This window comes from Bidens hawaiensis, unplaced genomic scaffold (genome assembly GCF_021521415.1).
Source record: "Bidens hawaiensis isolate Kalapana, Puna unplaced genomic scaffold, B.hawaiensis_p1.1 tig00002423_1, whole genome shotgun sequence".
Lineage (NCBI taxonomy): Eukaryota > Viridiplantae > Streptophyta > Magnoliopsida > Asterales > Asteraceae > Bidens > Bidens hawaiensis.
In genome coordinates this window covers 2,362,351-2,506,529 of record NW_027491133.1, presented here as the reverse complement: position 1 = coordinate 2,506,529, position 144,179 = coordinate 2,362,351, and the positions used below count along the sequence as shown (strand labels likewise).

The 144,179-nt window shown below is 37.0% G+C and overlaps 5 protein-coding genes and 5 pseudogenes across 8 annotated transcripts in view; 7 read left to right on the top strand and 3 right to left on the bottom strand.

Moving 5' to 3' along the window:
- Positions 1–33, bottom strand: part of LOC143619313 (aquaporin PIP1-3-like) — a 2,447-nt pseudogene extending 2,414 nt beyond the window's left edge. The window contains exon 1 of the transcript XR_013151165.1: positions 1–33. This exon is cut by the window's left edge and continues 367 nt beyond it. The product of XR_013151165.1 is annotated as an aquaporin PIP1-3-like (transcript).
- Positions 34–34,553: 34,520 nt separating this feature from the next.
- LOC143619372 (uncharacterized) lies at positions 34,554–36,803 on the top strand. The gene is made up of 4 exons (XM_077091318.1): positions 34,554–34,618; positions 34,891–34,955; positions 35,319–36,009; positions 36,100–36,803. Exons 2-4 carry the CDS (start codon positions 34,920–34,922, stop codon positions 36,609–36,611), a joined length of 1,239 nt encoding a protein of 412 aa, XP_076947433.1. The 5' UTR covers positions 34,554–34,618; positions 34,891–34,919; the 3' UTR covers positions 36,612–36,803.
- Positions 36,804–42,993: 6,190 nt separating this feature from the next.
- On the top strand, positions 42,994–47,125 carry LOC143619371 (uncharacterized; annotated as a pseudogene). The gene is made up of 6 exons (XR_013151176.1): positions 42,994–43,703; positions 44,494–44,744; positions 44,825–45,200; positions 45,614–45,745; positions 45,830–46,005; positions 46,812–47,125. The product of XR_013151176.1 is annotated as an uncharacterized LOC143619371 (transcript).
- Positions 47,126–58,181: 11,056 nt separating this feature from the next.
- Positions 58,182–65,067, top strand: LOC143619370 (kinesin-like protein KIN-14J). Its single transcript, XM_077091317.1, has 17 exons — positions 58,182–58,428; positions 58,518–58,601; positions 58,689–58,766; positions 58,844–58,936; positions 59,027–59,056; positions 59,701–60,042; positions 60,166–60,247; positions 60,763–60,858; positions 60,945–61,124; positions 61,218–61,324; positions 61,966–62,144; positions 62,230–62,394; positions 62,487–62,740; positions 62,841–63,004; positions 63,564–63,898; positions 64,109–64,260; positions 64,716–65,067. The coding sequence occupies exons 1-17, from the start codon at positions 58,333–58,335 to the stop codon at positions 64,766–64,768; spliced, it is 2,490 nt and encodes an 829-aa protein (XP_076947432.1). The 5' UTR covers positions 58,182–58,332; the 3' UTR covers positions 64,769–65,067.
- A 6,083-nt stretch (positions 65,068–71,150) lies between these two features.
- On the top strand, positions 71,151–74,704 carry LOC143619369 (S-adenosylmethionine carrier 1, chloroplastic/mitochondrial-like; annotated as a pseudogene). The gene is made up of 9 exons (XR_013151175.1): positions 71,151–71,266; positions 72,232–73,266; positions 73,345–73,463; positions 73,552–73,676; positions 73,767–73,866; positions 73,970–74,047; positions 74,130–74,213; positions 74,300–74,385; positions 74,470–74,704. The product of XR_013151175.1 is annotated as an S-adenosylmethionine carrier 1, chloroplastic/mitochondrial-like (transcript).
- A 1,661-nt stretch (positions 74,705–76,365) lies between these two features.
- On the top strand, positions 76,366–81,163 carry LOC143619312 (ASI1-immunoprecipitated protein 3-like). Its single transcript, XM_077091267.1, has 8 exons — positions 76,366–76,694; positions 77,596–77,664; positions 78,404–79,084; positions 79,149–79,289; positions 79,353–79,436; positions 79,518–79,577; positions 80,579–80,665; positions 80,746–81,163. The coding sequence occupies exons 1-8, from the start codon at positions 76,368–76,370 to the stop codon at positions 81,022–81,024; spliced, it is 1,728 nt and encodes a 575-aa protein (XP_076947382.1). The 5' UTR covers positions 76,366–76,367; the 3' UTR covers positions 81,025–81,163.
- A 9,547-nt stretch (positions 81,164–90,710) lies between these two features.
- LOC143619368 (5-amino-6-(5-phospho-D-ribitylamino)uracil phosphatase, chloroplastic pseudogene) lies at positions 90,711–92,154 on the top strand (annotated as a pseudogene).
- Positions 92,155–92,844: 690 nt separating this feature from the next.
- LOC143619311 (putative glutathione peroxidase 8) lies at positions 92,845–94,780 on the bottom strand. The gene is made up of 6 exons (XM_077091266.1): positions 94,730–94,780; positions 94,188–94,264; positions 94,051–94,112; positions 93,837–93,955; positions 93,242–93,409; positions 92,845–93,133 (listed from the first exon to the last, which is right to left on the bottom strand). Exons 1-6 carry the CDS (start codon positions 94,769–94,771, stop codon positions 93,107–93,109), a joined length of 495 nt encoding a protein of 164 aa, XP_076947381.1. The 5' UTR covers positions 94,772–94,780; the 3' UTR covers positions 92,845–93,106.
- A 14,200-nt stretch (positions 94,781–108,980) lies between these two features.
- LOC143619309 (5-amino-6-(5-phospho-D-ribitylamino)uracil phosphatase, chloroplastic-like) lies at positions 108,981–110,527 on the top strand (annotated as a pseudogene).
- A 437-nt stretch (positions 110,528–110,964) lies between these two features.
- LOC143619241 (putative glutathione peroxidase 8) lies at positions 110,965–112,112 on the bottom strand. Its single transcript, XM_077091216.1, has 5 exons — positions 112,045–112,112; positions 111,879–111,940; positions 111,691–111,809; positions 111,443–111,610; positions 110,965–111,354 (listed from the first exon to the last, which is right to left on the bottom strand). Exons 1-5 carry the CDS (start codon positions 112,110–112,112, stop codon positions 111,328–111,330), a joined length of 444 nt encoding a protein of 147 aa, XP_076947331.1. The 3' UTR covers positions 110,965–111,327.
- Positions 112,113–144,179: the final 32,067 nt, after the last annotated feature.

The window sequence follows — 144,179 nt, the reverse complement described above, 5'->3', positions numbered from 1 at the left end:
TGGTTTTGTGAGGACAGAGTACAGGGGGTTTTATAGTTGAGAAGTTATCAGTTTGAATTAACAATTTTTTTTTATTTAGTGATTAATTAATCATTGGGGAGTTTAATAATGATGATAAGAATAATGACTTGTGTAAGGTTGGTTTGTTCTGGAAAGAACAGAACGCGTGTGTTGTGTTATTAACTTATTATCAGGTACAGTGTGTCTGGAATTTAAGCCAGCCTTCTTTTGGGCTTAAGTATTGATTAAGTATTATAATCATAATTCATGGTATTAATATTGATTTATCTGTAAAGGCTTCAACTTTATAAAAAAAAAATGAAAAATTGCTGGTTTTCTGAATTTTAGATTTAAAAAGAGACAACTTCATCACAACTCAATAAATTAGTAGGTGTCATGAGGTCACAGGTTTTGATCAACCAAGTTTTTTTTTTAAATCTGGTCACCCGGGTATATTTACGGGCAAAATGTCATCGTCTATGATCGTAGACAACAGTGGTAACCCGCTCCGTCATCAATTCCAAGGAAACCCACCGCCTGAAAGGCCTCCATGATAAAGCCCTTGACTTGCGCATGACATTTTGTCCACTAACGTGACTCGAACCCACACCTTACCATAAAATAAGTCATGGGACTACCATTGGACCAATAACCAATTTGATTTGTTATATTATTAAGGGATTGAGAGTTAGGGGGTGTTTGTTTTTTCTTCAAACATCTTCAAGGGAGCTAATGTCTGCAGGCGCGCAGACATTACCCTTGAAGACTGTTTGTTTTTTTTCTTAAAACAGATCTGAAGTTATCTTCTTTCATCTTAAAAGAAAAGCAAGGAAATCTTGCTTAAAACATCTTCACAAAAAAACCCTACTCTTCTCCCTTTGCAGCCACCCTCTCATCCACTGCTCCTACCACCGTCCGCCAACACCACCACCCACCGTACGCCGCCACCACCACCCCCGTACCCCGCCGCCACCGTCCACCACCATCCACCGCCACCACCACCGTCCACCACCCACCATCCATCACCACCACCGTCCACCACCCACCATCCATCACCACCACCGTCCGCCACCACCACCACCATCCATCACCGCCACCACCACCATCCATCACCGCCACCACCACCGTCCACCACCCACCATCCATCACCACCACCGTCCACCACCCACCATCCATCACCACCACCGTCCGCCACCACCACCACCATCCATCACCACCACCGTCCACCACCCACCATCCATCACCACCACCATCCATTACCACCACCACCATCCATCACCGCCACCACCACCATCCATCACCCACCACCACCACCATCCATCACCACCACCGTCCACCACCAACCAAAACCATCCATCACCACCACCCATTGTCCACCACCACCATCCACCGCCACTACCCACCGTCCGCCGCCACTACCACCATCCACCACCACCACCTTCCACCACCCACCAAAACCAAATCGGCATGGCAAGCAAAGACTAAAAACTAGATGTAACTTGAATAAATGACTTCTATCTTGTGAGATAAGTTTGACAGTTATGCAGACAGTATCAGCTTATAAAAACAAACAGTCTTATATTTTCAGCTTGCAGATCTTCAGACCACATCTTCAGTTGCAGACATGAAAACAGATGAAATCAGCTTGCAGACAGTTTATGTCTGCAAAAACAAACAACACCTTAGATTAAAGGAAACTGAAAGTATATATAATTTACTAATTTGACCTGAGAAACTCTTTACCACTCGTTTAAGCTATTTATAACTTGATCATAACTAATTTTAACTTGTTAGACCTTTTATGACCAATTTGATTGGCTTCGATAAACAAGTTAACATGTCATGTTCGGATTAATTTGTTTTATATGTATAAGTTAGGTTTATATCCTTTATACAAATAAATCTACGGTCATGTCTGAGTTCACCGTTGTTAGCTTGTCAACATGCCAAACGAACCTAACACTATTGTCATACCAACTTCTTTTAGAGTAGAAACATTTGTAGAATAATTTTAATCGAGGCTTTTCAGTAATCACATATAGCAAAAACAAGATCAAATCAACATCTCTTCTCAAACAATTGTTTCGCTCCCTTTTCTCCGTCTTCCATGTTCTCCATCTTGGTTACATATTTATTTCCTCTCTACTTCATATGGTCGTCATGCACCTCATAGATGGCCGAAAGCACAACCGTAATGAGAGGTTTTTACTACGCCGTTAAAACAGACAAATTTGAAATACATTTTTAATAGATGTTTCTACTATTTATAAAGATAAATGGAAGAAGATGATTAACAATAACACTATCAAATACACTAAACCATAGAAAAACAAAACAGGTGTTTTTTAATATTCCATTATTGCATATGAAGTCTTAATAATTCTTTTAATGAATATTCTTTTCTTTTTATTTCATCATGTTCATGGTAGCCTATAATTACAAGATTATAAAACAGAGGTGAATCAAAAAATAAAATCTTCGTTTCAATCCTCAAAATAAGGTATACCACCCCGACCATGTGCAATAATTGTATTATTTCCGAATAATTGGATACATAATACAGCATAACATAATAATCTTCTTATATTTTTGTTATTTAAGTTGTATAAAATTGTTTGAATATTAGAAGTGGGAAATGGGAATAAAGACAGAAGTTTGCGTGATGGGACCATTTAACCTAACAAAATAAAAAAGTAAAAAATTAAAGAAAAGAAACTAGTGGAATAGAGCAACTAGCCGGTGCGTTTTATGACCGTTTTGGAACAACACAACGGGTCTCGAACGATCTCCAATTACGTTATTACCCTTCGACATTCTTCCACGATAATGAGCGGTCTAATAATTTATTTTAGCTAATTATGTCAAATATGTATTCCACTTAATTAATGCAAACAAAATAATTACAATGATGTGAAATAAAATAAATTATCAACACAAATATTATAAAGATTTGAAGCCAATAATGTTCTATTCATCGGGAATATTACAACCAGATTTTGATATCGGTTTAATTAATTATAGAGTTAGATAATCATATTTTTTTTTGTTGATAATGTAAATAATTCAACCTTTGTTATTATATTATGACCATTTTTAAGTAGAGGAAGAAAGCATGTTATATAAAATTTGCTTTCAGTCTATTTCTGAGTGGATCGAGTTATATCATATTTAATATATTATATTTATATATAGATTTAAGAGAAATGAATTTAAATTATATATATGTAAAACAAATAATAATAATAAAAATAAAAAAAAAAACTGAATACCCTTTTGCTCCTCCCACCGACAATGAAGCTATTTACGAAATTATCATCTCAACATCCTAGCCATTAAATTGATTTCATGAATTAATTGTCAAGAATTCTTTGTTCACTTTTTTACGATTTTCATATTTCTATTTAATTCCTTCATTATATAGATATTATATATTGCACCAGTAAAAATCGTATGATGCTGTACACTATAAAGTAATGAAAAACCCGTAAAGTCATCAGAAGTTTGTTTAGAAAACCGTAGGTATGGTTGTTCATGAATCGAGCCAAACCGAACATATGCTTGCTCATATATGGTTTGGTTTGAAACCAAGCGGAACCGAGCAATTTGAATTTAAATAAACGAGAGATATGTTTATGCTTGAACTTAGTTTGGTTTGAAATCAAGCAGTTTGGTTCGGCTTGGCTTTGTTTAGTTTCGTACAAAGTTGTCAATTTTAAATTTCTAAAACTGAAAAATGTCATTAGTTCATGACTTCAAACTCTAAAATTTCAAAAAACTCTAGTTAACAAGAAAGCATACATAATAAGTTCAACAAAAATACATAATCAATATTTTATCTTAACAATTGCACAAACAGAGTGCATAAGAAATGATGAGAACCATCGACTAGGATTTTGAAGGTGTAATTGAAGTATCTAACGACGAAACGAAAGAAAACTTTGTGGAAAAGTGGAATTGCGAAATTACCGAATAAACGACTATGGTTTAAAACTGAACTTTGAAGTTAACATAAAAGACATAATTTATACAACTTTAAAATTTGTGTGTATAATAAGCTAAAGATAAATCGAGCAAAACGAACCAAATCAAATTGAGCGAGGCTTTGCTCATGCTTGGCTCATTTTCAAACCAAACCGAGTCGATCGGCTCATTTCCAAATCAAGACGAAATCAGAAGAGCATTTTTCGAACAACGAGCTGTTTGAAATACCCTAACCTTAGACATGAAACCTATTGGCCCATAATTGCACACCAGGATGGCTGGATATCAATAATAGTCCTAAACACTAAGGCCATGTGTAGTGGCCGCCGATTTGGGCGAATTTTGGGCGCGAACACCGCCTCCCCGGGCGATACGTGGGCGAAAAGGGGCGGGGTTCTTTTGTCGCCTGGGTGAAGATGATAATATTATTATTATATTACATGTTGTGTGTGTATATATATGTATATGTATATGTATATATGTTGTGTGTGTGTATGTATATGCAAAATGAATCCTAGAAACAACCCGAACCAACCGAACCACCCATTCCCTCCTTTCGGTCAACACCATGGTTCGCAAAACCAACCGAACGTGAACTTACAACTTACAATGGAACCCGATGAACCTAAACCAACCGAGCTATCCGTTTCAATTTCCCGGCCCGAACCTAAACATGTACGCCAACCGAGCTATATGTTTTTTTATATTTTTAGTTATGTATTTTTTTTAGTTATGTATTTTTTATGTATTTCTTTTTAACTTTAATGCATTTTTATTTTATTATTTGAAGAAATTGGTTTTTATTTGATTAGTTTAATTATAAAAAAATAAAAAAATATATATTGTGGGCCAATTTGTAACCCCTACACCATTACACCTTAAAAACAAATTCTTACTCTTTGCTGACTGAGCGTCACGTGCCACAATTCGCCTTCATTTATAGCCCTACACTACACATAGCCTAACAATAGGCAAGTACAACAAATACTCCAAGTGGGCCTTGGACTTTGGAGGGCACCATTAGTCTTTGGAATAACCTAACAAAAGATATTGATCTTATATTGTATCTTACATAGGCTCATCAAATGGCACCACCAGTTAAGAGTGAGAAAAACCTATTAACCAAAACGAAATCAATTTAATCAACATAATCATATCTAATTAACTGATTCAAAACTGCGGTTTGTTTGGCTCGTTCCAAAAGCGATCATATTAAACCGCAACGACCTTAAGAAATGAACCTCATCAAACTTGTTTACATATTTGTTAACGGATGTATGATCTGAGTTCGTTACTTTCAGCCAAAAGATTGCATAACTTAGTTACTAAGTCTGTAGTTAACGAAAATTTTAGATCACAAGACCCAAGTTTATTAATTTAGGTTAATTTTTTTAAGCCCAAACCTTTAAAGTCCAGACTCCAGATATAAAATCAAAAATATACTCAAAATCAAATCGAACAATTGCTATTCTAATACTGAAAACCCAATTGTTATTCTAATACTATCTTCCTCTCTTGCCATTTAGGAGATTTCCCCAGCCCATAAAGAACTGCAGTTACATACAGCTCTCAAAAAGAGAAAAAGAGAAATGAGTTCAAGTAAGAAAGTGAAAGTTCAGTCCTCACAGTTTCCCTATCCCACTGCCAAAAAGAAGACATCAACAATCTAGCTCCTCATACTACTTCTCTCAGTAAATACCATTCCCTTAGTTAGGTAGTAAGTAGATAGACGGATTAGTACTTTTACCCAGGGGTAGCCTTTCTTGTCGCCAAAGAAGAATGAGAATTGATAAAGTTTTCTTTTTATTTATGGACTACAACGACCTAAAGTAGCTAAATAAGTAGTGAAAGTAAAAAGTTAAAAAACCCAAAGTTTTGATTTCATTCGGGTTGAGCCCACAAACCGACCCCATGCAACCCTACCACCAAACCCAACTTGAAAGCTCTAATATAGTGGTCGGGTTGAATATAGTGGTCATATCTAATGTGTTGAAGACGATTAATCTTTAAAACAACTAGTGTTAAATGTGTTCACAAATTTATATATTTTTTTTAATTTAGGGTTCCATTTCTACTCGTCCCCTGCCGTACATTTTTAGGGGTTAATGGGTGATGGGGATGGCGCTAAATTCAACATCGATGGAGTCTGAAAGGGTAACCATCCATCCATCCATGTGTTTAAACATGACCAATTGCTAACTGGGTTAACAGGAGTACCACTAGTTAAATATATAGGTTAACATGTTAATCCGCTTTAAGATATATTTTTTATTAATGTTATTTATTTATTTTAAACAACATCTAGATTTTAAAGATAATAAATGCCGAAATTTAGAGTTAGGTAATTTTGATAAATGCTAAATTGATATTTTTCTTTCAATTCATTTTATAAGTGAAATGTACATATGAGCGCTTATATGTGTAAACAAATATAACTTAAAAGACAACAATTATAAACATGTTCATTTGTTTTTGATTTCGTTGTTATGAAGCCACTAAGTGTTACCATCTTCATGATTGAAAATAAAAACGGGTCTACCTAAAACACAACATGAGATAATGAATTCAATAGTCGTATTCATATTGCAAAGAGTTAAGTGCCATTAGTACATGTGGTTTGGATAACAAAGCAACTTTAGTAACTATTTTTTTATTTTATGTAAATGGCTACCTCAGATTCAAAAAACTTGCATTTTAGTTCTTTTTTTCTAACCCCGTTTATATTTTATAGTTAAGTCAGGGATAATTTAGTAACTTCGTTATTTTATTTGTTTTTTTCTTTTCTTTTAAACGTTTATATCTTGTAAACCTTAAATCCCCTTATCAAAACATCAAAAGCCAAATCCTAAATCCCCGAATATCGTAAAAATTCAAACCCTATGATGATATGGAGAAAGGGTTTGGGGATTTAGGATTTAGATTTTGATGTTATGATTGTGGATTTGGGTTTACAAGATATAAGCGTTTAAAAGAAAAGAAAAAAACAAAGAAAATAACGAAGTTACCAAATTATCCTTGATTTAACGGAAAAAATAAACGGGGTTAGAAAAAAAAGTACTAAAAATGCAAGTTTATTGAAACTGAGGTAGCCATTTACACAAAATAAAGAATAGGTACTAAAGTTATGTAGTTGACCAAACCACATATACTAAAATGACACTTAACTCTATTGCAAAATATAACAAAAACAAAGTATAAAAACATCTAATTTAATTTCTTTGAAAGTTTTACAACTATATACGATACCTGCTCTGTATTAGAAAATACTAGATTTTGCTTTTGAATTGTCATTTCATTTCCATTTTATGCTGTTGATAAGATTGTTCTAAAAACTAATTAAATAAAATAGTATGATACGATATTTGTATGTATATGGACCATTGTTCAAGAGACCAATAGCATAAGAATAAGATAGAGTAGATGATAACATGAGTGAGGTGTGCGACCACTTCCTCCTCCATTCGTAGCCAAGTACCATTTCATTTGTACATTCAATACCTGAATGGTACATAGAATAATGAGTCAAAAAAGTTACAAACATTAATAGGAAAGTTTTTTTATTCTTTTAAATTCTACTTTATTTAACAATTAACAGCCAACAAAAAAACAAAATAAACTAAAACAGCCTAGCAGAAAGCTAGAATACAAACAAAGATGAAAAACAAAGAAACAAGATCAAATAAGCCCCTAAACAAGATATTAGACATGCATACACTTATACAATACGTGAAAGTTAATATTATATGCGAGATAATCATTTACCTATATATCTACCTTAAAGTTTAGTAAGTTATGTTTAGTATGACAAAACAGATGCACCAACGAGTTTACTAATATGTGACTAACTACTTGTAATATGTTTATGTACTATCAACATACGTGAATCATGGTACGTGAACATGTTGTCATGGAAGCCATAGCTACACTAGTGTGGTCTCGCATGTGTTAATGGACGTGAGAGTTTGAGAGACGAATGTATGAATATGTGTGTCAATTTGATTTTTGGGCCGACCAATAACACATGATCTAAGACTTTTGTAAAATATGCCAAAATTGAGAAAAAAGAAATCATAAGGTTTTGCACATATGACAAAATTTGTATATTTCGTACACAAATGACACTATCGTCATATCATTTTCCGTTGGGTATGAAAGTATACGATCGATTGTTGTTTTCAATTACGTTAAACTATATTTATTATATTGATGCATGAATATAATAATAATAATAATAATAATATTACTGTTGTTATTATTAGAGCATTCTCGACAGATCATTTATCTCTATAATCAGTGGCGCATTTAGTATGGATGGGCCGCAATTCATGAGTACCAACCCCCCCCCCCTACTATTATGTTTCGGGTCGGGTCAAACAATAAAAACTCTATATTCAATCATTCAACTAAAATACCAATTTAATCCTTCAAATTACCGTTGGTATACACAAAAGAAATCGACATTAGAAAAAAACAATATGCAAGAAGAAGGATGAGTCGTTGAAAAAGAATCACTACTCAAATGTTAGGGTTAGTAGGTTGTTCAACAAAATAATTAATCTATAAATTATAACCGAGCTTTATTATTTAATCTTTCATGGATGGTTCGGACTTAAATAATGTGGATGGGCCGGACTCAAATAACATGGTTGGGTCGGACTTTATAAATGTAACTTTTTTGGGATATTTTTGGTAAAAATACACTACTAAACAAAAAAGATAGTGGGGGTCGCGGCCCGGTTTAGCCCAAAGAAAGGACCGCCTCTGTCTATAATTACACTAAAAATCATTAATTGTTCTCTCTCATATTGATTAAATAATACATTTTTTATACATTTATCATTATTTTTTCTTTCTCCTTCATTCACAATAACGTTCAATAAATGTTAAAAAATTATAATATATGAACGTTTCTCCAAATTCACTCATGAACAGTAACAATTTATCTCTTCCCCACTCACAACCACACTCTAACAAATAGATGATACCCTTACATAATTTGGAGAAGCTATTGTGAATGCATTTATATAATACACAACACTCAGAAACGTTTACAACCACACTCTAAAAAATAGATGACACCATTACATAATTTGGAGTAACTATCGTGAATGCTATTATATAATGCACACCATTAATGCACGGTGGCGTATCAAAAAAAAAAAACTCATGGGTTATAAATTTTTAAGCGCCAGTTATCAATCGTTAATCATTAGCATTTTTTAGTTCGGCTATGGTGTTACAATAAAAATAATGAATATATAACCAAATTCCGATCCAACTTTTATTTTGTGAAGACATTCCATGACATTCATATCTCTCTCCCTCCTCCCTCCCTCCTAGAGGTGGCAAATGGATTGGGCTGGGTTGGATCGAACGGGTCATTAGTTAAAACGAGTCATAGGTCGAAACGTGGTTGGGCCAAAATGAGTTAGGGTCAGCATAGTCAATTAAAAAGGGTTGTTTTGATTTGGGTCGGAACCGTTAGGATCGGAACATGTTTCGAGTTTTTTTTTTGGAAAGAGAATAATAACGGAAACATTTTAGTTTTTTTTAGATTTTTATTTATTTTTTGAGTTATATTTTTCTTGAATGTTTTTTGAGGGGTTCTATTAAGATAAAAACCCCTAAAAAATATTCAAAAATTATAATAAAAAAATCATAACTCATAATATAAATTAAAAAGAAAAAATTAAAAAAAAAACTAAAACGTTTTCTCCGTTGTCCTCATTCCATTAAAAAAACCATCGAGAAATCGAATCGATACCGAAAAATTCAAAGAAAATGAAATAAAAAGCCAAAATCGAACCAAATCAAATAATCAATCGAAATCTAAAAAATCGATCAAAATGAAACTAAAAAAATTGAAACCGAACAAAAACGAGTCTGGAATCGACAAAAAAGAAACAAAAACCCAACCCAACCCGTTTCGTGTGAAAACTCGCGTTGGTTTGAAACATGAACCGAACTCGTTCCAATCTGAAACCCATTTCGTGTTGAAACATGTCTTGTGCGAAAAACTGTTTCGATCCAAAACTTGCAACATTTCCTTTTGACATTAACCCACATCGACCTATTTCTTTGAATTTGTCGATCCATTTTGAGCCGAAAATTACAAGATGGAATTTCATATGACTCATTTAGTTAAAAATTCTGATCAAAAGCAACTCATTTAATTTTTAAAACAATCTAAATTGACCCGTTTAAAATAGTTTTTGGTCAAGATTTCCACCCCTACTCCCTCCCTATAGGTGTTCGAAAAAGGGAAAAATTGAGTTGATTGGTTGGATTCTAATACTTGGGTGAAAAAGAGAAAAGAAGGCGTTGAGACGATTATTTTTACAGCTTGGTGGATTATTTGGAGTGCCCGGAACGAAATGATTTTTGGTTCGAGTATCAAGTATAGAGAAAGCCTCTTTGATTCCATTGTTTCGGTTTCTTTTTTGTGGTATTCGTCTCGTAACTTAAAATATCGTACGAACTAGGTGACGTGACTTAAAAAAACCCGTTACTTAGTATGTAATTATATAATAATATATTGTTCAGTAACCTTTATTTGAGAAGATCTCAAAGTCATTAACTTTTAATCTCAGGCATTAAAACTTTCTAAAATGTTTCTAATGAGGTTACACACTCTCTCTGAACAATTCGATTGAAACAGTTCATAGGTATGCGATTTGAAACCCCAATTCAATTTTGTTTTGTTTTCAATGGTTTTATTCCTTTGATTTCGTTTTCCATATCCGATTTCTTCAATTCACCATGACATCAGTATCTTTAACACACAATTAAATCCCATCGAAGAACAGTTGCAAATCTGAGGAAACTATCACTATTATTGTTCTCTGATATCCAATGATGGAAGAGTAAGCATTTTGATGAATTGAGTTAAGCATTTTTTTAATTTTATTGTTTCTTTCTATGAATTGTCCAGGATCATAAACAAGTTTGAATCTGACTTGCCTTTTCTGTTTTAGATTGATCACATATTTATTTCACACGTCTGCACTTTTTTTAGAGCATAACTGTTTGAGATAAGTCTTATGAATGTTTTGTTTCTTATGTTACTGTGGCTTCACTATTTCCTAATTATAATTTTCTTGTACCAGAAGTACAAGGACCATGGTTTGTGTTTTTGGTATTGTCAAATGACACAAAGTCTGAACTACGTTTGTGATTATACAGCTTTTGAGATTCTTGCATTCCCATGTAACCAATTTGGCGAGCAAGAACCTTGATTCATTGAACAAATTTAGGAGTTTACTTAGCGGTGAACATGAACCGGGAAACACATGACCCGAACCGATCATACAAAACAATATGGTCGGTTCCAGGTTCCTGTGAATACCAAAAACCAGTTCGGGGTTGGGTTCTGACAGGAACTAGAAATCTCGTATACAAACAGCAGTTCTTAATGTTAGCTTACAATAGGGTGGTTCACGGGTATGTGATTTACAATTAAACGGGCCCAGGTTGGACACGGTTCAGTTTTTGCAGGAAATATGCTCATACTTAGGTTTGCTTGCACCCATTTCAAAGCTGAATAACGTGGCTTAGTAAGGTGATAAGTATTGTATAAAGACCTTTTTTCTTTTGTACTTAAAAATATTCATAATATTAATATGAAAAAGTGACTTTATTGATTTCAGATTATTACACGTTTATCTTGCTATATTTGTTTCCTGGCTAGGTCAATGTTAATGGAAAAGATGACGAACCTTTGTACAAGTTCTTAAAATCGAGCGAGGGATTTCACAAACATTTTTGTCAACCGTGGGGAGGTTGTTGACCATTACCACCAGTCTTTTGAGCGCTGAGGTATGCTATGTTTTCCTTGTCTCATAATCTTATTGTGTCAAAATCTTGGACCGTATTTTAACATTTTGTTAATTGCAGGAGGATATAAGAAGTTGCTTATATGAACGGTTAGGTGTTCATTCCTTTGTATGCATGCCACTTTATAAAAAGAATATGTGACTCAAAGAAGAAACTTTTGCCACTACCAGCCACAATAAAGACAGCACTGGTGCATTTCAAGATCTAGGATTAGCAATGCTGCTAATTTTGTTTCCAACTAAGTACAACTCCTTAATCAATGTAAAGTTAACTCTTAAAAACTAAAACATGTTTCAGATCAGAATAAGTTAGGGTCTGGTATTAGCTCAAACTGGATTATTTACAATGGGATTTAATGTAGCAAGTTGCCTAATTTGATTTTAAAATAGTCAAAGCTATAGAGCTGAAAATAACTTTAACTTCTTTCCTTGATCACTTGATGACTCAGGTGGGATCAAGTAAGAAGATAAGTGCATTTACAACTCATGGATCTAGTAAAAATGGGAGCTGGCAGTGAAGTAGTGTGGAGACTTGCCTGGTGAAGAAACAGGGCAAGTGTGTAACAAAATTGAAGATTAAACAATCAGAAAATGAAATCATTGGAGAATTTTTTAAGATGATTAAGAGATACTATTTTTGTTTAGAATGTCATATATATATATATATATATATATATATATATATATATATATATATATATATATATATATATATTACATTATGACATTAAGCAACCCGTCCACCGGACGGGTATAAAACTAGTTTTATCTTGTTTTTGGTTAGAAATTTCTAACCAGAGTGGTTTTATTTATAAGTCTGCCTTTCAAAAAAAAAAAAAAACCGTTTAATCATGGTTTGATATTTTGGATTACACTTCTATATAATATACCCCCTTGTAACCTAACTGAATAGTGTCTATACGTGTGTATATGATTTAAATCTTGGGCTAAAGATTTTTCTACTAGAATATGTGAGAAACGGTTTTGACTAAAAAAACAAAAAACCATGATGATAACGTGAAGTATCAATCATGTCTTTTGTTTCATAGTGTCCAGAAATGTTTACTATTATTTTCATAGAAGACGCTCTTTATCGTGTCCCATATATAAAACATGTATATATATGTGTGTATACTTACCTTAACTAAATATCTAAGTTATTATAGATGTACATGTACGGATGTACCCATTGATTATTGTGTTCCGCTAGGTTATTCTAAATCATAATCACCTAATAGTTAGTTTTATCAGTGAAGCTGTTCTTACCATCACCCAATTTTAATATAACCATTCCAACCTTGGCTGGGTGATTAAAAGGCTCTTACCTTTGGGAGTAAAGACCATGTAGACGAACAACGTAAAATTTATGTAGCCGTTTATGGTCAAACCTTTCTTAAAAACTCACATTTTTTTATGAAGACGAACAACGCAAAATTTACTTAACGAAGTTCAAACTTCAAATTAACAACTTTTCAACTAATTCGAATTGCATTGGTCTTTTAAATTGTTATCCGTAACCTGAATAACGTGTAACTAGATACTATATAGCATGGTTTGGTTTCTAATACTTGTAACACCGTTCTGTTAATACTCCTTTAAAACGAATGTTTAATAATTTCTTCATATTTAGTATCTTAATTTCGCACGCCTATTGGAACATCACAAAAAAAAGGAATTTTTATAACAATAATACGCTATACTGAAGAAACACTAAGTGACCCTGGGCAGATTACGGATAATCTGGGGGTTAAGTAATGTTTCCCACGAGGATGAGGTCCAGCAAAGAAAGTTGTTCTTCAGGTGACCTGCAAAACAGACACCGTAAGCTCGTCACTGAGAATGGGGGGTTCCTCCTTGTGACCACCATCCGGCGTGAGAATCAGACTAGATTGCTCTGAATATGTGTATATTAAGAGATTGCTAGAGAAGATAAGATAATGAGATATCAGATGATGTCCTTACCATTACAAGGTGTTGGAGTATTTATAGCCGAAGGTAGGTTTCCTAGAAGGTACAGCAGGCTGAATAGTATTCCTGTTCTACCAACAGTGGGCTACGCACAAGCCATGCTGGTTGGTGGATAGGCTGCGGCCGACAGTGACAAGGTCGGCTGTATACTGTTCCTTTACTGCCGGCTATGCACTGTTCCACCAACTGTAGACTGCGCACGTCCCATAGTAAGGGTTGGTGAGTAGGCAGCGGCTAATAGTGACAAACAGTACTAGAGGGTGCTCCTCCTCGTATTGTTGTCGGTGAGCTGTCACCCTGTGATTGGTTCATGGGCTGCTCTGGTCAGATCGTCTGTTTTGCCCATACCTTGGTAGGTATAGTACAAAAGATCTTCCAGAAGCATACGGACTGGCTCATCTGGGCGGGAGTATTCCCGCCTTGCTCATTCCTTCAGGTGACTACTGAAGTAGCAAGAGTTAGTGCCTTGTGCGTGTAGCCTTGCTATCAGTGCGGGTAGCCTTCCCTGATGGCTTGTATCCGCAACTGCGGGAACAAGCGGGGTACTTCACCATTGGGAGGCTTTCCCTGCGGGTACAGCTGGCGTACTGCGCGTAAGGTCTTCTCTGAGCATGGTGGGTCCTGCGGAAGCAGTTGGTCGTTGCGCAGACGTCCCTCTTCAAGGTGAGTCTTGCGGGTCCAACTGGGCTCTGCTGGGACCTACCTCTTCAAGTCCCCCCAGTCCAATGTTCTTCTCATGAATTATTAATAAGTGAGGTGAACTTTTGGACTAGCAAGGGGTTTTGAAAAGGGTTTTTAGTTTCAAGGTTTTCCGTGGGGATTCTTCCCGCGGTTTTCCTAATGTCACGCAGAAATTCCCGACTTTTCTGCTTGATCTTTGGGTATGAAGCGGGTAGGTCTGTAACCTCCTCGCAAGTCAGGAGCGTTGAGTCCCACTTGTGTAGATTCTCCATGGGGTTTTGGTAGTTTTCAACATAGTGATCAATTATGTTAAAACCACCAATTCCATCTTGGAGTTTCAAACAATATAGTTCTCGACGTTCCCGCCATGCGGGGATGTTATTCCCGTTTCCGCAAGCATGGCCCAGAAGATCCTTCTTGGTTTGAATTCCCTGCGGAGTGCTAAGTATGTGAAGGGTTTTGCCTTGACACTGTACCCGCACTCGTCTTACGGTTACTTCCAAGGTATTCCTGGCGTCAATTTCTTGCGGGTGCTAAGTATGTGAAGAGTTTTGCCTTAACACTTTACTCGCACCTATCTTATAGTTACTTGGTTGCCAAGGTAAGGGGTATTTTCCCGCTTTTGAATCTTTTTGAAATTTTGAAATTCGAAGAGTTGGTGAAAGGATAAGAACAGTCCAAACTACTGAAACGTCGTCCGACGGTTTCTTCTGACAGTGTCAGGACGTGCAGGAAGTTTGACGACGTGACAGTATATGGTCATTCCAGGCGCTTTTTCAGGCGCGTGGGCGCGATTTTTCGGGCGCGTGGCCGCGAAATTACTGGCACGCGTCCTTTCAACAGCTGTTGCCAGCTTACTTTTTGCCACGTGTCATAGTTTCATTGCACCTGCGATTTCTCTCTCTTCCGCATTAAATTCATCGCATTAATTGCGATTAGTATATAAAGGGGGAGAAGGTCCTTTGTAATCCACACTTTCACTTTTCTCTTCATCTTCAAAACGATTTCCGGCGAATACTCACCTTTTCAGTCGAGCATTCTCTTGAAATCGTTCTCTTTTTCATACCTGCAAGATGTCTTCTCACGATCTTGAGGCTACAGCCCAGGAGGCTGGGGTGTACACCGATGACAAGAGTACTGCTGGCGAGTGCCAGTGTGCTCTGCCTGTCGATCTATATCAGTACATCGTCAGGAAGTTCATGCTCGAGTCTCTCGAGCCTGAGTTTCCTGAACCTCATCAGACGGTGTATGATGCCCCCAGAGGCAAGATCGGGGTATATGCTGCATTCTTTGTCTATGGGAATCTTAGGTTCCTGTTGACAAAGTTTGTGTACCGTGTCTTAGAGAGGCACGGTGTACACCTGACCGAGGTGCACCCGATGGCGATCGCGAAGATTCGCCACTTCGAGTGGGTGTGCCGGATTCTGGGCATTGAGCCCTTCGTCGACCGCCTGATGACCTTCTACTCTTGGAGGTGCATCCAGGGGTGGTATACTCTGATAACCCGGATCAAGGGTTTGAAGATTTGCGCAACCGAGCGCAGTCTTCATTTATGGAAGCGGGAGTTCTTTTTTATCTCCGCTCGCGCTATCCCCCTTGCCATGAAGTTCAAGAATGGGCAAGCACTCCCCAACCTTCACGCCTCCAACTACCAGGAGGCGGAATGGTTTTCAAAGATATCCCGAGTCCAATCTCCGGTTTACCGCTTTGCGGAGTCCGGGATGGTGGTGCTCGGGATGAGCCGGGTGTGGAAGGATGCGGATGCGCAAAAGATCCCGATCGTCCTTGAATACGGTTTGAACTCTGTCCCTTACGGTATGCTCTGTCTTCTTTGTTTATATATGTTTGTCTTCTAACTGTTGTCTTTTATTTCAGAGGGGAACGACTTGCAGTCGCTCCTGTATCCGCGGGAGGCTGATAGTCCCGCTCGGATGGGTACTCGTGCTCTAGATGATAACGAGTTGCCCATCCTTGCACAGACGGCGGATCGGTTCGTGGAGGTCTACCCGCCAGGCCACGAGATCCTGAGCGCCAGGCGGCCAGGTAAGGCGTTATTCAACCCTCGACCCCTCAATGTTGAAACCTCTGCTGGAATTCCTCTAATCCTGTGTTCTGATGAGGAATCCGCAGATGGTCCTTCGTTGGTGCGGAAGAAGAAGGCTGCCGGCGGGAAAGGGAAGGCGAAGGTGGCCTCCACTGCCGATCCGGTGCCTCGGTCTGATTCAGAGACCGAGAGCGAGGAGGTGGCGGGGAACCCGGGTGGTGATAAGACCACTGCTCCGGAGGCTGCGACAACTGTCACCTCCGGAGAGCCCAGGAAGACAACGGTGAGCGGCGTGAAGAGGCCGGCTCCATCGGGTTCATCCCCGCCTGTCCGCACTTTCAGGCTCAAGAAAACCCGTAAGTACAAACTTTATTTTTAACTTCATAGCATTCCATCATTAATACTTATTTTCTTTGTGCAGGCGTGGATGCTACCGCATTCCGGGGTGAAGCGGGGAGGAGTACCTCCGGACCCATGACGGTAGGCTTGGTCAGCCTACCTGAGGCGACGACCCAGGCGGCTGCGCCTGCGCCTGCTTCCGCTGGTTCAGTTGGTCACTCCGTTGAGCCAACTGTTCCAGCTGTGATGACATCACCGCCGGCTGTCAGTGCCGTATTTACCGCATCTTTCACTGAGCCGGCGGTTACTTTTTCTGTGGACTCCGCAGCGGCGACCACGGTTGTGAGTTCACCTACAGTGAGTTCACCTCCGTTGGTCTCTACTACCGCGGCGGCCTTCACCATGCCTCCTCCGTCATCGGCAACGACGGCCGATCCTTCAGGTATGCATGGGGCTTCTCGCCAACCTCTGCCTCCTTCCCATCTACCTGATCTCTTGGACGGATTTCCCTTGGGTTCAGGTGATGGGTTTGGCGGTTATCGGCCTGTTGTTGACCCTACAGGTGCGTAGGGTTCTTTTGGCCTCTTTTTTTTTTTTTTATATCATCTTTTCCTAACTGCCTTTTGTTTTTTTGCAGTGTCGGATTCCAATGAAGTGTATGTTCCATGATGGAACATCCGCCGAGGAACAACCCTTCGCACACCTGTGGAATGCGTGGAGTGGGCTCGTCACGAAGCTCCCAGTGGTGCGTTGGAGGAAGCCATGGCTAGCTACCAGGAGGGTAGGCTAACCAATGAGCTTCGGGTTCTCCTGGCCCGGATGCAGCCGCGCGTCGAGCTGCTTTGTCGTGAAAACGACAAGTTAAAAGCAGCTCGAATCCAAGAAGTAGCTCAGGCGTGGGCTGTCCGGGAGGAGAATAGGAGGCTCTCCGCGGCTGCTGCGGAGAAGGAGAAGGCGTTCAAGGCCCTTGAAGTTGAAGTTCAGGCCCGTCTCGAGGCCCGTTCCAAGGCTGCCCAAGCTGTTAACGAACAGCTTCGGCTGGCTAAGGAAACTGCTAGGAACGCAACTGAAAGGGCCACCAAGGCTGAAGCTGTTGCTGAGCCTCTACGCCTCGAGAATGAGGAACTTAAAGCTAAACTAGAGGCGCTCCAACAGGCTCATGATGCCTTGGCGATGGAAGACGCGAAGAAGCTTCAAGAGATCCTGGACCAGAGGGGGGTGCTTGACCAGACTGAGCGGAAGCTAAAGGGCGTTGAAGAGGCTGCGGCTAAAGAAGTGTTGCTTGCCAACCTCAACCAAAGTGAAGCCGAACGCGCCCGTAATCAAGCTCAAGCCGCCCTCCAAGAAGCTCTGGTTGCCAAGGATTGGCTTCTTCGAGAAGCGTTGTCTCAGGTAAGTTTAACTTCATAATGTCTTTACGCTTTTCTTTGTAAATAGAAAAGGTTTTGATACTTGTATTTTTTCTTTTTTGTAGGTTGTGCATCGGGTCTTCACAGAGACGTCTTATGACGATGATATGAGCACAGCCCTCAACGCTTCTCATGAGGATGGGGAAAAGGCCGGCTTCCTGCTTGGTCTAGGGTTTGTTGAGAAAGGCATCCCGCCTTCCAACTTCCCTTTGTATGATGTGGATACTGAAGCTGTTTATGACCAAGCAGTGAATCAGTATGCCGCCTTCCCACATCCGGTGGTGGAGAAGGTAAACGAAGTCGCTACTGCTGATGATGGGCTAGCTATTCTTAAAGCTTTCCTTGAACCGCCACGCTCTACTGATGGTGCGGGTCCAAGTGGAAGTGGTCCTGAAGCATGATCCTGAAGATCCCTTTCCACCATTAGCGTAGATTTTTGTTTTTTTGTATAGCTTCTTTTGTATGCGGGTATGCACCCAGCGATCTTTGTAATATTTGAATTTTGATGGAATAAAGATTGTGTTAATTCCTTTCCTTGTTTATTTTTCGCATGTTTTGATTTAACTTAGCAATTTATTTAGTACTTAGATAAGTTAACTTTTTAACGTGGCAAATTATAAGTTTGTTTCGCTTCCTCTTTCATGATTGTGCGGGTATGACCGTCACTTACACTTAGTAGGATGGCTTAACTTTACTTATATCTGACCTGCATGGAAGTTTTCCTCATCTTTTCCTTTGAAATTTTCTAAGTGTTCAGAATAAGTTAACCTTTGAACGTGGTAGATAATAGGTTGAAGTTTTGCCTCCTTGTTCGTGATTGTGCGGGTAAGACCGTCACTTGCACTTAGGATGGCTAAACTTTACTTACATCTGACCTGCGTGTAGGTTTTCCTTAAAACTTTTGAAATTTTTACCGTTTTGTGCTTATGCGGGTTTTGCCGCCTTCCACACGTAACGACTTACTTCTTCCCATATTTATGCGGTGAATACCGGCACATCAGTGTGGGAAGTTCATAAGTATAAAGGTAAGGCTATCAACACATTGTGAAAGGAGAATCATTTCCATTAGAAGTGGCTCTAGGTCTTTTCTTTACAAGTTTGGAATTGATCTACATATAACATTTGCGTAATTGAGCTCCATTCCATGTTCTTGGGATGGTAGTGCCATCGAGCCTTTCGAGCCGGTACGCGCCCTTTCTCAGAACTTCTTTGATAATGTATGGCCCTTCCCAGACCGGGGCCAGTTTTACTGGGCGTTGTTGGTTCGAAGCCTCGTTGTTACGCAGTATGTAGTCTCCTACATTGAAGTTGCAGAGTTTTACCCGCGTGTTGTAGTACTTTTGCATTTGTCGCTTGTAGTTCTCTTCACGCACTGCGGCTAAGTCTCTGCGTTCCTCGGTTAGCATAAGGTCTAACCGTCTTTCCCATCATTGTCTTCTGGCTGAATCAAGACCCTTGGTGAGGGTAAACCAATTTCGACCGGGACCATGGCTTCAGTGCCATAAGTGAGACTGAACGGGGTTTCTCCCGTACTGGCCTTTTGCAGCGTTCTGTTTCCCAAAGGACGTGCGGAAGCTCGTCCACCCAGCCGGACCTGTGTTCCAAGAGTCTTTTCTTTATGCCTTCAACGATGCTCTTATTTGCTCTTTCTACCTCACCATTACCCTGCGGGTGCGCCACTGAGGTAAAAGTGTGGGTGATTTGAAGTTCTTCCAGCCACTTTTGTAGCTTATTCTCAGCAAAGTTGGTGCCGTTATCGCTCACCAAATTCTGTGGAAGTCCAAAACGACAGATAATAAATTCCCAAATAAATTTTTTGATATGTTTCGCGGTTGTTTGGGCTAAGGGTTTTGCTTCTATCCACTTGGTGAAGTAGTCGATGGCTACCACTAGGAACTGAACATTTCCTGCCGCTGTAGGAAATGGGCCTGTCACATCAATGGCCCACTTCTGATATGGCCATGAAGAGGTGACTGGAACAAGTTCATTCTTCGGGCGGTGCGTGTTGGGTGCGTAAAGCTGACAAGACCTGCATTTTCTGATGTATGCCAGCGCATCCGTATGCATCCCCGGCCAAAAGTATCCCGCGTTATTTAGCTTAGCTACAACAGCGCGTGGACATGCGTGTACTCCACAGATACCTTCGTGTACTTCCCTTAGGAGGTAGTCAGCATCTTGGTTGTCCACGCATCTTAAGAGTGGGCCAAGAAAGTTACGTCTGTATAGGATGTCATCGATGAGTTGATAATTCAGTGCTTTACAGCGTAGTTTTCTTGCCTATGTTTTTGACTCTGGTAGTGTACCTGCCGCAAGGTATTTTATTATTGGTGTCATCCACGTTTCTGTGCCGGTTTGGATGACACAAATTTCCTTATGCGGGACCGAAGGTGCCTCGAGGAGTTCAATGCGAATGTCCTTTCCCAAGTGGGTGAAGGCTAATGATGCAAGCTTGCTTAACGCATCCGCAGATTTGTTTTCACTACGCTTGACGTGTATGACTTTGCAATCGTTAAAATCGCGCATAAGGGTTTTTGCTTGTGCGAGGTACAGGGCCATTGTGTCGTTCACGGCCGAGTACGTCCCGTTGATTTGATTGGCTACTAACATGGAATCCACGTGGGCTTCCAAGTGTTTCACTCCCATCTTACGCGCAATTCTCAGCCCGGCCAAGAATGCTTCATACTCGGCTTCGTTATTCGTACTTGGAAAATCCAGTCGAATAGCGTAAGTGTATTCTTGGCCTGCTGGGTTGGTTAGTTTCAGCCCTGCGCCTGAACCCTCGTTACTGGCTGCTCCATCAGTGTAGAGTCGCCAGACATCATTGATGTCCTGTGCTGGAGAGGGTTGAGCCTCTTCCTGGCACTCTTTTTCCCGCGATGCAGGCACTTCCGCAATAAAGTCGGCCAAAACCTGGCCTTTTATGGCTGGTCTTGGCTTATACTTTATCGCGTATTCCCCCAACTCAATTGCCCATTTGGCTAGGCGTCCCGATAACTCGGGTTTGCGTAGAACGTTTGCAATTGGAGAGAATGGTGATTGGGTGATGTAACACCCCGACCAAAGGCGGATTATACATCGGGGCGCCACATATTGCTTCATTACTCGCGACACTATTGGTGTCAATATTTATTAATACACATTTTATCGCGCACGCGCAGCGGGGAAAATAAAGAACATAAATCAAACATAAATCAATATATTATAAATTATAACATTCAAACAACATTAACTTGTCTTGATACATTTTAATTCTAGGTCCAAAAGTAAAAAACGTCCTACGTGTCCACAAGCTCCAAAACAGCTACTGCAAACCTGAACATGTGTTAAAATAAACGTCAAACACTTGCGTGTTGGTGAGAAATCAAGTTTAATAGATAATCATAGATAATCACAATAAATCTGCGCGCAACACGTGTATGTCTAGAGTTTAACAAGGGTGTAATCAGATTGTGATCAAGCCTAAGATAGTTCATAGATCATAGTTCAATCCATGCTCCCAATTGAGCATAAAAACGAGAAAACATCTGTGCAAGTGTAAACAAAGAAAACCGTAAACGATAGGTCTCCCGTGTTCAACTAATGGTACCAACGGAACTGCGGAATAGGCCGAACAAAGCGGTTAATGATACACACATACAAATAAACAGCCAAGTAAACGTCCTCAACACATGGGATACTGCGCGACTAAAGTTCATAAACAAGTTTAAGACTCAAGTTTTGTATGAACACATGAACATCCCAAAATATTTAAAAACAAAAAGGGATTAGGTACGAGATTACTCACTTGATAAAGATGCGATGATAGATAAAGCAAGAACCAACTCTTAAACAAGCAAAGTTAACCTATAATTAAAGATTATTGTTTTAACGATTGGTTTTAAGTCTTGATTATAAGTTAGCATAATTAATAAGTAAACTATTATATATAATATATATATTACCGGAAAAGCAGGAAGAACAAGGAGGAAGACGGAGGCAGAGAGGAAGACGGCAGAGAGAGCAAGGAGCAAAAGAACAGGAGAGATTAAGTGTTTTGTGTGTGATGTGTTAGGAAAAATAATACTATTATTTATAGAGAAACCCTAGGGAACACAATCCTAGAAAAGGGGAAAAGATCAAAAAGCAAAAGATATCAAAAAGCATAAGAATCCAAAAGCAAAAGATATCAAAAGATATGGTAGCAGGAAAAAGAGAAAAAGGCTGACAGGATTCAGAAAAAGGCATGGGAGAGGACAGATAAAGTTACTGGTCAAGCATGGAAAAAGCAGATCTCAAAAGATAATGTCAGTCACCTTTTCTACCAACCAATGGGGTTGGTGCGCATGCTGCGCCGAAAGTAACTTTTCAGACATAAAGCAGATTAGGTCAACAGCTCAAAAGATAAGACAACACAAAAGCAAACGGCTAGATTTAAACAGAAGATACAAGGGTTAAGCGCGGGAAGGCTGAGTGCGCGAGCGCGAAGGCTGGCACAATAATCCTTAGCGCACTGCGGGAAGAATCACAAATCCTTAGCGTGCTGCGTGAAGAACAAGAATTCTAAGCGCATCGCGGGAAGAACATACATTCTTAGCGCATTGCGGGAAGAACATGCATTCTTAGCGCGCTGCGAGAAGAGTTCTCTTCACGCATCGCAGGAACAAGATGTCTTCACGCAGTCTTCCATGTAAGGAGTCTGGTGCGTGGAGCTGCAGACATCCTTAGGCGGGAAGAACCAAAGGACAAGCAAAGAGGAGGGAAACAAAGCGTAAGGGTGGGACGGCGACAAGAGGGAAAAGAAGGCGGAAAGAGAGAAGGAAGAGGGACGGGACGGCGGAAAGAAAGAGAGAGAGAGGCGGGAAGGAAAATATATATTATTATTAAAAACAAAATACAAGTATAAATATTAAATAATAAAAGAGAGATCGGGTCAGAGAAACGGGTACCTGGGTCGGGTCGGATCGGGGCAGATGTCACAGTCTCCCCTACTTTAAGAAATTTCGTCCCGAAATTTATCTCGAAGTAGGTTGCGCAGAGAACAGGTGCGGGTACTTGATCTTCATTTGATCTTCCCTTTCCCATGTAAACTCGGCTCCGCGCTTGGACTCCCAGCGAACTTTCACGATAGGGATACGACTGCGCTTGGTTTGCTTAACCTCGCGATCCATAATCTCAACAGGCTTCTCAATGAAATGCATAGATTCATCAACTTGGACTTCATCAAGTGGAATGTGAAGGTTCTCGTCAGCTAAACACTTCTTGAGATTGGATACATGGAACGTTGGATGCACATTACTGAGCGCGGGCGGCAGGTCAAGTCTGTAGGCAACTTTTCCCACACGCGCGAGGATCTTGAATGGACCAACATAACGAGGAGCAAGCTTACCCTTCTTCCCAAAGCGGACAACACCTTTCCAAGGCGACACTTTGAGGAGAACAAGATCACCAACTTGAAATTCGAGAGGCTTTCGCCTACGATCTGCGTAACTCTTCTGTCGGCTTCTGGCAGTCAGCAAATGATCACGGATCTTGGCGATTTTATCGGTTGTCTCTTGAACAAGTTCGGGTCCTGTGATTTGAGTTTCACCCACTTCGCTCCAACAAATCGGGGAGCGGCATTTACGACCGTAAAGTGCTTCAAATGGGGCCATACCGATACTGGAATGATAGCTGTTGTTATAAGAAAACTCGATCAAAGGCAGGTGTGAATCCCAATTACCTCCAAAATCAAGAACACAAGATCGGAGCATATCCTCAAGAGTTTGAATAGTTCGCTCAGACTGACCGTCAGTCTGAGGATGATATGCCGTACTCATGTCCAAGCGAGTTCCTAGCGCAGATTGGAGAGATTTCCAAAAGCGAGATATAAAACGGCCATCGCGATCGGATATGATGCTCAAAGGAGTACCATGGCGGCAGACGATTTCCTTGACATAAAGCTGCGCGAGTTGCTCAACACGGTAGTTTTCACGAATGGGCAGAAAGTGAGCAGACTTAGTCAATCGATCCACTATTACCCAAATGCTATCATGTTTGCTTGCTGTCAAAGGTAACTTGGTAATAAAGTCCATTGCTATACCTTCCCATTTCCACGTAGGAATTTCTGGTTGTTCGAGCAAACCAGATGGGCGTTGGTGTTCAGCTTTCACTTTAGAACAAGTCAGACATTTAGCTACGAACACAGCAATATCCTTTTTCATACCGGGCCACCAATAAGTAATGCGCAAATCCTTGTACATCTTATCAGTGCCAGGATGAATAGAATACCGAGATTTGTGCGCTTCACTCAGGATATCAGCGCGAAGATTCTCATCACAAGGGATCCAGATGCGATTGAGATAGCAGAGAATTCCACTCAGATTAGGGACAAAGAGTGCTTCCGCGCCACACGCTAACTCGGCGCGAAGGTTACCATTACTGATGGATGCGCGCTGCGCGTCACGAATACGCGATTCAAGGTTGCTTTGAATCGGCGCGAAGTGAAGCTGGGTGCGCGGCAAGATACAGTTAAGTTGGCAGGGTTTTCGGCTGAGCGCATCGGCTACCACATTAGCCTTACCAGGATGATACCGGATCTCACAATCGTAATCGCTGATGAGTTCGTTCCATCGGCGTTGCCTCATGTTAAGTTCCTTTTGATCAAAGATATGCTGAAGGCTTTTATGGTCAGTGTAGAGGATACACTTAGTACCATAAAGGTAGTGTCTCCAGATCTTCAAGGCAAAAACAACTGCACCAAGTTCGAGGTCGTGAGTCGTATAATTCTTTTCATGAACCTTAAGTTGCCTTGATGCGTAAGCGATAACCTTGCCTCGTTGCATAAGAACACAACCGAGACCTTGGTTAGAGGCATCGCAGTACACGACAAAATCATCATTACCCTCAGGTAGCGCAAGAACAGGAGCTTCACACAACAAACGCTTGAGCGTTAGAAAGGCTTCTTCTTGCTTCGAGCCCCAAATATACGGTTTACCTTTGTGCGTCAGAGCTGTTAAAGGCAAAGCGATCTTTGAGAAGTTCGAAATGAAACGCCGGTAATAACCAGCTAAGCCCAGAAAGGAACGGATCTCAGAAGGAGAGGATGGCGTAATCCAGTTCTTGATTGCTTCAATCTTGGATGGGTCGACATGAATACCCATCTTGTTTACAACATGACCAAGAAACTGTACTTCATCAGACCAAAATTCACACTTGGAAAGCTTAGCATAGAGTTGCTCGGCTCTAAGCTTTTGCAATACCAATCGGAGATGTTGCTCATGCTCGGTCTTGGTCTTAGAATACACCAGAACATCATCGATAAACACGATCACGAATTTATCCAAGAAAGGCCTACACACCCGATTCATAAGATCCATGAAAACGGCGGGTGCGTTGGTTAGACCGAAGGACATGACCAAGAATTCAAAATGGCCATAACGAGTACGAAAAGCAGTCTTCGGAACATCTTCATCGCGGATGCGCAACTGGTGATAGCCAGAGCGGAGATCGATCTTCGAGAAACAGGAGGCACCTTGGAGTTGATCAAAGAGGTCGTCAATACGCGGTAAGGGATACCGGTTTTTAATGGTGAGTTTGTTCAACTCGCGGTAATCAATACACATGCGAAACGATCCATCTTTCTTTTTAACGAACAACACCGGAGCACCCCAGGGCGAAGAGCTAGGGCGAATGAATCCTTTAGCAGTCAACTCTTGAAGTTGGCTGGCCAATTCTTGCATCTCAGCGGGTGCAAGACGATAAGGAGATTTAGCCACGGGGGAAGCACCAGGGACAAGATCAATACGGAACTCGACTTCACGAGCGGGAGGGATACCAGGAAGATCATCAGGAAAAACTTCAGGGAAATCACGCACAACAGGGATATCGCGAAGCTTCTTCTCTTCAGCAGGTTTAACCACATGGGCTAGGAATGCAATACACTTCTTCCGCATGAGCCTTCGGGCTTCGGCGCAAGACATAAGTTTAAGACCACTGGAGGGTTTTTCGCCGTAAATATGAAGATCACCATTTTCTCGAGGAATGCGAATCATCTTCTTGGCGCAAATAACTTCGGCGCGATTCTTCGAGAGCCAGTCCATACCAATGATAACATCAAAGCTTCCAAGAGGCATAGGGATGAGGTCGATCAGAAAATCGTTTTCGTTAAGGTTAAGCGTGCAATCTTTAATCACAGAGTTAATTAAAACAGTTTCACCGTTAGCCAATTCAACTGAAAAATCTTCTTTTAAATCGTTGCGCGGTCGCGCAAGCTTCTGCTCGAAGGCGCGAGAGATAAAACTTCGATCGGCGCCAGTATCAAAAAGCATAGATGCATAAAATCCGTTAAGCAAAAATGTACCATTAACTACGTCGTTATTCGCTTGCGCTTGGTGCGCGGTTATGTTAAAAGCTCGTCCACGCGTCACTTGGTTTGAAATCTGGTTCACCGGATTCGCTTGTGTAATCTGAACTTGTAGCCTTGGGCACGCGTTCCGGAAATGACTTGGATCACCGCAGTTAAAGCACGATCTGGGTCGTGGGTTTTGGTAAGTTGGCTGTGGGTTCTGCGGGTAGGCTGGTGGTGTTGGCGCAATCGGATTGGAGGGAGGGGTTCTACAGTACTCAACGGAGTGACCTACGCGGCCACATCGGTTACATTGTCGACACGGGACTTGAGGTGGGTGATGAAGTCTACAGGTTGGGCAAAAGGGTTGGTTTCCTGTGTAAGGTTTCTTAGTTGGCGGGGCAGGAAGTGCTGGATTGGTTAAGGCATAGTTGTGGACTACAGGAGGTGCTGGGTAGGTTGACAGTGGGTTAGGCGCGTAAACTGGTTGATAAATTGGTTGCTGGACAATGGGTGGGTTGGTAAGCGCATAGGCTTGTCTGCGCCTACGTTTCTGGTTATGGTTTGAGGGTTCTGGTTTGGTTTCTGTTGGTTCAGGGACAGTCTTGGTGGGTTTGGTCTTCTCAGTTCCCCGCAGGAACAAGGTTCCTGTTCTGACATGGTTGTCGCTGAGCACAGCGGCCAATTCGATGGCGTCAGAGAGGGTTACTGGGTTTCTGGCCCATACAGAATCTTGAATTTCCATGGGGAGACCCCCAAGGAATTTCTCGATTGCTCGGCGGGAAGGGGTAACAAGGTGAGGGACCAGTAAGCTTAGCTCGTGGAAGCGCGTCGCGTACTCGCGCGCTTCACCGCTGTATTGCTTAAGATTCCAAAATTCCTCCTCCAGGCGCTTAACTTCGTTGGGAGGGCAGAATTCTCGCGTAAGAATTTCCTTGAATTCCTCCCATGTCATGCTAGAAGCAGCCTCTGCGCCACGCGCATGAGCTACTCCATTCCACCATGTAAGCGCTCTGGATTCCAGGACACTGGAAGCATATAGGGTTCGTCTGTCTGAGGGGCATTGGGTATGGAGGAAAGTGTTTTCAATCTTCTCAAGCCATTGGAGCATCACGGTGGCTCCTTCAAGACCTGTGAACTTCGGAGGGTTACCCGCATTAAAGGACTTAATGTTATAACTGGAGGTATTAGCATTGTTTTGGCTCAAAGCTTGGGCTATTGCGGCGGCCATTTCCTGGGAACGTTGCTGTCTACGCACGCGCGAGGCTTCTCTTCTCTGAAATCGGCGAGATAGCGGAGGCATTCTATAAAAGTTTTAATTTTAGTTAATATCTTGGTTTTTATCGCAAAGTTTAACTTTATAAAGCTTGGTTTCGCAGAGTTAGATACTATCAAAAGTTAAAGTAAAATAAATGATCCTAAATGCAGACTTTAATAAAGGTAACAAATTCGAATCAAGAATCGACAATTCACGTATCACCGTGACTTTCCGAGTTCTCAATTTAAAATAGCTAGTAAACGGGTATTGGAGATTGACGATTCATGTATCACCATGACTTTCCAATCTTCAATATAAAATATACAAGAAAATGAGTATTGGAGGTTGACAATTCATGTATCACCATGACTTTTCAAGTCTCCAACCTCAGAACATAATCGTAAATGGAAATTGAAAATCAACTATTCATGTATCACCATGACTTTTCGGATTTTCAACCCCAACAAACGAATATGTAAGTAAAATCAATAAAATCGAAATTCAACAAAAATCGAAATATCGCGAAATAAAACATAAAATCATATACTGCGCAAGCGCGAGCATATTCATAAATAACGAGTAATTAACAATAAGCGCGCAAACATGAGATTTCTCTCATGCGCGAGAAGGGACTCTTAGGTATTCTAGGCCGTTACGTCTAACCACCTATCCTAAAGTCAACGAGCTCTGATACCAATCTGTAACACCCCGACCAAAGGCGGATTATACATCGGGGCGCCACATATTGCTTCATTACTCGCGACACTATTGGTGTCAATATTTATTAATACACATTTTATCGCGCACGCGCAGCGGGGAAAATAAAGAACATAAATCAAACATAAATCAATATATTATAAATTATAACATTCAAACAACATTAACTTGTCTTGATACATTTTAATTCTAGGTCCAAAAGTAAAAAACGTCCTACGTGTCCACAAGCTCCAAAACAGCTACTGCAAACCTGAACATGTGTTAAAATAAACGTCAAACACTTGCGTGTTGGTGAGAAATCAAGTTTAATAGATAATCATAGATAATCACAGTAAATCTGCGCGCAACACGTGTATGTCTAGAGTTTAACAAGGGTGTAATCAGATTGTGATCAAGCCTAAGATAGTTCATAGATCATAGTTCAATCCATGCTCCCAATTGAGCATAAAAACGAGAAAACATCTGTGCAAGTGTAAACAAAGAAAACCGTAAACGATAGGTCTCCCGTGTTCAACTAATGGTACCAACGGAACTGCGGAATAGGCCGAACAAAGCGGTTAATGATACACACATACAAATAAACAGCCAAGTAAACGTCCTCAACACATGGGATACTGCGCGACTAAAGTTCATAAACAAGTTTAAGACTCAAGTTTTGTATGAACACATGAACATCCCAAAATATTTAAAAGCAAAAAGGGATTAGGTACGAGATTACTCACTTGATAAAGATGCGATGATAGATAAAGCAAGAACCAACTCTTAAACAAGCAAAGTTAACCTATAATTAAAGATTATTGTTTTAACGATTGGTTTTAAGTCTTGATTATAAGTTAGCATAATTAATAAGTAAACTATTATATATAATATATATATTACCGGAAAAGCAGGAAGAACAAGGAGGAAGACGGAGGCAGAGAGGAAGACGGCAGAGAGAGCAAGGAGCAAAAGAACAGGAGAGATTAAGTGTTTTGTGTGTGATGTGTTAGGAAAAATAATACTATTATTTATAGAGAAACCCTAGGGAACACAATCCTAGAAAAGGGGAAAAGATCAAAAAGCAAAAGATATCAAAAAGCATAAGAATCCAAAAGCAAAAGATATCAAAAGATATGGTAGCAGGAAAAAGAGAAAAAGGCTGACAGGATTCAGAAAAAGGCATGGGAGAGGACAGATAAAGTTACTGGTCAAGCATGGAAAAAGCAGATCTCAAAAGATAATGTCAGTCACCTTTTCTACCAACCAATGGGGTTGGTGCGCATGCTGCGCCGAAAGTAACTTTTCAGACATAAAGCAGATTAGGTCAACAGCTCAAAAGATAAGACAACACAAAAGCAAACGGCTAGATTTAAACAGAAGATACAAGGGTTAAGCGCGGGAAGGCTGAGTGCGCGAGCGCGAAGGCTGGCACAATAATCCTTAGCGCACTGCGGGAAGAATCACAAATCCTTAGCGTGCTGCGTGAAGAACAAGAATTCTAAGCGCATCGCGGGAAGAACATACATTCTTAGCGCATTGCGGGAAGAACATGCATTCTTAGCGCGCTGCGAGAAGAGTTCTCTTCACGCATCGCAGGAACAAGATGTCTTCACGCAGTCTTCCATGTAAGGAGTCTGGTGCGTGGAGCTGCAGACATCCTTAGGCGGGAAGAACCAAAGGACAAGCAAAGAGGAGGGAAACAAAGCGTAAGGGTGGGACGGCGACAAGAGGGAAAAGAAGGCGGAAAGAGAGAAGGAAGAGGGACGGGACGGCGGAAAGAAAGAGAGAGAGAGGCGGGAAGGAAAATATATATTATTATTAAAAACAAAATACAAGTATAAATATTAAATAATAAAAGAGAGATCGGGTCAGAGAAACGGGTACCTGGGTCGGGTCGGATCGGGGCAGATGTCACAGGTGACCCTGAAAATATCGTCTTAACCTGCGTGAAGCGTGTATAAGTGCTAAGACTAATTTTTCGAGGGTAGAGTACCGGGTTTCTACGTCTGTTAGGATACGGCTGACATAATAGATTGGCATCTGGATGCCTTTTCGCTCTACTAGCAGGACTGCCCCGGTTGCTCTATCTGTTGCGGAAAGGTATAGGATTAACTCCTCTCCCGCTTTTGGTGCTGTGAGCGTTGGGAGTTCGATCAAGCGTGACCGAATCTCCTGAAAAGCTGCTTCCGCTTCTGGTGTCCAGCGGAAGTGCGTTTTCTTTAAACAGTTTCTCAACGTTGACACGAAAGGAAACGACTTATCCGCGTGGTTTGCCAAAAAGCGATTAAGTGCCACTAGTCGTCCATTCAGTGTCTGAGCCTGTTTGATGGTGGTAGGTGATTCCATTTTGATAATGGCTTCGACCTTTTCAGGGTTCGCTCTGAAGCCATCTTTAGTGACGATGACCCCCAAGAACTTCCCTTCTTCCATTCCAAAGGCACACTTGCCCGGGTTGAGTTTCATGTTTATCTTCCTAAGCGTGTTGAAAGTTTCTTCGATGTCTTTCAACATCGCTTCTGCGTCAGGGCTTTTGATGACCAAGTCATCCATGTAGACTTCCAAGTTCCTCCCAATTTGGGCATGAAACTGGTTGTCCATCAGGCGTTGGTATGTGGACCCGGCATTCTTAAGTCCGAATGGCATCATTTGGTAACAAAATGTGACATCGGGCGTCCGAAAAGCGGTTTTGTCCTGATCATCAACGGCCATGTGGATTTGATGGTACCCCTTATACGCATCCAAGAAGCATTTAAGGCGAAACGGTGCTAACGAATCCACCTTAAGATCAATTTCGGGTAACGGATAACAATCTTTGGGGCATGCTTTGTTCAAGTCCTTGAAATCTATGCACATGCGCCATTGTTTGTTATTCTTCGGTACCATAACAGGATTTGCAACCCATGTTTGATATCTGCTAACGCGTACGATGCCTGCGTCAAGGAGTTCCTTGACTTGGGTTCTACACGCGTTAGTTTGTTCTGGCCCCATTACTCTGCGCTTTTGTACGACTGGCGTAACAGCCGGATCGCACTTGAGCTTATGCTCTGCCTTACTTCGGGGTACACCAGTCATGTCAGCTGGTGTCCACGCGAAGATGTCAGCGTTTTTCTGTAGTAAGCGTTTGAGTAAGGTGCGTGTGGGATCAACAACTGTTGGGCCAATGGTAACAGCCTGGTCAGGGTATTTGCCGTTGAAGGCCCATATTTCCGGTTCGGTGATGGTTGGTTTAGCCATATTTGGTTTGGGTTTAGATGAGACAGATGCGATGCATACCTGGGGAATGCCGGTGATCATCGCTACACCCTCAGCTGTTGGCCATCCCATCATGCCGTGGACTGAAGATACCACGGCGTTGAATCTTGCCATCCCGTCTCTTCCGAAGAGAATGTCGTATGTGTGGTGTGGCTTCCTCATCACGACAAAATCCACGTCTTCAGTGCGTGAGTGATTCCCGTCCGTAAGAGTGACGGGGAAAGATAGGATACCCAGGGGGGTGTTGGTGTTGCCGTCGAACCCTTCCATCGAGGCGTAGATCGTTTCCAGGCGTTCCTTGTCTTCGTCATCTAGCTTGTCGAAGAACTGCCTGTACATCACCGTTGACGATGCGCCGTTATCAGCAATAGTGCGGGAAGTGATGTAGTGCCCCAGCTGGCTTTTGATGACAATAGGGCCTTCTTTGCTGGGTCCTCCTGGCACTCGCGGGAAGCGCACCTCAGCTTTCTAATACTTGTAACACCGTTCTGTTAATACTCCTTTAAAACGAATGTTTAATAATTTCTTCATATTTAGTATCTTAATTTCGCACGCCTATTGGAACATCACAAAAAAAAGGAATTTTTATAACAATAATACGCTATACCATATCAAGTTACACCAAATCAAACCACCTATTAAACTGTGGGCACTAATAAATGAATGTAAAAATGTTTTATCATAGTCACGGGTCCGTATAACTTTATATATTAATATGTAACAATAAAAAATATTATTATTTTAAAAATCAAAACCTAATTGAATAGAATATAAATTTACAAGAGAAAAAAAATGTCAACTTGTCGATTCTTGTCAATTTGGATGAAAAACAAAAAGAATTGTGTAGTTATTTGTGGTGAAAGCTAAACCCCATGTTTGCATCTGGTCTTTTCAGTCATTCGTACTATTTCAACTCTACCAAATGATTCTGCAGCTGCAAATTTACCAAACTGTCCCTAATTTAGTATTGTTATGGAATAACCATTTTTATCCTTTTGTCATATAACGCCATCCATTGCAAGACATCACATGTATCTAGTAGATGTGTAAATGAAGCCAACTGTTTGACAAAGCTTCAACCATTTGGCCCGGTAAATTTAAGAGAACTCAAAAGTTTTCGTGGGTCGTGAGTAGGACAGACAGTGGCAAGTGGTTTTTTTAAGAGCTAAGAGCATCTACAACAAGGAAGTTTTTACCTTGTTTGAATCTACCTGGCAACATGGCAGATACGCATATAACCAACTTCGCAATTGTAAGCCTCAATGTGACTAAACTATCTAAAGTACACATGCTCGCTAGGTTGTGTATGATGGACGATGTTAAAACACATGTGAGGCCATGCGTAATAGAGCAACAAAGACCAGAAGCTAGGACTATTAGAGCAGCCGTGACACCCAAAGGTTCTTGAAGGGTGTGTTGGTGGACTGCATCACAAGTTTGATAGAAATTAGAAGGATGCATGAGTATAATTGTGGTGATTTTTTTATCTGTTTTCCAAAACTTTGTTCTTATCAGAGCAAGGGGCGGACACCACCTGTCCACCGCTCCTTTGTCTTAAATCATGCATCGTGGATACCTCCACGCTACTCACCTTCTTCCTTCCCACAAAAATCCGTCACGAGGGCCACCTCATCACTAGCGGGCGGTAACACTGATTCCATACCGCCCAGTCTAGTCTATTTCTTGAAATAAAGTCCAAAAGAAAAGAGCTGCACAAAAGGGTGATTTAGGAAATATATTCTCATTTGGATGTGTCGATAACAAAAAAGAAACTCATGCCCCACCATATTGAGCTTTAAATTTTGGACACTTGCTCTTTGTTTCTTCTTCTCTTTACTCTCCCTCTTCATAAATGTCTTCCATCTTATTTGGCTTATTAACCTCACCATCAACCTCATTAACACATAGGGGTCCTCTTTATCTTCATCTTCTTCTTCTTTACCATACTGTTCACATAAAGCTTCCATCCATCCATCTCTAATCATTTCCTCTTAACATAACAAACATTCTTCTTACTACTTTTTTTTTCTCATTTTTAACATTCAGTTTCAGTTTCTTGATCATGGGTCTGCTTACAATTCACACTTTTGCCTAATATCAGGTGAAATTCTTACCTCTTTTTAATAGATTTTCCTTTTGATATTATTAAATATTATTAATACTTTTTGCAAAAAAATCATTTATTTTGTTTAAATAATAATAATAATACAACATTGCTCAATAATTGGATTCTTAGTTGTTACCAATTTCTTGAAAAAAAAATCTTGTTTTTAATCCCAAGTACAGTTTCTCAAGATTTTTATTCTCTTCAATCAAGATTCTTTGTTATGCATGAGTTTAACTGGTTTTAAAATACTGTTTTATAGTACTTTTTTTGATGACATTTTTATTACATTTAACTAGGAAAATCAAATGGCTTTTTAATTTATTAAAATTTGGTAAGAAAAGGTTTGTTCTTGAACCTTTTTCTTTATTATGATATGTCAACCTCACTTACAACACTTTTATCAAGATTTCCATTTCCAGTTGGTTCTATGTACACTGTTGGATTTCAATTTATTTAACCACCAAATTCATTAACTTTTAATAAAAACTGTCATGAATGATTGAATTCTAACAGGAGTGAATGCTTTTAGATTTATGACAACCAAACAGATACAATGCAATTTGAGTTCCTTGATTGTTACCATAATCAGTTTTTACCGTTAATGGCAAGAAAATCCCCAAAATGCCCTCCCGCAGTTGAAACGAGTCAAATCGGTTGTGTGTGGAATGCTGGTGGTATCCACCACTGCCATGCCCGCCCTCACCGGAAGCTGCTGTCAGATGAGAGCCAAGGGGGCAAAAGTCTTCCAGGTGAGTTCACTTTGGTGAACATGCATTGTTAGAAATATAGTTTAACCGTTGAGGTCAAACCGACCGGTTTAGAATCTCATATTTATAAAATAAGCAGATTTTTTTTGGGAAAATGTTGACTATGTAATTGATTATTTATGGGATGGTGCAAAAAGATAGTTTTTGTACTCAATTTGTATAAAAATTGTTAGACAACTTTGAATTTGATAAGGTCAAAGGTTGACTTCAAAAGTCAAACTGAATGTTGGATTTACTGGATTCTAATCTTTCAGGAACTGAACATGAAAGGAGCCAAGTACGAATGCTGACGTTTGATGAACAACTTAGAAGCATCTATGTAAGTACAATATTCGCTACTAACAGTTGAGGGTGTGAATTAAGGACACAAAATTTGTGGGTTTGGGCCTAGTCCAAACGGGTTGTGTCAGTTTCGGGTTGAACCTAATGGGTTCGTGGGTTGACCCGTTTAACCCATCTGCATATAAAAACGGTTGTTTTATGTAAATTGGAATATTTTAGGCAATCGCTTCAAGAAAATAAAATAAGATGTAAATTTAAAATTTTTTAAGTGTTGATAAGCAAAAAGAAGTTAGAACTCTTTTTTCAGGTTTTACGGGTCATGTTCGACACGTTTAGCAGCCCCATTTCAATCTTTAAAAGAATAAATTAGATATATGAACATATATTTCAACTTTTTCAGATTAAATCAAAGAAGAAAACTACAAACGTGAACGGATCTTTAAAGAAAGAAGAAGCTTGGAAGAAAACCATGGAGAAATCTTTTTGGAAAAAGATGAAATCCCGATACGAAAACATGAACAAGAAGAGAGAAAACACAAACACGGTTTTGAAGCCTAGTCAACGTGTTGTAGAACGCGTGATGGATATAGGGTGTCAATGCTTGCATTTGCAAGCTCATCAGACCACACATGTTTCGTTTAATGATGTTAGAAAAAAGCTTAAAAGCCCAAAAAAGTTAAATATCTTCAAAAAGATGAAGCCTTGTGGTGAAACTGATGAACCCGGTTCAAAAACAGAAAACTTATCGTTGGTACCGTACTCTAACCATCAAGAACCAGAAGTCTTTATGGAAGCTAGACGACACCTAGCCGAAAGGTTAAGGCTAGTGGCTTTGGGTTCACGTGTGGGTGAGCCTTCGGGTTCTTCATGTATACAAGTGCCAAGAACCTTGGAGGGCATATTACTGTCGTCTCCTATACACGAGTCAATGGTCGCTCTTGAACTAGAAGGAACCCATGGAGAGAAAAGTTTACAAAAGATGTGGAGTGGCTCAAGCCTGTCAAAGCAGGATGAGAACCCGAGCCCAGTGTCGGTTCTTGATTCGTTTTTTTCAGATAATATCAGCAGTCCATCGAGCACCATCGAATCATGTACGTATACATACAAAAGTTTTAAGTTTAATTCATTTCTTATAATAAATTGTTTAATGTTTATCATCTTAACCTGTGACCTGTTGGCAGTTGAACTTCATATTCAACCACGTCGGCTAGATTTTGAAGAACACTCGTTGCAAACTTCGTCTCCATCACGAAAAACCGGTTTAAGTTTGTATCCTGGAGACCACGGTTTCATATCTTCATATGTTAATGATTTGTACCAAATTTCTCAGTCAAACTGGGAGGACTTTTTAGTGACGGATTACGCGTATGAATCATCGTCTGACCTTCAAGTCCTCCATGATTATGTCAAGGAAGTGTTGGTTGGTTTACATTCAAAGATAACATTATTTGGATCACGGGTTAAGCCGTTTTCGTTGGAAAAAGATGTGATCGACACGGTCATTGACCAAGTTGACTGGCATAACGGTCAGCCTGTGGGTCCACGAACGCTAGACCAACTGGTCAGGAGGGATATAGCAAAAGGTGGACCATGGTTAGACACTTTATCAGATAGAAATGATATTGTGGTTAAAGTTACAGACGAAATTCTTGAAGAATTGGTCATAGAAGCTAGTCTTGATATTTGTTTCTGAAGCCGTGTTGACTTTTAGTTTGACCTGCTGGTCTGGAGTCGAGTCTCATGGTTCGTGCCTGATCATAGGTTCAAACAGGTCTCGCCCAGCATATCGACTAACAGGTTATGTGTTAGTGTTATAGAGACAAGTTCTAGCTATTATAGTTGTTTGGTCATTTTTTTTTGTGGGATATAAAACCTATATGTATAAATTAAAATAAGGGTTGTTGTAGTATATGTTTTCTAATGTATATTGTTACCATGACTTAGGGCTGATTAATGAGCCAACAATATCAACATGTAGCATGCTAATAATTAAAGACTTTTTTTTGAACATCAATAAATATAAAGACTTATAACAGAATTGAAATAAAGGGAAATAAACAAATTAATTAATGGATCACAAACTGAACATGAAAATGGAAAAGGGGTGTGTTTTGTTGGTGTTACGTGTAAAATAGAACTTAGAACAATATTAGACTTACACTCAACAAATTTACTCAAATTATAACAAGAACTTGATTTGAACATAAATACTAGCACAGTGCAACTAACATGACCCGTTTACGTTTTGTTATTTACAGTAGTAATAATACTAATATTTATAGGTATATATTATGGCCCAACTAAAATGAAATATGACCACTGAAATTGAATTATACATCCAGAATAGTCCTAAGAAGACATGGTCCCAAGCTGATACTTGACATGTCCCCCCCTTCCAGGCCCATCACAAGGAAAACGAAACCCAAGATTTGCTTTATCCGGTATCAAACGGGAGCTACGAGCAAATAGAACACCTTTCAGAAGTATCAATACTGTCACATGAATCGTACATGCATGAATGTGATGTACCAAAAAATCTGCGGTTCCTAATGGAATAGGTAACAAAGCTACCTTGCCGCCCATTGCTACTAAATCACCCCCCCCCCAAGTTAAACTGGTGTTTGCTGTTGCACCAGGAGACGTTGCACCAGGTGCTAAAGCGTAGGTGTTTTGTATCCATTGAGCAAAGACGGGTTGTAATTGGATAGCGGTGTCTGAAAACATATCTTGAGGGCGCCCTAAAGCGCTATATGTATATTAATGACATAAATGATAAATTGTTCTATGCAACTAAATTTATACACGTATTTGTTTTATCATTTTGAAAGTGAACGAATTATATCATGCAACTAATTACTATTTTTGTTAATAATATGAAATTGATTCCATTTTATTGAAGAAGTCATCCTAATGGAATTGTTTTAAATGGTTAATAGATAGAAATGAAAGATACATGGGATAACATAAAATGATATTTTAAGAGGATCTACATAAAACAATTCCGGAGGGGTTTGTCCACCTCCTCATAGGTTTATGCATATTTATTATTTTGTACAACGGTTGCACACTTTGTCCCAAAATTAAAGTTAAAACATGTAATAAAAGATGAGTGGTCCTTGGTCAGTTGGTCCTCTTTTCTTTAGTGTGGTCGTAAGCTCTATATAAGAGAGAGTGGTTATTCGTTGTTATGTTTCATCTTACACAACACTTATATATCTTGCGCAACACTTACATACAATTTAACCCGACAACAAGACATTAAACAATTTTTATGATATCTTCCTCTCTAAAGAGGAATAGAGATAGATTATTTGAAAAATTATAAATTAAAATACATTATATATTAACTTCACCGGTCCAGATCCTGAAGATGAGACCCTTGTTTGACCCGACCAATATTTAAACAGTTGTGAAATTATCTCCTTCGTAATCTTCTCATCCAACGACATCAAATCTTGAAAACCCATGTGTTTCTAGCTTTCCTGATAAACTACAAAGATGTGTCTCCTCAAATTAGAATTCACATCGTATGCAACGTATACCAACTATTCAAATATTGAAACATAGAGATGCTTGTTAGATCACAACCCTATCACAAAAGAGATGTTTCTCCAAATCGATTTTTCCAAGAGGCTGCCAAAATATTATTATTATTAGGAAAATTGGATTTAAATAATCCCACCTTTAATGGATTGGCCAATAATAATCCCACCTCCGGTATTTCCCACTGGCAGTCCCACCTTTTCAAGGTTTTTTGTTTTATAATCTTCCGTTAAAAAAATTAACGGGGTTAAGTTTTTGCTGATGTGGCTGGTGAGTTGGCAGTGTCATAATTCTACATGGCGAGTGACTTGGCATTGTCCATTAATTACGTTGAATACCCACCCTTTTAACCCCCAAAAGTAATTGGTTGAGCCCTAATTACCGATTAAATCCCTCACCCACGACAAACTCAGACCACAATTATCGATTGAATCCTTCATCAATCAAACCCAGATTCAAGAAAGCCACCATGAACGATCTACTGACCATCGGACCCGACCCCCACATCCAGATGCAACCCATCTAGCTTCAAACACCAAATCCTCACCACTAATATTAATCCCAGTGATCCCCCACAATGGAAGAAAGCCCTAACCCTAATTACATTCAACTCAGCGATTCGAGTAGGTGGCGAGGTAGTTGTCCGGCGGGAGGATGAGGCGGCATGGGCGGCTGAGGTGGTGTTGAGGTCGTAGGAGAGGACGTCCGTTGGGAGGAGTCCGATTGGGTAGCCGTGGTAGGTCAGGACAGAGTGAGCCGTGGGGCGTGAGTTAGGGTTAGGGTTTGTGGATAATACAGAGGTGATGAAGGTGAAGAAGATGATGATACAGAGATGAAGATATTATTATTGTTATTATTGTTGGGATAATGATGAAAGGAAAGCCACGTAGGAAATAAAAATATAGGTAAAAGCCATTTAGGAAAATAAAAATGCCAAGTCATTAGCCACATCAGCAAAAACTTAACCCCGTTAATTTTTTTTAACGGGGGATCATAAAACAAAAAACCTTGAAAAGGTGGGACTGCCAGCGGGAAATACCGGAGGTGAGATTATTATTGGCCAATCCATTAAAGATGTGATTATTTAAATCCAATTTTCCTTATTATTACTATTATTAATTAAATCTTGAAACAACTATCAAAACGAAGCCAAACAATTAGGGTATGTTTGGTTGAAAGGAATGGAATGAATGGGGGATGGAATGGGAGAAGGAATGAAATTGACAAAGAAATGAAATGGATCATTACCATTCCTTTGTCTTGTTTGGTTAATATATGGAAATGAAATGAATAATTACGTTATGTTGTTTGGTATCCGAAAAAAATTTTATGAATGAAATAGAAATAATTAAAATATCCCTATCTCAAAATATATAAATTTTTTACAAAAAAAAAAAAAAAAAAAAAAACCCTGAAATGACGACGGTGGTGGTAGCTCTGGAGATGAAAATGGTGGTGGTGGCAGTCAGGCGGGTAGGGGGGTCAAGCGATGGTAGCATTAGTAGTGATGGCGGTGGTAGGGTGGTGATGACGCTGGTGGTGGCCAGGCAGTGATAGTGGTGGTAGCGGTTATGGTCGGGTGGCGACGGTGACAATGGTTGTTGTGGTATGGCGACGATGGTGGCGGTGGTAGCTTGGGTGGTAAGGTGGTGGTGGTGTAGGTGGTGATGGCGACGGTGGCGGTCAGGTGGTGGTGGCGGCGACGGTGGTGGCGGCGGAGGTGGTGGTGGTGGTGACGGTGGTGGCGGTGGTGGTCAGATGATGGTGGTGGCTATGGTAGTGGTGGTGGTGGTGGCGGTCAGGCGGCGTGGGTGGTGGTTGTGGTGGTGGTGGTCAAGCAATGGTAGCATTAGTAGTGATGGCGGTGGTAGGGTGGTGATGACGCTGGTGGTGGCCAGGCAGTGATAGTGGTGGTAGCGGTTATGGTCGGGTGGCGACGGTGACAATGGTTGTTGTGGCTATGGTGAGATGGTGGCGGTGGTAGCTTGGGTAGTAAGGTGGTGATGGCGACGGTGGCGGTGAGGTGGTGGTGGCTGCGGAGGTGGTGGTGGTGACGGTGGCGGTGGTGGTCAGATGATGGTGGTGGCTATGGTAGTGGTGGTAGTGGTGGTGGCGATGGTTGTTGTTAGATGATGGTGTTGTTGAGAAAGTAGGTTGAATGAGGAATGGAATGAAAAAAAAGAAGGGGGGGTAGGAAGGAATGGTTTTGATGGAATGAGATTCCATGTGTAATGAATGATTCCATTCCATTGTGCAACCAAACACCTCTTATTTCATTCCCACGTAATGAATCATTCCATTCCGCCTGTCATTATTGCATAACAAACGCTACCTTATAGTCCCAATGATTACAATCAAACCTAACCACATAACTATTAACCGACAAGAGTTTGTTATGATAAGTATGTAATAAATTTTGGAGTATAGTATATCATTTATGTATGATTGTATTTGATTTACATTACATGTAATCTTCATCCCTATTTAAAGGGTTGGCGTTGTTAATGAAAGACAAGATCGTTAACATGGTATCAGAGCCGCTTTTTCTTTCTCTCTTTAAACTACCATGGGTCGAACCATGGCAGAGGTCGTGGATATAATCAACAACAAATATCTTGTTAAGTCTATTTTTGTTGGAAATGGAAACGCAATACCAATTCAAGGATCCGACCATACAACCTTGACCATATCCAACCGAACCTACCGATTAAACAATATTCTTTAACCCCCCCCCATATTATTAAAAATTTACTTTCTATACGTAAATTTAATATTGATAACCAAACTTCGACTGAATTTGATCATTATGGTTTTACTGTGAAGGATTACAAGACTGAGGCTCCCCTCTCTCGCCACGATAGCACCGGTGTCCTTTACCCGTTCACTCAACCGGCGAATCCATCTGCCTTTGTTGCCACCACTACGGACCAATGGCATCACCGGCTCGGTCATCCCGGAGACACCATTTTAAATTTATTGCGTTCTCGTTTTAGTATTTATTGTAATAAATCTTCGGGTTCAACTATTTGCTATTCTTGTCAATTATCCAAAAATACTCGTTCACCGTTTTATGATTCATTATCTGTTACGTTTGCACCATTTGACATTATTCACTGTGACCTATGGACTTCACCGGTTTTTAGTAAACCAGGATACAAATATTACATGGTCCTAATAGATAACTTTACACACTTTGTTTGGGTACACCCACTTAAATATAAATCCGACACTTTCCCCACATTTGTCAAATTTCACCGTTTTATCTCCACTCAATTTAACTTTAAAATTAAGCTTTTCAATGTGACCTAGGAGGTGAATTCGACAATAATGAGTTCAAAACTTTTGCTCATCACCATGGCTTTATTTTTCGTTTTTCGTGTCCTCAAACGTCCCAACATAATGGACTACCTGAGCGCATGATCCGACGATTAAATGACATCGTTCGAACACTTCTCACTCATGCAAATATCCCCGCTTCTTTTTGTGTTGAGGCGCTCCACACCGCCACATATCTTCATAACAAACTCTTGTCGGTTAATGGTAATCTTCATCCCTATTTAAAGGGTTGGCTTTATTAATGAAAGACAAGATCGTTAGCAACAACTTCACGTAATGATAAAGCCCACAACTCACTGACTCTAGAACATACTAAGATTATTGCCAAAACACTCAAATTACTTTGCATCCATCACACAAACACAACGATGACTGGCAAGAAAACCCTTATCCTCTAAACTCTAAAGATATCTCACAATACTCATTGTCTCATTATGTAACTAGTAATAAACTAGCGATAGAATAGGATATGAGTACATGGGGATGTTTCAGTGTGAAGTCAATCCACTTCGTAAGAGACACCTTATATACATATACCTACAAATTCCCAAACTCAACCCTTCAACAAATCCACATCCTCCATTTAGCCCTTCAAAAGTATCATCTTCCAATCCAACTTTTGTATAGATTCATAAAACCAACAAAGAATTCCATTATACACAAACATGGTGCAAATGAGTTGAGCCGAGTCAAACCTCAGCTAGACTGCGAGTCTGGCTTGTTTAACTCACACAAAGCTTGAGTTTGAACTCACTTGTTTCGATATCTAACTTTACATCTCAAACTTAATTCGTGCGTAGTTTTTAAAGCTCGAGCTCAGCTTGTTAATATATCTTAACTAATTTTTATATATTTATAATTATCTTACATATATTTTTTCCCAATTATAATTTTATATATAACATAGTATATATATTATATTATTTTGTTATTTTTATCATAACAATATATAGATTAATTAATAAATATTAAATATATACAAATACATATATTATAAAACAATATTGATGACATGCTCGTTTAGGTTAACGAGTAAGCTCAGGCGTATACTTGTTTATCATAAAACTTACTTTTAGGCTTGAGCTCGGGCTTATTTAAACTCAATTCAGTTGAAGTTTTTTCACAAACCGAACTCAAGTAACACAAAAACAGCCAACATGTTTCTAGTATCAAAATCCTTGCCTTCTTAATCTTAATTAACATTATTGCAAATAAAAGGGTCCAAACTCCAAACAATATAAAACTTATCAACATCCGTAATTAGGGCATTGACTTCCCGCCAACCATCGTCAAAACCCTAGCCTTCATAATAAACCCTCAACTCAACCAACACCCACCTCCATTTCCGTTTCAATCAAATCAATGGAGCCTGAAGCCGTGAAATCAAACCTGGTCCTCATCCTCGACTACGGTTCCCAGTACACCCACCTCATCACCCGTCGCATCCGCAGCCTCTCCGTCTTCTCCCTCTGCATCTCCGGCACCGCCTCCCTCAAATCCATCACCGACTTAAACCCATCTGTTATCATCCTCTCCGGTGGCCCCCACTCTGTCCACGCGCCCCACGCTCCCTCTTTCCCAGATGGGTTTGTCGAGTATGTGGAGAAAGTTGGTGTCTTTGTGTTGGGTATTTGTTATGGGCTGCAGTTGATTGTGCAGAAGCTGGGTGGGGTGGTGGCTGTTGGTGAGAAGCAGGAGTATGGGAGGATGGTGATTGAGGTTGTTAAGGATTGTGGTGGTGGGTTGTTTAAGGGGAAGAAGGTTGGGGATAAGCAGGTGGTGTGGATGAGTCATGGTGATGAGGCGGTGAAGCTGCCGGCTGGGTTCGAGGTGGTTGCGAGGAGCGAGCAGCGCCGCGGTGGAGAATCCGGGGAGGCGGTTTTATGGGCTGCAGTATCACCCGGAGGTATATTTTTAAATTAGTGATTTGGGATGTCGGTTTGGCTGGATTATTGTTTGTTAAATTTGTGTATATTTTTAAATTAGAAAATCGAGTCACAATTTAGGAGTGTGCATGGGTCGGTTTTAGGCTCAAACTGAACAAAAAACCGAAATTCGATTTGGGCCGAAACATATTGGCAAAAGATTATGAAATTGGGCCAAAATCCTTTTTGTTAATTAGTAATTGATTGATTATTATACATTTCAGCTAACTGTTTAGGTAACACTAGCTATTAAGTTATTAAAAATTACTTAAAATTCATTAATTTGGTTCGGTTTGTTTTTTTTGCTTTTAATTACATGCAATTTGTAAGTGAACCGAAAGTTCGTTTTTTTGGTTAAAGATCGGTTTTTTCGGTTCCATGTGCACCCATAAACACTCTATTTGATCGTGAATCCCGGTTTTAATAAGCATGTGTTGCATCACGTACGGTACTGGGGCATTTGTTATTTAAAGACAATAAAAAAATTAAGATTATATGTTAAGCTCACGTTTTAATACTAAAATAAGATATTTATTCATCTCTGTTTAGATTTGTTCAATGGATGGTCTACTTTGTTTAAATACTCAAACCTATTGCTCATTCGACGGTCAGATTTGTTCGGTTATTTTGTTCTATCGGATTGAAAATTTCAGACCCATTGCAATTGATGGTTTAATTTTAAACCAAGCTGTGAACTTTTTTGGTTTTCTTTCATTTTTTCATTTGAAACAACAAATTTAATTGATTTTTATATCTTTTAATAATATAAAGGTGACACATTCACCCGAGGGGATGGAATTGCTCCGCCATTTTCTTTTTGATATATGCGGAGTGACTGCTGGATGGAAGATGGAAGATGTAATGGAGGAAGAAATAAAAGTAATCAAAAGTATGGTGGGCCCTGATGATCATGTCATATGCGCGTTATCCGGTGGTGTAGATTCCACCGTCGCAGTCACTCTTGTTCACAAAGCCATTGGCGATAGGCTGCATTGTATCTTTGTTGATAACGGTTTGTTAAGGTCAGATTTTTTACTTCAACCACATTTTCATAAGTTCGATCGCAAAGATTTTAAAATTTTGGTTATGTGTTTGGTTATAGATACAAGGAGCAAGAACGAGTCATGGGAACCTTTAACAAAGATCTTCATTTGCCTGTTGCTTGTGTTGATGCATCGATTCAGTTTCTCAGCGAATTGAAAGGAGTGACGGATCCCGAGAAAAAGAGGAAGATTATTGGGAAGGAGTTTATATCAATCTTTGATACGTTTGCTCATGATTTAGAGAAGAAATTGGGGAAAAAACCAACATATTTGGTTCAAGGAACTTTGTACCCGGATGTGATTGAATCTTGCCCGCCACCTGGAAGTGGAAGAACTCATTCACACACGATTAAAAGTCATCATAATGTTGGCGGGCTTCCTAAAGATATGAAGTTGAAGCTCATTGAACCGCTTAAGCTTCTTTTTAAGGATGAGGTTTGCATAAAGATTGAACTTTTTTTATAAATTATTAGTAATAGTAATTTGAGCCTATATTCTATGTAGTAATCATTCACAAAAGTTGAATCTTATTAATAAAAGATTATTAATTTGGTTTGTTATGATGAAACTGGGACTAATTCTATTTAGTTTCCGTTCTTAAAAGTTGAATCTTTTTACCAAGTATTATTATATTATAATATATTATAGTGAAAGTGGGAATAACTCTTGTGCAGATTTCTTTCATAAAAATTGATTTTAAAAAAATATTATTATTTTGAGTCATTATAAAGAAACTGGGAAGAATTTTGTAGATTTTGATTATAAAAATTGAATCCTTTTTCAGAAATTTGATTTGAACCATTCTGATGAAATTGGCGTAATTTTATGTAAATTTTGTTCTTTTGAAGGTTCGGGAGCTCGGAAAGATTTTAGATGTTCCAGTAGCGTTTTTGAAGCGACATCCATTCCCGGGCCCAGGCCTTGCTGTGAGAATCCCGGGTGATGTTACTCAAGGAAATGCATTGGATATTCTTCGCCAGGTATATAACAAGACCGTTTGACATAGTTTCTTTTATTATTGTTATTTTATTTGAATCCTATTTTGTAATCAATTTGTGTTGCAGGTGGACGAAATATTTATACAAGCAATTAAGGATGCTGGCATCTATGATGAAATATGGCAAGCTTTTGCTGTATTTTTACCGATTAAAACGACTGGTGTTCAAGGAGATCAAAGGACTCATTCAAATGCTGTTGCACTTAGAGCGGTTACAAGTCAAGATGGCATGACCGCTGACTGGTCAGCACTCTCGTTTTTGTATCTGAGTTTTTTGTTTTTTTAATTTAGGAATGTAAAGTCTTTACATGTAGGTATGGGGTCAAAATGATAATATGCTCGACTTTTGAGTCAAACTGACTAAAGTCTACCCTATGTACTTACATGTAGACATGGTGTCAAAAATGGATTTATGAGTCAAAATGACTAAAGTTAACATGTATTTTTACATGTAGATAGGTGATCAATCATAGTTTTTTGAGTCAACGTGACTAAAGTTCACATATCAAGATCAGTATTGTTCAATTTGAGTCAAAATGACTAAAGTCCACCTTCTGCATTTTTACATGTAGATAACTGGCCAAAAGTGATTTTTTCGAGAAAATAAAGTTCCCATTTTAAAATCAGTGTGGTTTGACTTTTGGGTCAAACTGACTAGATTTCACCTTATATTTTTACATATGGGGTCAAGACTCAAGAATGACTTTTTTTATCTATATGACTAAAATATAGTCATTTTTGACCCAGTATGACTTGACTATACTTAACTTTTTGAGTCAAAATGACGATAGTTTACATTTAAACCTGTATTGTTTTTTCACAAAACCTGGAGATTCTTAGTTGAAAAGTGTTAAAATATTATGTAAATGTCCATTTTGAAATTGTTGAGGTGTTATCTTTTGACATATAACCACCGCTCTAGAGAATCTTGATATGGAAGTTTGACTTCCAAAGTCAATCTACTGACATTTTGAAAGTAGTAGTTAATTTTGTCGAGCACTCTCTTCTTTCTTGTGGTTTTCATTTTGATAACATTTATCAACTTTCAGGTACTATTTTGAGCATAAGTTTTTGGATGACGTGTCAAGAAAAATCTGCAACAGTGTCCGTGGGGTGAACCGAGTTTGTCTCGACATTACATCAAAGCCTCCGTCAACAATCGAGTGGGAATAATCCTGTGGTGTTTTCTGTGGTTGACTTTTAGAAGTCAACATGTTGGCAAATCATGTGAAATTAGCAAGGTTATTGGAGGGTGACAAGTATTCCCATAATTTATCTTTAGGTTCTTGATGAAGGTGATGAATTTTGACTTTGGGAATATGTTGACATTCCATTTTGTTTTATAAATCATAATCTTTCTTTTCTTGGTTTGCATCATTTTAATCACAAGGTACAATATTAAATTAAAAAAAGAAAACTAGAAATTGTTAGATGATATAATGGCTCTTGAAACTGTAGACCGAAATAGAGTATATATATGATTAGAAATGAGTTCGGTACTAACATATCAATACTTAACTTTGTCAAAAGTGGGTACTAACAATGGTCTCGGTACTCGTTACAATGCACTCATATCTATGTGGTATTGGTATCAAAAATACCAATACCGATATCAAGTTTTTGAACAAATAGATACCGGTTACTGAGCATCAAATGCTCCTCTCTCTATATATATGTTGTGAAGAATAATCCTTAGATGGTTTTTGTTATTTGATTAATCTTTACATATGTATTAGGTTTTCTAGATAAAAGATAGAATATAATAATCTTTAACATATCTTAACGTATAAAAATACCTATATCCGTGAAATTGATCTACGAAATCACATCACAAGATCTCAAAATCATCAATACATATCCAATTAATCATCAATTCACCGAAAAAAATAGATTTGGATTGTCGATCGATTTTTTTACTTTTCTTCACAAAACCCGTTTTAAGCGTATTGTGAATTCTTGAGCGTTTTTGTATTTTGGCCTGGAGTGTTGTTTTTCTATTGTGTCAGCTCACTGTAATTATGATAAATACAAATTTAAATATGACCGTAATTGATTATAGTAACGTTGACAATTTTTGCATATATTTTTGATTTATTGAGTTTAAAAGAAAAAAACACAAATTACAGCCAAAATTAAATTATCTATATCTATATAAAAGTATAAACAAATTATATATTTTATAAGATCCTTTACTTGTGGTGGAGTGGTAGAAGGACTTGTTATTCAGTGAAGACCTAAGTTCAATTCTCACTTGTGTCACTTTGGGTGGATATTAAAAATAAATGTTTTAAGCTAGAGATGTACAAATCGGGTATTATGAAAAACCGGGTTCGGGTATGGAACCGGGTTCAGGTATGATCGGTATTGAAAAATCGGGTATTCACAATAATCGGGTCGGGTTCGGGTCGGGTATTGGCTTGAAAAACCATACCCTGTGTACCGGGTTCGGGTAGGGTATTGAACCGGGTCTTCAATACCCGGGTATTTGAAGACCCTATTTTCGGGTATTGAAAAAAACCCGTTTTATGGGTTTTGAATACCCTATTTTCTGGGTATTAAAAAAAACCCATTTTCTACAGCTTTCTTCTATTAACGGGTCTGCTTCATTTTTTTATCCTAACTCCATTTTTTTGCATACAAACTTCAAAGTTCATTCAAACATACATAAACAACTAAACAATGATACAAAAAACATATATTTTATGTGTTTTCAATTGTTTGGTATATCAAAAGGTGTTGCTCTAAACAAGTATTTATATCATATACGTACTCTAGAAAAAATCCGTTGGAGAACGACTATAGATCTATGGACAGCCACACAAAAACATGTGCACAAACACTAATATCCTAGCATGCAAAAAATCTTGTTCGGGTATGCAAAAAACTCGGGTTTCGGGTATAACCAGAACCGGGTTTCGGGTATAGTTTAAACCAGGTTTCGGGTTTCGGGTATACCTAGAACCGGGTTTCAGGTATTATCGGGTTTAGATCGGGTACGGGTTCGGGTTCGGGTTTCAACATTGAAAGTCATACCCTATCCGTACCCTACGGGTAGGGTCGGGTTCGGGTTCGGGTATTAAAAACCCGGGTTTTAGAAAAACCGGTTCCGGGTTTTTTTTCGGGTCCGGTTCCGGGTTCGGGTTTTTTGTGCACCTCTAATTTAAGCTAGGCCTTGCGAGGTTGTCTGTTTGGATATTGACAATGAATGATTTGAGTAGGTCTTGCGACTTGCGGGGTTGTCAGTTTGGATCCCGAGCTCAGCCAGGTTTTCGTCCCAATATGTTTTATGCCAAAGAGTTCCGATCTTGTGGCGGCACAACGACTGTCAAGTGACAGTCGGCGATACGGCTTCCGGATAAACGCCCAAGCCAAACTCTCAGCGTGGGTCTGATTAAGATAACATAGTTTGGCCAGAGTAGAGCAACGAGACTCTTCAAATTTGCAGAGTACGATTGCCTAAATACCATAAAGTCGTTCTAAAAATATATTTTAGAAGTGATTTTACTTTCAAGCCCCTTGGTATACTTGATAAATTTCAAACATTATTGTTCACAAAAACCGACAAGTCAAACTTGTAGACTTCCGATTGGTAAAAATACTAAAATCGCTATTGGACTATTGGAGTATTGGGATACCCGTGATATGTATAGTATCTTTCATTTGTCCCACATCATTAGATTTTTTTTTTATTAAAGTATTTTGTAAACGCAGTTAAGAAGCTGTTACAAAAAACTCATTAGTTACAATTAACACTTTGCTATCTAATAAGTCAATGAACGTTCTGACATTTTACATACAAAATGACGAGGTGAAACAAGAGGCTATTTTTCACAATCAAAATTGAACATAACTCATCCGAGGAAAAAAAAAGCCATCTTATGTGCATAGATCTTATAAACAAAGTGGGTCAGAAAACCATCATTTATGAACATAGCGTAGCAAATAAGTGTAACGTCATTAGGTTATCAACAGAGGTGTGCACAATTTATACTAATGACAAACTAGAGTAACTTATACTCAACTTGTTTAATTAAGAGAGGTTGAACTTGTATGTGTATCATTTTGAGCTTTATTTGTGATGCCCAAGCTCGACTCATGCCTAAATTTATAGACTCGAGCTAGACTTGTTTTTTATATTCTTTTTTGTTACTATTTATCAATTTTGTGTATATAAGTATATAAAATCTGTTAATAGAATTTTGTACTTTTGATGATGAAATGTTCGTATCTTATTTAAATCATACCAATCATAACACAAATTTCAAATCAACAAAATGAAACAAAGTAGCGAAAAAAGAATCAAACAAACTAGTGTTATATAGAATTTGGTATTCAATCTTGGTTTTTCATATCATAACAAGAGGTTAAATACAAAATAAGATCCTAAGATCAAGGAGAACAAAAAGGAAACAGATAAACTAAACAGGCAACTAAATATGACAGCTAATATATCATAATAATTTCCTTTACTCCCCCTCAAGCTGGAGTGTGGAGATCTCGAACACCTAGCTTGCCAAGAAGATCACATAAAGGCTGAGTTCCCAAGGGCTTGGTAAAAAGATCTGCAATCTGTTGTTTGCTGGACACGTGAAGGGGCAAGATCTCACAGGATTCAACACGTTCTCGGACAAAAAAACAGTCCATTTCCACGTGTTTGGTGCGCTCGTGAAAAACTGGATTGTTTGCAATATGTTTGGCAGCTAGATTATCACAATGAAGAGGTGTAGCATCATGTATGTCAACTGTAAGATCCTTAAGCAGCGAACGAATCCAAAGAATTTCACTAACTGTAGTAGCCATAGCACGGTATTCAGCTTCCGCCGAGGAACGGGAAACTACTGACTGTTTCTTTGTTTTCCAGGATACCGGAGCACCACCCAAAAGCAGCAAATAACCCGTCCGCGAGCGTCTGGTGAAAGGACAACCCAACCAATCGGCATCACAATAACCGACAAGTTGGATTCCACCATCCTTTGGTATAAATATACCTTGACCAAGACTAGATTTTATGTAACGAAGCACGCGAAGAGCTGCATTCATGTGGTTATCTCTGGGATCGGAGACAAATTGGCTTAGTACATTGACCGCATAGGCAATGTCAGGACGCGTGGCCTGAAGATATAACAGTCTCCCGATAAGACGCCTATAAAGAGAGGCATCGACCTTGTGACTTTCAAGACATTTATCAAGCTTTAGATTTTGCTCCATGGGAAAACCACTGGGTCGACATCCAAGCTGCCCACAATCAATTAGTATATCCATGGCATATTTATGCTGACTTAGAACAATCCCATCTTCAGTCCGAGCAACCTCAATACCCAAGAAATACTTCAATGGGCCAAGATCCCTAATGCTGAAATTCGTATCCAAATGAGCTTTGGTTCTTTGAATCATATCTTCGTCATTACCAGTAATAACGACATCATCAACATAAATTAAAATTGCCACAAACTTGCTTTCATTTTGATAGGTAAAAAGGGAATGATCAGCATGAGATTGTTTATAACCAATATTTAGAAGCGAGACTGTGAACTTTTGATACCAAGTACGCGAGGCTTGCTTCAATCCGTATAGGGACTTTCTGAGACGACAAACTCTAGATTCTTCTGGATTGGAAAAACCTTGCGGTATCTTCATGTATACTTCTTCCTTTAAATCACCATGAAGAAAAGCGTTATTTACGTCCAATTGGTGTAGTGACCATCCTTTCTTGACAGCAACCGTGATCAGAGTTCGAATAGTAACCAGTTTTGCAACTGGGGCAAAAGTGTCATGGTAATCAATTCCCTCTATCTGAGTAAATCCTCTTGCCACTAGACGGGCCTTATATCTCTCGATCTCGCCATTGGGTTTGTATTTTATTTTGTAAACCCACTTCGAATCGATGGCGTGTTTCCCTTCTGGCAATTGTTCTAACGTCCATGTTTCGTTTTGTTCAAGAGCTTTAATCTCTTGCTGCATGGCATCACGCCAATCTTTATCCTGCATAGCTTCTTTGAAGGATTTTGGCTCATTTGAAACAGTAATGGCCGCTAAAAAAGCTTTGTGAGATTCCGAAAATTTGTTATAAGAAACATAATTGGAAAGAGGATGTACCGTAGAAGAAGTTCGATTGTGCACGGGTTTGGCGTGGTCTATGGATGGTGGTAGTGACACGTTGTAATCTTGTAGTCGGGATGGAGGCACCTTGATCCTTGTGTCCCGTGGAGCCAGAGGGTCAACATGAAATTCTTCAATGGCAATGTTATCCTCGATTTGTGTCTCTTCAATCGGTTCAGTAGTCTCAATGGGTTCGGTTTCCTGATAGAAATCGGACATGGCATTTTCTTCACCATTGTCGTCTTCCATATGCTTGGCATAAACATCTTCATGCCACATGGGGAGCTCAAAAATATCAGAAGTTGGATCCTTGGATTTGAGATAAGCAAATGGAAAATTATTCTCAACAAACTTGACATCACGTGAGACTATCATTTTTCCGTGCTCAAGATCAAAAATTTTGACACCTTTCGTTCCCTGTGGGTAACCCATAAACACTCCCGGTCTTCCCTTGAATTCGAATTTGTCACCTCCTGTCTCTATGCTGCTATAATAGGCTAAACACCCTAAAGTCCGCATGTGTTCATAGTCGGGTTTTTGTCCGAAAATGATCTCATAAGGGGTTTGGTTGTTAATAACCTTAGACGGAAGGCGATTAATGATGTAGACAGCCGCCTCTATGCATTCTCCCCAAAATCTCTTTGGAATGCCCCCGTTGAACATGAGAGCCCGAGCCGTTTCGAGGAGATGTCGATGTTTTCGTTCAACCACTCCGTTTTGTTGGGGTGTATGAGGACAAGTAGTTTCTGACAAAATACCCTCACGCGCATAAAATTCTTTCATGCGGTTGGAAGTGAACTCACCTCCATTGTCACTTCTTATCCGTTTGATGGTTTTTGAAAACTGGGTTTTAACCATTTGGTGAAAGTTTATCAAACAATCACTAGCTTCGCTCTTGTGCCTGATTAAAAAAATCCAAAGAGCCCTACTAAAATCATCCACAATAGTTAAGAAAAAACTTGCATGGGTTGTGGATGGTTTACGATATTTACCCCAAATGTCACAATGAATCAACTCAAAACATTCGGTAGTTTTAATAAAACTCTTAGGAAAAGGAGACCGTGTGTGTTTTGCTTTAGTACACGAATCACAAACATTGTTCTTAAAATTGAAAGAAAATTCTCTTAAAAAAGAAATATGCGATAACTTGGATTCAGATGCATGGCCCAGTCTTGAATGCCAAGTTTTTGCATCAACCTTCGTTGCCATAGCCTTCCTTTCTTGAGCCACCATCCCCATCCGATATAGACCTTCAACGCATTTACCCGTGCCAATCAACTTCCTCGAGTGTAAGTCCTGCATCACGCAAAAATCCTGAAAAAAACTTACAATACATTGTAATTCCTTTGATAGTCTACTAACAGAAAGCAAATTGCAATTGAAGTTAGGAATGTGTAAAACATCTTTGATTTTAATTCCACCAATTAGGGTGCAGTTCCCTTTAGCTTCTACCGGTATACTGTCGCCATTCGGTATCATAACAGGCGCCTCTCGTATGGCTCGAGTGCCATTTTCAAGAGACTCCTGTTTATGTACAATATGTTCGGTCGAACCCGAATCCCAGATCCAATAATCAGGTTCATTACGCTTACCAGCCATGTTTGCTTTACGAGTAGGTTCACCTTCTGTATGCTGCCCACTGCCACCAAGATGTTTCATGAGAGTTTGGTATTGTGCTTCTGTTAGGCCCGCTAGACTGGATTCGGTCTCAACGTGTGCAGCCTTCGGCTTCCCTTTGTCCATCTTACCTTTACTGGACCACCATTCGGGATAGCCTATCAATTTGAAACAGCCTTCCCGTTTATGACCATCTCTCCCGCAGTGAGAACAATGATCAACTTGTTTGCTTCGTTGAAAGCTGGAAGAACCTTCCCGTTGTCCTTGAGTTCTAAACGCAGCCGGCTCCACCTGTGTTTTTCTCATCATGGTGATTTGTTTCTGCTGTTCCTCTTCAGAAGCTAGACGATAGGCCTCTCCAAGTGTGGGAGTGGGCTTGATGGAAAGAACATGAGTTCTTATTGTTGAAAAATCCCTATCGAGACCCATCAAAAACTCATACAATCGTTCTTTGTCCTTGAATTCAGTGAGTCTTTTCCCAATGTTGCAAGTGCAATTTCCACAAGTGCATCGCGGGATGGGAAAGACAGATTGTATCTCATCCCATATCCCACGGAGCTTGGTATAATACGCCGAAACGGACGAATCATCTTGGTGGGTTATTGAGAGAGATTGTTTTAACTCATAGGCTCGAGGCGCACTCTCCTTCCCGAACCTTTCCTTCAAGTCATTCCATATTTCAGAGGAGGCGTTAGCATACTTCACACTCCCCCTGATGTCTTTATCCATCGCTGTCGTGAGCCATCCAATGATCATGGCGTCACAACGCATCCACAGCATGTAGTTGGCTGCCGCCTTTTCTGGTTTAGGGATCGTACCGTCCACGAATCCCATCTTGTTCTTTGCAAACAGAAAGTTTGTCATCTCCTTCGCCCAGTCACTATAGTTTCCGTCGGTTAAGTTTCATTGACGTGCATCTGTTTGGGTAAGTCAGAAGGGGATAAATAATAGGGTGAGTTGGCGTCGATGGCTTCATTCTTGCCACTGCCGCTGGATTTATCTCCGGCCATCTTAGGTTACGAGCGGTGGTTCTTGAGAACCCGCTCTGATACCATATAGAATTTGGTATTCAATCTTGGTTTTTCATATCATAACAAGAGGTTAAATACAAAATAAGATCCTAAGATCAAGGAGAACAAAAAGGAAACAGATAAACTAAACAGGCAACTAAATATGACAGCTAATATATCATAATAATTTCCTTTATGTTATATGTCACTATAAAGTTAGTGGTTCCATGGAAATTATAGTTGTTTACCCATGATGATGCAATTGAGACAAGTCAAGCTTATCTCGTTTGTGTTCGAGTTTGACTCGTTTAACTTAAGAGAACTCAAGTTCGAGCTCAACTCATTTAAAACTATATATCTAAAGCTAAAGCTTAGTCTGTGAGTAGTTTTTCAAGTTTGGACTCGAACTGTATATTTTTTATTAATTACTTCATTATCTATCAATATTTACTTGTAATTACTTACCATAATCCTTTTAGCTTACGAGCCTAGACATTATGTCAAATCCGAGCTCGCTCGTTAATATAACTCCAATATAAGTTTAAGCTCGTTTATATTTGACTTAGGGGGGTGTTTGAGATTGCTTATTTTAGGCTCCTTATAACTTATTACCTTTTGGAAAAGTTATGTTTGGTATTATGAATAATTGTGAGAGAATAAGTTAATAAGTCACTATATTGTGACTTACCAACCATTGGGAAAAAGTTATATGAGGTTAAATAAGGCATCCCAAGCACCCCCCTTAATTCAAGAATTTAGACCATTCCCATTCACAAACCAACCTAAAGGGGGAGGGGGTGATTCCATTTTCATCACCACACCACACTCAATGGTGATGTGCTACCTCACCCCATCACATTCCATCACTAATGATGAAATTTAGTGGGGGTGGTGGTAGTGTGATGGGTTTTAATATACATACATACATACATACATACATAGGTTTTTGTGTAAGCGTGATCAGTTTTAATATACACACACATATATATATATATATAGGTAATTGTGATTCGGTATATATCTAGCGTGATGGCTTTCACGTTGGATTCCCCATCACATACATATATATATATATATATATATATATAGGTAATTGTGATTCGGTATATATCTAGCGTGATGGCTTTCACGTTGGATTCCCCATCACGCGTGATGGGGGCACCGGCGGCGGTGTTGATGAGCTCATCTAGCTAGATGGTTGGCTATCTAGCTCCACCCCGTCCCCCCTAACCCAATCTTTATTATAAAACTAATTCTATCTTCCACCAACCCAATCCAACTAAATCAAACTTTTCACACTCATTAGCAAACCAAACTTCATTACTTTTTTATTAAATAAATATAAATTATAATTATTTTTTATTAATAGTTGTTTTTTGATTAAAGGTTTATTGGATTTTAATAGTCCATATTGACTGGTATTAACCGATAATAATCACAATTCGTTTTTTCACCACTAACGGTTTCAAATTTCAAAAAATTGGCCCCCCAATGGTCCCACTTTAAAAATAATTTAATGATGTTATACTTTTTCCGAATTTCAAACTAAATTTTAGGGCTTGGGATCGGAAGGAGAATACGAATCGATTGATGTATTTCAAACTAACTTTTTTAGCGCTTGAACTTCCAATTAACAAAAATCAAGTCGTTTGGATCACTGTTTCGAGTTAAGTTTTACATAAATCGATTCGTATTCTTCTTCCGATCACAAGCCCTGAAAAATTAGTTTGAAATTCGGAAAAAAGTATAACGTCGTTAGTCATTTTTAACGGAGGACCACTGAGTGCCAACTTTTTGAAATTTGGGACCGCCGGTGGAGATAAAATGAATATGAATTATTATTGACCAATACCAGTCATTAGAGATTATTAAAATCCAATAAAGCTTTATTAAAAGTGTTTAGAAATGTAAATCATAATGATTAATATTTATTTTATTATAAAAATATATATTTTAATAAAATTTATACTGGTGTGTTAAAAAAATAATTAAACAAGACTATGTTTTTAGATTTTTTTTAAAAACTTATTAATTAAAAATTATTAAAGAAAAACAGTTTTAGTGTTAAAATTAATTAGTATAAAAACAAAGAAAAATAAATTAAAATATGAACCAATGATCTAGTGACATGTGACCATGCAAGTGGTGGGAATACTAGGTTGTTCCCATGAGTTGTTTGGCCTAGTTTGAGGCCTTTTTTCATTTTTTTAATAGTATTGCAATCCAAATTAATTTACTAACGGGAATGGTCTTAACAATCTTCTCTTTTAGGCCAAGTGTAGTGGGCTATAATTTGGGGCGAGAAGAGGTGACAAAGGGCGTGAACACCGCCCCCGGGGGCGATATTTAGGCGAAAATGAACGGGGGCGAGGTCTTCTCCTCGCCTGGAAGAGGGGCGAATTTTCAAGGTGGTGGGGTCGGCATGTATGGATGTGTGTGTGTTAAATACACACATATATATATATATATATGTTATATTACAAGTTGTAGCCCATACACCATTACACCCCAAAAACAAATTCTTACCCCTTGCTGACTGGGCGCCACACGGCGCAATTCGCCCCCAATTATAACCCATCCACTACGCATAGCCTTAAAAAGCTCACGGGGAATCAACTCGTTTACATGCTTCAAAATAAAATAAAAACTCAATTCACTAGCAAATTCAAAAAGAACGTTATGGTCATCTAAAACTTATTTTAGGCAATATTAACATAAATTTACTCACAATTAAAATTTGAAAATTCAAATTTATAGCAAATTAACGTTTTAAATCTTTGAATAATTGTAACATAAGCTAATAAATAGCAAACATTTAAAGCCGCAACAAGACAATTACAATTACAAACCCACAAGCGGGAATTGAATCAAAATAACAAACATCAACATCAAGATAAAAAATCTATAATAAGAATCAAAACTTTGTTTTTAGTCGGATTGTGTTTGCTATTCAAAAGGGGGTTGCGGCGTAGCTTGTTGCCCGCTTACCTACCACTTCATTGTAAATCGTTTGGATGTTTCTATGAAATATCATAAAATTTTGATTTGCTAAAAAAAAATTATAAAACGAATTAAGTAATTTAAAAAAAGTAAAAGAAACATATTCAAAAAAGATACAGTACTCATTCAGTCAAGCATTCTTTCCATATCATTCAATCAGCAGAAAACACTTTAAAGATTTCAAATTTAAGCTATCATTGTCTTCAGTTCAAGATTCTTGTTAAAGATCTTCTTAAGGTATGTTATCTTTTCTTTCCATCTCGTGTCATTAGTTTTTAATATTATTTGTTCATCTGGGTTCATCTAGATGCATCATAAAATGCTGTAATTTTGATTTATTTTGAGATTTGGTTGAAATTAGCATATGGGTTTATCACATTTTGGTTAAATTTTCTAACTTGTGGGGTCTGCAAACTAATTACCAATGTACTTTAATTATGAGCTGAAATTGGAATTAGGGCTTGATTTAATTGTGGATCAAATATAATAAACCAAGATGCACCTCAAAATCTTTAAATCCAGTTATGACTTGAGGAAACTGTCACAATTAATTATTATCTTTTTTATTTTTTATATTTATAGTTCTTAAAATAAATGTTTCTACTTTCAGCACTATACAGATACATTCAAGAAACCAAGTTTTCAGCTGATTTATCATCAACATGCACTTGAGCGGATATGAAAGTGCAAACGGGCAAGTAAATGGGTTCAACGATGTTAATGGTGATACTTGAGGTATCGTTGAAGGTAACACTGTCTTTTGTATTATTTCGACATCTGCATATGTATTTATCAGATGTTATTTGAGTATTAATGATTTTAGAAACTGTAAAAATGAACCTTGATGTTTTGGATTATTTTGTTTAATGTATTAAATCTTTTAATAGGGGATCTTCCTGCTGCTAACGTGCCAGAAATGACGAAACTAAACGATTTACAGGTTACTGCTTTTACTTTTCTCTTTTGTAAGAATGTAAAATGTTGCTCTATATTTCTTTAACTTGAATTCTATGCAAATTTTATTTTCAGAATGCATCTTCTCGGTCACTCTTCAATATTGTGCATAAGATTCTTGATGACAGCATTGAGAACAGGAAAGAGGATGTACTGGATGTAAGGAAGTTATTGTGTTATGATATTATTGACGATTAATTATCACATTTATTGAAATAACTTAATAAGTAATCTTCTATTGTGCAGAGAGTTGCATGTGTATTGAAAAAGCTTGTTCAGTTAATCGAGCAACGGAGTTTAAAACAAGTAGAAGAGTTCAAGAAGGTAAACCTTAAAGTTTTATTTTTCGTCCACTTAATACTATCAAATGACGGTTTTATTTATTATTTTTGTGGGTTCAGCAAAACAATTTGTGTAAGAATCGTGAAGACAAGTATCAACTGAAAATGAGAGTGTTCAAAACTCTTGTAACCGGGGCCACGGAAGAAAATAAGGTAGCTTGTCTAATATTTATAACAAAGATGGCATACTGATTCATTTATTATTTAGTTTTACTCTAATTGTTTTTTCATTATTTCTGCCAGATCCTTATGAATCAGCTCCAGCATATGAAGGTGTGTTTTCTGAACTTTCTGGCACTCATTACCATTAACTAGACCCAAATATTAGTTAGATGTGGCAAGATGGACGTGCCGGTTTGTTTAGGTAATGGGTCAAAGTGCATTGGGGCTGAAACAAGCCGTTTCACCCTTTTAATATGGGTCTAAACGAGCTGGTTGGTCTGGGTTGTCATTTTAAATTAGTGTTAAATATGAATTTATGACTAAAAACAGTATTATCACAATAATAATCAAAATTGTTGCATAAAACAATTTAGTAGGTTCTATGATTAAAAGGATTCTGGATGACTTTTGACCCATTTGTAGGGGTGTGTAAACGAGCCGAGCCGAGCTTGCCTAAGCTCGAGCTCGACTCGTAAGTAATTTTTCAGGCTCGAGCTCTGTTGTTATTTAATAATAAAAAAAAATGCATGTATACGCATTTATATTTATATATCCTAGTCAAGTTTGATATGTGTAGCTCAACCTTGACTGCTTGAGCTCAGCTCGTTTACACCCAACACATCTCACCCGTCCCCCTTTTAGCCAAACTTTTTAGTTGAACCGAGTGAGATAAAAACAATCTAAATCGGCCCATTAATATATGAATGGTTCGTTACGCTTTTGCTTTCTATTATCAAGTTAATGTGTTTTTGTAGACCGAGAACACTATGGTAAAGGAGAAGAAAAAAATCGAAGATGTAGAATTAGTTAGGTTAAGAAAAGAAAACAATGACTTTAATTTACAACTTTCCAAATTAAATAAGGAACTAGAGGTGTCAAGAGATACATACGAGAACCGTTGTCTACATCTTGAAACACATGCTTTGGAAATGAAATCTGAGTTAGAGGAAAAGCTTACAAATCTTGAAAATCTTCTCAATGATTCAAGAAAAAAAGTGAAAGAACTTGAAAGATTTACCGAGTCCAAATTTTTAAGATGGAAAAAGAAGGAACACGGTTACAAGAAGTTTATGGATTTTCAGTCCGGATGTTTAAAGGTTTGTGTTGCATTTTAATGACTTAGTTTCAGTAATGTTTAATGTTTTATATTTCAATGATGCAACTAATTTTGGATTATATAAACATGTTAGAATTGTGTTTTTTAATTCGGTTACTTTCAGGAATTGAGGATGGGTTCTAATTCTATTAAGCAGGAAGTTTTGAAGACACAACAGATTTACTATGAGGAAATTAATCAATTTGGTAAACTTTTAGCTATTCCCAACTAAGGTGCTAAACGGGTCGGGCCGTGTTTGTTGATGGGCGGGTCCAAAATGAAGTGCACCTGAAAATCATATAAGACGTATGAACCCCAAAAATCATGTTAGACGTATGAACCCGAACATGATATGAATGTTCGTAGGTTGACACGAACATGGCCCGTTTAACATGATTTTTTAAATAGTTTTTTTGCATATTAATTTTTTAAAAATCTATGATTTTGCAACCAAATTTACAAATGTATATAAAATACACAATCGGTTTAATTTATAACATAAAATGCATTTAAAAGGAGCTAAAAACAAACGGGCCAACCCACAGACCTATCAAGTTGACACGAGCACGATTGTTTAGCTAAACTTGTTGGTGGGCTTGACCTAAAACTGACTGAAAGTTGTTTATAATCCCAAACCTGTGAATTCTGTGTCAGAAATTCATGTTGTGTCAGAAATTCATGCCTCTAGTGATTTAACCACTTTGTATATTACTTTGTATAGGAATGAAGATTCAGGGGCTTGTAGATGCTGCAAAAAATTACCACACAATTCTAACAGAAAACAGGAAGTTATACAATGAAGTTCAAGATTTGAAAGGTATTACAATGTAAAAAGATATCAAAATATGTGCTCTTACTAAAAGTATTGTTTTTTTTTTATTTATTTTTTCTCTTGTTAAACAGGAAATATTAGAGTATACTGTCGCATAAGGCCATTTCTTAAGGGTCAAAGTAAAAAACAAACAACCATAGAGTACAGTGGCGACAATGGCGAATTGGTTATCACAGATCCGTCAAAGATGGGCAAGGAAAGTCACCGCGTGTTCAAGTTCAATAAGGTCTTTAGCCCTGAAGCAACACAAGGTTTGATCTTCTAGAATCCTTTTATGATGTAATATTTCTAGGATGTGTTAGATTTTATGATCTATATTTTATATAAAACTATGTTTCTTGCAGAGGAAGTTTTTGTAGATACTCAACCACTGATTCGCTCGGTGTTGGATGGATATAACGTGTGCATCTTCGCATATGGTCAAACGGGCTCCGGGAAGACTTATACTATGGTTAGTTTTGTTTATGTTGAACCTGAGCACGACACATTATAGTTGTGTCCAATATATCATCTTAATGTGGACACTATTAAAATTGTGTAACCTGAACATGACTTATTTAACGCAATTCTGGAGAGTTGGAAACAATTCAAACGGGTTGAATGGTTGTACATAAGTTATAATCAGGTTGTAAACATGTCAAAAAGGGTTGGTGGGGTTAACTTGTTTTGCACTTTTGCTAAATGTGTCGGTCGTTGGCCTATTTAATTTAGGGAGTTAAGCAGGTTAACTTGAACTTGGAAAATGACCCGTTTAACTAAATAGGTCAACCCAAACACGGCCCATTTTCTAAACGAGTCAAACAGGTTGATTAGTTGAAAATGGGTTGTAATCAAGTTGAAAACATGTAAAGCGGGTTGGTGGGTCGATTTGTTTAGCTAAATGGGCTGGCTTATTTAATTGAATGGGTTAACAGGTAAACCTGAATTCGGAACTAGACCCGTTTGACTAAATAGGTCAACCCAAAGACTGTTCGTATATATAAGGTGCTGGATTTGACAATCCAAAACCTGATTGTTTTCTTGCTGTGTGTTTTGATAGATGTTGAATTGTTAATTAACAAATTTTGACTTTTTTTTACTTTGGGTTCATAGACCGGGCCTAATGTATCATCTCCAGAACATTGGGGGGTCAACTATCGCGCCTTAAATGATCTATTTCATCTCTCGCAAATCAGGAGAAGCTCATTTGAATATGAAATCGGTGTGCAAATGGTTGAAATCTACAATGAGCAAGTTCGTGATCTGTTGTCGAGTAATAACACTCAAAAAAGATATCCTTTAATTCTAAACTTATATTATATTTTCTTATATTTGTTGTTATTATTGTATCTTCAAAGTTCACCTTGACTTTCACACACTTGGGATATGGAACTCGACCCTACCGAACGGGTTAGCGGTCCCCGATGCCAGCATGCATCCGGTTATATCAACTGCAGACGTACTTGAGTTAATGAACGTTGGATTAATGAACCGGGCTGTAGGTGCCACGGCATTAAACGAAAGGAGCAGTCGGTCCCACAGGTTGTGCTTTCATGGTCTTTTAATAAAAGTTCTTTTCTTTATTCAATTTCTTTTAGCACGTCTAACTTTTATTCAAATCTTCTATGATTCAGTGTCTTAACCATTCATGTCCGTGGAATCGATCTTGAAACCAATGCGGTTTTGCATGGTAACTTGCATTTGGTTGATCTTGCGGGAAGTGAACGGGTTGATCGATCCGAAGCAACCGGTGACCGTTTAAGAGAAGCTCAGCATATTAACAAATCTTTATCGGCTCTCGGTGATGTTATCTTTGCACTTGCACAAAAAAGTCAACATGTACCCTATAGAAACAGTAAACTTACACAAGTTTTGCAAAGCTCTTTAGGTACTTCGCAATGTTTTGTAACTAACCCATTTTAATGTTTTATCTGCCCTTGGCCCGTTTTAGTATATTTATTGTTATCTATTTTTTATGCATGTTATAGGGGGTCAAGCAAAAACTCTAATGTTTGTACAACTAAATCCTGAGGTGGAATCGTTTTCTGAAACTATTAGTACCCTGAAGTTTGCTGAACGGGTTTCTGGTGTTGAGTTAGGTGCGGCCCGTAGTAACAAAGAGGGGAGGGGCGTTCGAGAGCTCATTGAACAGGTATTAGTTTTTGCGGGTTAATCCAAACAGACCGAATTGGGTGGTGGTATATTTCAAACGGGTCAAATAAAAAAGTTAGCTAAATGCATATCAAACGTGTTGAAACTTGTGCGTGGATTTTCTGTTTAACAGTTTAGATTCTTATTGTAATAATAATGTTTTTCTAACCATGATTAACATATTAATTATTCATATCTATTTTTAGAGAATGGGCAAAAGGGCTAATGGGTTAACTCAACCCGACCAGACTCGACCTGCATTTACATGAACTTATTGTTGTAATAATGTTGTTCTCACCATGATAACATTTTAAATATTTGTAATTTTTTAAAGAACAGACAAAAAGCGCTTACGGGTCAACCCAACCTGACCAGACCCGTTTTACAAGAACTGATTATTGTAATTATATTGTTTTCTACCCACGAGTAACATATTAATCACTCGTAGTTTGTTGATATTGGGCAAAAAGGGCTTGCGGGTTAACCCATCTCGACCCGACTTGTACTGATCTCAACTAAAAACTATCCCTTTTAACCTGAACTCGTTTTACTTAATGTAGGCGACTAATCTAAAAGATGCATTGACTAAAAAAGATGAAGAGATAGCACTGTTACGCCTCAGAAAAAGCCCAAGTGCTGAGAATGTCGCACTGAGGCCCAACAGTACTCTATCATGTGATGGAAGCTTAAATCCTGGGCCGAAAGCTGCTTCTGATATTGATAACTGTTCAGAGTTTAACGATGATATCGGGCTTTTGGGTTTAGAGGATGCAGATTCTGAAGGAAAATTAAGTGATGATGGTCTTTCAGTGGGAACCGAGACTGACGGGTCAATGAGTAGTGTCGTTGAGTTGTTTCCTGAAAGTGCAAAAGCCTATATTGACCACCTACAGAAGTAAGCCCCTATAAATTTTTTTTAAACAGCCTGTTTTGACTTGTACCTATTTTGTTAAAACCTGTTTTGACCGAACCAAAAACGATCAACATTTGAAACTGCCTGTTCTGGCCTGTTACCCTTCCCGACCCGGCCCACCTGTTTTGCCAGGTATACGTTTATTGCTTATTTATTTGAGTATCTACTTGATTTTTGGTCTAATGGTTTCAGGCCCATTGTACCTGCTAAACTTCCAAAACCACCACAAAAGCCCGCGTCTTCTTCACGGAAACCGATGCAGACCACTCCATCTGCACAAAGGCAGGGGCTAATAGCACCTTCTAGACCTTCGTTAACCAAGGGGGTCTCACGTATTGCATCAAGTATGTCAACTGTTAATTAATTTTGTTTTATAGTAGAGGTGGAAAAATGGTTGGGCTGGGTTACGGGTCCAAATGGGGCGTTTTTGCCTTATTGGTATTGGTCAAAAGGGGTCAAGTTGATTTAAGTTTACCCGTAAGCACTTTTGTCCGTGCTTCTTTAAAAGTCTTTCTCGTTTGACCCGTTAGAGATAAAGCATAACCCAAATTCACATATGAAATGGGATCTTTACACATGATTTACTCAATCCCATCATTTTCGTACTTATGATTGTAACACATCTTATAAAAGTCTAATTAATATAGTTTTCATATAATTCTAAAACCTCATTTCAAATTTAAAGGGAACAGTTAGCTTCAAACTTGTATCTTCTCACTAAAGAGAGATCAATGTCAATTGTCATTGCATTTGCGTGCAAATTGTTACTAAACTCTCTTTTTTGTTGAATGATTTTCAGATTTTAGTGCGAAAAAGTCACTTTCTGGTGGCTCTTCATTCAAATACCGGTGAAAGTCAGATGCTCTTGCCATGACTGTAACTTAACATAGTTTAGCATTGCTTATCTTGTTCATGAACATGAAAAGACCCTGGTATTTTAGTGAATTAATCTGATATAGATCAATTCTGTGTAGAGTGGACGTCTAAATTGGGTCAACTTTCTTGACCAAATGTCAAACTTGGGAATGTTTGTTATTGCATTTTCATGTTTAATTATTTTCTATCGTATGATTACACAAGAAAACAGATAAACTGCAAGTCTGCAAGAAAGTAAAACAACTGTATGGTAACATAATCTCAACAGTTTAAGCAACATACGTATTACTGTGATCTGCACAATTTCTACTTCAAAATTGATATTATAAAATAAATAAATTGTGAGTAGCAAGAAGCTAGTCGAAGCATATAAAATATCAAATTGTATTAGCAGGTTCAAGCCACCCAAACCAACTAATGTTAATCTTACTGTTTCTATTGGCATACCGCAATAAAAAAAAGTGACAATGGAATAGAAAATAGGTTCGTTCGTATCTTGGAAAACTGTATGTTTTCTGAAGAAGACAATCTCCCAGCAGGGAGACTTAAATCCAACCATCTAGTAATTACATTCCAAGTTCTAAGCAATAATGCACTTACCCCGCAAATGATCCATGTATTCGGTGAGATCCTAAAAGACAGATCTGGAGTTATAAGGTTTCAACACTAGTCTTTAGCAGTTTAATATTTTAGTTAATAATAATCAGATACAAATGTAACTTCCTTTTATTTCATAAATGTTCAGCATTGGATTTGATCAATATTCAAGTTGCTTTTGGAACTAAGCTTGACAGCATGTATGCTTTTATACATCATTAACTATCATTCTCACATTTCAACATTAGAAAGAGTCACTTCAATCACAAAATGCTTATTGCATGTTGGAACCAATTATCAAAACATAATTGAATTTTTACTTCACAAAGTCAAATCTTTTGCTGCTGAGTTTTCATGCACAGTCCATAAGAAACATAATTCAAAACCGGGATACCAATACATAATAATTATGCACATGTTTCATGCCAACTGAAAATAAATAAAGAAAACAATTCAACACATTCATTATTTCAAAGTAGCTTCACATTGGTCATGGAGATAGTAATGGTATCACACGCAGTTGAATTGTTGAACATCTGAAACATTTAACCATATACTCGATACATAAAAGCATATCCCGCTCAGTAAAAAAAGATATCCAATCTTCTTCTTCATCAAGGTACGTTAGCCTAAAAGTCCCGACACACAACCTCAACTTCATACTGATTTCTTTCTTAAGAGTTGCAAAGGTAGTTTGCGAAACAGGGATACGGAAATTGAGCATACCATATCCATAGTCTGCTTCTATCGCCAAGGTCGGGGTACTTTCCAGTAGGCTGCCCGTCTCCTCTTCATATGTGTTAATTAGAATAATGGATGAATCATTTGCCTTGCTCCTCTTTGATTTTGGGGGGTGCGCGGATTCGGGACCTTTATCACAATAACAAAAAGGAAATCTCTTAAAACGATACAAATATGAAAGTGTAATAAAAGAAACATCTGGTATTGAAGTTTTAAAAACAACCTGTGATTGTAAAATATAAGATTATACTACTACCGTGAAGGTTTTCTGCAGCTTCTGCCAGCATAGGCGATGATCTTTTTCTAAAAACCAGCTTAACCGTATCATAATTCCAAGTTTGAACTAATCTACTGGTCTCACTAATACAATTAAGAGTCAATTCGTCACATAGTTCTACACCGGAAGCAAACTTGAATCTTGGCAAACACGCTTTTAAAGTTAAGAGTATGCCCGCCACAGAGTCAAGATACTTTAAATCATCGCATGTGTCTATGGTTTGGGACCATATGAACTCAAGTGCATAATCAAAATCACCGGTGTCATTACTCCTCAAGCATACTGCAAGTGCCCTACTTTTAGGCAAAAAAGTAGCATTCCAACCGATTAGCGTCTCAGGGTAAAGGTGACTAGCAAAGCGTGATCTATGATCTTGAAGTGTCGCGAGAGCAAGATCCGAGGGAATTGCATCATACAATGTTTGAAGACTTGCGTATCCATGGTTTGTTACATCAAAAAGACAACCCGTCAATTTGAGCATCTGTTGTGTATTATTTTCCAGACAAGATGAAATAGGCAGGCGTCTTGTATCTGGACGAGCAATCCACGCATTAGCTAGAGCTACGTTACGTGATCGACAAACGACATTTAGTGCGTTGTTGATCTCGTCCTTGGCATGTTGGATGCCGTTTATATTCTGTTTTAATTAAAAGCAAACATTTATGAAATTGGTTACAAAGAATGGAAAAGAAGATTTATTTTGTAAGCGCGCAGTAGGTACCTTGTAGGGTGTACGGTCTTTTTGTACAGGGAACACATACAGACCAGCTTTCTGCAAAGAAAAGTAGCAATGAGCTAAAACACATATTCAAAAAATTGTTGAAAATTAGGACATAATACCTTTAGGTTATTAATCACATCTACAAGAGAGTCAGCAAAATTAGTATTGGCGGTGAACTCCAGAACACCGACAAACTTGCCTGCGAAACAAATAGGAAGAAAAATAGAACGGTTGAGTGCAGCATCAACCTCGGAAGGAATCCAATGCAGATGATCCACACGTGGCATAGGAATCATGATTATAGTGGTGGGTACTCCTACTCCGCTGCTCATGGTATCCCTATAATAATTTTGTTTCTGAGAAAACTGCCTGTACATTGCAAGCTGGTTGGTAAGATAACCGACGACAAATGGATGACCAGAAGTTGAGAGTAGCTGCCTGCCGCCGGCTACTGTTACAGGTGCCCAGAACTGACAAATGTAACCACCGGCCACCGTTTGTTTGGTTGCGGAAAAAGAAGATACCAACTTCTCGTGAACTACTGCTGCTGCTGCTGCTATTGCTATATGTATATGGTATAATTAGGATTAAGAAGAATGAAAAACATAATAATAAAACAAAAGGAACAAACAGACCCACCACCAATAACTAACTAACTAACTTACCTGAAGAAGAAGATGAATTATTATTATTAGAATGAGATTCTGTCCAAAAAACCCATGGTGTAGAATCAGTCCTTGTAATGAAGAGGAGGAGTGTGGGTTGGAAAGAGTTGAAGGAATTCAGAGATTGTTATTCCAACGGCGGTTGTGATGGTGGTGTTGGAGCCGGGAATGCCCATAGGAATCTGGCACCGTGTTGGTGCCATGACGGTGACGGTGGTGGTGTCTGCAGGCTTACAAGTTAAAACATAACAGGATTCGGTTAGGCTTTGATTTTGTGTCATTGTGTGTATATATGGCCTTTTCATTTTACTAAACTGACCCCTGCTTCAACTTTTATATTTATATAATTGAGATCTTTTTACTTTTTTCAAACTTAACCTCTCCCTCAACTTTCATATTAATACGGATTCGGACCTTTTTAATTTTTTTTCTTTTCCATTGTGTTACCTTTTATAATCATTATATTATGTTTTCTTTCCTAATTTTATTTTAAAAAAATTTGCTATTTATCTTTTTATAACTATTAAAAAATGTTTTATTTTCTTAAATACCAAACACGTGTTTTTTTCTTATTTTAAAGAAATGTTTTTTTTTCTTATTTTAAATTTTTTTATAAATATTTAATGGAGAGTGTTTTTAAATATATTTTTTAGAGAAAGTTAGGTCAACATTATGTGAAGTATCGTACTATGCTTAAGTATCGCCTATTGATTTCTATATTCTTGGTTGATGAAATATGCCATGTTTGTCGCAAGGCGTGTTAGGACTCGTATGGGGAGCATGCGGTACATTGTAGAGAGTTCCCCGGGTTTAAGTATCGACACGATATGTCAGTGTTGTGTTATTTGACATATTAAAGCATGCTGGTATCTCTGTTAAAGAAGAAGCACCTGGGAATTTCTTGACTAGCCCGCTAGATGGATGTTCAACTATTCGCCCGACTAACATTTTGGTTTATGGATGGAGTTGAGAGATACATGTGGGTGTGGATCTAGCATGAGTTTTCCCTTTGATGGGCTTAGGGCATAGTGGTTTCACGTCCGGACAAGATGCTCTAAACATTGCTTCATACAAGGTGACTACATATGAGATGACTTGTTTTGACAAGCCAGCATATATTTATACCGTTCATATTCGACACTTTTGGTTTCCTCGCACCTGAAGCCGTGAGGCTACTTAGCCGAGTCCAACGAGTCATGCATAGTAATGTTATAACTCCAAGATCTATTGTTGTATGTTTAAAAGATTTTGTTTTGCTATTCAAAAAGGGCTTGCGGTGCAACTTGTTGCCCCTTTGCCCTCTATCTTGATGTAAACGCTTCATATTTAGACGAATTTAGTATATTTTTTTGCCAATATGGTATATAATGTATTGAGTTTATTTGAGATAGTTTTAAAAAATTATATTATTTTTTAATAAATAGAAAAGATTAAATAACATAATACTTGATCAACAAGTTTAGGTTTTTCTCAAGTGACATTATTCTTATGCACCCGAATCTGACAAAAAAAAAAGAATCGTTTTTATAAAAATGCAATATCATTATTCTTTATATATCTTTTATATATCTAAAAAAGTATTAAGTAGTATTAAAACAATGCAATTACTTTTTTTTAAATTACAACTTTCTTGTATTTAGGTTACCACACTATTTAAATTTGGAGAGCCTCGATGTCCTATTATAATCAGACTATGTTGTAATGCAGTGGCTTAATAAATAATGAATTTGAAACATTTTTAAATTAATGTTTTAGAATTGTACTTCACCATAGACAAACCAGCAAAAGTATCCATTCAAAAAAACAAATTTTTAATTTTAGCAACATAACCATTTAACTTTACACAACATTCTGTCCAATAATCATTTTGTCCAATAATACGAAATGTCTGGCTTCGTATAAGTGCAAAAAAAAAATCAGCTTGTGACACGTCTACACAAACTTTATGTGTCTTAGAGCCAAATTTTAAAAAAGTTAAAAATTGAATAAGAGTATTTTCATCCTATCTTCTAAAAAGTACGTGAGAAAAAATTGCACATTATATAATAGAGTTATGGGTGTAAATTATAGGGTGTAGAGAGAAAATGTAATTATTTTTTTGGCAACTTCATAGAATAGTAACTAAGTTTCAAAAGTGTTCCGATTAGGTCACTCAACTTTAAAAAATGTTCCAATTAAGTCACTCAGTTTTCATATTTTATTAAATTAAAGGTTTTAATATGTTTTTTTAACGTTTTTCTTTTTTGTTTCACATAAGAAATCTTTTTATCTTTTTTTATGTTGACGTTTAGTGGCTACGTGGATTTTATTTTTTATTTTTGAATCTTAAAATAATTAACAATTTTTTATTTTTTTTAAATATCACTACATATATTGCAAATTACGACCCCCACATCTTATCCTCCATTTCTTTCTTGACGCACACAAAAATCGGTGAGACTCGATTTGAAGATTTAGTGACCCAATTTGAGAAAAATATGCATGCGTGACCTAATTAGAACACTTTTAAAAGTTGGTTACTATTTTATGAGATATTCCATTTTTTTAAATATTTTTTGAATTGATTGTGAGTAGAAGTTAGAGAGAACTGTAATGATAAATGTATAAAAAAATATTATTTAATTAAATAGGAGAAAAAATTGATGTTTTTAGTGTAATAATAAAGACAAAAATGAGAGACTAAAACGAATTAGAAACTTCACTTCTAAAACTAATTACGGGACTATCATCTCTTGTTGGGCTTAGGGATACCGGGTTTGTTGTTAGACAGACTGTGTTGAAGGCGTAATCAGGAAAAAATGCTAAGTATAAGAAAACATGTGCCGAAAATCAACACGTCTTCATCCCTTTTTCTTTTGATACATTTGGGTCCCTTGCATCCGAAACTATTAAAAATCTTAAAAGAGTTAAACGGGTCGTGTACAGTAACTTATCGACGCTAAAGAACTACAACATTGTTTCAGTAGAATCGGATTTGCCATTCAAAAAGAGATGACGGTGCAACTTATTGCTCGCTTATCCTCATATCTGTTGTAATTGGATCTTTTCCTTAATATTTCAATTAAGTAAATAAAAAAATAGTTATTTGTTAAACTAATTAGAAACTTTAACTTTTAATTTTTATAAACTCTAAAAATGTACACATTAGAGAAGGGAAAATTAGCAATATGTTAATTTGTAGAGTTTAGAAGGCCTACAAAATGTGATTTGAATGATTTTTCTTTTAATCATACATGGACTTGTGATATAGTCTAGAATCTAGTTGGTAAACAGAGATTTCATCATCACCTCACATCACATATAAATAAATAGAACCTCCGCTAAACCCTCCTCATCTTCTTGGATTCGATATTCCTCTTTTTCTTTTACCTGAACATGAATAATAATAATAATAATAATAATAATAATAATAATGTAACAACAACACTAAACCCTATGCTCCGATCTTCATCTCAATCCACTAATCCGTTCAGGTTCGTCCTTATTATATTAATATTATTTGTTTGTTTCCTCAAATCGCTGATTGCACAATTCAATCATTTAGTTTGTTGCTCACAATTTCAGATCCATATCAGTACTACTGTACTTCCATTAGCTTTTTGCCTTTTACTGATTGCGGTATTGCCTAAGGTTGACTCTGTATATGTATATTATCAACTTGCTCTTCTGATTCTGTATGCATATATGCCTTTGTAGCAATAATGATCAGTTTGATTTACAGAAATGTGAAATTGTTTCATATCATGTAATCGATGAATGCGTTTTCATTGATTTTGCTTGTTGAGATCCATTCGGTTTGTTAAAATCATGTTAGTAGTACTCCGATTAGGTTTTTGCCTTCCGGTATATCCTCGCTTTAGTTAATCACTATGCAGTTAATGCTGAAAAATATCGGATATCAGTCAAGGATCGATATTTGAGATATCGGTCGTCGCGGTGGGATATCGGTAATTATATTATCATGCAGAATTTATATGTATATAGCAATTTAATACTAACAATTCAGTATGCTCACCTACTATTAACAAATTAACGTTTTGCAACTTACAAAACACTAACAATTGTAGCAAGTAGGAACTGATTAAGCCTTAAAACACTAACATTAAACACTAAAAACTGACAAGACTTAAAAAATTGATATTGGTAAAATCAGTGATACATCGGTCCAATATCGCTGAAATTATCGGTACCGATATTCTGCTAGAGGTCCGATAACCCCTTTAGCGCCGATATTGACTGCATAGGTTAATCGTGTAAACAAATATATTATTATGAACTTGCTCATGTGATTCTGTAATCTGTATATCTGTCTTGTAGCAATAATGTTTTTTGGAAACCTGTAAATCATCAGTTTGATTTACGGTAATGTGAAATTGTTTCCAGTTATTATTGTGTATGTTATTAATAAGTTTCGTGATGCATTGATTTCATTATGCAGTTGTGTTTCTTCACCTGTCAAAGAAAATTCCTGAATTGTTCTACACTAATGACTCAGGGAGCCAACTCGCGCAGAAATAGCTATAATAAACCATCCATTAATTATAAGTATAATCCTCATGGAGGACCTACTTTTGATGTTGTGGATGTTAATCGTGAAGATTATGCTCCCAATTCCCATAATAATAACACAAATAAACCTGCTAATCAAGCTGAAGTCAGGTCACCTGTAATAAGTACAGCATATGTTGTATCAGGAGTCAGTCAGTTATGGAATTTTGCGACCTCATCTATTCCTGTACGTCATAGAACAACATCACCACAAAACACCGAGATTTTTCAGAAAGAGAATGCTTTATATTATCCATCTGAAGAAGGAAATATAGTTGCTTCTATTTCTTCTGAAGGTCAAAATGTCTCGGTCAACTTTAAAGACAGTAGCCATGTGTCACCTCCAGTGAATGTACAAAAAGAGTTGGATTTTGTACACGTAGCCGATAAACTTGGTTGTTTCAGCGGGTCCCATATTTACCGTTATCTTTTGAGATGCATGCATACTGATGAAAAAAGGGTTTCTAGTGTCCGGATCTCAGATGAATTGCAGAATATATATGGATGGATGAACACAATGCAGCTTTTGGGACCAATTTATAATGCTGTAGAAACAAATAATCTTGAAATAAGTGATATGGATAATGCTACTACTTCTGAAAATGGTATAACTTCAAAAAACGATGAATCTTTATGTAATGAAAATACAAAAAGTGTGATAGAAAGTAACACAGAGTCCCATCATGTGAAGGAGGATGACTTGTTTGAGATAAAAGAGGGTCAAAAAGGTCGATTTTCCCACCAAGAAAGCAAGATCTTTCCATCACCATTGTATGGACTTGCAAAGCAAGAGCATGCTTTTGCTGGAGCGTTTGCGGGTACGTTTGTTAGCCTGTGTCTGCACCCCATGGATACAATTAAGACTGTTGCAATACTGACCATAGATCTATTCCTTATATTAGCAAATCGATTATATCTGAAAGAGGTACATGTGAAAATAGTATTACTATGATCTGTTAGACTGTAATCAAAACTTAATATTAACTTATAGTCTTATTTTCAGGTTTGTTAGGGCTTTACCGTGGAATTGCAAGCAATATTGCTTCGTCCGCGCCTATTTCTGCAATTTACACTTTCAGTTATGAATCGGTAAAGGCAGCCTTGCTTCCTCTTTTAGCAAAGGTGAAATATTTCATTCTGTTAATACTCATAATACATTTTCTTGAATCTATTCTTTAGTTACATTTCGTATTGTACAAAAATACTTCAGGAATATCATTCATTGGCTCATTGTGTGGCTGGAGGTTGTGCAAGTGTTGCTACTTCATTTGTTTTTACTCCAAGTGAAAGAATAAAGCAGCAGATGCAAGTTGGTTCGCACTATCGCACCTGTTGGTAATCTTTTATTATCATTTTCTAAACTTTGACTTCACAGTTTTGACATTGACCGTTACAAACTTACAATCATATATGTTTTCTTCACAGGAATGCATTATTAGGGATTGTTGGGAAAGGAGGTTTTTTATCCTTGTACAATGGATGGGGAGCTGTGCTTTGTAGGAATGTTCCTCATTCTATCATAAAGGTTAGATGATTTGACTGAATTTGAGTAATAAGTTTGTATGTAAATATAATATCCAATGTTTTTTAATAATATTCTTGAAAGCTCTTGCTTCATGTGATTGCAGTTCTATACATATGAGAGTTTAAAGAATGTATTACTCACTTCAAATGAAGTGAACGGTCAACCAACCACAATATCAACGGTTTGTATATTTGCTACTATTGAGATATTTCGTTGCGTGTTCTTCAAGTAATATTTTTAATTTATGTGTTTCTGTTATATAGCTATTATGTGGAGGATTAGCTGGATCTACTGCTGCTTTATTTACTACTCCTTTTGATGTCGTGAAGACAAGATTACAGACACAGGTATACATTTGTTCAATTCGTTATTTCATTTTCGTTTTGTGGGTCCCGTTTTTGCTTTGATAAGAATGAAGACGACTATTGTGTAGATTCCCGGATCTGTAAATCGATATAATGGCGTATATAGCACACTTACAGGCATAGCCCAAAAAGAAGGGTTGATGGGTCTATATAGGTAAGATTATCAGTACTTTCACAGTTACATGATACCGGGATTTCTTAAATCTGAATGTTTGACTAACGGGTGGGTGATAATCAGGGGTTTGACTCCAAGGCTGGTCATGTACATGACTCAAGGGGCACTTTTCTTTGCATCTTACGAGTCGTTTAAAAGATTACTTTCTTTGGAAGCTACTCGACTCGAATCTACATCAAAGGGTTTGTAATTCAACATTCAAGTGGTACCGTTTTAGGTGCCATAGATGTAAGATATGTGATATTGATTGAGTGCATAGTTCATGTAAAGATTTGAAGGTATGCTGACGTGAGGATCAAAGGGTTAACAATTCTTTAGTGTAACAATTGTTTTGATGAAATGAGCATTTGCTGCCAATTTTTTTTATTTGTCATTCCAGATATACATATATAGTAATATACAAGTCCATTGTAAAAGTGCTATATATTAGTGAATTAGTCCATTATAAAAGACAAGTCTAGAATCATTGAATCTAACTTAGTAGCTTAAACACAGTGACTACAGGTTGCGGACTTAGTAGCTTAAAAGACACCCCGATGCTGTTGCGTTTCTAAAAAGAGTTTAGCGGGTCGTGCACAGTAACTCATCGATGCCGAAGAACGATAACTTTGTTTTCAGTAGGATCGGTTTTGCCATTCAAAAGGGGGTGGCGGCGCAGCTTGTTGCCCGCTTACCTGCCTCTTTATTGTAATTGGAACTATTTTTAATATGTGCTTGTTTTTATTATTAAAAAAAAAAAAAGCTCTTATTGTTTATGTTAATACACATTCCTTTTCATTGAAGAAAATTGATATTTTTAAGTAGTCTAAAAGTCTATAATTTGCTAATTTATGATTTGAGTAATCTATAGTAGAATTTATCTAGAAACTTGTTGCTATGAATTACAATGTCTTATCTTCATAATCGATTTTGATGTGTTAATGAAATGCTAATCAGATTTCATAACCATCGACTTTTCAAAGTTGGCTTATTGATGTCAGATTTCATAACCATATCAACGCTTAGATCTTATCGTTTACTTTTACTTGCCCCTCTATTATTTTCTTATAAATTTACGTCTTATCAACTTGAAAGGGACATAAGGAGTCTTCGGTTCGTGGATTATATGCAAATAGAAGTAAAATTGTATACACTTTAACAACTAATGACCATCTTGTAGCTACATTTGTTACTGGTTGTTAGAAATTATTAGAAGATAATCGGTTATCAATATATGGTAATACTTACCGAAGATACAGATGCGTTGAGTAAGTCGGATGTTGTTGACAAAACCACAAATCCAAGAAACCATTAGGAAGGAGGAAAAAACCCCAATTAATGAGGTTTATTACCCTAAATTAAAATAAAGAAAACCTCCATGTAATATCGGAGGTGACGGACACTTAAGGTGGTCGGCAAAGGATGCCGACTAAAAGAGAATCACGGTGGCAAGGGAAGCTAAGTACCTGATTGCATGAGGCGTGTTGGAGCTGAATATAGCGATGCCTACTTTTGAGTTCTAATGTTATAGTTAAAAACTAATGAAGACGACATATTTGAAAGGACAAAAATGTGTGGTGTGTCAGGTGATGTGTCAGGTGAAGGTTAAGTTGTGATAGAAAGGAAGACTTAAAATACACGTTATATGGACATAATGTGAAGAATTCATTAACAATTTTTTTTGAAGCAACAATCTGGTTTTTAATATATATATATATATAATTTTACAGATACTTATTTATGACAATTAATCAAAGTAATTATGAGAGGTTGCTTCAACATTTCACCATTATTATTATTATTATTATTATTATTATTATTATTAAAATAAATATAAATTTGACTATCAAACATTTAAATAATAAATAAATAAATATATTTGTTTGACAAATCAGAACAAGACATTTGGAAAGGGGTGAATGACCAACCCAACCCATGCTCTCTCTTGACGCAGACTAACTAAATCACACTAACAACAAAAAATGCGCAATCGGAGATACGTAGCCGCTAGCGACGACGACGACGACGATCCACCGCAAAAGGAATCCGATGAAATGCGGTCCAGCCAGCGGAAGAGAAAACGGATGAAACTTTACGAAGACGAAGAAGAAGAGGACGAAGAAAATGCAATTCAACAGTCTAATAATATTAAACCTAATAATGAGGATGATCGATCGGAGGAGAAAGAGGTTTCTCCGGCGCCGGAAGACGCCAAGGCCATCGGCGATGTGGTTAGGGTTTCAGGCAAGGGCAAATCCAGGAGGAATCATTACAACTCCTTCGAATTTGACGGACTCTCTTACGACCTCGTGAGTATCTTTTTATATAAACACTTACTCTTGTCTTTGATCTTTATTATATGATTTAGCATTGTTGACTTTGACTTTGATTGATCGTCAAACATTTGAATTGTTGAGCAGTTTTGTGAGATTTTAAGGAGGAATCAAGCATTTTAGCTGCTAGGGTTGTAATTCTTATATATATGAATTATTAGAAGGTGTTGATCATGTTAAAGAGTTTTTATGTGAATAGTCATACTTGACTCAACATTCTATCACAAATTTACAGTTGTTACATAGTTATTAAAAGCCATCGCCGCCTAGGCCCAATATATGCGCTTCTAGTTTCTACACCCTCACTTCTTGAAGTTGACGACACCTCTATAGGTATTGATGAAGGATCAGGAACAATGATCTTTTGAACCTTACTATATATTACTTTTGAACATTTTGGTATTTTTGTTATTCAAGTTTTGGAAATCCATTTAAATCTCGACTCTTTTAGAACTTTTGGTGTGAATTAGATGATATTAACTGTTATATAGATAGCCTTTGTTTGTTTTATATGAAGATTAGTATTATTTTTCTATTACATAATATATTTTAAACATTTTTTTTTATTTAAGTGTGCTTTTTTTTTTCTTAGGCCCTCACATTTTTTGCGCCTAGTTTCCAGGCAAGGCCTATGCGCCTTAAGTGCGTCTAGCGCCTTTCATAACTATGAGTTGTTATCGTGCCACTTTGGTGTTCGTGCAGTGTCATGCATATTTTGTGTCATATATGTGTGTTTGTGTAGATTGTCTTACAAGTTACAAGTAGTATATCGTTCTGTTATGAATAGTAAAAGTACCTAAATATCAGCATATAAAAAACTGAGGTGACCAGGTGAAAATTGCTCATACAGTTTTATTCTGTTTTTGTGGACTTGCAGGAGGATCCTGTGCTTTTAGTTCCTGCTTCTGAAGGACCAAACAAGAAGCCATATGTTGCTATAATCAAGGTAATTATAGTTTGAGAAAATCACGAAATAGTCATTTTTTGGGGAACAAGTGTACACATATAACCATAATAATACTACATATAAACCGTAGTACATTATATAAGCATCATGTCACATCACCCATTTGCACAACATGGGTTACTGTACTGCCCGCATTCATTCATAATCTTCTGTTCTCAGATGCATTTTATAGTCTTACAAAAGGGAAAAGGTAGCTTAGGAAAATGTATGCCTACTGCTCTAATTAACTGTAAAACTAACAAAGGGAAAACGAGTGCTGAAATAATGGAAATTTACGATTTCAGGCAATAACCTATGTTGTGCATTGGTGTTATGAATGAACATGGGTGACATGGCATGGTGTATCAGGTGTGGAGTGTGGACCGTATTGTAGTCTTTATGATTCAAGCCTCATATTATGAATTGTGTAAGCGTTGATTGCATGAAATTGAGAACTGCATGAGTATTTGTTCCACTTGCAAGTAGCCTTGATTAGACCCTGTTGTAGGTTTTGCGTTTCAATTCTTGGATAGCATTTTGAATCGATTATGGAATCACTTTCAGATGAAGTATTTTGTCTGCATATGAAATGTATAATCAGATAATACAAAACGTGTTCTGCAAGAAAAAGATGTTTCTTCTATGAAAAATGAAGTGCTAAATTTATGTATTCAATAAAACCGATGAATTCCTACGTTTCAGTTGGTGGTTAAAAGTTGAAATTTCGTTTTATTCACAGGATATTTCAGAAACAAAAGATGGGAGTGTAATGGTCAATGGCCAATGGTTTTATCGACCCGAAGAGGCAGAAAGAAAAGGTGGTGGGAATTGGCATTCAAACGACACACGGGAACTCTTTTACAGTTTTCACAAAGACGAGGTCCCAGCCGAATCTGTAATGCACAAATGTGTTGTACATTTTATCCCTGCAAACAAACAGATCCCAAGTCGTAAACTGCACCCCGGATTTATTGTTCAAAAAGTATACGACACCATTTTTAAACGTCTTTATAAACTTACAGACAAAGATTATGAAGATAGCATGCAACACGAAATCGATCTTCTTGTTCAAAAAACAATGTTATGGATCGGTGACATTCCTGATATTAAAACTGATAATGATGTTATTGATCACGAAGATCATTTGAAAAGCAGAAGAATGTTAAGGAGAAAGAGTATGTCATCATTAGATGTTACCCGAGATGAAGATGTTGCAACCGAGAGATCTGGACCGTTGTCAAGATCAGACACACCAGGAAGTTGTAACAGTAAATATTACAATATTCTTGTAAAGTTTGATGTTATCACGAGTGATCAGCAACGCGATAAATGGTTAGAGAAGCTTCTAGAAACAGTGCAATATGTATGCAATAATGTGGATGACAAAATTCCAAATGAGCCTCAAGACAAAATTCCAAATGTGAGTATCATGAAATACTAAGTTTCTATATTCTTCTACTACTAATGATATATTATTGTTGCAGAATGGAACAGGATTAGCCCCAGTGTGGCCTGATGATGCTGTGCGTGCTGTATCTGCACTTGAGCTGGCCTCACACGAGTCTCTTTCTTCAGATTTTCTGAAATATAACCAGAAAATGAGGCAGTTAGTATTTAATCTTAAGGTAAAAACATATTTATCAGGACAAAATGAAGTTATGCTATGTCTAATTGTATTTACTATGCAGAAAAATGCACAGTTAGCCCGTCGCCTCCTAATGAGAGAATTAGAACCTTCAAAAGTATTGAACATGTCACCTATTGAATTGAAGGTATATGTTTTCACTATCTTATCTTATTGAAGGAAAAAAAATCATATTTTTTACAAAGGGGATGCATTTTTTTTGTTATAGGAGGGACTGACTGCAGAGGAGATAGCACGCAAAGAGCCTGAAGAGGGTCTCCAGGTTCAGGTAATTCTACCCAAGTGGGCTGTAGCCTGTAAACACATTAAAAATGTTTTGAAAAATGATTACAAAGATTATGTACTTGTTAATAATCACCATAATAATCTATTATTTATAATAAAAATGTTTTAATAGGATGTAAGATACATCAAGAACACGTTTTGAGCAACTTTTTGCCCATTTCTGTTTTTGCTAATTTTTTTTATTTGACCCGTTAGGGATAAACCTGTCAAATTGACCCACACATTAGTAATTGGGTCGAAATGCCACTTTAAAATGATGTCATCATGACTACACTTGTAAACAAACCAAACGAACACATGCGGCGTATGCTCGTGTTTGTCCGTTTAACTTTTAGGGAACAAATGATCAAACACAAACAGTTAAACGGACGAGGTTTTCTTGTTTGTGTCCGTTTGTTAAGAAAATGAGTGTGTTCGTATTCATCTGTGTTTGCTTGTTAATACTTAATAGTATAAACGAATGGTTCACAAACATAAATGAACAAAGTCACAAACATAATTGAACATGGATGAACAAGCATAACTGAGTGAACCGATAAAAAGTAAATGTGGACATTAATACGTTGGGCCAAAAAAGTTTAATAAAACTAGACTAAATTGTAATTGGCGATATTTTAATTTCATAAAAAAAACTGAGTTGTAAGGGGGCTAAATATCTAAATGAATATATAAATAAACACAAACTAACAAACATAAATGAAGGTAAAAGTTAAAAAATATGAACTAAAATGAGCATAAATGAACGAACGTAAACAAACGTTTACGAACATAAATAAGCAAACAAGACATGTGTTCATGTTCGTTTCTTTTTAACTAAATGAGCAAAATTATGTTTATGTTCGTTCGTTTATTAAATAAATGAACATAAACGAATTTCTTGTCGAACGGTTCCCTGAACATTTGCTTCGTTTAAAGACTTAATCATTTGACCTCAAACATAAAATTGTTTTGATTTTGTTTTGTTTATGTATATATATGTGACAGATGACTGACGCTCGATGTAAAAGATGCACGGAGAAAAAAGTACGTTTGGTAGATATCATCTCAGGTGGACACGGAGACCGATACCAGGTTCTTGCTTCATACCATGTTACATAGTTAATAGGATCCTTAAAAAGTAAAAACACATGTTTATGTTCTTGCTTTTGCAGCTCGAGTGTAGTGCATGTGGTAACATGTGGTATGCTTCTCAGGACGAAGCATCCACACTTACAATAAACGGGCCAGGCTCAGCAAAGACTGTAGGAACCGCCTCATCGGCCACTGCCAAGTTTGAAGTTGTTGAAAAGAAGTTGGTGAGCCCTCGGGCCAATGAGGCTTTTAGAAAACCGACCGAGCCTTTGATCACTACTGAAAAGCAGAAATCTTTGAACAAGTCGACACCCGAAGACCAAGACAACCCGCCTCCACCAACTGATCCTGTAAACTAATGTTGGTGTTTGAATCATTAGGTGTGTCTAAAAGTAGGTTTGAAAATTCAGTCTAACTCAAAAACTTGCAAAATGAATACAGTAAATTCTTGTGGGGGAAAGAAGAATAGTGTGCCTGACCATCTAATAATAATATTATTGTTTATAATAATAGCTACTAGGGGTGTGTGTGTGTGTGTGTGTGTGTGTCGTTTTATTACACTATCTTTGAACATGGTACAAAGCTGGGCTTGGTTTATTAGTTTTTTGTAGTTTGGTTTTGCACAACATTTTACTTGTTCGGTTGTACCCCTGGATATGCATGGTCCGTTCTAGACACGAATCGAACATAAACTGAAACTTTAGCTCAAGGAAAAACCGACTGGTTTTGGTTTTCGGTTTTATAGATGGGTTTGGTTTGGTTATAGGTTAAATTTTGGTTTAACAAATGAGATATTGAAAGAAAAAAAAATACTTGCTCAAAATAACGAATTTGGCAACTTTTGGCCTAATATTTATTTTAACCACTTGTTAATAAGTTTGGTCCTGGGAACTATTGACTCAACGTCTCCAAGTAATGAATCTGTGATGTAAACTCAATACCAAACATTCAAACAAGTTTAGTGTAATTTGGTTCCTAAGTTCGGTGGGATTTGGCTTTAGAATGAGGTATAACTAAAATTGAACTTAGGAACCACTGATAATTAGTTGTGGGTCGGTTATTTTGATGTGGTATTGTTTATTGTTAGTTAAGTTGGTTTCGCCTTTCGGTTAGGTCAACATATTAACATGAAGATGAAGCATGTTGCAACATATTTGCATAAAGGATGATTTGTGTAATTTCCGCATATTGTTCGTTATGTTGGTTTCGGTTAGGTAAACATATTAACATAAAGACGAAGCATGTTGCAACATATTAACATAAAGGACGATTTGTGTAATTTTCGTGGTTTAAGAATGATTAGTATGAGAAAAATATAATTTACTCTCCATATATGTACACATGCATACATTTATTTCTAGGTTAGTCGTCGGAAGATTTCATGAGTCTTGACATAAATTTTTACCATCCACAACTTTTAAGCAACAACCATATTAAAACATCTACAATGGGCTTCAAAATTAATGTTCGGATAATGTGGCAAAGAGGCAAACCAAATAGGCATGGAATCCACCATTGTGAAGCAAGTTTGCAATGGATGAAGTTTGGGTATCCAACTCTACAAAGGACAAGTTTTGCGGCCCCCACTATCATGTCACACTCACATACGTATTTATATATACACACACAATACTATATATTATTATAATGAGGGTTTATGTTTGTTGTTGTAAAAGAAAGTGAGTTTTTTATGACAAATTTGGAATATTATGTGACCGTTTGTGAATATTTATAGTTGTAAATGCTCTTAATCAGATGAATGAATGGATTATTTTTAATCAACAATGCATTCAAACTCATTATAGAAATCGAGACAAAAGGAGGGAGGGATGAACATATCACTCTTACATTAGACCTAAGCAGTTAATGCGGGAAAATATCGGATATCGGTCAAGGACCGATATTTGAGATATCGGTTATCACGGTGATATATCGGTAATTTTAGTATCATGCAAAATTTATATATATAGCAATTTAACACTAACAATTCACTGTACTCTCATAATATTAACAAATTATCCTTTTGCAAGTTGCAAAACACTTACATTTGTAGCAAGTAGGAACTGTTTAAGACTCAAACCAGCAACATTAAACACTAAAAGTTGAAAATTAATACTAAAACACCGATATCAGGAATAGCGGTGAAATATCGGTCAATATCGGCCAGTATCGCCGATATTATCGGTACCGAGATTCAGACCGATATTTTGACCGATATTTCACAAGAGGGCCGATAACCGAGATACCACCGATATACCATCGAGATTGACTGCATAGCATTAGACACGTTATTGATACGACAACACTTATGAATAACAATTCATTAACCCTCAAAATGTTGTTTTTCATATAATACAGAAAGACTAGAATAAAATTACTGATTTCATAATATAAATTTATTTTTAAAAGCAAATGAAGCATATGAAATATTTGAAGATTAAAAGGTTTTCATTTACAGGAAAAGTCAAGCGTGCAACTCCATTTATTTAATTTCTTAATAACTACATACCTAGGTGGTTAGCACGACCAATTCTCTTAAGAAAGAGTTGACTTGCTAAGCAAAAAAAAGGAGACAATAATAAATATGTATATTAGCTTATTTGGCTAAACTCAAATTAGATAAGTGATCAATTTGGATCTATTAGAAATAAAAAAAGAATCATAGTGAAAGTGTGAAACAATGTTATAACTTATAAAGCTTGCTTATTTAAAGCTAACCAGCTAATGGTTTATTTATTACCATGCATGATCATTGTTCTAGCCTTTAAAGCTCCATGCGGTGCATGTGGTATGCATTAAGGGCCGAGCTTAGCAAATAGAATGGGAAAGAAGATGTTAAAAGGAAGGTGGTGACTGGTGCCCGACCGAGCCATTGGTCAATATAGAGAAATTAATCCTTGAACATGTCAAGGTCTGATGATTAAGACAACTCACCACCACCACCACCAAATGATCATGTAAACTAATCTTGATGTTTGAATCTCATCGTCTAAATCATGGTTTGAAAAGCCGTAGTCATCATCATCATCATCGTACTCAGTATATCCCACCAATAGCAAAGCTATGGTAGGGTCTGAGGAGGGTAAGATGTAGGCAGCCTTACCTCTACCCCATAGGGATAGAGAGGCTGCTTCCGGTGAGACCCCCGGCTCGATAGTAGTTTTGCATCAAGCCTTAGACATAAGGCACATAGCACTCAATCATCGGGACACCGGCTGATCGGTGCATGTACCCTTATCTTTCAGCTATCAACGCCACTACATGATGCCTGATTAACCGTCCGTCACTTTTAACGTTATTTTCACGAGATTAGTAAAATAACGTCAAAATTAGTGCAATTTCACTTTTGCCCACCCGTGGGTTCACACATATATACATCATATGTGCGCACCGCAAGCAGGGCTTGAAAAGCCGTAGTCTAACTCAAAAAAACTGCAAAATCAATTGAAGAAACTCTCGTGGGAAAAAAGAATAGCATATCAGTATATCTGACCATAATAATAAAAGCAGTAGTAGTAGTCGTAGTAGTACCTGCTAATTATTTTTCTATATATTGGTAGTGTTATAACAACCTTGGCTTGCTGCAATCTTTGAAGCTTGAACATGGTATGAAAGTAGGGGCAGGTTCATTAAGTTTTTTTGTAGTATAGTTTAAATGGGCATTATATAATATATTGTTCCCCTTCATAATTTTAGAAGATCTCAGCCCTAGAAAGTATTGAACTTTTAATCTTGACCCTTTAAAGTACCCAAAATTCTTCTAGAAGCGGCGTTCACGGAGGTTTTACAATCTCTCTCATCTGCTAGTTGGACATTTTTTTTATTCTTTTATTTTTTTTTTGTTATTTACATCACCAGTTCATGTAGCATTCAAACTTCCATTATATCGATCTTGAAGAACCACTGCTGGTGACATCGTCTTTTCATTTTGGGGCTCGATCGTTGATTTTTTGGTTTCAGTCTGGGGTTAAATAGTGATTTTGGATTCAAATGGATTTTGCAGGTGTGTGCTAATGGTTATTTGGGAAATTGATTGGCAGGCTCATGTTGACGAAGGTGCCTTCTATTTAATTCCCCAAATTGTTTATACTAAATATTAAATTGGATGTGTTCTGATGCATGATGTTTTATTATTATTATTATTATTATTATTTATTTTTTTGTGTGTGTTTATGGTTGATGCTAAATGATTTAACTGTCGTGTTCAAAGGCCTCCATCCACTGGAATGTGGATCAAAAGAAGGGAACCACTGCAACGGCGCTGGCTGTTTTCACTTAACGGATTCACACTGATGGTAATCGGAGCCAGATCATTTCAGTCCGAACATGAAATAAGGAAAAGGTGGTTTAAAAAGCATTCTCAATTGGTATTTCTTCACCCTGATTAATTGTTGCTATTCCACTTTATTTTGCAACACAGACTACTTTAGTTTATATTTTCATGTTAATAAATTTTATTTATTTTTTATTTTATAATTTAGATAAAGGGAAGTATTGGTATAAAAAGTTGAAGCTCAAGTAAATAGTCTAACCTCCTATTATTGCATACCTTTGCTTATTTGTGTGAAAAATAATTAGGCTGCACATTTTTAATTCGTTTAAACCCGAAAATCATGACCATAACTTGGTTGATTGGGGTGATTGTTTTGGGCTAAATGGCCATTTTGACCAAAACCAAATTGATATATTTTTAAAAATACCCGTATTAACCAGTTGCTTACCTAACCTGTCCATTTTGCTATGCTTTATTTGATTCATTGCGTTTTATTTGTATCAATTATATCAGTTGTTAATCATGTTTTGGTGTAGATATTGATGCATACCATTTTTGAAGCGGTTGATTTTCATGCCTGAAGCATCACTCTACTTCTTCACGGGTACCTTAGCTGCTTGATTCATTTTATTATATTTTTATGAATTTCTACCCTTTCCTTTCTAATTAGCTAGAAATTTAATAATTCAAGTTAAATATGTTATTAATTACTTGAGCTTATATACTGTTTATGTTGTTTACAATTCATATGCTTTAACAACCATTCTAATGCTTTTAAATTGTATATTCCTAATCCTAAGTACCCAAGTTTTTTGTATTCATAATTTGGTCAGGTTCGTGTTCTACATCGGTGCAAACCTATGACATGGCCACATACTACTCCCATGGCCTGTCAGCGAGGTTGACTTTCCCGGAATTGTTGGCTTCTGATGGGTTGTTAGGTTAGTTGTCTCCGGCGTCGACTCAGAAAAAAAAGCTATAGATGTACGCATGTAACCATTCTAGACTAAAGTTGTGTTGTTTTCAAGAGAAATCGAACTTGAATAAGAACCAGAACCTGAAGACCAAGATGTAGAATACTGGCAATGCGATGGTCGGGGCAGTTGGGTGCAAGAAATCTTTTTTTAAATTCATTTCTTTCTTGTATAATATTGGAAACAATTAAAACAAGTTTGTATGTTTACAAATTACAAGTATATAATGCAAGATATGTTGTCCTTTTTATTTGGGGTTTTCTTATCTAAATTAATAGTTTTTTCAACCATCCTATCTAAATTGTTGTGTATTTGATAGTTTTTTCAGTCATCATATCTAATTTGTTTACAAAAATATAACTTTTTACTAAAAAAATTCAAATATGAAATTTTTTACTTAACATGTAAACCATTGTATAATTAATTAATTTACCAATGTATAAATATTTTTCTCTATCCTGCATGAACTTTGGCTGCCATATCCCCTTTGTAGGGTAAACACACAATCTCGCATTTTGATACTTTTTATCAGTAATACTTTTTATCGTTTTATGATTGTTTCACGGTTAAAACTCACCTTTTGTTAACTTAAAGGCTTGAACTTCTATTTGACACCTTTTCTTATTTTGTTAGTAATTTAGAGAAAGATACTTTTTTTTCATATTATTAAACCTAAAGTGCCCGTCCACCGGACGGGTATAAAACTAGTTATTCGCGGTTCTGAAAAATAATATTATTTAGTATATTCATTTTGTATTTTGTAACATGACTTATGAGTATGTCCATTGTCGGCCAGTAGGCAAATACAATGAATAATAATAATACTAAATGTATAACAAAAAACCGACAAGAATATAAAATGTTAAAACGAAACTATTTTGTTTGGATTTTAAATTTATTAAACTAGAAAACCATTAGTTTTTTATTATTTAGATGTTAGAAATAGAAAGCAATATATTTAAATGATAATGTTGTAAGGCGATTTAAAGTTAAACGTTTGACAATGTAGTTATTACAAAAGAAAACGGTGTCACAAGGTGATTGAATAAAAATATTTGAAAACTGATTTACACTAGAATTTGAGTAAACATAACACTTAACAGGTTGTGTCTATTAAAATGGATTACATCAAAGTAGTTTTGAAAACTATATTATTAAGAAACGAGATTACTCAATAGAATAGTAACTAACTTTAAAAGTTGTTCCAATCAAGTCACTGATACAAATTTTTGTTCCAATCAGGTCACTAAACTTTCATTTTTGTTCCAATCCTAAGTATTTTACCTGGATAGCAGGTAATCTATGTTTTTTTTCAATGTTTTTACTTTGCATAATAACTTTTAAAAGTTGCGAAAAATAGTAAAAATGCGAAATATAATTTTAAAATTTCGAAAATTTGCAAAAAAAGTTCGGAAAATTGAGGTTCGGGTTAGAACGATTCAAGGTCGGAACGGGTCAAAACGGGTTTCGGGTCAGTTTTTTTTGAACCAACGAATCAGCGTGTTTTCAACACGCTACAACTCGATTTAACAGCAAAAGCTCGTTTAAGTGATTTTTCAGTTTGTTTCAGCACCTAACAGCTCGTTTAAGTGATTTTTAAGTTCGTTTCAGCACCTAATAGCTCGTTTAAGTGATTTTTAAGTTCGTTTCAGCACTTAAAAGCTCGTTTAAGTGATTTTTCAGTTCTTTCAGCACCTAACAGCTCGTTTAAGCGATTTTTAAGTTCTTTTAAGCGATTTTTCAAACCGTTTCAGCACCTAACAGCTCGTTTAAGCGATTTTTAAGTTCGTTTCAGCACCTAACAGCTCGTTTAAGCGATTTTTAAGTTCGTTTCAGCACCTAACAGCTCGTTTAAGTGATTTTTAAGTTCGTTTCAACACCTAACAGCTCGTTTAAGCGATTTTAAGTTCATTTAAGCACCTAACAGCTCGTGTAAGTGATTTTTAAGTTCGTTTCAGCACCTAACAGCTCGTTTAAAGCGATTTTTAAGTTCGTTTAAGCACTTAACAACTCGTTTAAGTGATTTTTAAGTTCGTTTCGGCACTTAACAGCTCGTTTAAGTGATTTTTAAGTTCGTTTTAGCACCTAACAGCTCGTTTAAGCGATTTGAAGTTCGTTTACAGCTCGTTTTAAGTGATTTTTTAAGTGCTGAAACGAACTTAAAAATCACTTAAACGAGTTGTTAGGTGCTGAAACGAACTTAAAAATCGCTTAAACGAGCTGTTTGGTGCTGAAACGAACTTAAAAATCACTTAAACGAGCTGTTAAGTGCTGAAACGAACTTAAAAATCGCTTAAACTAGCTGTTAGGTGATGAAACGAACTGAAAAATCGCTTAAACGAACTTAAAAATCGCTTAAACGAGTTGTTAGGTGTTGAAAGAACTGAAAAATCACTTAAACGAGCTGTTAAGTGATTAAACGAACTTAAAAATCGCTTAAACGAGCTGTTAGGTGCTGAAACAAACTTAAAAATCGCTTAAATGAGCTGTTAGGTGCTGGAACGAACTTAAAAATCGCTTAAACGAGCTGTTAGGTGCTGAAACGAACATAAAAATCGCTTAAACGAGCTGTTAGGTGCTGAAACGAACTGAAACATCGCTTAAACGAGCTGTTAAGTGCTGAAACGAACTGAAACATCGCTTAAACGAGCTGTTAAGTGCTGAAACAAACTGAAAAATTGCTTAAACGAGCTGTTACGTGCTGAAACGAACTTAAAATCTCTTAAAAGAGCTGTTAGGTGCTGAAACGAACTGAAAAATCGCTTAAACGAGCTTTTGCTGTTAAAACGAGTTGTAACGTGTTGAAAAAACGCTGATTCGTTGGTTCAAAAATAAAACTGACCCGAAACCCGTTTTAACCAGTTTCGACCTTGACCCGTTCTAACTCGAACCTCAAATTTCTGAACTTTTTTTGCAAATTTTCGAAAATTTAAAATTATATTTCGAATTTTTACTAATTTTCGCAACCTTTAAAAGTTATTATGCAAAGTAAAAACGTTGAAAAATTAAAAAAAAAAATTAGATTACCTGCTATCTAGGTAAAATATCTAGGATTTGAACAAAAATGAAAATTCAGTGACCAGATTGGAAAAATTTACAAAGTTGGTTAGTATTATATGGAGCAATCCCTTAAGAAACATAGTGCAATTTAGCATAAAGAGAGGAGAGGAATAAATGAACTAAATATAATTCAAATAGTTTGATAATTTTACAAAAGTATCCAATTACAAAATATGTAAGTGGACAACAAGCTATATCACAACCTCCTTTTAAAAGACAAATCCTATCACGCTGAAAACAAAATTATAATTATTTAGCATCTTCAGCGATATATTACTGTGCGCGACCCGCTAGACTCTTTTCATAAACATAAAACATCATATGGGACAAGAGACCCAAATACATCAAAAGTAAAAAAGACCCAAACATAACAAAATCTGAATTCTTTAAATGACAAATTCGATCCTACTAAATTAAAGGAGGAAATATACTCTTTATTTATTTACTCTTCAATTCCTTATACAATATTAAGGCCAAGTGTAGTGGGCTACAATATGGGGCGAGAAGGGATGACAAAGGGCTAGAACACCTCCCCCGGAGCGATATTTGGGCGAAAATGGGCGGGGGCGGGGTTAGTTTGTCGCCGGGTGGAGAAGAAATTAATATTATTATATTCATATGACCGTTGTAAACGTTCAAATATTTAAAAAAAATTAATTTAAACAATATATATATATATATATATAAACATACACCTTCTTCTCCATTTCATATCCATTTCATACACAATTCATACCCAAATTCTTCAAAAAATCTAACAAAATGAATCCTATAAACAACCCGAACCAACCGACACTCGTTGAACTCACCGCTACGATGAAAGAAATCATCAAAAAACACAAAAAGTGTGTCGAAGAACTCAACGATACCATGAGAGAAACCGACAAACAACACGAAAAGATTGCCCAAATGTTGGAATTGCGGGAAATGAGTGAAGAATACAAATCCCTCAAAGATGCCGGGTTACACGAAGAGGCCGCATTATTGCAACGACAACGAATGGAAAAAATGCTCCAATATTATGGATATTAGTATTTTATCCAGTTATGTTTTTTTAATATTTTTAGTTATGTAATTTTTTTTTTAATTTTAATGCATTATTAGTTATGTTTTTAAGTTTTTTGCATTTCTTTTTAATTTTAATGCATTTTTATCTAATTATTTAAATAAATTGGTTTTTATTTGTTTAGTTTAGTTATAAAAAGAAAATAATAAAAAAAGAAACTATGAGCCCAACTTGTAGCCCTACAACATCACACCCCAAAAATAAATTTCCACTCCTTGCTGACTGGGCGCTACATGTCACAATTCACCCACAATTATAGCCCCTCCACTACACATAGCCTAAACATAACCGTAAAAGTGTAATTCCATTCTAACCCGAACATGTTTTAACACACCCAATCTACCAAACCTAATAAGAACGTAACCACATCAATCTTATCTTAACCATCAAGTCATACCATCAATTATCAACACCTTTCTTACTTTCTTTACATAAATTACTCTGTCTCATTCCAACTTCTAGAAACAGGCTTATCGTCTTTGGTTTCTTTTCATGCTTTTCATACTTTTAAATACATAATAACAAAAAACCATACCTAAAATCGAAAAAGAAAAACAAACCAGCGGTTGGATATTATCAATCAATCAATTTTAATTAAAGAAAACAATAATAATAATAATAATAATAATAATAATAATAATAATAATAAAGATGACGTTGAGCCACCGACACGTATCCATTCCAAACACTTTGGGTTCCGGCGTTACGCAACCCCTATAAACTATTTAACACCATAATAATATTAATAATAAGCTTATTATTCCTTATCCATTATTCAGGTTCTTAATCCTCCTTTTTCAATTTTATTATTATTTTCTCATCATATATATGTTGTATATGTATACTGTTAATATTAATTAAACTTTAGATCTTCATTATACAAACCCTGTTAATTAGGGTTCTTAACCCATATTAGATTTGGGGTTTTTTACTCTCTTCAATTAATTTCTTTGAAAATGGTGGAATCAATAGCTGCAACTTACCTTCTAGGCCATAGTCCAATACTAGGGCATACTTTGAAAGATCCTTCCTTTAATCGAATTCCGATATGCCCGAATCGATTGCCTCGGTTTCGATCAACCAAAACCCGGGCAATGGAGTTGACCAAAGAGGTCTATAATTTCAAAGAGAGTTCTGATTATGAAACTGATGTTAGTGTTGACCGAAAGCCCGGGTTATGGCCACCTAACAACAAAGCTGATAACCCGTCTTTGCATAACCCGTTGTTGAGACAAGAACGAATGGGGTGCGGGTGGTTAGGTGCGATATTTGAGTGGGAGGGGGTTATTGTTGAAGATAATCCTGATCTCGAGAAGCAGTCGTGGATTGCGCTTTCGCAAATCCCCGCCTCCTTCGTTTATGCTTTCGAGAATCGAAGGGATGAAAAACGAGCAGGCGACTTCGGAGGTTCTTTGCTGGTCAAGAGACCCGAGTCAACTTAAACGGATGTCGTTAAGAAGAGAGCAGATTTATCAAGCGTTACAGGGTGGGGTGTACAGGTTTCGTGACGGGTCGAAGGAGTTTTTAAACGTGTTGACCCGTTACGATATTCCCATGGCGTTAGTCTCGACTCGTCCGAGAGATAATATTGAAGAAGCTATCGGGTCGATTGGGATAAACGGGTTGTTTAATGTGGTGGTGACTGCCGAGGATGTGTATAGAGGGAAACCCGACCCGGAAATGTTTGCTTATGCGGGTCAGTTGTTGCGGTTTATACCCGAACGTTGTATAGTGTTTGGGAATTCGAATTTAACGGTTGAAGCGGCTCACGAGGCTAGAATGAAGTGTGTGGCGGTGGCTAGTAAGCATCCGGTTTATGAGCTAACGGCTGCTGATTTGGTTGTGAGGTGGCTTGATGAGCTGTCGGTTGTTGATTTGAAGAATCTTGCTGATGTGGAATCTTCTGAGTTTGGGGCGGAACCGGAGGTGGAGATGGAGTTGGAGGAAGAAGATGACCCGTCTTCTCGGGTTGCTATTGATGATCATGATTTCTGGTGATTTATATATGAATCTGTATAGTAGCTGTTATGGGTTAAATCCTGATGTTCATGGTGAAAATGTGCATCAGTTGGTTATAGTTTTATGAATACATAAATGGGAATATATGGGGAATGAAAAGGGAACAGGGTAGTCTGCATTAGATTTACCATTTGTAATTGTATGTGTTATATTATATATATGTGTAATTTGTATATAAATATTTCACCTTCGTAGTTACACCTTGTTTAATTTTTGTTTTCCTTTTTTATTACATGTGAAGTTGAGGTGATTGATACAATGTTTAATGGTTCTAATAAAAATTGCAAGTTTATTTACAGAGATGAGTTCTACAACATTATTCCACAATGATTAAAGCTGTTCTTAAAACATTAAGGATAGCTAAAAAAGCAAGACTGTCTTTCACACACACACACACACACACACACATATATATATATATAGGTGTGCACAAACATGTCTTACAAATTATCCAAAATTTTCTTTTGACCTTTAAAGGTGCTCAAGACTATGTGTGAAACATCACATAGTTATGTCATATAAGCTGTCGGGTTGATTGGGATAAGCGGGTTGTTTGATGTCTGTGGCAGTGATAAGTAAGCATCCGGTTGATGAACTCGGTGTTGATTGACTTGGTTGTGGGGTGGCTTGATGAGTTCTACTGATCCAAAATTTTTAACGGTTTTAAGTTTTTATTTGACAAAGACGAGTTCTGCAACATTGTTCCAAAAACATTAAGCCAAGCTAAAACGCAATATAGTCCTCTAGTCCTTTACATGAGTTTATTACACATGACTGGGGACTCAAACCAGCGAATCTCCTGTTTGACTCTTAACGAGCCAGAAACTCACACCCATAATTAAGTAGCAGTAGGTGATTATTTCAACTCGGTCATCTGCTAGCTTGATGAATATTATTATGTTCTGAGATCTTTTTATTCCTCTTTTGCAACAAAGAAAAAGAACCTTTTCATGATGCTCTTTAGTCTTTCAAATTAACATCGAATCTAGTACAATCAGCATTTTAATCATTGCATGTTAACCTTACGAAACGGGAACCTTTTCATGAATCTATCCCACAAGTTTCTGCACATCTCTCTGCATAAAGATCAAGTTTACAGCTTTAAGAGAGAGACAGAAAGCAGTTACACACCACAACAAACACAAAAAAAACGTTAGAACTGATTTTAACGAGGTTGTTTTTACCTCAACTGTGAGAGGTGAAGTTGTCGGGTAATAACGCCCAACAGGCTGCCCGTCCTTTCCAACCAAAAATTTGGCAAAGTTCCATTGAACGTCGTCCCGAAAGATCCCTCTTTTTCCCGACTTCAAGAACTTGTATACTGGTGCAGCATTCTCACCATTCACTTCAATCTACTAGACATTGCAGATATGTTTGCATATGAATCAATCAACCGAGTTTGTTATTTAATAGCAAATTGATTATTATGCATTTGGGCCTATAATTTTTGGGTTACACTATTTATTACTTTTTTATACATCACTTAATAAAAACTATAATTCATGTAGTCGTACAAGAATCGTGCTTTTTCCCCCAGTTTTTAAAGGAATTTGATTATAAAAGTAAGTTCGTTTTACGGTTCACTTCGGTTGTTGATAGAAGCAGAACCGAAACAAACTGGAAATTCGATTTTTGAAAAAACATAAACCCAACTGGCGTTTTTGGGTTGGGTTTGGTTATTTCGGGTACAGATCGGTATTTTCGGCTTCATGCACAACCCTAGTTGATATATATCTAATTTATGTAGGCATATTAGTTCAAATGTTAATACCTGTTTACCTTGTCAAAAACAGGGAACTCGGATTTAAATCGAGTACAAACAAACTCTAAAATCTGTTCATTATTCCCGGGCTCCTCATCGCCAAATTGATTACACGGGAATGCCAAGATTTCCAAACCTACATAGAGTCAACACCAATAGTCAAACATATACATCATGAATCAAATTCTTGCAATTTATAATAAGAATCAAACTCTCATTCAAAAACCAAACCTTTGTCTTTGTATTTTGCGTAGAGTTGATTCAACTCGGTGTAATTTGAACTGGTCAACCCGCTGCCACAAAGATTCACCAGTTTATAAACAAGATTCCATGATCATAAAATAATATCAGGGTAAATCAAATCATACCATTTGGAGGCAACATTGACTACAAGTAGAACTTTTCCTTTGTAGATGCCAAGGTCAACATTGTTTCCATTAGCATCCTGCATATAATAGATCAAAAAAGCTGACAATCAAATGGGGCATTCTTATTAATTATATACCAATTTTGACTTTCCAGGTCAAACTTGTTACATTTTATATTGGAGTTCTTGTAAATATCACATCACTTTCTTCTACATTTATTCTTTGTTATAATCTAGTCTAGGTTACCACATTTTCTTGACATTTTAAAAAAGTTCAATCTTATTAATTTCAGCTTAAAATTTAACCTAGTTGACTTGAAAAGTCAAACTCAAATCCCAAATCCAAGATTTTTTTAAAAGCCATCAAAATCAATACTTTATCAATCAATGGGTATTAATCTTTAAACATTAAGTGTGGTGTTCTCTAATCTAATCAAAATATATTAAAATTTAAGATGAATAAATACAGGTATGTTGTTGATGATTAAAGCAAATATTTTTAAGGGTTGGTGGGCATAAGGTAGTGTTGAATAAATGGTTTACCTTGACTGTAACATCATAGATGGATTCAGGTTGATTCGCCATGAAGATAGGAGCTATAAGCTGTGTTGTGAATTGTGATGATTTTCTTTTGGCATTATTGCAAATCAGCTTTGGATTCTTTATTATTATTATTATTATTATTATTATTATTATTATTATATATTTTTTTAAGTTAATAATGGGTGTTTGAGATTGTTTATTTTGGTATTTATCCCAAAAGTTATAAGAGATTTGTAAATTTAATTAGGGGTACACCGATGAGTTTAACTGATGTAGTTTCGGAAGCGATCAATGGCTCGAAAGACTAATGATTAATCAAAAGACGATAAACAGAACCAAATGTTCCAAGAACAATGTTCTTTATATTAAAACTCAATCAAAAACTAACTAACAAAAAAAAACTAACACCTTATTTATACTAAAACGAAAAAGAGATAAACTAGGAAACTAGATAAACACTAAAATAATAAAAGATATTAAAAATCATAATTCAAATAGAAGATATCCTGCATCATTAGCAATCAGGCCCAACGGCGTTAGTGTGATTGGATTTAATTGCAAGTGAAATGAAACCACATGAACGAAAATCGCAAATTTAAACTATTGGACCAAAACTGCAGATTGAGACAAATCACATAAACGAAAACTATAGTTTACTCTTTTTAAAAGATTCTACTAAAAACTGCTTCATCCTTTCCATAATTTCTTTACCTCAAGTGCAAAAATATAAATTTAATTTATTTAGTTATGTGTTTATTTGATTTTTAAAACTTCTTATATTATACTTATTAATCTGTTTTGTGTGTTTAAGGAAAGGAAGAAGTTGCAATTGGAACTTGGATTCCTACACTGTTGTTGGCGCGGTCGTTAATTAATCGTAGGTTGCCGGTTGTTGTCGGGTTTGATTTACGAAGCAGTAGTTGTTAATCCTTTAACGAGATGTTTGCTTCTTTTATTTTGCTGATTCACAAAAATAACATGGACACCTTTAATCCAGTTCACATATGGATTCCCCTTACAACCCAAATCATCAAATCACCATTCACATCATCAATTTCTTTAAAGTTAAAACGAGCTTCAGTCAAAGACTTATAAATAATAATAATAATAATAATAATAATAATAATAATAATAACAACAACAAGATGCAAAAGAATTGGTTCATAAATTTGTATAGAGACACTTGTTGCCATTGTAGTTCTGCTGTTAATATATAATTGATAACATACCTATCATTATAATATATTTTTATAATATTTTAGTCACACTTTCGATTTATGTTTTCTGCACAACAACTGTTAGGTGATTTCGGGTGAATTCCAGGGCTACCAATCATTTTTTGGTCAATCCTAATGGCCTTCCTCATCCTAATTGAAGATCTATCGATAATGATGCTTGACTAGTCCTCTCGAATCATATCCGGGATGTAAAGTTTGTATTACTTTCAGTTTTCTTATGTATTAAGAACACATACTTTGTAACTGTTGATGATTAATCTATGAGTATTGATGTTTAGTATTGTTGTGCATTCAGCCGGTTTAGGTTTACGTTGATCAGAACAATTAGTTTGTCGGTTGCTATAATAATTGCTCATATGATTGTTTTGATTAGTTGAATACAAAGAAGCATACATTGCTCTTAGTTGAGTCACATTGACACGAACTGTTTGATAACCAGTGCCGTGTGTTAGCGATTTTTGATGCCTAAGGTTTAGCTCGTTAATCAGTCTGTGTTAATCAGTAATAGTTAATCTGTTAGGCTGCATGATATTACTGTTTGTTTGCATTCTTAAACCCCGGGTGTGATTTGCTTTTGTTAATTGCTTGAATTCTTAAATTGCTTAATCAATCTAAAAACCAAATTATTTGCTTGTGTGATCAGCACTACACTTTATTACTTCATAATATTATAAATTGGTTGCACGTTACACTGGCCACATACTCCTATTTGTTCGACACCCTACTTACCCTAGCTTGCTTAGGTAATTAGGAACTGATTTTAATTGTTTTTGACTAGATAGCGACAATCTAGTATTAGGATACATAGGCGAAACATTACAGGTAATACATTCTAGCATCAAAATATGTTCTTTGGGTAATTGAAACTGATTCTACATTTTCAATGAACTACTAAAACAGATAAATGTGGGAGTACTACAAGACCACACCATCGACCAACCAAATTCCTGCCACAACACGCGGGGGGTCAAAAGTAGTTATTTATTTATGAATTATGATCCAACATAATTAATTAAGAAACATAAGGTGGTAATCAAGGTTGATACAATGACGAACGACAAGATAAGGCAAAAAGCCATACACGCTGTAGTTTCTGTCCAGGGTATGTGCGTACCTACATAATTCATACATAGTAATTTTTTATTTAAAAAGATAACAAATTGATATGAAATGTTGTTTGTAGGGTCCATTCCGTAGTCGCAGATCTGTATGGCTGATCGATCACGATGATCCGAGTATGAAGATCGCAAAGATGGCCAAGAAGTTGAAGAAGGTGGGGCCTGCGAAGATTATATCAGTTGGGCTGGGCTGGGCTGGGCTGGGTATAGCTGCTTAATTATTTTCATGTCAACTAAGTGCACACATATAACATAGTACGTATGTTTTATACAGTTAATAATTGGTGTAATTTGGATCTAGCTTCTAACTTAATTGCGATGAATTGTATCTAATTATAGTTATAATGATTATAATTTTGCAACCATTTACTGAAAATTTCTTCAATTTTAATATTATTAAATATTAGTTATATTATTATTATTATTATTATTATTATTATTGTCCTCTCCAAAAATTACAACTTATTTAATTTGGAGACAATAACAATAACAAATAAAGATATAATTATTATATAATAATGTTATAATTGAAGAAATTTCAAACGCTTGCAAGAAGAAGATATAATTATTATAATTATAATTATGTAGAATTCATCGGCATTCAATTAGAAGCTAGATCCAAATTACACCAATTATTAACTGTATAAAATATAGACACTATGTTATACGTGCGTACTCAGTTGACATGAAAATAATTAAGCAGCTATACCCGGCCCAACCGATATAATCTCCGCAGGCCCCGCCTTCTTTAGCTTTTTGACCATCCTCTCGATGTCCATATCTCCGGTCACCGTAGTTCATCAGCCATTCAGAGCTGCGACTAAGGAATGGACCCTTGCAAAACCCATTTCATATCAATTTGTTATTAAAAATAAACATATATGAATTATGTATGTACACACTTACCCTGGACAGAATCTACAGCATGATGGGTTTTTGCCTTATTTTGTCATTTGCCATGGTATAAACCTTGATTATCACCTTCTGTTTCTTAATTAATTATCTTGAATCATAATTCCTAAATAAATAATGTGAGATTTTTTTTATTAAAAACATTGATGGATATATCTATCAAGAGGATGAAAAAAGGATTATATACCTGGGAAGCTATATGAGTATGGGAGCGAGCTGACTACTGAATTAGTGAATGTGAAGATGAAGAAAATGATACTTGATTGAAGGTGTGTGAGGATGAATAATTGAAATGCAGCTTCTTCCTTTATATTGAATGCTAGTAAGCAGTACAACGTATGATGATTTGTAGTAGTATACTAGTATAGTATTTTGCTGTTATTGTGAAGCCTTTTACTTTCATATATATGTTTTATATGGATAACTATTTTATTTTATTTATTTAATTGTTAACTAAGTTCAAATTTCTATATTGAAACAGATTGTATGGTTATGGCCACATTTCACCACATTTCAAATGATTTTGCCTTTAGTCTTATATTTGTATCTATGTGCAGAAATTTGATCGCTGGCCGTTTCAAAAGCTCTTTTTTTATCCCCGAAAATTTAATTGTACCTAAAAAGTTTTGGGAGACCAATTTGTAAAAAGTTTAAAGTGTTTTATAGTTAAAAGTTAAAAAGCTAAAAGTTTTGTTCAATATGTAATAGTGTAAAAGTTTTGTGATTGAAGTTGAAAGCCTAAAAGCATTTCAACAAAAGTTAGTTTTGTGGGAAAAGTTGATGGTGAAACTTTAGGGGCAATAGTTCAAATAACAAATTAGTGATGGTAAAAGAAAAGGTTAACAAAATCAAATTAATGCATGTTGATAAGATATAAAAGAATAAAACTAATGGTTGTTGATAACATTAAAGAAAATTCAATTAATGTAGCCAGACATATGAGTTGTTGTGTCCTCTTTTCCTTCAACACACCTCTACCTCTAAAAAGGGAAAATTACAAAATACAGAGTAATAGAAAAGATGCTCTAATGTAATTACTTTCAAAGTTGTAAAGCAATGTCAGTATAAACATGTTACAAATACATTTGTTTTCTTTTCTAAATGTCTAAAATATAACAAATAAAATACTTGAATTACATATATTGACATTTTAAATATCTAATTAACCTTAATTAGATGCATAAGTAACATTTCTCATCGTGTTATCTGTAGAAAGAGATAATTGGTATAATTTGCTTGATTCTCATTATCACCAAACCGGTTCCATATATACACATGAAATCCCATTTAATTAGAGATGAAATCAACTAACAATATTATCTATATTTAACCGATATACATGCCAACTATACAATATCTATTAGACCCCGCAGTCGAAGCTGGAGGTTCACGAAGGCTGAAACTGGCACAAAAATCTTCAAATAGGGCTTTAGGAAGGCCTTTCGTAAATATGTCAGCAATCTGGTAACGGGATGGAACGTGAAGAACGCGCACGAGACCTCGTTGAACTTGTTCATGAACAAAGTGGATGTCAAGCTCAATGTGTTTAGTTCGTTGGTGCTGGACCGGGTTACCGGATAGGTAAATGGAGCTTAAGTTATCACAATACACCAATGAAGCATGAGTGAGTGGCCGATTGAGTTCCAGAAGAAGGTTTCGAATCCAACAAATTTCTGCAACAACATTTGCAATACCTCGGTATTCGGCTTCCGCGCTTGAACGTGAGATGGTTGATTGGCGTTACGAGGACCAAGCTAGCAAGTTGTTGCCAAAGTATACGCAGTAGCCCGACGTGGATCGACGAGTGTCGGGACACCACGCCCAATCGGCATCAGTGTAGGCACGTAACGAGGTCGAGGTCATCGGTCCAAGAGTAAGTCCAAGATGAGAGGTGCCCCGAATGTATCGTATGATACGTTTTAAACTATCCCAGTGCGGAAGGCGCGGGGAATGCATGTGCATGCAAACCTGTTGGACCGCGTACGAGATGTCGGGTATCGTAAAGGTGAGATACTGGAGGGCTCCGGCCAAGCTTTTGTAAAGGGACGGGTCCTCGAATTCGGGGCCATCTGAAGGAAGCTTTCCTTTAGTGTCAACCGGAGTTGCAACGGGTTCGCAAGAGGTCATGCCGGCTCGATTTATTATGTCTTGCGCGTAATTCTTTTGTGAGAGGAACATTTCGTTACCCGTTCGTTTTACTGATATCCCCAAGAAATAGCTCAACGGTCCTAAATCTTTCATTGCGAATTCGGAGCTTAAACGGTCCATCAGATTAATACGAAGTTGCTCGGACGATGTCGTGAGAAGTATTTCGTCCACATAGAAAAGCAAATACGCGGTGTCGGAACCGTGAAGATAGGTGAACAGTGAGTTGTCACTCCGGCTTTGCTTGAATCCCAATTTGAGAACAAATTCGGTGAAACGTTGGTACCAAGCTCGAGGTGTCTGTTTCAGGCCGTATAATGACTTTTTAAGCAAGCAAACGTGATCCGGGAACCTTCTATCTCGAAAACCCATAGGTTGATGCATGTATACCATCTCGTTTAGGTTCCCGTGAAGAAAAGCATTCGTGACGTCAAGTTGATGAACGGCCCACGATTGAGATAGTGCGATAGATAGGACCGTTCGGATGGTTGCCGGTTTGACAACTGGGCTAAAAGTTTCACCGCAATCAATACCAACCTGTTGACTACGACCATCGCACACCAAGCGCGCTTTATAGCGCTCCAATGACCTGTCGGATCTGAATTTATGCCTGAATAACCACATGCACCTGATAATATTCATAGTCGGTTGTCGTGGGACTAACTCCCACGTCTCATTTTTAACAAGGGCATCGTACTCGTTTTGCATAGCGTTTCGCCATACAATAGTGGACAAGGCAGTTTTCGGCGAGTTGGGTATTGGTTCGACATGTGTAGTGTTAAGGTTGAAGTGTGGTTTCGGTTTCAAGATCCCGTCCATGGCACGTGTCCGCATGGTATGAGTGGGAGGGGGGGGGGCGTAGGCTGTGATGTGGAGTGTGTTGGCATTGGGGCCGTAGGCTGGGTGGTGGCTACGGCTTTCGGACGGTGAGAGTAGGTGAGAATCGGTGAAAGTATATTAACCGAAGACGGTTCAGTTTGGGGAGAAGACGGTTTGTTGGGAGTTTGACCGGTTGTTTGGGGAGTTTGGGGAGAAGTCGGTTCGATTGGAGAAACCGGTTCGTTTATTGGATTGATGGGTGGGGTAGTAGAGTCCCCCGGTTTGGCAATAGGTGGGTTTGGAAACGGGTTCTGAGAGGAGGGTTTGTAAGGAGGGTTATGGATGTTCGACCAAATGGATGGATGTGGTGGTTCGGACAGGAATATATACGGGTCCGATGTCGGTTTGGTGGTTTTGGAATATGGAAAAACGGTTTCGTCAAAGATTACATGTCGGGAAGTAATCATTTGACGGGTATTTAGATCGAAGCACCGGTAACCGCGGTGGTTTGGTGGATATCCGAGGAAAACGCATGCATTTGACCGGGGTTCAGGTTTATGTATCATGGTGGATGGTTTGAGTGGGTAGCATAGGCAGCCAAACACTCGAAGATGAGTGTAGGATGGTTGACGATTATATAGGACTGTGGTTGGGTTGTTGGGTTATTTGGTTTGTTGGGTAGGATGTTTAAAAGGTAGGTTGTTGTTTCAAGAGCATAGTGCCAATAGGTGTTTGGTAGGTTGGATTGAGAAAGAAGAGTGCGAACCATGTTATTGATAGTGCGGATTTTGCGTTCGGCCCTACCATTTTGGGAGGAGGTATGAGGGCACGATAGACGGAACGTCATACCGTGTTGATTAAAGAATTGAGTGAATTGATTATTGATGTATTATTTGCCGTTATCGCATTGTAATTGTTTAATGCGTTTATCAAATTGTGTTCCAATCAGGTTATAAAATTGTTGAAAAATGGAGAAAACTTGTGATTTCCTACTGATCGGAAACGTCCATATAAATTCAGAAAAATCATCAATAAATAAGATGTAGTAGCGGTGACCCCCGGAACTCAAGATCGGTGAGGTCCAAAGGTCACTGTGAACAATTTCAAACGGCAAATAAGTACGATTACATGAAGTAATAAAAGGGAGTTTGACACTTTTCCCAAAAACACACGGTTCGCAGACACGTTTATTAGACTTAGAAAAAGAAATAAAGGAAGATTTCTTGAGAGATTGCAAAGGACATGAGCCAGGGTGGCCAAGACGTTGATGCCACAGTGTTTGTGAGATCGCCACATTTGCTGATGGAGACTTGATTTTTGAGAGCATTTGTGGCGTCAGGAGATACAAATCACCGGTACTGTTGCATCGGAGGATACGGGTCCGCGTCTTGAGGAGGTCCTTCACAGTAAAACCGAAAGGGTCAAATTTAACAGAAACCCAATTATCTGTGATTAAACGTCTAACAGATAAAAGATTATGGATTAAATTAGGTGCATAAAGGACGTTGGTTAATTTAAGTGGCGGAAACGGTGGGGATAAGGTTTGATTGCCTTGTCCAAGAACCGGAACAGTGGTCCCGTTTCCAACGATAATATTACGATGAATGCCATTATTAAAGTAAGACGTGAAGTTACCTGGCTGATTTGTCATGTGGGTGGTTGCTCCGCTGTCCATAGCCCATGGAGTATCCGATGGATTAAGTGACATTGTGTATAAGGCCTGGTCAATGTCGGTCGGGGTGTAACCTGCTGTAAACGTCTGATTCGGTCGTGGGCCTAGGATACCCGGAGAATGACTACCAGTGGACCGAGGGGTGGTTGGATATGGGCACGATGGTTGATTAGACCATTGATTTGCATGTGAACTGTGGCCCCATGAGGGCTTGAAAACCCATTGACCTTGAACCGAGTTGAATAGATTTGGAGGCTGTGAATAGGTGCGGTTGGGTGGTGCTCGACCACCAAAAACGACTACGGCCCCTACCACGGGACCTACCCCTACCCCTACCGCGGTCAGCCGATGCGTCAGGAGTGGACCGCTTGTCCGACCGAGGGGCTTGAGTGTCGGGTTTCTGAGAGGTTGTAGCATGAAGAGCGGCTCCCGCGTTCTGTGATGCATGTAAGGTCATGTTCGTTTTTCGATCATATTCCCGCATAAGCTTGGAACGTGCCTCGTGAAACGAGGGAAGCGGTTGAAGGTTGGAAATCAACATAGCAATCCCTTCGTATTGCTCGTTTAACCCGGTAACAAGTTGTTGAACCATCTTCACATCCGTTAATGGCGTCTCGACATTAGCAAGTTGGTCGCATATGACCTTGACCTCTTGACAGTAGGCTGCCATGTTTTCAAAGTTATCGAGGTGGGTATTATTAAGTTTCTGGGTAAGATAGATGGCTCTGGATGATTTGTTATCTTGGAATAATGTTTCAAGGGTGGTCCAAGCTTCATGTGCAGTCGTGTTGGGTTTGAGGATGGTGTTGATAAGGTCAAGAGAGATGGTGCCATAGATCCATTGAAGGACTATGGCATCTAACCGATCCCAAAGGTCGGCGGCAGCAAGGGCAGCCGCGATGTCTTCGGCGGTTTGTTTTTCCTTGGACGCGGAGGAGGCAGCAGGGGCGGGTTTTGGCAATAGGTGATTGTAAACTTGATATGCACGGCAATGGATCTTAAACAATTCTGACCACAATGTGTATTGGCCGGTCTCGTTATCGAGAAGAATCGGGACAACATGCCTGATGTTGAAAACGGTAATTGCTGGGTGAAGTTTCGATTCCATTGTTGGTGAGTAGGATCGAGGGGGTACTGCCGGTGAGTGAAAGAGAGATGATGAAGGAGGAGAGGGTGGGCGGTAGCGGTAGCGGTGATTAGGCTAATGATACAATGTAGAAAGAGATAATTGGTATAATTTGCTTGATTCTCATTATCACCAAACCGGTTCCATATATACACATGAAATCCCATTTATTTAGGGATGAAATCAACTAACAATATTATCTATATTTAACCAATATACATGCCAACTATACAATATCTATTATTATCATATTGAGAAAAAGCGATAGTTCACAATAAAATGGACATTTAATACATAGCTAGTTTAAGTATAAAAGTACGAGATCTGCATAAACAAAGCGTCACACGGATCATGATTCCAAGCATTAATCCAAATAATCACTTTCATTTTGAAAAGTTCAAGCAACATATCTTATGTTTTATTATTATATAATTCATGCATCCCCATAATCATAAGTTCAAGCAAGAATCTTGCGAATTGAAAAAAAAGAAAATGTAATGCATAATATTTTGAAAGAGATGTTCTTTCACTAAAAAAAGAATAACATCAATCTTCACAGTACACTCCTTAATTGGTGTATGGCGAGTATCCCATGCAGGAGGGGACCAACCTAACAAACTTTTGTAAAATTTATGGGTATGTATATAATTATATTGCATATATATTACATCTAATAACATGGCCATAGAAGAGGCAAAATTATCTATAACAGTAAAATGTACATATATTATAGAAGTACAAACAATTAAAACAATTAAAATGTGATTATATTGTATTTAGATAATAAAAATACACACTGCAAAAGTAAGGTTGGATCTTGTAATCAAACCAGTTAACCATAGCAGGAGTTAATGAAAGCGTAATCAAAGACGACTAATCAGTATAAAAGCATGTAACAATCTTCTACCTAATCCAGTAATCTTAATTCGAATAATCAAAGTCGTAATCAAATTTGCCCGTCCGTGTTGCACAAACAAATTTGTAATGAAAGTTGAATAATCATAATCATAATCATAATCGAAGTAGAGTAATTAAGTTATCGGAAATGCAAATTGTGGGATTATTGAAATTCTTAAATACGTTAAATTGTAGAATTGTAGAATCCTTTTAAAACGAGAAGACTGAAGATGATATAATATTAACACTGAAAATATTATTACTAACGTTTAACTAATTCTGTGTTTTTTACCTTTTAATTAATATAAATGGGCATGGAGAATGAGTCATGGACCATCTAAATTAGTTATATGCCCCCCCCCCCCCCCCCCAAAATTTATAGGCCTAGTTTGATTGATAATACATGCCATGCGTCACCGCGTCTTGTTTTTCTATGACATTACCTAAGTTGACCCGATCAGGTGCCTGTGATTTTACCGAATTATTTTATGTCACACAAAATGTATTTATATAAAAATGAAAAATTAAAAGACCAAACGTACCCTACTACGTCAACAACACCAGTACACCACAAGCTTTTTTCTTATGAGTGTAACTGTGTAAGGAAGGATGCGAGTTTGAAATGAGGGGAAATGTGTTATTTACTTTCTTATTACATCAACTATCAACTAACTCAGTTTTGAGTTAAAAACCTACATCATGCACCAAATTCTTTAAATTTATATGCTTACAACAAGAATTAAACAAACTGTTTATAAGAAAAAAAAACAAATCTTGATCTTTGTTTGCATAGAGTTGATTCAACTCGGTGTAATTTGAACTGGGCACCCGCTGCCCCAAAGATTCACCATTTTATAAATAAGATTACATGATCTAGCCTGACAGAGGCGGATCCAGAAATTTATACTACGGATGACACAAAATGGATAGTGTAAAAAATGGTTCGGGTCAAAGATTGAGAACATGGTCAGTCAAACATTCTAAGTCCTGGAGCGGAACGAACTTTCAGGGCACTTGAGTGTGCATATTGGCTTTTTTAAATGGTAAAGTTAAAATATAAAGGAAGACAAAAATTAGAAATGTAAGAAGGATTTGTGTTAAAAAAAAAAACCTCTAAACAAAAAATTCAAAAAAAAAAAATAATAATTAAAAAATCATAACTCAAAATATAAATAAAAAACAAAAAAATTAAAAAACCAAAATATTTCTCCCGTCATTCCCGTTCCAAAGAAAAAAAAAACGACGAAAAGACACAATGTAGAGAAAAAGACACAATGCCGAAAATGTACAAACAACACAATGATAAATAAAAAAAGACACAATAGGTCGCAAAATTTAACACAATGCCGAACAAAATGCAACACAATTTTGAGTAATATAACACAATATCAAGAAAAAAGATACAATCAATAACGAAAATAAACGCAAAACACAATGATAAATAAAAAGACTCAATGATATTTTTTCCTGAACATTGTGTCTTTTTCGTGTTTTTTTAGAACAAGGAAGACGGTGAAAACATTTTGCTTTTATAAATTTTTTATTTTTTATTAATTTTTGAGTTATGATTTTTTTATTAATTTTTCATTGTTTTTTAAGGGACTTTTTTTGACTAAAAATCGTTCTCATTTTTGTCCCTCTTTGTAGAGTAATTTAACTATTTTTAAAATGCCACATTTTAAATGTTAAAACATATATTATACTATACTATATAAAAGTAGTTAAGTTATATTTAATTCAAATAAAGTTATATTAGTTATATTCTCTTCTATTTTCATCTTCAAAGTTTAGAGGCATCTGACGGACTCATTGGCTAAAACAATATTTTATTAGGTACCATTTATGTTTGCTCTCTCATTATTTCGTAGTTGACGGTGATTGACAGTGACGGAACTAAAATATGAGAACGATAGGTTCAACATATTGTATGAACTAGGTTATTTACCCGTGTCTTACACGGCTCGGACAACTTAAATTTTGTAAGTGATAACTTCTGATGAATAAAGTTGAGTAATACATTAAGTAAGTACAAAGTTAAATTATAACTACTATTCACAAACTTAAAAATAAATCATAAATCTCTAAAGACTTCTTTCGATACAACATTAAATAATACACTAAAAGTATGGTAAAATAGTATTATGAGAGCATAAACGGAACAATCGAAACAATACAACCAATCGTCAATAGAAGAAAACGCTCGATTAGTTGAAGAATGTATGGTAAAGGAGAATCGATAAGGTTTTGATCGACAAAATATGGATAGAACGAAAGATATTACAGTTACATGTGAAAAGAAGATGGGCCGAGTTCAATTAAAGATCCATGTATTTTTAACAATGAACCCGTTGAATAATGAAAATGTTCAGTTTATAAAAATGTTTTATAAATAAACCTAACGTTTTTAATATATATAAAATACGTTTTGTAAAAACAATTAGAGAAATCACTAAACAAAAAATATATAAAAAGAACTTTAAAAAGTATGTATAATAAATGTATAATTAATAGGGGAGAGAGACGGGAAAAATGAATAAGAATACATAAAAGAATGACATGTGACTTGAGAAAAATTTTATTTATTATATAGTATAGATTAATAACATTCTTTAGCAATCAATGCAGTAATTGTAATCTTCGGATTCTCGTATTTTAAAAATCATTGTAAACTATTTCATTTATTATTATTACGAAAACATCTTATTTTGAGTTGTTATCTAATGTATATTTTTTATAGGACATTTTTATGTAAGCACAAAATAATTATATATATTAAACAAAATAACTTAATATATAATAGCTTATAATACATAATAGTTTGATTACACACTTGAAGCTACATAAACAATTAAAAAACGAATTAGTATATATCCAAATTTTAAACTTTTACACCAATATAACAAATAATAACTTAAAACAAACAAATATTTACGTACCTAATTCAAATAATATATTTGAATAAAAATTAAAACTAAGATCATCTACAATAGTGGATGAGTAAAAAAAAAAAACTAAATGCGTCACATCAGTTGTCACATCAGATTTCCACTCATTCACTTTCAAACATAAAAAAACTCTCATTTCTTCCTCAACACTACATCCACTTTTAAACTCTCATCTCGTAAATTGAGAAAAAATAGGACTTGGAGAGTTATGGGCATATACGAATATTGTTATAATGTTCACGATGGTGATAGACGATGTAGGTTGATTTGCTTAACCGAAAATGCGATTGTCGAAAATGGCAGGTTTCAGGGTTACCTTGTGGGCACGTAATTGTTTGCAAATTTAACAAACAAACAGATTGTAGTTACTTGGCAACAGACTACTATAGAAAAGAGTACATGTTATCTACGTATTTAGAGCCCATTAGCCCCGTAAAAAATGAATATGAATGGGTGGTGCCAGAAGACCATGTGCCTTTACTCCCTCCGCATATGGATAAAAGACAAGCCAGTCGACCACGTGAAAATAAACGTATCCCGTCTCGTGGTGAGGAAACAACCCCTAGTTTTGTACCCGATGTCATGCAACATGTCATACAAGTGGAAAGTGTAAAGAACCCCTTCAATCTTAGTTGCATGTACCCCATCCACGAAAGTTCCAAAAGACATAAAATGTGATCAGGGATACGGCTGGCGGAACGACAACTGAAGCTATTGACCGGGTTCTAACTTTTGATTTGAACGACTTTTAGAGTTACAAATTAGGGTTGTGGTATTAAGTTATGATGTGTGTGCTACAAATTTGGTGTGTGGTTTATGTTATTTTGGATGTTGGAATACAGTTGTAATGGAGATGCTGAAACGATCAGCCCACTTTTTTGGTTGTTGAAATTTAATAGATGGTTTATGTTATTTTAGTTGTATTGTATGCATGCAATATAATAGATAGATGGAGTATTGTTTGCTGTGCATGCATGCTTGTATTGTGTGGTATGCATGCATGCATGCATTTTGTTGGGTTTCATGCATGCATTTTCTCAACTCAATAAAGTAGCCAACATTGAAACACAAAAAACAATACAAATAGATACCAAAACAAATACATTACATAGCACCAAGGTTAACATTGTTTGGATACCAAAAGTTACATACCAATACACTACAAATACATACCAAAACATAGCACCAAAATTAACATGTTTGGATACCAAAAGTTACATACCAATAGTCTACAAATACATACCAAAAGAAATGCAAACGAAATGAAAGCACCAAAGCACCAAAAGTTACCATTGTTTACTAATTTGGTCATTTTGGACGCTTCAACCTTGTTAATAAATTTGGGGGTTTTCTACTTTCTTCAATTAATTTGTCTGAAAATGGTGGAATCAATAGCTGCAACTTACTTTCTAGGGCATAGTCCAATTTTAGGGTATAGTTTGAAAGATCCTTCCTTCAATCAAATTCCGATATGCCCGAATCGATTGCCCCGGTTTCGCTCAACCAAAACCTGGGCAATGGAGTTGACCAAAGAGGTCTATAGTTTCAAAGAGAGTTCTGATTATGAAACCGATGCTAGTGTTGACCGAAAGCCCGGGCTATGGCCACCTAACAACAAAACTGATAACCCGTCGCTGCATATCCCGTTGTTGAGACAAGAACGAATGGGGTGCATGTGGTTAGGTACGATATTTGAGTGGGAGGGGGTTATTGTTGAAGACAATCCTGATCTCGAGAAGCAGTCGTGGATTGCGCTTTCGCAGGAAGAGGGTAAATCCCCGCCTCCTTCGTTTATGCTTTCGTGGATCGTGTAACACCCTTGGCAAACACAACATCGTACCACTCTTAGGCAAATCCCACATCGGCCGTGGACAAGAGAGATCCTTGGTTCATAAGTAATGTCCTGCCTCTTAACATCACCAATGCGTTTTGGGCTTAGTTGGCTATGGAGCACATGAAAACTCCACGGTTAAGCGCGCTTAGGTGGAAGTACTACTAGGATGAGTGACCACCTGGGAAGTCTCTACCTGGGCAACCAAAAACAAAGCTGTGAGTTCCCGGATGGGCAACCCATCGGGGGCAAAGCTGACAATATTGTTGGTACGAGAGGCCGGGATGTTACAGATCAAAGGGATGAAAAATGAGCAGGCGATTTCGGAGATCCTTTGTTGGTCAAGAGACCCGAGTCAACTTAAACGGATGTCGTTAAGAAGGGAACAGATTTATCAAGCGTTACAGGGTGGGGTGTACAGGTTTCGTGACGGGTCGAAGGAGTTTTTGAACGTGTTGACCTGTTACGATATTCGCATGGCGTTAGTCTCGACACGCCCGAGAGATAATATTGAAGAAGCTATCGGGTCGATTGGGATAAACGGGTTGTTTAACGTGGTGGTGACTGCTGAAGATGTGCATAGAGGGAAACCCGACCCGGAAATGTTTGCGTATGCGGGTCAGTTGTTGCGGTTTATACCCGAGAGGTGTATCGTGTTTGGTAACTCAAATTTGACGATTTATGCGGCTCACGAGGCTAGAATGAAGTGTGTGGAAGTGGCCAGTAAGCATCTGGTTTATGAGCTAACGGCTGCTGATTTGGTTGTGAGGTGGCTTGATGAGCTGTCGGTTGTCGATTTGAAGAATCTTGCAGATGGAGTTGCAGGAAGAAGATGACCCGTCTTCTCGGGTTGCTATTGATGATCATGATTTCTGGTAATTTGGTATGTATGAATCTGTACAGTAGGTGATGCTCATGGTGAAATTGTGCATCAGTTGGTTATAGTTTTATGATAAATACATAAATGGGAATATGGGGAATGAAAAGGGAACATGGTAGTCTGCATTTGATTACCATTTGTAATTGTATGTGTTATTATATATGTGAAATTTGCATATAAATATTTTACCTACATAGTTGTTGCACCTTGTTTAATCTTTATTTTCCTTTTTTTATTACATGTGAAGTTGAGGTGATTGATCCAATGTTTAATAATTCTAACAAAAAAATTGCAAGTTTCTTTACAGACATAATGTCTGCAACATTATTCTACATTGATCACAGTTCTTAAAAACATTTAAGTAGTGCTAAAAAATCAAGACTATGTCTTTCATATAATATATATGACTAGATGTACATAAACATGTCTTACAAATTATCCAAAATATTCTTCTGACCTCTAAAGGTGCCCAAGACTATGTGTGAAACATCACATAGTTATGTCATATTAAATTGAAGAAGCTATCGGGTTGTTTAATGTTTGTGGCAGTGGTTAGTAAGCATCTGGTTGATGAACTCGGTGCTGATGATTTGGTTGTAAGGTGGCTTGATGAGTTCTACTGATCCAAAGTTTTAACGGTTTTAAGTTTTTTTTTTACAAAGACGAGTTCTACAACATTGTTCCAAAAACATTAAGCAAAGCTAAAACACAATATAGTCCTCTAGTCCTTTACACGAGTTTATTACGCATGACTAGGGACTCAAACCAGCGAATCTCATGTTTGACTCTTAACGAGCCAGAAATTCACACCCATAATTAAGAAGTAGTAGGTGATTATTTCAACTTGGTCATCTGCTAACTTGATGAATATTATTATGTTCTGAGATCTTTTTATTCCTCTTTTGCAACAAAGTTCATGATGCTCTTAAGTCTTTCAAAGTAACATCGAATCTAGTACAATAAGCATTTTAATCATTGCATGTTAAGCTTACGAAACAGGAACCTTTTCATGAATCTATTCCACAAGTTTCTGCACATCTCTCTGCATAATAGTCAAGTTTACAGCTTTTAGAGAGATACAAAAAATAGTTACACGCTGGTTTTAGAACTGATTCTTAGAATGTTTTTACCTCAATTGTGAGAGGTGAAGTTGTCGGGTAATAACGTCCAACAGGCTTCCTATCTTTACCGACCAAAAATTTGGCAAAGTTCCATTGAATATCGTCCCCAAAGATCCCTCGTTTTCCTGACTTCAAGAACTTATATAGCGGTGCAGAATTTTCACCATTCACTTCAATCTATCAAGGATTTCGAATTTATATTAATATACATATTGATTTATGTAAGTATATTAACTCAAATGTTAATCACTAAATACCTTGTCAAAAACAGGGAACTCGGATTTGAATCGAGCGCAAACAAACTCTAGAATCTGCTCGTTACTCCCAGGCTCCTCATCCCCAAATTGATTACATGGGAATGCCAAGATTTCCAAACCTGTATCAAATTCTTCAAAGACATATGCTTATAACAAAAATCAAACAAGTTGTCATAAACAAACGGAACCTTGATCTTTGTATTTTGCATAGAGTTGATTCAACTCGGTGTATTTTGGATTGGTCAATCCGCTGCCACAAAGATTCACCAATTTATAAACAAGATTCCATTATCATTCAATAGTACCAAAAAAAATTGAATCATATTCATACCATTTGGAGACAACATTAACTACAAGTAGAACTTTGCCTTTGAATCAATCGCCATTCGAAGGTCAACATTGTTTCCATTAGCATCATTCATAGATTAAAGTTGGCAATCAAAAGGGGCATTCTTTTACTTGGATATCAATTTTTGACTTTCCAGGTCAAACTTGCTATCTTTAAAATACAAATATGTTATGGATTTGTTGTAAAATTTACACCACTTTCTTTTGCATTTAGACTTTGTTATATTCTAATTCAAGTGAAGTGATAAATTAGATGTGGTTCAATGGTAGAGCCCTCACCTTACTAGTGAGAGGTAGGGGTTCAAATCTCACTATCACCAATTGATATGGGAAATATGTGGGTTGACCCTGGCTTGCCAGGGTTCGAGTCATGATCTCACGCTGTCATGCCGTTTGGCGGGCGTGGGAGTCGGGTTTTATCCGGGGAATCTCTCAATAGGTGGACCGCTAGGGGCTCCGTCCGTCCAGACTCGTGGCCGGCTCAGGCTACCGTTGGTGTCACACCCCGACCAAAGGCGGCAGAACATGCCGAGGTGTAACGATTGCCCATAAGCGCATGACACTAATTAAAACGACAATATTTAACAAACTCATTTCATTTCACAACATCGAAAATTTCACATACAATATTCAAGAGATAGTCATTACAATATATGACAAAATATAGCAAATCAAATATTGTTCATTTTTGCTAATAACTTAAAGGTCTTGACATTCGTTTTCTCCACAAGCATCTAATCAACCGAGATGTAAACCTGTAACATTTCATAAAATAAAGTTTGTCAACACAAAGGTTGGTGAGCAATTCATAAGTTTGAGCAACAATAGTATATAGTAAGAAAAGCCACAAAACTAGTATACGAAACAATAAATAAGAGTTATAAACTTAGATAAAATAGTTATCGCTAACAAGTTAGCGACACCCAACTATAAGGGGTTGCCAAATAGTTTAGGATTTTATAGTTATCGTTAATTGCATTACGTTAACAACACCTTGCCATGAGGGGTTTCCAAATGGTCTAGGATTTATAGTTCCACAATCCAAAATCGATAAACACATAGGCAAATAAGCATAGAACACCAAATCGAGCAATTATTCAAGTAAAGTATACAACAACGTTTGTGGTTTTAGACCCAAGTATAAAACATTTAGTTTAGATAAGATGAAATTTCACCCCCAAAACAAAAGATAGAAAACGGGGTATGAAGTTACTCACGTTCAAGTAATAAACTTGAAAGATTGATTATTTGGAGATTTGCCGGAACGACGAGTTTAACGTATGAAGCCTAAATAAAAGAAAGTCTTGGATTTAGAAAGGTTGTCTTGAAGATCTTTAAATAAAATAATTGTTGCAAAAAGTAAACAATTAAAGTTCAAGGTTTATAATGTAACTATTTAAAAATTTATAATAATAGCCTTTAAAATGTAAGTTTGCTCGAAACCGGGTTAAAGTACTAACCTTAATATTTACTTAACCTATGTTAAGTAATAAGGTGAGAAAATGCTAAATGCAAGTTCATTTGGGACAAAGACACTAAAACGGGTCTTTAACGAGTGTTCGCGTTGTTGATTCGGGTCTTGATAATTGGTCAAACCCAAAGTCAACTTTCCAAAATAATGAATGTTATGAGATAACTCAATAAAACTTTATAAGATTTAACCAAGTATGCAGATCTATTGTTTTAGAACTAACAACGTACGTTAAGCGAGTGTTCGGTTTTGTCGGTCCAAACTATGTTATGTGATCAAGTTGGATCCAACATTTCCAAGTACTTAAGAAAATAATTAAAATCATTTTGTTAACTATTTTTAGAGAAATATACAAGTCTTGATAGCTAAAAACACACTTGTGTGTCTTAAGCGAGTAAAAATCGGATTGGTTTGGTATTCATCTCACAATATGTTGCTTGATGGTCTTCACATGCCCAAATATCATAGATCTTGTATAATAATTTATAAATGAAAAATATTTAAGTTTTACAACTAAAAAGTTAACAAGTCTTTTAAGCAAAAGTTTCGGTTTGGTTCGGTTTCCATCTCCCAACAAGTTCATAGATGGATTCCACATGCTTAATATCAAATTGTAAAAATAATTTTTGAAACTCAAATCTAACATTAAACATGTTTAAACAACTATTTTAACAAAACTAGTAAGCAAAAGTTCGGTTCACGGTTTGGACTATTTACGGTTAAACCGAGGTTAGTCTCTACAAACCCCCACCATGGAACTTCATAAATATGACAAACAAACTAAAAAGAGCATAAGTTAAACAAGATTAATATGTGCAAACAAGTTATGTGTGTGTATATATATCAAGAACACGAAGTCCTCCATGAAACCTTGCCTTACGAGGTCCGAAACTTAACCAACCGGAGTCGGAGAAGTAACTACCAAAGGTAACAAGGGGTGTGTATATATATATATATATATATATATATATATATATATATATATATATGTTGTACCACCTTAAACAAGTATTAATAAGATGCATAAGCCAAATAGAATGAAAGATGAAACTTGGTTTGACATTTGGAAGTCAAACCTTCAAGAACTCATAAATAAAACAACCTTGGATCTATGAAGTTTGAGAGAGAATTTGGAGATGTAGCAAGAGTAAAATGAAGAAGATGGGTGTGTATATATAGGAAAGGAGTGAAGGGTTGGGTATAAAGATTCTTTTATGGTTTGCATGAAAATGGGTATGTTTAAATGGTCAAACAATGCATAATATAAAAATCCAATATATTTTATATTTTATATTCTAAATGACAAAATCCAATATTTTATATATCATGAGTTTCGGTTTACAAAACGGTTCGGTTTACAACATAAAACAATACAAATACGAATATAAACAAGACTCGAAATTGGCGAATGTCACATTTGGCCAATGGGGACGCGTACGGAGTCAAAAAAAAGTTTTCAAGTGAAGTGACCACATTTTCCTGACTCATCAAAGCACTCACGCTAACAAACTTCAGCTTGAAATTTAGCATAGTTGACTTGAAAAGTCAAACCAGGAGCTTCAAATCCCAAATCCAAGATTTGTTTCCGAAAACAATCCTTCATCAATGATTATCAATGGTTATGGGTATTGATCATTAAACTTGAAAAAGTGGAAAAATTTGAGATGATGATTAAAACTAAATCATCTTTTTAATGGTTGAATAAATAGTTTACCTTGACTGTAACATCATAAATGGATTCAGGTTTATTCACCATGAAGATCGGAGCTATAAGTTGTGCTGTGATGATGTCTTTTCGTATTTATTGCAAGTCAGCAACATGAAGACTGACCTTTTTTTTGGGATGTGTTATTCATACACCCTTTATAGGGTGTATATATAGATAGGGTGTGTGTTAAGAGGGTGTGTAAATAACCAAAAAGGGTGATACCATGGATTTTATTTAGTTCAGCTGTTTCTATGCAATTTTCTATCGAAGTTTCATTTATGATTGAAGAAGAAAAAAATTTCTTCACCCGAATCGAAATGCATACATTTGTCTCATACACTATAGGGATGATGAGAAGAGATATATTTTACATCCCAGGGGGGCTATATTATGAGATTTATGGACACTATCTAATAATAAGAAGTATAAAAAAAGAAATTCTTTATATATATAATCATAGAATCGACTTGATCATCAGATTATAGATTATAAGTTCATAACCCAAGCCCATTGCCATTTTGGGCGGAACAGATCTACTAATTCTTTGATTCCAGTTAGTAAGGTTAGTAAGAGGGATCTTGAACTAAGAAATAGACCCTAGCCGTTGCCTTTTTTTTTCAGCCCAATTGCACATTTGCACTTGCCCTTTGGTATTCGTCCCCAAAAAAACATACAGTGTTAAAATATCACAAAATAAGAAATAGTACTGAGTTTGTAAACTTTTGATGATAGTAAATTTAAATTTAGAGCATACAAATTCAATCTATCAAAAAACATAAGTGAAGATTATATAATGTATGAAATGTTTTAGGTTGTTGTGACTTGTGAGTGAGTGAGAGCGAAATGTAATACAATTTTGTATATTTGAAACCTTAATATTACACCATATAATTTTTTTAATATATTTTGAAAGTGGTTGTGAGTAGGTATGAGCAAAATCGATACCGGTATTGTCGGTACCGATCAGTACCAAAGTTTTGAGTTTCGGTATTGGTATTTAAGGTAAAATTCGGAAAATACCGGTACAAAAAATTGCAATTTTTGGGATCGAGATTTTCATTCCTGGTTGTGAGTGAAAGAAAGAAACAGTAACAATAAATGTATAAAAATGTATTGTTTAATTATGCTGGATGTAAATGCTCTAAAGATATTGCTCTTTTTATAATTTTTAAATATTTTTTATTGTTAGTTGAGAGTGAATGAAAAAAAATATAAAAGAGTAGTGTATTTTTAGTGTAAGAGTTAGAGATGCAGCTGAAAATGCTTTAAATAACAATGAAAAATGGTGATATTCTTTCTTATTTGGAGTTTAAAGAATCACCTTTATGTAAGGCCCCATAAGGGGGCTCGAAATAAACCTGAGGGGTTTTTTTTTGAGTGGGTCGCAGGAGGAGGATGTGAAAATTAATCGGGTTTCTTGGCAAAAAGTATTGACTTCGGTGAATAAGGATGTGTTGGGAATATGCTCGTTAGACGAAACAAATCTCACTATGCTAGCAAAGTAGTGGTGGAGATTTAAGAATGAGATAAATGGATTGTGGAGAAAAATTCTATGGTCTTTACACCACTCAGAAAAATCGTGGTCGTTTGTTTCGGCAAAAATTCCCTTAGTGGGTCTATGAAAACATAGAATTAAAGTTTTGTGCGACTTGGCAGAACTAGGGGTGGATCTATGTAATGTGTTGAGGCATGAGGTAAGGAGTGGGAACAATACATTTTTTTGGCTTGAGCAGTGGCAGGGGATCCCACGTTTATGCTCAGTTCCCCTTATTCTTCGAACTTGAGACTAATAAAGGGTGTAAAGTTTCTGACCGCCTATTAATGAACCTAGGGGAAATATGCGAGCAATGGGGCTAGTCGAGGGCACCATATAGGCCAGATGAGATTTATGAACTTAGAAACTTGTTGAGCCTATGTCAACAGGTAAGTTTGTGTGAGGGGGATGATAAGCTACTATGGGATTCAGACGATGAAGTGGTTTTCTCGGTAAAGAGTTTAAAAGGGGGTGGGGGGGGGGGGGTGGGGGGCATATTTTTTAATGGAATAATTTGTTCCTAAAAAGGCCATGATGTTGGCTTGAAGAGTGAAAATGGAAAGAATACCGGTACTATTTTCTTTGGCTAAGTGCAATGCGCCGGTGATATGTCTGATTTGTGAAGAAGATGTCGAGTCGGTGGAGCATTTATTCGTATCTTGTCAATTTGCTTAATCTATTTGGAGTGTGGAGAATTGGTGTAACTGTATAAGGTGCCGTTTATTTTTGTGTTCACAACTCGTGACTTGTTGGAATTATTTAAATACTCATTATTTCCTAGATGGAGGGTAAAGGTTTTCCATGCGATTTGTTTGACAATAATTTGGTGCATATGAAAAACAAAGAATAAAGTGATATTCAGAAGGCAACTGACTTGCGTAAGTAGCATGATTGGTGAAATGAAAACGAGTTTCTTGTGGGTGAAGAATGGAGCAAAATTATTAAGCTTAACGTGAGAGGGAGTGATGTACCTTTAAGTAAGTACATGTATTCGGGTGGTATGCATGTTTTGATGGTGTTGCTTGGAGAAATTGTAATCGCATTGGTGGTTTGGTGGTATGTCGATACTAGTGTTTATCTTTGGTTGGGGTTAATACTATAGTGGAGCAAACCCCATGAGCTCTAAATAAATTGTATTAAATTCACTATTTTACGACTATTTAAAAAAGAAATTGAATGATTCTAGAAAATGGGCTTATAAACATGTTCCGTAAAATTGTGATCAAAAGCTTTCTTCCCCTTAATTAAAATAACGAACATACTCTCACATGCTAGGCATTTGAGAGGCTTCTCAATTAAATATTTTGCGTTAGTGTAAGTACCTAGATGTAGGACTGTTCAAAGGGTAAGACCCGACCCTTTTACCTAATACCCTATCCATACCCTTTACCCTTTTAAGAAGAAACGTGGACCCTAGACCCTACCCTCTAACCAATAAAAGGGTCGGTTATAAATAAGGGTTTCAAGGGTCCAACCCTTTACCCTTTAAGACAGTAATCACATCTCCTTTTTCTGCATTTACTAGTTCCATATCTCATAAATGACTTTAATATATGAATCCTAGAACAATTATACTTTCATTTAATAACATAGTAAAGTTTAACTTCGAAAGTTTATCAATCATTTGAATTGATGCAAACAATATTCACATTCACAAATTACTTGTAGAGAACAATTTAGTGATTTTCATATATATGTTTCCATTCAGTAGTATGACCCTTATTTTTATTTTTCTTAGTAGTTGAAAATTTCTGATGAATCATATATGAAATACAAACCTCTCATAAATTTCATATTAATCGTGAATCTGGCGTATATCTATCTAGTAAACGGGTCAAGGGTTTGAAAAAGGGTCGGACCCTTGAAACCCTTTTACCCTTTAAAGTGAAATTTATATACCCTTTACCCTACCCATATTATTTATTCGGGTCGAATTAAGGGTTTTAAGAGTCGGGTAACCGGGTTTTAAGGGTCCGACCCTTATCTTGCTCACCCCTACCTAGATGCGTTACTATAGATAAATCATATTACCCAAATATATTACCTGAAAACCTTAATACTTAAGTCTGTCACTTTTTTAAAACACATGCACTAATGACATAATTAGCTCTAATTTAAGGTTATCTAGAAACTTTTTCATGAAAACCTAACAATTTTATTTGTTCACCTCTTGTTATAGGCATCCAAGACTTTAAGTACTTGCATCTATTGGCTGTTAAATGCTTTGCAATTTGAAGACACGTAAGACACTGACGGATCCAAGATTTTCTTTCCAATGGATTCATATTGTAGTGAGATTTCTCATAACAAATATTAGAATTTTGGCTGGGTAGAGTCGGGCCAATGTAAATAAAATAATATACAATATCATAATAAAAATACGTAAACATTAGAAAACACGCAATCATGTCCTTAGAGACTTGAGCCGTGATTCCAGTCAATAGAAAATGAAAACATAACCGGAGTAATAAGAGCGATATGAGATGTAATAAGAATTCTGCATTAATGAAAGTAAACAAAGAAACACATAAAAATGATTGAAAAGCAAACCAAATGAACTATTTGGTACATGAATGCCGGTCATTAAAGAAACATGGTAGCTCCAATAACCAGACTCAAAGAGTGTTGGAATATTTGGTCGGTTCGGGTCAAGTCAACGCGGACCGACCCGAATATGACCCGGTATGAGTTATACCGAGGGTAATGAACCTTAAGCCCACTTAATCATTAACTGGGCCTGACACAATCAATTAGAAAGATAGGGTAGTGGATTAGGCTTAAGATTGGTACTTGGGCTCAAGCCCAATGGGTTTAATTTAATTAAACCCTATTTTTCTTTCTATATATAGAACAATATATAGTTAATAACAAGAAGAACACACCAAACTAAAAAACCCTAATCACCACCCTTAATTCCGGTGCTGTTTTTCGGCGGCCCGGTTTTCCGACAACCTTTTTCCGGCCATTTGAGATTCCGGCAGCCACTGATAGACCGCCACCGGAGTTCCCTTTGAGCTACCGGACCTCCGCTCCCACTATCCGCGACCGCCACCAGCCTTTAGGGTGGTCCCGTTTTTCCGACAGTCCTCCGACGCCCCATTTGCTACAGTAGTGTTCGACTGTTGTTGGTGTTTGAGGTTGTTGCCGCAGTTGTTCGCCGCCACATCTCCACCAAGCTGTCACCGGAAAGGCCATCGGAATCCGCCGCCGCCGCAGATAGCCGCCGCCGGAATAGCCCGGAGATCTTCTTGATTGTGTCAATTCCTAGCTCGGTTCATTAGCTCTCGGTGTTTCTTCCCGGTTTTGATAACCGAGGTATAAATCTATAAACTATTATCTATGGTTGTGATTTATATATATCGTACTCGTATATAGTTGTAACCGGATCCGAATTCGAGTTTCGGTTTATGGTTCGTTTTTACTCGCTTATTCCACTGCGTTTTGGTTCGTTTTATATATTAATAGATTTAATATTACTTAAACGGATCTAATACACTAAAACAGATTTTTATTGTTTAACCGTTTTTGTTCCGAACTACCGTTGAAACCCAACAGTGGAATCAGATCCGCGGTTACAACGTACGAGTCGATACCGGTTCGTTTAAACCGGATCTACATCTCAAACTTTAAATCGTTTAAAGTTTATTGATCAAAATTTGATTTCGGGTAATTTTGGATTCGGTCAAAGTTTTTTTTATTTTATTTGACTAAGTCAAAACGACCCGAAATTTTTTTATTTTGAATATGTAAATCCGGCCCCGACCTATGTTTGTTTGGTTGTGTTTGGTTGTTGAGCTTGTTACTTGGCTATGTGGATGGTTCAAAATTGTAAACGGTTATTATTTTATTTTTCGGTTTTCTTTTGGCCATATTGGATAGTTCAAATTTGTAATATGGCAAATTATGTTAGTGTTATAAATTTGTAATAAAGAAGACGCGAAGATAACGAGGATGGGTTCAAGGATTTCTTGGAGTAAGTGGGAGTTCGGATAAGATGACGTGATGCACGAAGAAGTCCATCCTTGTGGTTGTTTTGTGTTGTGAACCCCTTGACCCGATCGATCTCCCTAATTGGCTCTAGCGAGACCGATCACCTTTTTGGCCATAAGGATTTACATATTATTATTTGCTATTGTGGTTGCTTGGATTGCTTATAATAGGAATATAATATCACCGACCTAATACCAAATAAATTTAAAAAAATAAAAAAAAATAAGCATTTTTTATTAACCAATTATGTTTTGCAAATTAAAAGCGTTTTGATTTCCAAAACTAATAACTTAATACTTTTATTATTAACTTAAAAATTGGTTAGCCGTATTGCGACAAACTTAGTTTTAATAGGTTATTTAAAACTAAGTGTCCTGAGAGATGAAAGGGTTCATCAATTCGTCCCAATAATAAATACAGTAAAATTTGACTTTTACTCTATTCGGTAATTCTAAAATTAATCCCAATTTAAAACCAATAGTTTATTTCAATCATACTACAAGTCACACTTGAGACATACTGCGAAATTTTGAGTGTTTAGAGTTAGAGCACCGCACTTGTTTTCTAGCCTATCCCATCAAGGTGAAAGCGTTTCGTTGACACATCCAGCTCTTTCACACGTCACTATACTAGGACAACTATTACTTTACTCTTCTGTTACCACTACGTGAATATTAGCTTTTGGCCACACACATGCTATGGGCGGTTTGCCACACTTCGGTCTAAATGTGTAGCTAAAGGTCGCTTTCGCCACACATTTGTTATTCGTGTGACTAAAAACGCACCTTTAGAACTAAAAACACACATGTTAGAACCTTTAGCCACATATATTATATTCGTGTGACAAAAACACACATGCTGGAACCTTTAGCCACTCTTATTCAATTTGTGTGACAAAAAACGCAGCTGTTAGTCACATTTTCACAAAAAAATGTGATATTTATTAGCCACACTTAATAAACTGTGGCCAAATATTATCTATGCTTACAATAATTTGTTAATGATGTGGCTAAAGCTAATATATATGGCCACACTTACGGGTATATGTGACCATAGAGTATTGTTTGTTAGCCACTTATAAGTTTTATGTGTAGCTAAAAGTTAACGGTGACATTAAGACAAAGCGTGTGATTATTAGTAGTTAATGGTCACACTTTAATTGTTTCATATGTGGCTAAAAATTAATAAATATGGTCACACTTAAAGGTTTATGTGACCATATAACATTGTTTGTTAGCCACTTATAATATTTGATGTGTGGCTAAAAGCTAATAGTGACAACAAAACAACAAATGTGACTATTATTAGTTAATGGCCACACTTTATGCTTCATGTGGCCATCATCTTCACCTCCTCCCAACTACAAACCTAATTCATAAACATCGATTGAAGCTCAATACTCTTCTTCATCACTTTGCTTCTTTCTCCAAACTTCATCAACCATCATCCGATAAAATCTAACGGGGGTTTTAAACATGATTATTTAGAACCCCAGAGATGTGATAAACATGTTAGGGTTTGAGTTTTGTTGAGAACAGTTGGCTGACAAATTCGTTCTTGTTTATTGATTGGTCTGTAACTCGATATTAAACAATTATTATTGATCGATTCTTGATTTACGAATATAGTATTCTGAGTCTAGCTTCCAGAAAGGTAAATTTTGTAATTTTTGGATGAGTGTTGAATACCTTTTATGATTTTACAAAAACATATGTCAAAGCTGATACAAGGAGTTATATTCTGGTCCATTTTTCGGACACCATAACTCCTTAATGACAAACCCAAACGGGTTGGTTCCACTTCTGGAACTTAGTATTATGAGTTTAAAAGATAACCCAATTGGTCTTACACAATTTGATTTAATGAGTTGATAGAACCATTAAATTAGTTTTTGTTGCGCAATCTGCTGAACTGTTAGTACCTATCTGTAATGGTTGAATTATTATGAGTTTTCTATGCTTGAGAAAAATAAAATAAAAATTGTTTGAGAAACCATATTCATATTTCATACTGTGGTAAATTTTGTAGAATTTATCCTTAATCTTTTCTTTGTGAAAAAAATCAGTTTGTACATGCTAGAATCTGTCTCGTGAACTGATTGATCATAAGTTAAGTTGTATGATGAATACTTGGTTGCTTTGCCATGATATGATGTGTGGATACATGTTAGAACTTTCGATACTGTTGACATTACTTATTATCACCAACGATTCGTCGGGTCAAGTTTGTGTGTGTGAGTTCATACGTGGGTCTTAGAGTCATGTGTTGTTGAACATACTCTCATAACTTAAAACACTTGTACTAGGTAACAGTTAGCGAGTCAAATGCATTCATTTGGTTTTGAGAAAACTTTGTTACTGATGTGTAGTAAAACACACTTACTTTCCTTATGATTTTTTATCATGGTTTTTATTCTTAATTGTTTATTTTATGAAAGTATTGGGGGTTAAGTGCAATAATTTACAAAGTTTGAATGTTAATTGTAGGTTTATAAAAGATGGTGAAAAAAGAGTTGAGTTGGAAGATTCTAGGAGCCTTTTTGGTCAAGTTTCAAAGGTACAACTCAAGGCCCGACCCAAGCCCACAAGTTAGAAGCCTTACATGATATTATATTAAGTTAAAATACTTAATTTTCTGCCATTATCCAGCCCTAAATCCCGAAAATAAAAAAAAAACCCTAACTTCCTACATAGTTCCGATCGGCAGCAGCAAAGGAAGAGAAAAAAGAACTTGTGGCGGCTGTGGTGGCTGTTGTGACGGCTGGAGAGGAAGAAGAACACCAAGGAGAGTCTTATGCAGCTGCTAGGCATCAAATACATTCATAAACTCAGCTCAATAACCTTAAGTAATCATTCATAAACTTTGTTTCTTGTTCAAGAACCCTAACTAGTTGAATTGATCTTTTTCTTTGGATTGTTTTGCAAGTAATTGATTGTTTGACTTTGATTTAGTTATTCTTGGATTTTGAATGAGTTTGATTATGTTTATGTTGATGTTTATGATGTTTTACTTGAATGTTAATGGCTGTCCAAAATTAATGAGTAGCTAATCTTGTTTGTTCTACCTAGGTTTGATGAATATTGTTAGGTTTTGACTAGTAATATGGATTGTTAATGATCATGGCTTAAATTGTTAATGTAAAGTTTGATTTAACAGTAAATTAGATTGTGTTTAGTGGCTGTGTTTTGTTTGATTATACCTAATAACCTCGTGCTTTAATTAATTGAATCGGTTTTGATTAGTTGTTGCATGTTTAAGGCTCTTCACTTTGTGTTTAGGGTTTATTTGCGGAAAGTACAACAGTAGGGATAAGTGGGTAAATTAATTAGATAAAATCAGTTGTGAAACACCTTCTTAGAGACCGAGAGGTGATAAGAAGTAAACTCGTCTCATTACTTTTACTTGTTAGAATTAAGATCGCGCGAGAGCGGGTTTTGCTCTTGTCGGGTTTAGATGTTTGAGCGATTAGTTGGTCTAGTTTAAGTTAAGTTGAATTGTTCCTCTATCCTTGGTTGCGTAGTATTCGTTTCCATTAGGCTAGTGTGTCGGTGAGACTGAGAGGTGAGTCGGCATTAGAACACGTTAATAATTTGTTTTCCCGGTTTGTTATTAAAATCAACTAAAATAAGTTAGAGTTTCTTAGTGAGACCGAGAGGTGATCTGACCTTCTTGAGCGAACCTTAGTTGTGTCATCCTTTAGGACCGGTGCCGTGAGAGTTTTCAATCCATTGTCTTGTCATCTCCTTCAATATGATTCTTACCTAGGTAGATGTTTTTATCACTGCAGTCAAAGTTTCTGAAGTTTTGTCAAAAGTTTTCATTTAGTTAAGTTAAGTAGTTAAATTAAATCTAAAAAAAAATCAATTAAATATTTTGGTGAGTCTTGGTTAGAGTTTAGTGATTATAAACGTTTTCACGTGTCTTCGAGTTTGATATCCGGACTTTCCTCATCTGTGCTATACGCGACCGGTACACTTGCCGTTTGTGTGAACTAGGATAGATTGTTTGGTTTTTAAAGCTTAGTTGCGACTTATGTTTTATTTATATATATATATATATTTTCGCACATCAGTTACACGCGACACCAGGCTTTGGATTGAAACCACGGACATACTTGCATACTGGTTTTGAAAACACTACACATTTGCCTATACTTGTTTTCTGGATTGAAAACACAAAACGTTTTGATGTATTGGTTATGTAACCTGCTGAAATGGGCAAAAACGAGCTGAACTGCTGATTTTTTATTGTTGAATTGCTGCAAAATTGGTCAAAACGCGTTGAAACGATCTGTTAAGTGCTGAAACGAGCTGTTAACTGCTGAAATGGACTGAAAAATCATGAAACGAGCTGTTTAACATGATGTTTGCTGTAAAAACGAGCTGCTACGTGCTGAAACGATCTAAAAGCTTGCTGAAACTAGCTGTTTAACATGCTGTTTGCTGTTAAAACGAGCTGTTCAGTGCTGAAACGGACTGAAAAGTCGCTGAAATGAGCTGTTAAGTGCTGAAACGAGCTGTTAGGTACTGAAACGGACTGAAAAATCGCTGAAATGAGCTGTTTAACATCATGTTTGCTGTAAAAACTAGCTGTTACGTGCTGAAACGAACTGAAAACTTGCTGAAACGAGTTGTTTAACATGCTGTTTGCTGTTAAAACGAGCTGTTAAGTGCTGAAACGAACTGAAATATCGCTGAAACGAGCTGTTTAGCATGTTGTTTGCTGTAAAAATGAGTTGTTAAGTGGTGAAACGAACTGGACTGGAATATTAACTTTAATGATAAAACTAAAACATTTCCTCCGTTTTCCTTGTAAAAAAGACCCAAAACCCGTTTTGACCCGTTCCGACCTTGACCCATTTTGACCTGGACCCGTTATGACTCGAACCTTTTGACCCTGACTCGTTCCGACCCGAACCATAACAACCTTTTTTTTAGTTGACCCGTTCCAACCCTGACACGTTTCGACCCTAACCCGTTCCAACCCGTAACCCGTTTTGGCCCAACCCAGCCCATTTGTCACCCCTATGTTTAATGTATATCGATAGGTTAGGCGAGTTGTACCACTTAAGTCACAATTTAAAATTATATGCATAATGGGCCATTAGAGATTTCAAGGCCCAATATGGCCCATTAGGACATGTATGACTTGTTTTTATCTATTATGGTCTAATATGACTCCCTATAACACGATATAACCCTTAAATATCTAATGTTACATATCACATGCCATAATAGGCCACTAAGAGATTTCAAGCCCTAATATGGCCCATTAGAGCGACTATGACATGAAAAAGGATATAATGGGCCACTAACACCAACAAGGCCCAATAAGACCTATTGATGAAAGTATCACATGTTATCGGCCATTAACATCTAACTCTGACTAATGGCATTCCTATACAACCTTCTTAGAGCAACTATGATGTGATAAAGGCTATAATGGGCCACAAACACCAGTTAAGGTCCAATAAGGCCCATTGATGAAAGTATGACATATTATTGGGCGTTAACCAAACTATGACTCACTAAACTCATATTCAACCCTTTTAGAGCAACTATGATATGATAGAGACTACAATGGGTCACTAACAACAATCAAGGCCCAAGACGGCCCATTAATGCAAATTATGACATGCTACTGGGCGTTAACACCAACTATGAGTCACTACACTCCTATACAACCTGTTAAATTAACTATGACATGATATAAATATATTGGGCCATTAACAACAATCAAGGCCCAATATGTTCCATTAACAAAAGTATAACATGTTATAGGGCGTTGACACATGACTATGGCTCACTACACTCATATACAACCTCCTTATAGCAACTATGACATGATTGGTGATATAATGGGCCACTAATACCAATCAAGGCCATTTGATGAGACCAACTATGACTCACTACACTCCTATACAACCTGTTAACGTAACTATGACATGATAGAGACCATACTGGCCATTAACAACAATCAAGGTCCAATAAGGCCCATTGATGAAAGTATGACATATTATTGGGCGTAACCAAACTAGACTCACTAAACTCATATTCAACCCTTTTAGAGCAACTATGATATGATAGAGACTACAATGGGTCACTAACAACAATCAAAGCCCAAGACGGCCCATAAATGCAAAATAGGACAGCCAACTATGACTCACTACACTCCTATACAACCTGTTAACGTAACTATGACATGAAAGAGATGATATTGGCCATTAACAACAATCAAGGCCCAATATGGCCCATTAATAAAAGTATGACATGTTATCAGGCATTGACACATGCCTATGGCTCACTACAATCATAAACAACCCTCTTGTATCAACGGGGACATGATAGATGCTATAATGACCACTAATACCAATCAAGGCCCGTTGATGAATGTATAACATGTTGGGCCATTGACCCAAATCAAGGCCAAATAAGGCCTATTGACGAAAGTATGGTGTGTTTCAGGTGTTAACACCTAACCATGACTAATGCCACTCTTATACAACTCTTTTAGAGAAATTGTGATATGATAGATGCTATAATGGGACACTAACACCGATCAAGAACTAGTATGACCCACTAATGAAAGTATGGTTTATTGGGCGTTAACACTGATTACTACACTCTTATACAACTCTTTTAGAGCAACTATAAATATTACTTGTATTTATTTTATATGTTTTTATATTTATTATATAATTTCTTATATTATTAAGGTTTAATTAGTTGTTATATATATATATATTTATTTACACTAACAACTCTTTATTTTAATTATTAAAAATAAATTAAATTCATATTTAGTTCATATTAATTTCACTCCTCAAAATTTCAAATTAAATTCAACCCACTTTTTTCTTCAAAAAATTTTGAATTACCCTCACATTCTTAAATTTTATTTGACCACATATTTAACATACCTTTTTTTCTTTCTCTTCATTCCTTCTTATTATACTTCTTCTTCATCTCTTTACACCCACCATAATCTTCAATCATTAATTCTCTAATTCACTCAATTTTTAACCAAATCCTTTGATTCCGGGCTCCAATCTAACTATTTTTGCGAGAAGAATTCACGTGTGGTGTCGGTTTCCATCAATTATATCTCGATTTTTGCCAGATTCGTGTTGAGTGTGAAGAACCCTAAGAACCAAGTTTGGGGATTTTCAATTTTAAGTGTTATTTCTTGTAATTGAAGCTTAGTACATCTTCTTTCATCACTAAAAAGGTATGTATTTCACTTGTTTGATGACAACAGTTAGCTGATAGATTCGTTTTTGTTTATTTATTGGTATGTAACATGATGTTAAACGATGATTACTAAACGATTTTTGATTCTGGGATATAGCACTATGAGTCTAGTTTCCAGAAAGGTAAAGTTTATAATTTTTGGACACGTTTTGAATAGTATTTATGATTCTACAAAAACACTGGTCAAAGCTGATTCAGGGAGTTATATTTTAGACTGTCTTTCCAACACCATAACTCCCTAATGAAAAAACCAAACAGGCTGTTTCCAGTTCTGAAAGTTAGTATTATGAGTTTTGAAGACAACCCAATTGGTCTTGCACAATTTAGATTAATGAGTTGATAGAACCATTAAACAAGTGTTTGTTGTGCAATATGCTGAACTGTTGGTACATATCTGTAATGGTTGAATTATTGTGAGTTTTGTATGTATGAGAAAAATATAATAATTTTTTTTTTGAGAAACCTAATACATATATTCAACTGTGGTAAATTTTGTAGAATTTATACTTAATCTTTTCTTAGTGAATAAAATCCGTTTGTACATGCTATAATCTGTCTCATGAACTAAGTGATCATAAGTTAAGTTGTATGATGAATGTTTGGTTGATTTGCCATGATACGATGTGTGAATACATGTTAGGACTTTTTAGTACAGTTGACATTGATTATTATCAAAAACGAGTCGTCGATTAAAGTTTTTGTTTGTGTATACATTATGTCTAATGTGACTGTGCGTGATAGTCATCGTGCTTTGAGGTTTCGTCTCACATTAACCCTTTACTAGTTATGATGCTAATATTTCAACATTAACCCTTTAGGTTCAAAAAGTTAGAGCCGAAATGGAAAAAGATGAAAGGAAGTCAAGAAACGAGTTGGCAGAACGAGTGAAACGAATGGAATAAATGGAAAAGAACTTAAGGAAAATGAAGAGAGGAGACAAAAACAATTTGATGAGTTTATGAGAAAGTTTGAGGTCGGTAGTAATTAGTATTAGTTCAAATATTTTGAATTCATAACTTATTAGTGAAGGTTTGTTAATGTAAACTTGTTTTGAATTTATGTTATTGGGTTTGTTAAACTTATGAAATAGCTACATTTATCTATGTGTGACCAAAAGTATGATAATAGCCACACTTTATATTACAAAAGCATTATGTGTGACAAACGGTAAGATAATGGCCACACCACAAACTACAAAAGAGTGTTTGAGTGGCAAGTTCAAATTTTTAGCCACATTGACAATAACCTCCAGTGTCTATAAGATATGATTGGCCACACAATACATCACTATGTGTGACGAAAAGTTTGACAATAGCTACACTTTAAATTAGGAAAAACATTATGTGTGACAAACGGTAAGACAATGGCCACACCACAAACTACAAAAGAGTGTTTGACAGGCAAGTTCACATTTTTAGCCACATTGACAATAACCTCCGGTGTCTATATGATATGATTAGTCACACAGTACCTCACTACGTGTGACGAAAAGTTTAACAATAGCCACACTTTAAATTACCAAAGCATTATGTGTGACAAACGGTAAGACAATAGCCACACTATAATCTACAAAGGAGTGTTTGAGTGGCAAGCAAACATATTTAGCCACTTTTAATGTAATGTCCAGTGTCTATATCATATAATTAGCCACTCTATTATTAAATTTAAGTGGCCATTTCTTTGCTATATCCACACGGTATAGGTCACAATGAAAGCTTAACACAACCCTATTGGCCACATTATTGTAAAATTCATGTGGCTGAAATAATAATTCACGTGGTTATATACGTGCAATGGTCACTCATAGGAAATAGTCATGTGGCCATTTTCTACCGTTTAGCCACACTTATTGGAGATGCTTCTTGATGGCCAGCAACTAATGCCTATACCCTTTAGCCACACTTATTACCACATAAGGCCACTAAAAACCGTGTGTGGCCATATCATACCCACGGTGTCGCGACCTTTGGCCACATATGACCTGAACAAAATGTGTGTGGCTAAAGGCCTACGGCCACACTTTTTCGTGTGGCCGAAGGTCAATTTTCACGTAGTGTACGTGCTACAGCTGTCTGGAGACTTAAAGTGGGCAAATATGAGGCTAAACGTATCTATACAGACAATCGTTGTCTCTATAGGCCTCACAACCGAGAGTTGTGCTCTATTCACAATTGACAATCGTTGTCAGTCTGCCTAACCATTTATTAATGTTGTGTGCTACAGCTGCCCTTAATAACTGGAAGCCAGATTCTCATGCTCCTATTTCATTAATGTTATTGGGTCATTAATAACAGGACTACAACGTCGAAAATACTAATCAAATTTACTTTTGCTTAATTAATCAGATGTCGTCAAACAAAAACTCACCCTACGCCCTTAAGACTATCCTTGAGAAGGATAAACTGAACCTGACCAACTTCATCGAATGTCACCGCAACTTGAGACTTCTTCTCACCATGGCAAAGCGCCTGCATGTTCTCGATGAACCTGTTCCAACCGAGCCTAAAAATAACACAGCCGCTGCTTGAAAAGTTCTTGAGAAGCATAAGGATGACTCGGCTGATGTCTCCTACATTATGCTATCCTCCATGACTTTTGAGCTTGCTAAAGGCTTGGAAGACTTTGGTGCCTATGAGATGCTTGAGCAACTCAAGGGCATGTTCCGGAAACAAGCCCGTCAAGAACGCTTCGACACCATGAAACAACTCATTAGTTGCAAGATGGCAGAAGGGTCTCCCGTCAGTGCGCATGTTCTTAAGATGAAGGGGCGCATCGATCAGCTCAAGAAACTTGATTATCCCATGCCCGATGAGATGGCAGCTGATTTCATCCTCAACTCTCTCCCCAGCTCTTACGACCAGTTCGTAATGAATTTCAACATGAATGGCTGGGTGAAGACAGTGCAGGAGCTTCATAACATGCTCAAGACGGCTGAGATGAACATTCCTTCAAGGACCATTCAAGTTCTGATGATTCGAACTGCTAGTGTCAAGAAGCCAAAACCAAAGAATCGGGGTTTTAAGGGAAAAGGCAAGAAGAAAGTTATTGTTGCTGCCAAGTTTGCCACCAACACTAACAAGAAAGTTGCAAAGCCACCACCACCGCCCTTTGAGGAGCGCCAGTGCTACAAATGCAACAAGATGGGGCACTGGATGCGAAACTGTCCCGATTACCTTGCTGAGATTAAGATGAAGAGAGACAATGGTGAAGGCTCTTCTCGGGGTATTTCTATATAAGTTATTGAACTTTTCAATGTCTCTAGCAACACATGGGTGTTTGATACCGGATGTGGTTTCCACATCGTTAATGTCTTGCAGGAGCCTGAGAAGTTGAGGAAACTGAATAAAGGCAGCATGGAACTAATCGTTGGAGATGGGAAGAGCGTACCGGTTCTGGAAACTGGAGTATTTCATTTTACTTGTCCATCTAGCCTAGTATTTCCTTTGAATAATTGTTTGTATGCTCCTGGTTTGACCAGAAACATCATTTCAGTTTCGTTGTTGTTTGAACAAGGATTTAAGTATGTTTTTAATGGCATGGCTATTTCTGCTTACTTGAATGATATCTTTTATTTTGAGGCTAAACCTCGAAATGGTATTTATGAGATTGATGTTCAAACTAATAATAACGTATATCATCTTTCAAAACGTATTAGATCTGGCATCAATGATACTTTTCTATGGCATTGCCGACTTGGCAAAATAAGCAAGGCAAGAGTTAAAAGACTCCAATCCGAAGGGATTCTTGAATCCACAGGACCAGACTCCTTTGACAATTGTGAGCCTTGCTTAACTGGCAAACTCGCCTAAGACTCCTTCACTCATAAAAGTGAACGAGCAAGAGATCTGTTAGGACTCAAACATACTGATGTATGTGGACCTTTCAGAACCATGTCTAGAAACCATGAAAGATACTTCGTTTCTTTTGTCGACGAGTATAGTCGATACGCTTATGTGTATCTTATGAAACACAAGCATGAAACTTTTGAAAAGTTCAAAGAGTTTCAAAACGAAGTGGAAAACCAACTTAGTAAACCATTAAGATACTCGATCAGATCGAGGTGGAGAGTATCTCAGCTCAGAGTTCATCACTCATCTAAAAGAGCGTGGAATTGTTTCACAACTCACTCCACCTGGCACACCCCAACATAATGGCGTGAGCGAGAGGAGGAATCGAAATTTTCTAAACATGGTTCGATCGATGATGTGTAGAACTAACTTGCCTCACTCCTTTTGGAGTTACGCCCTTATGGTTGCCGCCCGCATTGTCAATCTAGCTCTAACTAAGAAGGTAGACAAAACCCCATATGAGATATGGCATGGGCGAAAGCCCAATTTGTTTTACCTAAGAGTATGGGGATGTGATACTTATGTCACAAGTGAGTCTGATGACAAACTTGATCCCCGCGGCGTAAAAGTTGTTTTCGTCGGATACTATAACCAAAACGATTATTACTTCTTTCATCCTGATACAAATACGATTTCTATCAAGAGGAAAGGCCACTTCCTCGAGAAGAAATTTCTCGATCGAGGAACTGGAGATAACATTGTCGATCTTGAAGAGATTCGAGAAACACAAACAACCGCCGAGGAAGTTGGAGCGTCTGATCAACAAGTTGTTGTTACTGATACATCAGACGTGAACACGAGCGTTCGCAGAAGTAGTAGGACTCCCGTACTAAATTCTAGATACTTATGGCATCTAGATGGTCCCAAAGTCTTATTAGTAGCCGAGTCTGGCGACGAGCCTACTAACTACAAATATGCTATCTTGTATTCGGAATATGAGAAATGGCGAGATGCCATGAAGGCCGAGATGCAATCTATGCATGATAACCAAGTTTGGAACTTAGTTGAGCTACCCCCTGATAGTCGGGCAGTAGGGAACAAATGGATTTACAAGAGAAAAACCGACATGCATGGAAATGTGCAAACCTATAAAGCACGGCTAGTCGCGAAAGGTTTTACTCAAACTCAAGGTGTTGACTATGATGAAACCTTTTCGCCCGTTTCTATGACTAAGTCAATAAGGATATTGCTTGCCATTGCTGCATACTATAACTATGAGATATGGGAAATGGATGTCAAAACCATTTTTCTTAATGTACATCTTTCTGAAGATGTCTATATGGTTCAGCCTGAAGGTTTTGTCGATTCAAAATATCCTAATAGGGTTTGCAAATTGAACAAGTCCATTTATGGACTTAAGCAAGCATCTCGAAGCTGGAATCTTCACTTTGATGAGAAAATCAAAGAGTTTGGTTTTATCAAAAATGAAGATGAGCCTTGTGTTTACAGAAAGGCTAGTGGGAGCACTATATCATTCCTCATCTTGTATGTGGATGATATACTGATCATTGGAAACAACATTCCTATGCTTAAGGAAGTTAAGCACTGGTTGGAATCTTGTTTTGCAATGAAAGATCTTGGAGAAGCCGCGTATATTTTGGGAATAAAGATCTATAGAGATAAATCTAAGCGGATTCTAGGGCTAAGTCAAAGTACTTACATAGACAAAGTAATGGCACGCTTCTCAATGGAAAACTCCAAGAAAGGAGCTGTACCAATGACGAAAGGAACCGTGTTGAGCAAATCGCAATCTCCAGCAACGGACATTGAATCTAAGCATATGCAAGCAATTCCATATGCTTCTGCGGTTGGTTCTATCATGTATGCTATGTTATGTACTAGACCTGACGTCTCGTATGCCTTGAGCATGACCGGTCGTTTTCTAACAGAGTCCTGGCATTGCCCATTAGGCTGCTGTCAAGAAAATTCTGAGGTACTTGAATAGGATCAAATATATGTTTTTGGTGTTTGGGGGAGTGGAAGAGGAGCTCACTGTAAGGTGTTACACTGATGCTAGCTTCCAGACTGACCGAGATGATTCTCGCTCACAGTCAGGTTTCGTTTTCACTCTCAATGGAGGAGCTGTTTATTGGAAGAGCTCCAAGCAGAGTGTTGTGGCGTATTCTACCACCGAATCCGAATATATAGCTGCATTAGATGTTGCTAAGGAGGCTGCCTGGATGAAGAAGTTCATCACCGATCTCGATGTGGTTCCGAGTATTCGCAAACCAATCGAAGTGTTTTGTGATAACACAGGTTCTATTGCTCAAGCCAAAGAGCCAATGTCTCACCACAGAACCAAGCATATTCTAAGGAAGTTCCATCAATTTGGAAAATATTGGAACGAGGTGACATCGTGATAAGCAAAGTTGACACATATCAAAATCTAGCTGACACGTTTACTAAGCCAATGACTCAGGACAAGCATGATCAGCATAGAGATGCTACCGGGCTTAGACTTGCTAGTGATTTATTTTGATTTAGTATTTGGATGTATGAACGTTTAATCAGTTGTACTTCTCTATTCACTTTTGATTTAATGGTTAAATGCGAACGTTGAATAATACAACTGTGTTCATTTTAATACGTTTAATCCGTGAATATTGTATTCTAAATTATTCGTAGTCTGTCAGACTCGTGGGAACGATCCTAAATTAAGACTATTCTGACTTTGGATTCAAGCAGTTGACTCCTAAACTCACAGAATTTTAAATGATGTTGGATGTAACTCGCATCAAATCATCTTCATGGATCTTGATCATAAGATGTTTTGATAATAGTATGCTCATTTAGTATCCTTAGACCTGAGATACATATTGAAACTTTCGTTTACCGAGGAACATGTTAACCGCTGTTGCGTAACTGCCAGCCATAAAGGCATTGATTGAGAATGTTCTTGAGTTCAGTGGGAGTTGTATGTAGTCAAGATGAGATTATATACTCTTACATGAAAATGTAACAGTTAGACATATTGGCGCCCTCATTGATTCAAACTGGTAAAGTGTGAGGCCTCACCCAAACCAACTGTGTTTTTGATTGGACCACTTTGAGTCTATATCGAGAACTACAATAATTGAACATTGTATGAGATTGATTTGATCCATGTCTCATTGTTCAATTGATGTCTTATACAGAAAGGATAGATGACAACGATTACTATAAATTCATTGTCTTGCAATAACGTATTCCAATATATTTTGGTTATGGATTTAAAAATGTCATATTTGGTTGGGGACAACTATGCATAGCTAGAACGCCTCTAGCTAACTGTTAGCGTTGTGATACTTGACCCAAATTCGTCCAAGTGGGAGACTGTTGGAATATATGGTCGGTTCGGGTCAAGTCAACGCGGACCGACCCGAATATGACCCGGTATGAGTTACACCGAGGGTAATGAACCTTAAGCCCACTTAATCGTTAACTGGGCCCGACACAATCAATTAGAAAGATAGGGTAGTGGATTAGGCTTAAGAATGGTACTTGGGCTCAAGCCCAATGAGTTTAATTTGAATAAACCCTATTTTTCTTTCTATATATAGAACAATATATAGTTAATAACAAGAACACACCAAACTACAAACCCTAATCACCAACCTTAATTCCGGCGCCGTTTTCCGGCGACCCCCCCCCCCTCCCGGTTTTCCGGCAACCTTTTTCCGGCCATCTTCCGGCAGCCACTGATAGACCGCCACCGAAGTTCCCTTTGAGCTACCGGACCTCCGCTGCCGCTATCCGCGAACGCCACCATCCTTTAGGGTGGTCCCGTTTTTCCGGCAGTCCTCCGACGCCCCATTTGCTACCGTAGCAGTTGCTGTTCGGCTGTTGGTGTTTGAGGTTGTTGCCGCAGTTGTTCGCCGCCACGTCTCCACCAAGCTGTCACCGGAAAGGCCATCGGAATCCTTCGCCGCCGCCGCCGTCGGAATAGCCCGGTTGATCGTGTCAATTCCTAGCTCGGTTCATTAGCTCTCGGTGTTTCTTCCCGGTTTCGATAACCGAGGTATAAATCTATAAACTATTATCTATGGTTGTGATTTATATATATCGTACTCGTATATAGTTGTAACCGGATCCGGGTTTGGGTTTTGGTTTATGGTTCGTTTTTCCTCGCTTATTTCACTGCGTTTTTGGTTCGTTTTATATATTAATAGATTTAATATTACTTAAACGGATCTAATATACTAAAACAGATTTTTATTGTTTAACCGTTTTTGTTCCGAACCACCGTTGAAATCCAACAAAGAGTACATGTCCAATATCATCCATTGTGAACCAGAAATCAGTCTAATATATATGCAGTTGTCAGTAACGTTTAGTGACTTCTACTTTAATAAAAGTACTTGAAATATAATCATTGTTTATTCCTACTTGTTTTTCACCGTTTAGCTTTTGTTAGTCTATCCCTTTTGAATTACTGCTCCAATTTGTCAACTTGGGTCCTACTTTCCTGTTGCAGAAGACGTGGCATATGGATAATTAGGTGCTTCACATAAGTGAAGTATGGGATCAGATATCTTATGATCTTCATCTAATACCTGAGATAAGTTTCAGAAGCGTGCATCATGCAGACTTCGGCTCCAATCATCTTTTAGCTTTGTTTATCCTCGACACACTGAAATAAAGATTATTGATCTGGGATCAGTTAATCCAAGCATATCTAATATGTATATTCTTTCTGGAATTTACATGTTAATCCAAACATATTCGATTGACCGTACATATTAAGCGGCTTCATTTGTCATCGGATGAAAAGAAAGGAACCTTACGGGAGGCGATCTCCACGAATTTGGATTTGTTTATTTTGGTTGGTGAGGCTTTAAAGGTCTCGTGCAGGTGGGTGTGTGGGCGTATATGGAGTTACATGCTCTCCATCGGGGGTGCCATCATGATGACGGGTCGGTCTAGTACAAGTGCGTCACGGGAGATGTGGAGGATCGAGTTTATAGTGGGGATTGCGAAGCCACATGTTGGGAGGGAAGTTGTCGTGATGGGAAGGGTGGGGGTGGATGCAGCTCTCCTTGAGCGTGTCTTCACTCTTCCTATCACGACTGTTAAAAACATTCCTCATAGTCATCGTATGACTTTTTCCTATGCCTTAATGGGTGCTCTGGGTAATGTGACGGCTATGCCAGAGTCTGTTAAGGCATGTGTGAAATTTTTGTTGTTACCACATTGCACATTATGAGTTTTCAGACCTTCTAATCGTCAGCAACGCAGGTCTGGCAATAGAAAGTCTCTGCACATTATGAGTTTTCTTTCTTTTTCTCTTAACTCGGGAACACCTAAAATGTTTAATCTCGTTTCTTTTATTTTTCTTTTCATAAATTTAGAAACACAAAATAAAATTATACATTTTCTTTTCTCTACCTTTCTTTCATGTTCTAATTCCCCTTCCTTCCCCTCCCCTTCTTAAATGAGACTCGGCACCCAGTTCAATTAGCACGCGACACTCGATTGATCGAGAACGAGAAGAATGAGATAGCCAGATGAGTAGGCTAGGTTTGGAAGAATTAATTTACAATGTTTCACTTTAGCCCCTCCAACAAGATAGAATTGTAACTCATTCTCAAGTTATTAAAATTTAAGATTCATTATATATGCAAGAAGCACCCCGAAGTAACTTTATTCACGTAACGAGTTATTGACCGTGGTATGGGTATATTAAAGTTTTATTTTTATATTTTCATAACTGACGAGATTATGCGGTACGTGAAGAATTGGGAGTAAATTAGATTCTTAAAAATATCAATAAAAAGTGTGTTTTTTACAAAAAACATAAATTGAATCATTGTTTTCATAACTTGAATCAACATGAAGTTCCATAATGTATTGTTCAACATTTGAACCACTTATTTAAGATAGTACTTCCTCCGTCCCATCATAAGTGTCATAGTTAGACTTTTCAAGTTTTTCTTTTGCAACTTTGACCGTAAATATTTTTGTTCGTGTCATATAATACTTGATGAAAATTATATCAATGTAAAATACATTTAAAAACCAATCCATTAATATATTTTACATCAAGTATTATATAACACAAACAAAAATATTGTCGGTCAAAGTTAAACAAGAAATACTTGAAAAATCAAATTATGACACTTATAATGGGACGGAGGGAGTAGTATAATGACAAAGTCAACCCCATAAGGCCATAATCATGTACGGGTACCTAATGTCCACCCCGTTTTATTTTCTAGTTTAAGTCCTATATATATATATACATCTTAGTCTATAGGAATACAATCCACTGTTACTAACTCAGCCTTCCATTTTTCAAGTACATTGGTCACATCCGTTGCCTCAATTGTTAAGACGACCGTTAGTTTCTTATCTTCAATAATAAAGGAAGTGATCCCTGAAAAGGTCAGAAAGATGGGTTTGTGTAAGTGAGTTCAAATTATGGTGCTATATATAATCAAAACTTGATTAAAAGAAAAACATAAATTTTAACGTACCCTCAAGTTTGGTCCGTTTGGACGGTTTGGTAAGAGCCTTTAAAATATTCTTTCTATCATTTTCATCAGCGACTTCCACATTAATAACCACCTTCTGCAATTGATTACGTTTAATAATGGAATAGCAATACTCAGTTTTTGGAAGATAATTAAAAGTAAGAAAATGTAACCTTATTTTGAAGAATTTGACGCTCTTGTACGGAGTTCCTAGTTGAAGAAGCCATGTGTACGTGTGTTTGTTTGTGTGTGCAATTAATGTGTGTTTGTGGGTGCAATTTATAAGAAGAGGTGAGGAAGGTTAAATTAATTAAGATAAAGAGAGGATATCATGGATTTCTTAAAATTAATGTATATTAATTTCGCATGCCGTGCCTAATTTAGTTTCACGTTTTTATTATAATTGTAGTTAAATGATCTTCTGTCAGGAAATTTCATTGTATGCATTGGTGGAAACATAAACGTGCATGCATTGCTACTTTTTTCCTAGAGTAAGTTCGATTGTAATTCTTAATTAAATTCAATGTAATTCGATTTTCCAAAATTTCGAAGAAAATTAAAATGTTATTAAAAAAACGTTTAAACGTTTCCGAGAACACAAGAATTATATGGAAACTGATTTAAGAATTTGAGATTGTGGTGTTGGATGGTACGTAGAAGTGGCAAAAGAACCGGTTATTCAGAATGAACCGGTTTAACCTAAACTGAAAACGATTATAAACCAGTTTTGACTTTTGTTGACTAAACCGAACCGGTTTCAACCCAAACTGGTTTTGGGTTTTAAACATGTTTGAGCACCTCTAGACCAGGGTGGCCATTGAGACGACGATTGTAACGGAGAGGGAAAACTGCAACTCGTTGATTGAATTCTTCCACAACTGGTAACGGAAAGGATTGTAAAATTGTAACTTTTCTTCGTATTCCAATCAAACATGTCCTTTGACTTCGGATTTAAAAACATGCGAACTTTAGGAACAAACCATGTAAGGAACATAATTCAGAATTTTTTTTCTAATAAGTTTTTACAAATTCTTTGTAAGGCCCCGTTACCGGTGCCTCACTTTAACGTTGGATTTACTCATAAACACAGTTCATAATATCAGAGTTAATAAAAACATTCGCGGAATATTAAAACATTCAAACCATTATATTACATAACCATCCTTTCTTGTCTTAATGGGCATTTAAATTATTTAAACCTAAAACATTGTCTTTTAAAACATCATAACATAACACTTCATTGAGATGCCAGTGTCTTCAATTCCATGCCATGTGCTCCCCCGCAAGCAAGTTGCCTCATTCTACTCACCTGCGTGCATACTAAAAGTCAGCTACGCTGAGTGAGTTCTAGTTAATCAGGCGACATACAATACATTCACATACTAGCATATGCACCCGGAGGTACATACCTTCATATTTACTTACATACTTAATAACATACCTACTTTCATTCATACATATATGTTTTAAAGAGCATTCCGCCCTATAACCTTCGCCGATATTATTAAGGTCGGTTCCCTACGTTCGCCAATATTATTAGGGTCGGTTCCCTACATTCGCCGATACTGTTAGGGTCGGTTCCCTTCATTCGCAGATATTATTAGGGTCGGTTCCCTACATTCATACTACTGTAACATACCTGTCATTTACATACTTTCCTTGACAGTACGTGCAATCTCCGAAGAGCGTTCACGTGCCATCAACATATCATACATACATTATTCATACATCATACATATCAATCATACCTTTAACTACCACTTGACGGCACGTGCAATATCCGAAGATCGTTCACACACCGTCAAGCAATCATCATACATAAATCATACAAGACATACACTTATCACCTAAGGTAAGTGTATTAACTATCACATCGAGTATGCACACAACCCCGAAAACATAACAAGGAAGTGGGGCTAGAAACTCACCTCAAAGCGGTTGCGTTCACCGTTTACGGTTATTCCCCTCTTTAGTTGTGCACGACTAACTGTATAACAATTACATGCATCAATTAACTATCACTACTCCAAGGGGCAGAGCCCCTGACTGGGGTCAAGCTGCCAGGTCAGCTTAGAAAAAATTTATTTCTATTAACTGTCTTATCACATTTTTCATTAGCATTTTGAATCATTAATTAATTTGCTACTTAAAGGTCCAAGGGCTTCTTTGTAATTAAGTCATTCTTTCTAAGTCCAGGGACTGTTCTTGTCATTCTGTTAAACTTCTAATTCGTTACTGGTTCATAACGAATTGGCTTATCTTAGCGAACTGGTTCCTATAACGAATTGAACCCTTTAACGAACTGGACTCCTTAACGAATCCGTTCCATAGCGAACCAGTCCATATAAAGAATTAGTCCACCTAATTCGTTATCTTCCCTAACGAACTGATCATAACGAATCAAGGGTAATTCGTTACCCTTTCCCTTAACGAATCAGATACGAACTAGAGCTAGTTCGTTACGCCCCCTTATACAAATCAACTAACGAATCACCTTTTAATTCGTTAGGTTTACATAGCGAACTAGGGTTATGTCAAGGAATGTTCTGCATTCCCTGACATTCTTACCTCGTATTCCGCTTTTCCGGCACCTTCGCCGGAAAACCGCGGATTCGCAGGAAAAATGAGTTTTAACTCGTTTTTCACCGTTTTTCGTCCCGTTCGATCCAGATCTGAGCTAGGGTGATCCCTAAGCTCATATTAGGTTCGGTTTATACCCGATTCCACCCGGATCTCGTGACGTAAACGGTTTAACGGTGTCGGCTCGTCGTTTCGTGTTTATATCTAACGGTTTTAAGCTCATATAATATCATACTATCATTATCTTGGATCGGGATCGGTTTCCTTGGTGATATCGGCTAGAGAGAGAGAGACTAAATAGAGAGCTTAAGTGTGTGTTTTGGGAGGTGTATGGAATGTGTGAAATGAATGATTAATGGGCATTTATGTCTTATATAATTATGGATCATGGGCTTAAGCCCATGGTCCTTTCCTCTTTCTTTCATAGCCCAAGTCCATGACCCATATCCATTTAGCCCAACACTAGCCCGACTCATAATAACTCATATTTCATTTATTAACCAGAACCCGAAAAACGGGATGTTACTGTCACACCCTCAAATCCACTAACGGAATTTTACCGTCAGAGGGTGTGAACTAACAGGATCGGAATCATTAGTTATAATCAAACCATAAATAAAGTTTTCAAACCACGAAAACATTTAAGTGTAAATAAGTGCGGAAGCGTAAAACCATAAGCCACGCGTTGCGTCACGCAGGACGACTTAAAAACCCAATTAATAATAACGGTTTAAAAACAAGTTTGCATAACCAAAAGCGTTCAAAATAATTCATGATCCTATACCGCGCGCCCGCCTCGGCTACCTGAGAATAACATACTAAAAGTGTCAACACGGGGTTGGTGAGTTCACAAGTTTATATAAAATAAAGCGTTTAGCGTTTTGCGTTTTGCGTTACCAGATAGTGTTAAATCAATTATATATCTATAGGTAGCTAGCCTATAAAGCAAGTATTACTAAGTGTTCGACACCAAAGCTGACTGTTTATCATGTGCCTTGCCACCAGGTCTATCCCGAACATGGTAATGTGTTAGCCAAAATTACACCCACTCGACCTCCAGTCGAGCTTAGCGTTGGGTGGGGTTTGTCAAACCCAGTAGTACTATTCAACAGTGACTCGCTATTATCCAATACTAAACGGTTCGATGTGTATGACTACAAGTGATATATAATAAATAACAAAATTTAAAGCGTTTCGGAGTATATATTCTCCCCCAAGTGAAAAACGTTTTAAAAGAGTTAAAAGGGGAACGTGAAACTCACTGTTTGCGAAGAATTCCAAAAACAAGTCACCCAAGTGATGCGCGTCACAGAAAACTCTCACTAGCGTTCTAAAACAACAAGGAGATTTTCTAAGTGTTGGAACTATTATCGAGTCTCTAGACTCGGCACAAATTCCTATGCATAAAATACGTTTCGTGTTTCGTTTGTGAATTGTGTGTGTCTCAACAAGCACATTGATGGTACGTTACATGTGTGACAACTATTTACATATCATGTATTAATATTGTACATTACTAGCAATTATCCCCACAAGGGCAATTTGGTCATAAACGTAGCAATTATTTAACAACAAGCATGTTTCATGTATTTTCACATAGTTCAGCAGCTAGTTTTATCAAGACAGAATCCTACTTGAAAGATTACTATATTCAATAGATCACAACATATCAAATAATTCACCAAAAATCATCACAAAAACATACATGAGTTAGGTTTCCAGAACATATTTTATTGTATTTTTATTCCACATAGATTTCTCACAATGACCAAAACATTACAGCAAACTCACAGCAGTCAAAATCATGTGCAACAGAATGTTATTTGTTATTCCCGTTAAATGAAAAATCCAATTAATGCAAGACCAATTGGATTAGGTTCTTAACTCAACAAGTTAACTTCCAGAAGTGGAACCAACCCATTTGGTCTTGTAGTTCATGAGATATGATAATTACAAAACAACTTAACAGCAGGTCTCACAACTCAGATTTGCACTTCAGTTTTGTAAAATCATAAAGATTAACTTTTACTCGTCCAAAAATTACAAACTTGGACTTTATAGAAACTAGACTCATTATAGTACCCTGTAGTGTTAACAACATCAACCAATTTCCACATTAACAATTAGTTACAGTTGTCTAAACATAACTTACAATCTGTCCAGTACCAGTTTTGACCTTTAATCATATTTAAATGGTTTGAGCAACCAAAACACCTCCAAATTAGGCGTGGTTGGACTTTCTGAAAACTAGACTCAGAGTACTACCTTGTAGACTCATAATTAGCTCAGTTTGCTTATATATTCAACAAGTTACATGTCGTTCAAGTTTAACAATCACTGCTGTCAAAACTCAGCAAGCACAAACAATCGTCTAACATGCATCCTAAGCATACGACATATCTCAAAACATGTAACGAGCATAATTAATCACAAAAATCAGTAGTAACCCTCTAGGGTTTACAAACCATCAATGATTCAATAATCTTTCACCGTTCAAAATCACATATGATCATCAATATCAATAACTAACACATAATCAATCATCATCTAATCAAAATTACACATGCAAACACTAAATACATGATTTACAAAGTAGGGTTTCATGTTTATACCTTAAAAACGCAGAAACAACCAAGGGAAACGTGAGAGATGCTTAGAAACGAGTGTAGGATGCTCCGATTATGAAGAACAAGATCAAAACAAGGTGATATGTGTGTGTGTGTGGGCTGCCGATCGCAAGGGAGAAGGGGGGGGGGGGCTGCCGTCGGGTAGAGAGAGAGAGGGAAGAGAGTTAGGGTTTAATATTATTATTAATAATAACATGTTACACATAGGTCCCTCAACTCTTTAGTATTACTTTTCTAGCTTAAATTAACTCGTTTGCATCCTGAGTTAGCGTTTTATACCATGTTATCACATAACACATAAGTCTAACACATAATTATCACATAATTATTGTTTTGATGTTTTTCGTTTATTCACCAATGGTTTGCGTCAACTCGTTTGCGTTTCGGTGCAATCCCGAAAGACTACACATGTAGTGATTGTCAAGCGTCATTTAAACCCTAGTTTAAATGTAATGAGATATGCGTTATAGATCCAGTGATCTTAAGTTTGAATTGACGGAGTTTGAGTTAACGGAGTTAACCTGAAATTGACGAGTGTCACATCATTCCCATGTTAAAGAATTTTCGTCCGGAAAATTTGATTTAAGTCGTGATGAGTGTCTGAAAAAGTAAGAAAAATTTTCAGTTTGTCATAGTTACATTCTTATAAATCAAAAGTTAAGTAGATATATGTGTTTTACAGTA

Coding starts and splice junctions, on each gene's coding strand:
- LOC143619372 (XM_077091318.1), top strand. CDS start 34,920: ATGCTGACGTTTGATGAACAACTTAGAAGCATCTAT. Junction 34,956..35,318: donor AACAACTTAGAAGCATCTAT/GTAAGTACAATA, acceptor CAACTTTTTCAG/ATTAAATCAAAGAAGAAAAC. Junction 36,010..36,099: donor ATCGAGCACCATCGAATCAT/GTACGTATACAT, acceptor ACCTGTTGGCAG/TTGAACTTCATATTCAACCA.
- LOC143619370 (XM_077091317.1), top strand. CDS start 58,333: ATGTTTTGGATTATTTTGTTTAATGTATTAAATCTTTTAATAGGGGAT. Junction 60,043..60,165: donor TTCAGTCCGGATGTTTAAAG/GTTTGTGTTGCA, acceptor GGTTACTTTCAG/GAATTGAGGATGGGTTCTAA. Junction 60,859..60,944: donor TGAAGTTCAAGATTTGAAAG/GTATTACAATGT, acceptor CTTGTTAAACAG/GAAATATTAGAGTATACTGT.
- LOC143619312 (XM_077091267.1), top strand. CDS start 76,368: ATGCGCAATCGGAGATACGTAGCCGCTAGCGACGACGACGACGACGAT. Junction 79,290..79,352: donor AGTTAGTATTTAATCTTAAG/GTAAAAACATAT, acceptor TTTACTATGCAG/AAAAATGCACAGTTAGCCCG. Junction 80,666..80,745: donor GACACGGAGACCGATACCAG/GTTCTTGCTTCA, acceptor TTGCTTTTGCAG/CTCGAGTGTAGTGCATGTGG.
- LOC143619311 (XM_077091266.1), bottom strand. CDS start 94,771: ATGGCGAATCAACCTGAATCCATCTATGATGTTACAGTCAAG. Junction 94,113..94,187: donor GTCAATGTTGCCTCCAAATG/GTATGATTTGAT, acceptor TCTTTGTGGCAG/CGGGTTGACCAGTTCAAATT. Junction 93,956..94,050: donor CGCAAAATACAAAGACAAAG/GTTTGGTTTTTG, acceptor GACTCTATGTAG/GTTTGGAAATCTTGGCATTC.
- LOC143619241 (XM_077091216.1), bottom strand. CDS start 112,112: ATGAATGATGCTAATGGAAACAATGTTGACCTTCGAATGGCGATTGAT. Junction 111,611..111,690: donor AGTTCCCTGTTTTTGACAAG/GTATTTAGTGAT, acceptor AATCCTTGATAG/ATTGAAGTGAATGGTGAAAA. Junction 111,355..111,442: donor CTTCACCTCTCACAATTGAG/GTAAAAACATTC, acceptor ACTATTATGCAG/AGAGATGTGCAGAAACTTGT.